We start from the raw sequence: 144,179 nt of genomic DNA, 5'->3' as shown, positions 1-144,179 counted from the left end.
CAGAAGACTCATATAATTGTGAGAAGAAAAGGAGTACTTGTGGCACCTTAGAGACTAACAAAGTCTCTAAGGTGCCACAAGTACTCCTTTTCTTTTTGCGAATACAGACTAACATGGCTGCTACTCTGAAACTGTCATAATTGTGAGAGTTGACAACACTGCCATCTTAAGGACGGAATACTGAGCAAACTACACAAAACTCTGACCACCAAGGAGATGCTATAAGCGAAATAAGCACCTGATCTTAGGTGCCTTAAGTAAGCAAACCTCCTATCTCAGTGCAGCCGTCTCTGAAATTACACAGGAAGGCAGTAGCTAATAGATCCAGAATTGAAGCCAGATCTACTGAGTCCCCATCGACTGCTATAACCAGGACATCAACTTCCCACTTATATTGTCGAGGTTTCTTCATTATTTAATATATTTACATTAAACCAGGCTCTCGCTGATGTGCTCATCTGATCCTGCAACTTTTTCTTCACCCAGAGCTGCAATTAGATGTGAGCTTGAGCTACAGCATTAGGAGCTCAGGAGCAGCAGCTGAACTTTTCCAAAGGCATGAGGGGCAGAATCAGGAAGCAAATGAATTTCTAAGGAAGAGACCGTTTTTTAAACAATCGAATATGAAGGAGGGGAAAAAATATGCAGCAAATGATACATGAGCAGAACTAATTTTGTATTTATGGTTACATTTTCAAACAAGAGAGGTACACAATGATGTGTGCAACTGCACGCCAGGACATTCAGTGAATGCCATTGTGCATGCAAAAAGGGCAAATGAATGCACAAATAACCAGAATTGCATGTGAAGTTAGCCAATGTGCACTTGCAAATGCAGTACTTGAGCCAGGGCACTGTACCATGTTATGACAGCGGAGAATGTGTGCATGTTACACGTGCATTTGCACACCTAATTGGTTTGAAAATCAGGACCCTATTTTCCTAAATGTTCAGTGAAGCAACAGCAGTTCTTTAGAACATGTTGTGACCTTACTCATGATCTAAGTTATAGGGTCGAAGCAAACTTCCTTTTTAGGGTCACATGTATCCAAATGAAAAAGAGGAAATTTGGGTAGCACTAAATGAAATTCTGTCTAGCAGATGTACTTATCTGGTCCCCATTACCATAGTATCTAAGCACCTATCTATCTTTAATGCATTTACACTTGCACAGCCCTGTGAGGTAACAAAGTGATATTATTCCCATTTTGCAGATAGGGAACTGAGACACAGAGATACTAAGTGATTTGCGCCAGTAAGGGACTTGAAAGGTGGGGCATGGATCAGTGTCCACATCGCACTCCCCATCAGTACCCAGTCTGGCCTAGGGAAGCTAATGATCCAACCAATGGACCAAATTTGGTGATGAATCCTGGTCACATGCTACCTGAGGCACATTGCACATATGCTAAGGAGGAACTTGAAGCGGGATATCAGATTGGCACTTTAACTACAGCATCACCCTTCCTCTCTCCGGTTTTGTCCGAAGTAATGCCATCATTTTTCCTCTGCATTGTTCTGGCCACCCTGAAATAACACTAGTGTCCCTGATCAAGCAAGACCATCTGATGTATGAACAAAAATCACCGTGGCCAGTGAAACAATGGAGGAATTTCAAAAGGAGAGTCATCCAGCAACATTCCTATTTCCTTCATTATACACCCCGCCTCACCTGTCTGGACAGGAGAATCATCTCTGCTCCCATTTCAATAAAGAAGTCCCCACAACTTATCATTTGGAGAGAACCTCTGCTGAATCAGCAGGAAGAGAGTGATAGGGAAAAGATTCTGGCTAGCTTTAATGTGTATGTCAATGGTCATACCACCCTAACTAGCCCTAATTTTGGAAGCTAAGCAGGGTCAGGCCTGATTAGTACCTGGATAAGAGACTACCTTTTGGAATACCAGGTGCGAACATCTGCCTAGGCTCTCCAATTTCTTCAGTGTTTCTTTGCTTAAACCATGTATAAAAATTTGAAAAGTGCAGAGCTTATGCTTACATTGCACAGTTACATTAGTTCCCAAGATGCTTCATCATAGACCATTTACTCCCAGTTAGTTTTGACATGCTATTATTTTCTCATGTGTAACACAATAATACTTAGAAAGAAAAGGAGTACTTGTGGCACCTTAGAGACTAAAAAATTTATTAGAGCATAAGCTTTCGTGAGCTACAGCATCCGATGAAGTGAGCTGTAGCTCACAAAAGCTTATGCCGTAATAAATTTGTTAGTCTCTAAGGTGCCACAAGTCCTCCTTTTCTTTTTACGGATACAGACTAACACGGCTGCTACTCTGAAACAATAATACTTTCCACTGATGTAGTATCTTTCTTATGAGAACCCAATAATTGATAACAGTACCTACCTCTTACGTAGTGCTTTTCATCTGGAGAGCTCAAAAGCACTTTACAAAGGAGGGAAATATCATTACCTCTATTGTACAAATGCGGGAACTGAGGCACAAGGAAGTGAAGTGGCTTCCCCAAGGTTATCCAGCAGCAAAGCTAGGCAGAGAAGCCATGTCTCCATGTCTCAGTTCAGTGCTTAATCCACTAGACCTTAAGCACTTTGCAAATACTAATTAAACCTCCTGTTGCTATATGAATGCAGTATAATCGCATCCATGAAATGGATGGGTAAATGGAGGCCCAGAGAGATGTAATTTACCCAAGAACACAGTACGTGAGAGCCAGAACTGAGAACAGAACCAGGTTTTGACTTTTTGAACTTGCAGCTGCTCAAGCACCCTCCCTTGTTTTATTACTAAACCACATGGCCTCCTGGCTATTCATTAACTGGAAAAAGTCAGCAGCCTACTCCTTGTTTTGCCCCTCATGGTAGTAAATAAGAGTGATCCAATTAGAGACACCAGGATTTGAGTAGAAGCACTGTAATGTATTTAAGTTGAAGATTGCCAGTTAAAAGCAGTACCTTATCCTCAACAAGCAAAATGTGATTGGGATTGTCATTATTAGTTATCTCATTTAAGCAGATGGAGAAAGAGAGAAAACATGGCAGCAAAACACACAGTAAAAGTGTGAAAAAAGTGTACCACACAACAGAACCACCAACCCAGGAACCTATCCTTGCAACAAAGCCCGTTGCCAACTCTGTCCACATATCTATTCAGGGGACACCATCATAGGGCCTAATCACATCAGCCACACTATCAGAGGCTCGTTCACCTGCGCATCTACCAATGTGATATATGCCATCATGTGCCAGCACTGCCCCTCTGCCATGTACATTGGTCAAACTGGACAGTCTCTACGTAAAAGAATGAATGGACACAAATCAGACGTCAAGAATTATAACATTCAAAAACCAGTTGGAGAACACTTCAATCTCTCTGGTCACTCGATTACAGACCTAAGAGTGGCTATCCTTCAACAAAAAAGCTTCAAAAACAGACTCCAACGAGAGACTGCTGAATTGGAATTAATTTGCAAACTGGATACAATTAACTTAGGCTTGAATAGAGACTGGGAATGGATGAGTCATTACACAAAGTAAAACTATTTCCCCATGTTATTTCTCCCCCCCACCCCACCCCACCCCCCACTGTTCCTCAGATATTCTTGTTAACTGCTGGAAATAGCCTACCTTGCTTGTCATCATGAAAGGTTTTCCTCCTTTCCCCCCCCTGCTGCTGGTGATGGCTTATCTTAAGTGATCACTCTCCTTACAGTAAAAAGAAAAGGAGTACTTGTGGCACCTTAGAGACTAACAAATTTATTTGAGCATAAGCTTTCGTGAGCTACAGCTCACTTCATCGGATGTAGCTCACGAAAGCTTATGTTCTAATAAATTTGTTAGTCTCTAAGGTGCCACAAGTACTCCTTTTCTTTTTGCGAATACAGACTAACACGGCTGCTACTCTGAAACCTCTCCTTACAGTGTGTATGATAAACCCATTGTTTCATGTTCTCTGTGTGTGTATATCAATCTCTCCTCTGTTTTTTCCACCAAATGCATCTGATGAAGTGAGCTGTAGCTCACGAAAGCTTATGCTCTAATAAATTTGTTAGTCTCTAAGGTGCCACAAGTACTCCTTTTCTTTTTAGTAAAAGTGTAATCGGCTTACTCATCTCTCGGTAGCTTACAAATCATATGACATCTGTCTTTGAGATAGTATAACTCACTGCTAAAGGGCGTTATGTGTTATTTCAACTGGTAACAGCCCATAATTGCTTTAGTTATGTGGAAAACTAGTGATACGACAGCATTTTTGCAATTCAGTCACACAGGAAGGTGACTAAACTTCCTTTCTGTTCTGAGCAGTCAGGATTTTGAAAGGAATATCCCAGTTTGCCAAGGAGTGAGTTCCCCTGACCCCTTCCAAAGAAGAAGCACTGCATCAGGCTGAAAAGTTGCGGTTCAAAGCAGATACAGGTATCTTTCTGTCTGTAAAGAAGCGATTTTTCCTCTCTACTGCCTGAAAGAGTAATTGTTGCATAATTATATTTATAAATAAATTAGTCATGGATGTGAAAATTGCTAAAACATGGTCTGTTATACTATATATACTTAGACACTTACATGGCCGCTGTCACAGTCCTGGCTGAGTGAGCTCTGCTTTGTGTATGCTCACCAGGCAGCTGTGTTTCAACCCTCAAGCTGGATCCATGTGCTTCTAAGCTCCCTGGGTCTGTGCAGGCTCCAGACCCAGTCTCTGGTCTCGCAGATATACTTCCCAAGAACAGAGTTTCAGAGTAGCAGCCGTGTTAGTCTGTATTCACAAAAAGAAAAGGAGTACTTGTGGCACCTTAGAGACTAACAAATTTATTAGATCATAAGCTTTCGTGAGCTACAGCATCCGATGCATCATGCATCCGATGAAGTGAGCTGTAGCTCACGAAAGCTTATGCTCTAATAGATTTGTTAGTCTCTAAGGTGCCACAAGTACTCCTTTTCTTTTTTCAAGAACAGAGTGTTCGTTTGATACCAATTCTAGGAAATAGGAGCCAACAGCCCTGGGCCCCCAAGATGTATGCTGACTCCCCCTCCCCCCAGTTGCTCAAGCATACCCTCCCCAGAGCTTCACTTTTGTGAGTACTCCAGTTTATAGTTTAACCCTTCAGGGCATGTGTGATAGTTGAAAAAAGTAACCCACAGACTTTGTAGAGGACTTTCTAAACAAATCACATTTTACTCATAGACAAAGCACAAGAAAGGCACAAATCTAGGCAAAATAACAAGCACTTATGTGCCATTTCCTCCCTTAGAATTCTCACCACTCTTGAGTGTTCTTTGGGTTTGGGTCAGTGGCCTCAGGGTCTCAGGTCCCTCATTCTGTGCCCCATTCCTCCATTTCAGTCTTCTCTTCCTGGTTATGGACTTTCCTCTCCTGCAACAATCTTCCCTCTGTTTGTTCAAGTCCAGCAGTACAACGTTTCCCCCCCTTAGCGAGCATGTCCCTTCTTAACAGCAGCTTCTACCTTTTGTCTTTGTTTCTTCTTTTCTGATGGTGATTTTTCCATTGCTCCAGTCCCACCCACTGTAGACAACCTGGGGACATCTTGTTTCCCCTAGGCTGCAGGTTTCTTATTGTTCAGGTTAGGGACTATTCATTGTTCCTGTCGCACCTCCCAAGCCCACATCTGAAAGGTACATGACACAAGCCCTGATAGCAAATGGCTGACTCACTATACACTGAGGCATTCAAAGATACAGTAGTTGCGTAAAATTAACCAGAATTCATAAGCTTTACATAAGCACGTTCCCCAAACCATCACATCCCATTATAATAGTATCAAAGCCCCACACAGTCAGTAAAGTATTTGTCCAGCCAGCACCTCTATGAAGTATTATCATCATCCCCATTTTACAGGTGGAGAACTGAGACACAGACCATAAGTGACTCACCTGAGGTCTCACAAGAGGTCTGTGGCAGAGCAGGGAATTAATCCTAGACTAGCACCCAACCATTGGAGCACCCTTCCTCCAAAACCAGCTCTAGCTCAATGATTCGCAACCCGTGGGCTACTTGCAGCCCAATCAGCACACAGCTGCAGCCCACGTGACATCCTCAGGGCCATACAGATAGTATATCTATCATGTGGGTGCATCCCACATAACACATAGAGAGATGCATATGCGGCCCACAATGTTAAATAGGTTGAGAACCACTGTTCTAGATTAACAAAGGTATCAGGTGTCACATGTTGAGCTTCCCCTTTTTCATCAGGATGGAGCCTACGACAATGAGTACCAAGAAGGAATGCAAGGGATTGTTGGGTAACATGGAGCCTTTCAACGGTTTCAGTTTGGTTTGATGCTCAGGTCAGTAGAGGCTGCAAGCCATCGCCATCTGACGCCCGATGAGGATGTACAACTACCCCAAATCTGGCAATCAGACCTTGAGCATGTGAGCAACACATACTAGCTAAGTATGTAGTTGGGGCTTCTCAGCACTACCGTCGTATAAATAAGCACCCTTATATCTTTCAGGCAGATTTTTGCTTACTCTTCTCATTTTCAGATTAGATTATTTGACTCATCTTTGGTCTCTTCTCCTATGAAAAGACTTGTACTGCCTGACAGCTCTTTGGGCAGTCAGCACAGTGGGACAAAGGGCTCCCTTGTACCATTACAATGTACAGCCATGGTGCCTCTGTCTGCCTGGGTGAGAACTGGAGAGCCACTGTACCAGTCCCAAGAATTCCTGCAGGGACACTGCAGGAAGCATGCGGGGCAATGGTACTTTCACCTTCCATTTTATCCTGATTTTGGATTTTCAGTAGCCCCTATTGCTGTTTTAGCTAAGGCCAACATTTCCAAACTCAAGTTTGGGCACCTAAATCCACATTTAGGCACCTAAATAAAGGGGGTTGATTTTCAGAGATACTGAGCTCTGGGAGGTCCCACTGAGCACCTCTAAAAATCAGGCACCTTTTCTTAGGGTGGGGGATTTAGGTGCCTCATTGAGGCACCCACACTGGAAGAGTTTAGTCTATGCATATACAGAGATCTGAAACCCAGTTAGGCCCATCCATCACTACGGACCAATGAAATGAAGCCTTCCCCCAGTGGGAGCTAAAGTGAGCCATAACCTAAAGGATGCCATGGTCTGACCACAACAAAGGTGTTATCTTCACCCCCCCTCCGCCTTGTGTGTACAGCTAAAAATCTCCGGGCACAGGCCCATAGTTGGCATGGCAGACAAGAGATCTCAACTCATCATGCCAGAGTTTGTCAGAGTATGGACATGGAAGAGACTCAAGATGATTAGCCAACATATGTTTCAGAGTAGCAGCCGTGTTAGTCTGTATTCGCAAAAAGAAAAGGAGTACCGGTGGCACCTTAGAGACTAACAAATTTATTAGAGCATAAGCTTTTGTGAGCTACAGCTCACTTCAAAATGCATCCGATGAAGTGAGCTGTAGCTCACGAAAGCTTATGCTCTAATAAATTTGTTAGTCTCTAAGGTGCCACCGGTACTCCTTTTCTTTTAGCCAACATATGGAATCCACATGTTAGGGGTCGTCCCATGCAGTCTTCCAACACTTATAGAGCAGCCAGCACTCTTGTGCTGCTGGAGAAACCCATAGGGGAACCCTACAATATCAGATCTTTCACACCAGACCAGATGCCACAGTGATGGGCATCCTATATGACTGAAGAGATGAGAAAAGTGCAACTGCCTGCTGTAATTTGTTCCTGGTGTTGGCATCAGTCAGTAGGAAGAGAAGAAGTTGACCCCAACACAGAGTGGAAAATAATAGAAAATCCTGTGGCAAAATGGAATGAGGGAGAAGAACTACTGTAAAACAAACATGCATGCAAGCAAGAGCACCAGTAGCCAAAGGCAGCATGATACGTCAGCTTGGCAGAACAGCGGTTCTGGAACAATAGCCCTGTGTATCAGAAACTACTGATCTGTGCCCTGAAACTGAGGCATAACCTGTTACACTAACTCATGGCATGTGGCTGGGCCCAGGCAACAAAGATTGGCCTCATCCCAGCACCCACGAGTTTCACCCCTTTAAATAATAAATAATAACAGTACACAAAGGGGAGGATTTTCAAAGGTACAATTGGGCAGTAGATGCCCAACTTCCTTTGATTTTCCATGTGAGCTGGGGGCTTTTGACAATCTCCCCCTAAAGTCCTAAGCACAAGTGAATTTGGAAGGTTTCTCTCATATGTAATAAATATAATCATAGTTACAATAAGCTGAGATGTTAGTGACATAAACTGCAACCACTGTTATATATTTGCAGCAAATGTTGTACAAAGGATGTTGTGTGAGGTGTCTGTGAAAAAGTTATGATCTGCTGGTTATGATTATGTTATCTGTATATGTGTATCATTTTTGTAGTTGAAGTTATGAATATTGGCTATGTACTTGTGTCTCAATGTATTTGATTCTAAGAGGCATTAGTGAATCATTTGGTTAGCTTCTCGAGAAAGGAATTTGCAGATTAAGTGCCCAATCAAGAAACACTTAACTGACAATGGACTTTGGGAGACTCAGACAGCTGCAGCGGCACAGGAGCTAGCAAACAGAGCTCTAAACAGGGGAGTTTGAGTGGGAGTTTGCAAGGGGAGTTTGTATTGTGGTGCTTGTTTGGGTTTGCTTTTGCTGGGGGGGGCGTGTTTTGGTGTGGTTTGTGTTTCCCAGATTAACAGGATTTAGGTGGGAAGGCGATGACAGATACAGAGGCAGCTGTGGGAGTGACTCCTGTAGTGGAAGACACATTGAGGATGACTGGATGTGGAAGCTGTGGTATGTACATGATCCTGGAGGGGGGAACCAGTAAGAGTTTTTTCTGCATGAAATGCCGTCTGATAGAGCTGATGGAGGAAAAGATCCGAGGTTTGGAGATGCAGGTGGAAAGTCTCGTTGAGTTTAGGAAGGGGTTTGAGCAGATGATGTAGCAAAGATATGAGGTATCTGAAGGGAAAAGCTCAGACTCACGGATGGAAGCAGGGCTGGGGAATTTTGAGGGGAGACTGGGTGAGGAAAGTGGTCAGTGGAAGCATGTGACTAAAAGAACCAGGCAGAGGAAAAGACGGGCTAGTGAAGGAGAAATAGAGCTTAGGAATAGGTTTGCAGAGTTGGAAAATGAAGAAGGGCCTCAGCAGGTACTTGTTGAAGGTGGAAGGGTAAGGAAGAAGAGAAGAGAGGCTAGTCCTATAGGAAAAGCGGAAGAGTCAAGGGAGACTACACCAAATATGAGCCCCAGGAGGATACAGGATGGGTTGAAGAGGATTATAAGGGAAAATAGGAATGGAAAGAACTTGCAGCCAGAGGGAACAGGGGAGAGACTGGAGAATAGCACCGTCACCAGGAAAAGGCAGGTCTATGTGATCGGGGACTCTTTATTGAGAAGAATAGAGAGGCCTGTAACTAGAGCTGATCCAGAGAATAGAAGGGTGTGCTGTCTTCCGGGTGCTAAGATACGGGATGTAGACCTGAGGTTGAAAAGGATCCTAAAGGGAGCGGGAAAGAATCCCCTAATTATCCTTCATGTGGGAACAAATGATATGGCTAGATTCTCGCTGGAAAGTATTAAGGGAGACTATGCTAGGCTGGGGAAGACGCTTAAGGAAATCGAGGCTCAGGTGATCTTTAGCGGGATCCTTCCTGTTCCTAGAGAAGGACAACAAAGGTGTGACAAGATTATGACTGTCAACAGATGGCTTAGGCAGTGGTGCTATAAGGAGGGCTTTGGGATATATGGCCACTGGGAGGCATTCACGGACAGAGGACAGTTCTCTCGGGATGGACTTCATCTGAGTAGGGAAGGAAATAGACTTCTAGGATCAAGGCTGGCACAACTGATAAAGAGAGCTTTAAACTAGGAATTAGGGGGAGATGGTTGGGAGATGTCCAGGAAATCTCCACGCCAGATTTTAGCATTGAGAGGGAAGAAGACAAAGTAAGAAAGGATACAGCCGTGGGTAGGAGAATGTATATAAGGAGCGAGGGCGGTGTGGATACTAGTCTAATAGGTTATACTGGCTGTAGAATGACTGTGCCTAATAGGGTACAAAATGTGAGCGAGGCCAAACAGCAAAAATTAAGATGTTTGTACACCAATGCGAGAAGCCTAGGTAACAAAATGGAGGAACTAGAGCTACTGGTGCAGGAACTGAAACCAGATATTATAGGGATAACAGAAACATGGTGGAATAGTAGTCATGACTGGACTACAGGTATTGAAGGGTATGTGCTGTTTAGGAAAGACAGAAACAAAGGTAAAGGTGGTGGAGTAGGATTGTATATCAATGATGAGGTAGAATGTAAAGAAATAAGAAGCGATGCAATGGATAAGACAGAGTCCGTCTGGGCAAAAATTACACTGGGGAAGAAAACTAGTAAAGCCTCTCCTATGATAGTGCTTGGGGTGTGCTATAGACCTCTGGGATCTAATTTGGATATGGTAGAGCCCTTTTTAATGTCTTTAATAAAGTAAATACTAATGGAAACTGCGTGATCATGGGAGACTTTAACTTCCCAGATATAGGCTGGAGGACCAGTGCTAGTAATAATAATAGGGCTCAGATTTTCCTAGATGCGATAGCTGATGGATTCCTTCATCAAGTAGTTGCTGAACCGACTAGAGGGGATGCCATTTTAGATTTAATTTTGGTGAGTAGCGAGGACCTCATAGAAGAAAATGGTTGTAGGGGACAATCTTGGCTCAAGTGATCATGAGCTAATTCAGTTCAAACTAAATGGAAGGATTAACAAAAATAAATCTGCAACTAGGGTTTTTGATTTCAAAAGGGCTGACTTTCAAAAATTAAGGAAATTAGTTAGGGAAGTGGATTGGACTGAAGAACTTATGGATCTAAAGGTAGAGGAGGCCTGGGATTACTTTAAATCAAAGCTGCAGAAGCTATCAGAAGCCTGTATCCCAAGAAAGAGGAAAAAATACATAGGCAGGAGTTGTAGACCAAGCTGGATGAGCAAGCATCTTAGAGAGGTGATTAAGAAGAAGCAGAAAGCATACAGGGAGTGGAAGATGGAAGGGATCAGCAAGGAAAGCTACCTAACTGAGGTCAGAATATGTAGGGATAAAGTGAGACAGGCTAAAAGTCGAGTAGAGTTGGACCTTGCAAAGGGAATTAAAACCAATAGTAAAAGGTTCTATAGCCATATAAATAAGAAGAAAACTAAGAAAGAAGAAGTGGGGCCGCTTAACACTGAGGATGGAGTGGAGGTTAAAGATAATCTAGGCATGGCCCAATATCTAAACAAATCCTTTGCCTCAGTCTTTAATAAGGCTAAAGAGGATCTTAGGGATAATGGTAGCATGACAAATGGGAATGAGGATATGGAGGTAGATATTACCATATCTGAGGTAGAAGCGAAACTGAAACAGCTTAATGGGACTAAATCGGGGGGCCCAGATAATCTTCATCCAAGAATATTAAAGGAATTGGCACCTGAAATTGCAAGCCCATTAGCAAGAATTTTTAATGAATCTGTAAACTCAGGAGTAGTACCGAATGATTGGAGAATTGCTAATATAGTTCCTATTTTTAAGAAAGGAAAAAAAAGTGATCCGGGTAACTACAGGCCAGTTAGTTTGACATCTGTAGTATGCAAGGTCCTGGAAAAAATTTTGAAGGAGAAATTAGTTAAGGACATTGAAGTCAACGGTAAATGGGACAAAATACAACATGGTTTTACAAAAGGTAGATCGTGCCAAACCAACCTAATCTCCTTTTTTGAAAAAGTAACAGATTTTTTTAGATAAAGGAAATGCAGTGGATCTAATTTACCTAGATTTCAGTAAGGCATTTGATACCGTGCCACATGGAGAATTATTAGTTAAATTGGAGAAGATGGGGATCAATATGAACATCAAAAGGTGGATAAGGAATTGGTTAAAGGGGAGACTGCAACGGGTCCTACTGAAAGGTGAACTGTCAGGCTGGAGGGAGGTTACCAGTGGAGTTCCTCAGGGATCAGTTTTGGGACCAATCTTATTTAATCTTTTTATTACTGACCTTGGCACAAAAAGTGGGAGTGTGCTAATAAAGTTTGCAGATGATACAAAGCTGGGAGGTATTGCCAATTCGGAGAAGGATCGGGATATTATACAGGAGGATCTGGATGACCTTGTAAACTGGAGTAATAGTAATAGGATGAAATTTAATAGTGAGAAGTGTAAGGTTATGCATTTAGGGATTAATAACAAGAATTTTAGTTATAAGTTGGGGACGCATCAATTAGAAGTAACAGAAGAGGAGAAGGACCTTGGAGTATTGGTTGATCATAGGATGACTATGAGCTGCCAATGTGATATGGCTGTGAAAAAAGCTAATGCGGTTTTGGGATGCATCAGGAGAGGCATTTCCAGTAGAGATAAGGAGGTTTTAGTACCATTATACAAGGCACTGGTGAGACTTCACCTAGAATACTGTGTGCAGTTCTGGTCTCCCATGTTCAAAAAGGATGAATTCAAACTGGAGCAGGTACAGAGAAGGGCTACTAGGATGATCCGAGGAATGGAAAACTTGTCTTATGAAAGGAGACTTAAGGAGCTTGGCTTGTTTAGCCTAACTAAAAGAAGGTTGAGGGGAGATATGATTGCTCTCTATAAATATATCAGAGGGATAAATACAGGAGAGGGAGAGGAATTATTTAAGCTCAGCACCAATGTGGACAAAAGAACAAATGGATATAAATTGGCCACCAGGAAGTTTAGACTTGAAATTAGATGAAGGTTTCTAACCATCAGAGGAGTGAAGTTTTGGAATAGCCTTCCGAGGGAAGCAGTGGGGGCAAAAGATCTGTCTGGTTTTAAGATTCTACTTGATAAGTTTATGGAGGAGATGGTATGATGGGATAATGTGATTTTGGTAAGTAATTGATCTTTAAATATTCAGGGTGAATAGGACTAATCCCCTGAGATGGGATATTAGATGGATGGGATCTGAGTTACCCAGGAAAGAATTTTCTGTAGTATCTGGCTGGTGAATCTTGCCCATATGCTCAGGGTTTAGCTGATCGCCATATTTGGGGTCGGGAAGGAATTTTTCCTCCAGGGCAGATTGGAGAGGCCCGGGAGGTTTTTCACCTTCCTCTGTAGCATGGGGCATGGTTGACTTGAGGGAGGCTTCTCTGCTCCTCGAAGTCTTTAAACCATGATTTAAGGACTTCAATAGCTCAGACATAGGTGAGGTTTTTCATAGGAATGGGTGGGTGAGATTCTGTGGCCTGCGCTGTGCAGGAGGTCAGACTAGATGATCAGAATGGTCCCTTCTGACCTTAGTATTTATGAATCTATGAATCTATGACTCCAACCCAAGATAGCATGTGAGCGATGGCTGCTCTCCCTGTAAAGAACTGAGTCATGCATGGACATGTGACTTGCCCACGTGACTCCAAACTCCATCTTGCTGCTGTGATTTTCCACAGTAAGAACAAAGGGGTGTCCCTCCACATGGCAGAGACTATAAAAGGCCCCGGAAACCCCTCCATTTTGTCTTCAATCCTGCTTCTAACCTCTGGAGGAACTTTACTATGCTGAAGCTCTGAACAAAGGACCGAATGACCCTTCAAACTGTGGATGTACACCAGAGACTTGATTTGAGCCTCCAGTTTATTCCTTCACTGCTACAAGCCTGAACCAAGAACTTTGCCATTACTGTACGTAATTGATTCCATTTAACCAGTTTTAGCTCTCATCTATATTTCTTTCTTTTTATGAATAAACCTTCAGATTTTAGATTTTAAAGGATTGGCAACAGTGTGATTTGTGGGTAAGATCTGATTTGTGTATTGATTTCAGTCTGGGGCTTGGTCCTTTGGGATCGGGAGAACCTTTTTTCTTTTACTGGGGTATTGGTTTTCATAACCAGTTGTCCCCATAAGAAGTGGCTGCTGGTGGTGATACTGGGAAACTGGAGAGTCTAAGGGAATTGCTTGTATGATTTCTGGTTAGCCAGAGGGGTAAAACTGAAATCCTCTCTGTTGGCTGGTTTGGTGTGCCTTAATAGTAAAGGAACTCCAGCTTTGGGCTGTGACTGCCCTGCTCTAAGCAATTTGTCCTGAATTGATACTCTCAGTAGTGTCCCACCAAAGGCAGCATCATTACATAAGCACTTACAAACATTATCTAATTAGTCCTTACTATGCCCCAGTGTGGCTGGGCAGAATTTTCCTACTCTTGGGTCCTCAACTTAAAAGTTTCTTGATCTGAGTGAATACAGGCTATCCTAAAATAACAACCACTCAGCCACGAATGGAGGTTGATCTTTTGTTATATAGAGATGATAGCGGCATTGTTTTCTACCCCTCCATTTTCCTCATGACAGCAGCCTAAAGTTTCAGGCATACAGAGCCAGATCTTCTGCTGCTCAATGGAGCTATACCATTTTCTGCTAGCTGAGGATATGGTCAACAATTTCTGGACAGGAAAAAATCTACATTTCAACCAAGCTTTATCTCACTTTTTATCGCTGTTGTCCAAGGATTACTTTCCAGATGAAGAACTAACTTTTTTCCCCCCATTTACAAGTGTCTTCTATCAGACATGTATTCTGCAGAAAGCCAGTGTAAAGCATCTTTCTTTTCTATCCGCAGCCATTTTACTATATCATCCAATTTCTTTAGCGGTTCAAATTCTTACATTTCTTACCGCTACGAAACAGTGAGATATTTACCCGTCCTGAGGCTGTGTGACAATGAAAGAAGCAGCGTTTTAAAAGATGACCGGATTGTTTACAAAGCCAGCCATTAATGTCATCTTAATGGTTGATTGCTTATATGGCCATACCATTAAGCCCAAGGTTAGTTGTTTTAAAAACAAACATCTTCATCAGAATCATCTGTACTTTCCCCAGCACTAAATGAACTAACAGCAGGAAGCCTAAAGACTCAATGTGACTATGCACAGCTGGTTCTGTTCAGGTATAAACAGTATATCTCAAGAATGACATACCTGATCAGTGGTAGAACCAGTGCTTAATTTGTAATGAAAGAGGTGCTGGTGCTTAAGCACTTTTTTTGCATTCATAACTGATGCAGCAAGCCCAGAGGTGCCTGGGCTATGAACTGCTAAATGTAGAGGTGCCGGGGGTCAGCCCTGGCAAGTCCTGGTGCAAATTAAGCACTGGGTATAACATAAAGCATGATTGCTGTATGGATTGGGTGAGATATACATGTTATAAATCCAAACATACTTTATGGGCTTGCTCCTCATCATGCTGAAGTCAATTGTTTTGCCATTGTTTTCAGTGGGAGCAGGACTGGCTCCTTTATGTGCACAGGATCTGCTTTAAAAACTGGCTTCTCTACAACTTGACACCTAATCATACAGGGACCCCGAACATTTCAGGCCAGGTTCTCTGCTGCACGACGGGGTGAAATACAAACTGAGAGGTGGGGTGGCACAAAGGAGCCAGTTGCAGCTTTTGAATTTGGGGCCCACTCTATTCAGCCCCAGTCTCAGCATATTTTAGAGCTGCACTGGGGAGGCAGAGTATGGTAGGTAGTAGAGGACCATTTGCCAACTGGGAATTGCAAATTCTCAGTACAATTTGGCTACACTCCCTCTCCTTCCTGCCGCTCCCCCTGAGCCCTGGCTGGTTGAGGGGTGACGTAGAAGCCAGCTGCGATGGCTCCAGACCAGTTGGGACTCCACACCTGACTGAGGAGGAATACTCAGCTGGGGAGATCCATCCAGTCAACAGCCCATTTGCCTCAGCAGAGCAGCAGAAAGGGGCCATGGTGCAGGGAGAGAAACTGGTTTATTCATTTTCTTGTAGTATTTCACGTAGCTCTGTGTATACACACATTCCATGTAATTTCACGGCCACCTGGCACCCCTTTGGTCAGCATTTTGCGTCCATGCAGAAGACTCAAGTTCAGCATCTTTAGATCTGCTACTGTCCAGCTCAGTGCAATCTTGAAAGCCAGGTCTGCTGACTTGCATAATCCCCTCCACTCTTCTCTGGTTTATATGGAAGGATTTTTTAAGAAAAAAAACTGAATTAAACGTATTTATATTTTTTCTAATGGAAGTGAAACCACCCGACACATAAAATAAATAAAATAGAAGGGAAAGCAATTGAAACATCCAAGATTTTTTCTCTTGTATATTAAGAAAATAAGCAGTGCCATGTGATCATGAACTGAGGGCAGAACCCAGGGGAAATAAAAGGAATAGCTTGTTGAAGCATATTTTAATTATTGGTTGATTGCAGATCGGATACAGCTTTTCATTTTCGTTTACTGAGCCAGATCCTCAGCTGGTGTGAATTGGTGTCACTCCATTGGAGCTCAGAATTAGCCTAGATGAGCCAAATTCCTTGCTCGTTTATGCCTATGTAAATCCAGAGTAATCCCCTTATAGTCAATCAATTTTCAGTGCTGTCAAATTGGTATGAGATCAGAATCAGGGGCCAGATTTTCAGCTGGTGTCAATCAGTGAGGCTCCGTAGGTTTGAATGGAGCTATGCCAGGCTATACAAGGTGAGAATCTGGCCCCAGGTCTTTGAATTTTCAAGCACTTTCTTAAGATTTTCTATGAGTATATGTAGCATGTTAGTTAAAGAAGGCAGATACCAAAATGAGAGGACAAATCCCCATGGTTTTAGATAATAAATCAGGGTGTTAGATTCATTATATAGCTTAGTTTCTGGCAAGTTTTTTTCTTCTTCTTAATTTGTAGAAGCAATATAGAGAAATGGAGTAACGCCCAGCCACGAATGTGCATAAAATGACTTTGCCTTTCACAACAGGGAATTCTTCCCACCATGCCTGTTATTATATAAGGAATCTCCCCCAGTGAGAATCTCCCCTTCATCTTTGTGGGAATAGTTCCATCACGATGTTTTCTGTGTATCTAATATGAACCACACACTCTCTCTCTGCCTTTACACTAATGTTTTGAAACAAGTTGTCCTGATGTGTCAACACAGCCAGAAAGTCTGATCTGTATTTCAGGTTGAAGTTACAGCACATTTCCCCAGCACCATTTCCCAACATTTAGAATAGGCTGCAGTGCTAACGAGCATCCCTGGCTCATACACAGCCGTCACATTCTGGTACCCAACAGGTAACCTCAGGCTGCTGCTGTGAATTTATTCTGAACGTGACCTTTTCATGTCATTCCAAGGAGAAGCTTCCACTGGAGGAGAAACATCCGTGGATGTCATCATTTGCAGGTTTACAGGAACATGGGTGTCTCATTCTTGTCCTGTTTATGAACATTTCCTCAAAGGTCAGCAGCTCAGTGCAAGCGAAACAAAATAGTCTTCCAAGGAATTGTTTGATGTTTATTAGAGCAACTTGTTTGCCAGCCACAAACCGCAACATGGAAACAACCCACCCGAAAACACTCGTATAAACTTACAGTTTCCTTCTAGAGTCTAGATCATTATTCAGATGAGGTCACTGATGAACGAACGCTGTGATCACAAATTATTTCATTTTTGCATTAGTCATCTTGGGTTCTGTTCCATTTTCCGGCTTTATGGACAATAATACGCTACTGGCTGGCTTTTAAAAAAAATATAAATGAATGAGCTCTTATACCTTATAGTGATCAGAGCCAGCTCTTCAACTGATGTGCATCAGCTTAGCTCCACTGAGTTGATTTACACCAACTGAAGAGGTGGCCTACCAGCATTTTGCTTTTAACTCTTGAAAAGCCGTTGGATCCCAGTTCAGTGATCGGGATAGGTACAAAGCATTTTTAGGCCTGAATGGCTGGTTGGGAGGTGTTCACACTCTCTGTGGTGTGACCTCGTATTTTCAAATAAATGTGGTTCTAGCAGATGCAGCGTGCACTGTAAGTGGGTGTGTGCACCATGCAGAATGCTAGCGGCAGAGACGGAGCCAGATTGTGATCTAAAGGGCAAAGCCTGCCCAAATTGAGGGATTCTGTGATCCAGGGCTTTTGGCTCTGCCCCTTATAGGAATACAGCTCAACAGTAAAACTGAAGTGCAGACCTAGGTTCAGATTCCAGCTCTCTCATCACTAAAGCTGTGAGGATTCGGTTCAGGCCCATCTTTGGCCAACAGAGTTCACTAGTTGACTGAGTCAAGGCAGGTAATACAACATGCACTGCCTACGGAATAGCAAGATGAAAAATGTATTATAAGGTACGCGTTATTAGTGGCATAATTACGCCATAAATATTGTCGTGGAACTATCTATAGAGCAATTTGAAAGGATTTCTGTATTAAAAAGTTAAATGTTTCTTACGGGAATAACTGGTTTCCACTTATCACTGTGGCTGCTGCCCTTCTTTGTTCACTCAACAGCACACACACACACATGCACACACAGGAAAAAAGTTATTAGCTTCATTCACTTAATAAAAATTCAACTGGCACAAGGGTGACCAGATGTCCTGATATTAGGGGCTTTGTCTTATATACACAACTATTACCCCCTACCCCACACATAGACACACACAAAAAAGTGTCATAATTTTTCACACTTGCTATCTGGTCACCCTAGCTATAGGGTTTTTAAGAGCCAACAACTGTTTTTGTTCTTCAGCTTTTTTCTTTTAAAGTGGTGGCAAAAGTAATTTTGTAGGCATTTATGTACTTGGGGATCTTGTAGGGAGACCCTGAATGAACCCAAATAATATAGAACATGGGCAGGGCTGGTTGGTGAAGGAGGTGGCCAGGGCACCAAGGAGATGTGCCAATTTGGGGCCAGCGTCCAATATCCTTACTCACCTTAAACAGTCTCTTATTCAATCAGGGGTACAAAGTCAATGGCACCATTTGTAGAGAAAGATGCTACTCTTTGGCAGATGGGGTATCAGACTCTGGCCAGGAGCCCATCTCCTGAGATTTGCCAGCAGTGCACATGTCCAATCACAATTCAAGGGCCAGATTGTGACTTTACACAATGCCTTGAACAAAAGGTGGTGTACAAGCTGGCCTGTCCCAGCAGTAGCTCTGGGAGGTAATGTACTTCCAGGCCACCCTGATGAGTCACAATTCATCCCTGCTCCCTCTTTGCTCCAAGGAAGTAGGCATTTGCTGCTACCCTATAACAGCAGCAAACTACAACGCTTCCCATGCCAGCTCAGCTATTCTGCCCACCATGTAGGGGAATGGAACCAAAGTTCTACCCATTCCCCACCCACTTCCCTACCACCTGCTCCAGGATCCCAAGCTCTCAGCCCCCTCTTACTCCTGCACATGCAGGCCCAATGTCCAATGTCATTCTGGGGTTCAGAGGTCTTGCATGGGTGTCTAGCCCAAAACCCAATCTAGCGCTATGGTTGCTGTCTCCTGGTGAAACACGCAGGGAAGTCAAGCTGTGAGAATGTCATCCTCTCCAAGGCTAAATCCTCCCAATGGCAATGCTGTCTTGGGTGGGGTATGCAATCTTCACCTCTTCTTCAGCAGTGGAAATCAAACCCACAGCCTTCAGACTTAGCTTGATTTTTAAGTTTCAATGAGATTTAAATAACAAGCCAAGTTTGATGAAAATGGGTTCAAGAAAATACTCTTAGGTTCAGAGTGTAGCTCTGAAGCACCTGTCTAACATATTTGGCCTTCAGACTCATCTGCAGACCATTCACTAATCCTTTATCAAACAGAAATATCAACATCTTCCTACTTACTCTCCATATACACCAACTACCCATTATTGTCAAGAGGCCATATTATTCTTCATATGCAATCCAGAGATATCTTTTCTCCCAACTATTATTCAATCACAAGGCAGAAAACCCAATCCACCTCACCAGCCTACTTTATATAGACTGAAAATCCCACTACAGCTTCTCTACCCCTACTCATCTTCCCATGGTGGATCAGAAACCATAGCTTCTAGCTACAGACTCATATTGACCTTCATGCAATCCACTATACACCTATAGGCCAAGATTTCTGAAAGTCACTAGCAATTTTAGGTGCCTACATTGAGACACTTTAAAGTGGCCTGATATTCAGAGAGTGCTGAGCATTTGCCCTTTGAAAGTCAGGTACCTTTAAGATGTCTCATGCTGCTGAGACACCCAAAATCACAATTTACTTTTGAAGATCTTGGCTGTAGCCCTCAGAACTCAGAGAACCCAGTGCATCAAACCAAACTAGTACATAGTAGGCCAGATCCTCAGCATGAAGCAATATGGATTTACACCAGCTAAGAATCTGGCTTCTACCTTTATCATTGGGGAGTTTACACATCTGTTGAATGTTTTGTATTTTCCTTTTTCAATCCATGATTTCAACATTTCTGAAGTTGTTGTTATGACATAAGCATATCCTTGTTGATGGATGATGGGCAGCTACACAAGGGCAAAGTTAATATAAAGCAAGTTCTTGGCAAAACTAGTGCCATTTGCTGAGTTGTAAGATAAGCTATTTTCCAGCCAAGGATACGAGCTGCAACAACAATGGGAAAAGTGGCAAAATAAAAGCAGAACTTTGGTAACATACTCTTTTAACCCTGTAGTGGACATAATTTTTTCTGGGTTACAAAGAGATGTACCATTTGCAAGTTACAGATGGAAAATGCTGGTCAAAATTGTTATTCTTGCATTGTTAGCAGGTGTTTCAGGAGTATAACTGTACCAGAGTTCAGGCTCTGGCAACAAATAGCTGCTTGACTGGTTACTGAAAAGTGCATGGAAGTGACGTGCCATCAAATTTGTAAAAAGGTCACCAGGCAGCTGTTTTTTGACCAAAAATGCAGCTTGGTTTTGTTTTTTTAAAGTGTATAAGATCTGTTGGTTGCAATTTTCAAAGCTGACATAGGGACTTACACCACTCCCCTTAATTGCAGTGGTTCAGTGCTCAAATCTCCTAGCTGGCTTGGAATATCTCAACCAATATAAACAGAAATGTTCTCTTGATTATTGGTATTATTTTATATGAAAGCAGTTCTTTACTGGATCCAAACATTTTTCCACTCCTAGGAGGGGCTGAGCATTCTCAGTTCCTGCACTGAGAATGGTCACACCTTGCAGAAACTGTAATGTTATTAGGAGTAGTCAGATAGGGTTGTTATAAAATGTTGCTTGTTCTGTTTATCCGAATGTACAAGAGTTAGATCTTGGGGAAGTGCATATTGTCAGCTGTAGTATAATTCTTTCCAGTTGCTGATCATATCATTGGTAAAGTCCATTCTGCCTCAACGAATGTTTGATTCATAGATTCATATTCATAGATTCATAGATACTAAGGTCAGAAGGGACCATTATGATCATCTAGTCCGACCTCCACAACGCAGGCCACAGAATCTCACCCACCCACTCCTACGAAAAACCTCACCTATGTCTGAGCTATTGAAGTCCTCAAATCGTGGTTTAAAGACTTCAAGGAGCAGAGAAGCCTCCCTCAAGTGACCCATGCCCCATGCTACAGAGGAAGGCGAAAAACCTCCAGGGCCTCTCCAATCTGCCCTGGAGGAAAATTCCTTCCCGACCCCAAATATGACGATCAGCTTAACCCTGAGCATATGGGCAAGATTCACCAGCCAGATACTACAGAAAATTCTTTCCAGGGTAACTCAGATCCCATCCATCTAATATCCCTTCTCAGGGGATTAGTCCTATTTACCCTGAATATTTAAAGATCAATTACTTACCAAAATCACATTATCCCATCATACCATCTCCTCCATAAACTTATCAAGTAGAATCTTAAAGCCAGATAGATCTTTTGCCCCCACTGCTTCCCTTGGAAGGCTATTCCAAAACTTCACTCCTCTGATGGTTAGAAACCTTCGTCTAATTTCAAGTCTAAACTTCCTGGTGGCCAGTTTATACCCATTTGTTCTTGTGTCCACATTGGTGCTGAGCTGAAATAATTCCTCTCCCTCTCCTGTATTTATCCCTCTGATATATTTATAGAGAGCAATCATATCTCCCCTCAACCTTCTTTTAGTTAGGCTAAACAAGCCAAGCTCCTTAAGTCTCCTTTCATAAGACAAGTTTTCCATTCCTCGGATCATCCTAGTAGCCCTTCTCTGTACCTGCTCCAGTTTGATTCATTTACTGGTTACACATAACATTGCTGCCCACATATTATATCCACACAAGCAAACAAAAATCTTGTAGCGTGCCAAACCATTACAGAATTGAGCCCAGACACTGCAGCATTCTACTTTGCAGAAAAGCTGGAAAATTAAACTGACTAGAAAGAGACCATTCTATCATCACCATGTTGATGGGCTCCCTGCCTGAACTACATTTCCCATGAGTCACTGTGGTCTCCTCTGTGGCTGAAGCAATGCAGTGTGTCAAGAGGTGTGAGTGTCATGTAACCATAGTGCATCATGGCAGGTCTAGTCTGTCTGGTGAGCCTGGCTGGGCGAATGGAGGCAGGAGACACTCAAACCACAAATCCCATAAGGCACTGTGACATATCAGGGGGATACAGATTAATGTCTATCCAAGCTGAAACAATTTCCGAATGAAAAATTTAAAAAAACTTTCCATTCAGTGAAATAATTCAATATTTTGACTTTTTGTTCTGATTCAGATCAAAATCAAAATTCAAATGATTGGAATTTCCCATGAGAAGAAAATTCCAATTTTCAACCATATCTAATACTTAGCCACATCTGTAAACGGTCTGATTTTCACTCTTAGCTCCCACAGGAGGGCAAGACTCAATCCACTTTAAAGTTATACCATTCATGGTGCAAACAACAAAACTGAACATTTACTCTTACACAGAATAGCTAGATCTGCCTCACCCCATGTGTGAGTATTCTAATGTTCTTGTTTATTTTCTTTATTTCTCTTTGACTTTACTAAGCAAGTTCATTCACTTAGTAAGAATTCATTATTTGCTATCCAAATGTGGAGTCTTGAGAATATGTTTTCTAAAAGAAAACAATAGAAACATCATTCCAAGAACACCCAATTTCCTAATCTTTAGCAGAAAACTCATTTCCTTAATTTCTAGATTTAATGCATGGGCACACTAGAAACAAATCTTGATTGTTAAAAAGGATGAATCCTGTCTTTAATGAGTTTGCACATTCCAAGTGCACAAGATCAAATGCAAGCTTTGCACTAAACAGAGATTAGAATGATCTTGCACATTTCCCATTAGCTATTACAAATATACATTCCCCTGTAGTGATTTGTGATCGTTGAACAGCACAGCTGGATTGGAGCGATTGCCAAGAGCAATTGAATTTCCACTCACTCCTGAGGAAAATTAGCAGAGCTCGATCAAATTCACAGAGTGGAAGCAACTGGCGAAGAACCTAAATATCACTGTATTTATGGTGGTGAAAGGAAAAATTAGTTTGAAACAGGAAAAATAAATAAAGTAAAGACCCATTTTTAAAAATTGCTGGAGAAAAACATCATAGAGAGGAAGAATTGTCTTGCGGTTAAGGTACCTCAGAAGACCATGGTTCAGTTTTTGGTTCTCTCATGGACTCCCTGTTTGACTTGGGGTAACATCCATCAACAGGGAGTTGTACCACTGACTTCAGTGGGAGCCAAGTTAAGATAACACTAAGCACTTCTGAAAGTCCCACTACTGTCAACTCTTTGAAATGGGCCATCCTGATTATCACCACAAAAGTTTTTTTTCTCATGCTGATAATAGCCCACCTTAATCAATTAATCTTGTTAGAGTTGGTATGGCAACCCCCATTTTTTCATGTTCTCTGTATATATATCTTCCTACTGTATTTTCCACTGCATGCATCTGATGAAGTGGGCTTTAGCCAATGAAAGCTTATGCTCAAATAAATTTGTTAGTCTCTAAGGTGCCACAAGTACTCCTAGTTCTTTTTGCTGATACACTCTAACACGGCTACCACTCTGAAATCTAAAAACAATGACACCTTTAAAAAGGTAATTTAAAGATCAGTTCAAGAGCTGCATAAATTGTGGCTGAGGATCGCACAGCACAACCAATCAACAGGGGCTGAGGCTTTGATATTTATCTCACGTGTGCTGGTGAAATTCCATTGACTTCAGAGATACACCCTGAGTGGGGGATCCAGAATTCTGCATGACTGAAGTCAGTGGGAGTTTTGCCATCAGTTTCAGTGGGAGCAGGTCCTGGCCTATAGCAGTTCCCTGATCTCTTCACAGCATGATTCAAATATTTGTCAGCCTTGAGGGCTCAGTCCTGCCCAGTGCTGGGTGCCCTGGCTTGATTCAGCAAAGTGTTTAAGCATATGCTTAACGTTAAGCATATGAGTAGGGACATTGAAGCCAAAGGGACTACTTCGCTATTTAATATTAAGCACGTGCTTGAGAGCTTTGCTGGATCAAGCCAGTGTGCTCAGCACCTTACAGGATTGAGCCCTAAAGCGTTCAACAGCTGAGTGCGCTGCAAGCCATAGAAAACATTTTCATATATGTGTGTTCAAACTGGTGTAGTCATTCTATCAGATCTAACCAGGGTACATCCTATCCTGAGTTGTCCTCCGAGGCTTTGGCCACATGACACAACCAAGGGATTTGATTAAGCCAAACTCCATACATGGGAAAAATAAAGGCACATTAGTAAATAAGAATTGTTGAATAAAGATATAGCTCCAGAAATATTCTCCATAATAATAATTAAGCAGCTGGGATGTGACTCTCACAAAACACACAGACATTGATTGATTAATGACCAAGTTCCAAAAATATTTTGCCAGGTGCTTACGTCTAAAGGCAGCTGCTTTTGTATATTTATTCATGTCACATACAAGACTTTTGGTGATGTGAGGGCATTTTCTTGTAATACATTAAATCTGTGCAAGTGCTGCTGGAGTTAAAGATGAGCCCAAGACACAAAGTTTGGAACCAGATCCCAATTTACCTAGAGCTCAAGGGTATTTGAATCCAGGATTTGGGATCCATTATACAGAGAGAGACCAGCTGCAGATTCTGGATCCAGATCTGGATTCTGATCCATATTTCCCCAAACTCCAGATATTCAGATCTAGTGGTTTGGAAAATTTTCCAGCCCCAAACTGAAAGATTTCAATTCTGAAAGGCCCCTGTGGTACCTTATGAGAGTTGTAGTTTGGGTGCCTCATTCTCCCATTCTCTTCAATGGGGCAGGCTCGCCTGTTGGACTTCAGCTCCCATGAAGCACCACCTCCGCTCATCAACAGTGAGGGGAGGCCGTGCATCATGGGAGATTGTAGCAGTCTGCATGGAATTTAGGCCTGGTCTACGCTAGAAAATTAGGTCGGCTTAACTATGTCGTTCAGAGATATGAAAAATCCACACTCCTGTGCGGCATAGTAAAGCTGACCTCAGTCCCCATGTAGACAGCTCTAGGTCAACAGAAGAATTCTTCCATTGACCTAGCTACCTACCTCTTGGGGAGGTGGATTCCCTACACCCAAGGGAGAATCCCTTCTGTCAGCATAGGTAATGTTTACACTACAGCCACTGTAGCATTTTAAGTGGAGACAAACCCTTAGAGGGAGGAGCATAGATTGCAGGAAAGAAGAGTTTGGAGGAGCACTATGAAGTCAGTCTGTTTGCACATGGCTGGAATGCTAACTGCAATTGCAGCATCAGATTAGGTTTAGAAACCTGGAGCAATCTCATGTTACTGCCCATGAAATAGAAATGAACTAGAATTTCCCTGAGACACTGTGGTGGTGTTTCTGAGTTGAACTATTTCGGTCCACAATATTTTGGCTTTTGTGCCAAAAACTTGAAGAAGAAAAAAACGTGTTTTCAGCTCTAGTTTACATGTTTACCAATACAAAGTTCTAGAGAGACAGCAGTTGGGAGAAACAAAGTGGCTCTTTTCAACCCAGATAACTTAAAGAAGAGATCTTCTACCACATTGCACCAGCACTTATTCAGAGCTGCTGCAATGACCAAAGTCTCACTAGCCCAGTTCTCAGCATTATAATTTATTTAAGGGAGTGGTGTCTGTAGCTGGAATTAGGTTTAATGAACGGTGGGTAATAGTCAGGGCTTACAGTTTTCAGCTAAAGAATTCGGGTCCAGAGTATCCTTGCACCCCCATAGGAGGATCAGAATACCAATGGTAATTAAAATCTTAATTAAAGTATATATTTCACCCTGTGCTACCTCACCTGGGAACTTTCAGTTTGTTGAACTGATCCAATTGGAGATGCAGCTGTCCATTAATGTATATTATATATTGCCGCCAAACAGCAAAGAAAGCAGCAGTGTCTACTCACCCTGGAAATAGACATCCTTCTTTTGTTCTAGAGACAAGCTACTAACCTTTGCCAAGTTACTGGGATCGCAGTAATGAATCGTATACTTGGATCGGCTCTAAAGTCAAATCTTAGCCTGGATCATGGCTCTTAGATCTATGCATGGAGAGGTCCTTGTGGTTGTTTATTACCCCTCCTTGTGTGTGGAAGGTGCTAACCAGGCCAAGGGTCCATGAATGGAGAGAATGGTGAAGGCATGGTGGACCTGGGGAAAGGACACTGTCCCCCACACATCTGGCTCTGTGAAGACTCCCTAGAGTTGCTTGTATAGCCCCAGACAGTATTAGCTTTTCCATAGTGCCTCCCATTGGAGGTTCTGGGAGCTGCTGCAGCCATGGGAAGCCAATAGTAGCAGGGGTCGTATGAAAGCACGCTGCCACAGCCCTGGGGATTTTGGCAGCCAGGTCTCGTGTGGAGGCACAAGGTCTCCGTGTGGTTGGTCTTTTCCTCCCACAAAGATCCACACAAATCCCTGGAGATGTGTATCTGTCTCCACAGGAGAGCCAGCCCAGTCCCTGCAATGGGACTGTGGCAGAAGGATCTTCATTGGGAGATGGTACAGGCCCACTGTAAGTGCTGACTTCTCATTCAGAATCCATCCAAAACCCACTGAACTCCACAGGAGATTTTCCTTGAATTTCAATGGGTTTTGAATTATGTAGTACAATGCCCCCTTTTGGGTATCCACAGAAAGTTCAGCCATCCCTGTAAGCACAGCCTGCAATCTAATACATTTAGAGCTAGAGGGCATGTCTGCACTGCAATTAGAAACCCGCAGCTGGCCCGTGCCAGCTGGGTCAGGCTCACAGGGCTCAGGCTAAGGGTCTGTTGAATTGCACTCGGACTTGGGCTTCTGCCTGGGCTCTGGTACCCTTTTACCTTGCAGGGTCCTGGAGCCCGGGCACCAGCCTGAGTCCTCATGTCTACACTGCAGTTAAGCAGTCTGTTAGCCCAAGCCCTGCAAGCCCAAGTCAGCTGGCACAGGGCAGCCAGGGGTGGCTTTTAGTTGCAGCATAGACAAAGCGAGAGACTCGTGCGAGCAATCCTTCCTCGTATGGGCAGTTCCAGTGAAGCCAATGGTACTCGTCCATTAAAGGGGTACCCAAGTGAGTAATGGTTTCCAGGGTCTGGGCCTAAATCACAAAATGCCCTAATGATTTAGTTTGTCTCTTTAAATCTGTTTCCTTTAGTCAACAGCTGGGCTCAGGTAGAGCAGGTCTGGCACCACTGTCCCCAAATGATTGGTTGCTTTAACAAATATCTTACCCAAAACTGAAGAATCCCTATCACTGGCGGTTAAGAACAGGTTAGACATCTATCTGTCAGGGATGGATTAGGTCGACTTGGTCTTGCCTCAGCATGGGGGGGATGGATTAGACGACCTCTCAAGATCCCTTCCTGCCCTACATAGCTGTGATTCTTAACAGTAATATAGGTCAGAGCAGTACGATTGGCAGGAAATTAGATTTCCACTTTCATTAAGAATAGTTATGATTTTTGTCTTATTTATTTTGGCTGAGATGATGTGCTAACGTTAATTTGCTCTTTGCAGCTGATTTGGCTTTATATATACAAGAAAGGAGAAAAAAAACCACCAACTTTTTCACTCCTGATTGCATTACATTTATTTTAGCAAGTGTAAATGAGTAGGAAAGGCATCACTTCCTACAAGGAACACGTGCCAGCCATGATGATAAATGGAGACCTTCGGTTTCAGTGCTATCCAGCTGTCAAACACTAAATAACCCTTCCCTCCCCGCAAAACGTGTAAAACAGAAACAAAGACCTCTCCATCCCTTACCAATGCCCTGATCCAGCAAAGCATGTAAGCATGGCCTTAAATGTAATCACCAGATGCCACAGGGCATTCTGTGGGTTTGCTCATATGCTTAAAGTTAAGAACATGTTCAAGTGCTTTGCTGGATCAAGGCCTAACTGAACATATAAATGACAAATAGCTTGCTCCATTATACTACATAAAGTGGAGACACCAACCCTTGAGGGAATGTAGAATTTAAAGCCGAGGCTGAGATTTGCAAAGGTACCCAGGGGAGTTAGGCACCCACATGCCTAATGAAACTCAATGGGATTTCGGTGCCAAACTGTCATAGGCTCCTTTGAAAATGCCAGGCGAGGCTTTCAGAAAGAGGAGCCTAAAGTGAGATTCCTAGAATCTTATTTAGATCCCTGAATAAGTGACTGGATTTTCGCCGCCCTGACCCGCATCTTTAATTAGGGCCTAGGTGCCCCAGTAAGAATGGGGCCCAAGCTGCCTGAATGGTAGAAATCAGACTTGGAATGGCTTCTCCTAGCAGTTTGTAAGGAATGAATTCTGAAATTGCTATGTATGCAAAACTTCCATTAGTGGCAGTCTAACATGCACACCAAGAGGGAATCACTATGTGCCAAGGTGCCCTATGACCTGAATTTCAATAATTATCATAGTTTGGCAATTTTCCTGAGTTATAGAATACAGTGTGTTCTTTTTGCTATTGGCTTCTATTCCTTAATCTGCTAGCACCCTGTAGAGTGACCTTCGGCAAGTCACTTCGCCCCCTCTATGCCTCTATTTCCCCTTCTGTAAAATGGGGATAATGGTACTGTTCTTCTTTGTAAAATGCTGTGAGATCTACTGTGTAAGATCTAGGTATTAATACATATACCTGCCCACGCAGCTCTGGAAGGTTTGAAATCAGCGGAATTCATGACTTCCTAATAACCCATTCAAATTAAAAGCCTAAGTGATTAGTCAAAGATACATCCGGCTGTGATCTGAGTCAGCCTCACTTTTCTTCACCCTGTAGCATCACTCAATTTAAAACAAAGCAATGTCCAAAATGAACAATCCAGCCTGCCTTCTGAGATATCATTTATTATTGCAGTAGGTGAAGCTCTTTGGGGGAAAAAAATTTGCTGTCCTTTTTGGCAACCATTCAGGAAACGATGCCTGTTCAAATATATTCAAAGGCTGCTTTAGGACCCAGGTGTCTCAACAAATGTTATGTTCTTGGCATATCAAAACCTGTTTACTTTTATTGTTAATACTTTCAGTTCTCTTCATGACATTGTTCTCGGCAGCCTGGTGGAAAAAGAGACATTTGTGCAGAAAGGGAAAATGTGCTTCACATACCTGAAATAATGTCGTGACCTAAAGCACTTCATATGATAGTAAGGATTTAGGCCTCCATTTTCAAAGCTGACTAATGATTTTCATGCATGGCCTGGTAAAAGTTAAAAGATTTTGCTACTTTAAAATACAGAGGGAAACAGAAGTTTACAACATGACAATAGTGTAATATGTACAGTAAACAAGGGCTTGCAGAAGCTGGACTATTCAGAGGATTTATTTGATCACAAAAGGAAATCACCCACGATACATTTGTTACATTTCATTTTCCATCCACGTTCAACCCCACTTATCAAACTGGTGTCAAGATTATAGTGAATTAAGTCAGTGGAATGCACTCTGCAGCCTTGGGGATATTTAGTGTCAGAAAGGAATGATCTCAAAAGGAAAATGGTATGGGAAAATGCTGAATTGCTTCAGTAATTCACACGGGTAAGAGACGATGCTCCATGCCCTCTACCCCCCCACGCCTATCAGGCAATGTCTGTAATTGATCCAAGTTCATTCTAAAAGAGCTTGTCCAAAAGGCCTGATCCAGAGCTCCTTAGAGTCAGTGGGAGCCTTTCTATTGACTTCAGTGGACTTTGGTTCAGACCCTAATTCAATATCCACATATAAATATCAAAATTATTATTTCAATAGAACAAGGAGAAAGTATTGAGCTTTCCCCACCACCACAACCAGCCCTTCCTTTGCAGGATCACTGTCAGAAAGCTGTGGTAGCTGCTTTCATGCACCCAAATCTTCCTCCCTGCGATGCCCACAGTGGCCCTGGCTGGCTGTTGTACAATCTATTCTATACTCCAGAAAGCTTGGTTCCAGACCCAGTTCAGTTTGCCAAGTGTTAACACGGCAGTTAACAAGCACATCGTGTACAAAACCCAAACTCTTGGACCCAGGGACTGAATAGCTAAGGATATTACGAAACTTATACTGCCCACATAGTTAATAGATCTGGGGGCCAGAATGGACCTCATGTATTACTGTGGCCATAAAGTTTCATCCAGTTACTCCTGTGTTGAGTCCAGTCACTTATGTGTGGCTAAAATATATCTGCCAGAAACGCCTCCAGTCTTGATGTGAAGGCTCCAAGAGATGGAGAACCCACCACTTCCCTTGGTAGTTTGTTCCAACGGATAACCACCCTCACTGTTAAAGAAACCCTGTGCTTTATTTCTAATTTGAATTTGTCTGGCTTTAACTTCCAGCCCTTGGTGGTTGTTCTGCCTTCCTCTGCAAGATTAAAGAGCCCTTTAATACCCAATATTTTCTGCCCATTAAGGTATTTATACCCTTAAAAAAATTAACAGATTGAGCCAGATCTTCAGCTGGCATAAATCAGGAAAGGTCCAGTGAATTCAAGGGGGCAATGACAATTTACACCAGCTGATGATGTGGCTTATTATCAAGTATAAAGAAACAACTGTTTCATCACAACATAACTGTAATCCTAACTTTTACACCTAGACTGATGAAGTCCGTTAACAAATGTTTGTTGTCTTGATGTTGGTATCTTAGTATCTTCTTTTAAGGAATGCTGTTAACATTTCTCTTTTATCAGTTAATATATTTACCAAATGGCAGCTGATTTGTTTTATTTATTTTATTTTTTTGCCAAAATACATGTAACTTTTTTTTCCTGAGAATAATGTATATCTAGCATGATAGGAAAAGGGTAGAGCATTGTTGATGTATGGTAAAATTATACATACTTGTATGTATTCTGTAGACTTTCATTTCAGGCAGATCAATATGTAGTTAAATAATTTTATGGGGTTTATTTCATTGGGGTTTTGTGTTGAATATATATTTTAAGACTGCTGCTGAAAGAGTAGTATTTATTTTGGGGTCAGAGTTAAGGTTGCTCTGTTGTCATTCCGGCCCCGGTTCTTGGAAGCATCACTGTTCAGAAGAGCGTTTAAGCACATGCTTAAATCCCATCAATTCCAATTCTTTGAAAAATGCATTTTAAAGCCCTTTACTGGTGCAATGTCAGGTGGTGCAATGTCAGAAGCTTCAGTGGAGTTATACCAGGAATAAATTTGGTCCATAAGGGTACTATTACAACTGACTCTCTATTTCCTTTCTGGGATATTCTCACCCCTGGCTGCTTTACCATTTAATTAATCTACTTCCTTAGCCACCCTTTCCTACTTGACTAGCCTCACACACTGCATTCCTTCTGAGAACTGGTCAGTGGAGGATAAATTCTTACTGATCTCCTCCATTCTCCTCTCTACATTGTGAATTTGGCACTATCTCTTTCCTGCCTGTCTGGGGGTCTGGCAAGCTATGAGAGCACCTGCATGTCAGCGAGCTGCCAGTGAAGATAAAACTCCCAACTCACTGGGAAATATATGATGTCTGAAAATTCTCTGTGAAACCGAAGAGAAACATCCCCTGTCATACAGCGCAGTCCAGAGCAAAAACAAGGAGTCCGGTGGCTCCTTAAAGGCTAACAGATTTATTTGAGCATAAGCTTTTGTGGGTAAAAACCCCACTTCTTCAGATGCATGGAGTGAAAGTTACAGATGCAGACATAAATATACTGACACATGAAGAGAAGGGAGTTACCTCGCAAGTGGAGAACCAGTGTTGACAGCGCCAATTTGATCAGGGTGGATGTAGTCCATTCCAGACAATAGATGAGGAGGTGTCAATTCCAGGAGAGGCAAAGCTGCTTCTGTAATGAGCCAGCCACTCCCAGTCCTTACCCCCTGAGTCTAGAGCAAGTATCCTTTCATCTCTTATATATTTCAGTCTCACTGTGAGGAATCTATGATTATACTGTGCAGTTGAGAAACCTGCTTAGAACCCCAAAATGATTATATATAGGACAGCACAACTATATTATACTGCTCTACTAGAGTAAAGATCATTGGCTGTTTCCAAAGTCAACAGCTCCCCCATGTGGAGGATCAAGGAAGTGATCACTGATTAAAGAGAAGAGCTGCACAAATATTTACAAAAAAAAAGAGGAGTACTTGTGGCACCTTAGAGACTAACAAATTTATTTGAGCATAAGCTTTCGTGAGCTACAGCTCACTTCATATTTACAGTGATTATTAGTGCAAGGTTTGGAAAGATTTAGAAAAGAGAGTGTGTTTGTCTAAAACTTGTCCAGACTTCACTGAGCTGGAATCTGAGGTGGAAGACTTTTGCGGGCAAAACTTACTTATGAGATTTTCAGAATATCCTGGTTATTGCCCAGCAGGAAGTACATCAGAATAGCTCCTCCCATAGTATTTCAGTGCCCTATCGTCCTCTAAGAGGTGAAGGCCTGGATTCTGGAAAGAGTGAAGAATGTGCTTAACTTAACAGGATTACTCACAGCACATAGGCTTCAGAGAGGGAGCATGGTCTGACGGTTATGGTGCTAGTCTGAGATTTGGGAGGGTTCATTTCCCTGCTCTGCCACAAACTTCCTGTGTGACCTTGGGCAACTCACTTGGTCTCTGTGTGCCTCCATTCCCCATTTGTAAAAAGGAGAGAATACCACTGCCCTACCCCACCAGGGTGTTATCAGGCTCTCACATGCAAAAGTGATGTACCCTTAGAGAGATAAAACAGGACTGCCCACAGTGAGTGAAGTGAAGCGTGTGCTTAACTCTTTGCCTGAATCAGAAAGTGAAAGTAACAAACAAAACTCTTCCAACTTCAGAAACGGCCAGATTCATTTTGAGGTTCAGACCAGTTCTAATATTATCCAAATCAGTTGTCAAACCCCTGCTAATTTCTTCTCTTATATAAACATTAGTGTTTGGGGGTTTTTTTGGTCATCTTTTAAATGTTTACAGACTTTGTACTTAAACAGATAAAGGAAATACATTTTGAGTATTGACTGTAAATAACATTTTACATAAACTGATTTATAAAAGTGTGCAATGTTACTTATACTTTTTATAGGCTCTGCATGGTCTCTGCATTGAAACAGTATTGGGTGTGTGGGCTAGCTGCTATTTAATTAATGAAGGGCCAGATTTGCATTTGGTGTAAATCTGTATTGTTCAACTGAAATCAGAACTAATTTCTTCATTGAAATCAAGGCTCTTTAGCTGAGAACCTGATCTGCTATCTTGAACCTGTACATCTCAAATCAGTTGAGTTCAGCTGAGGCGAGGGGAAGGGGGAATTGTGTGATAATTGTCTCTGGGATATATAGCATTGCTCAGACTTTTCTGGGACTAGCATTCAGGACACATGGGTTTAGTTTTTAGCTCTTGCTTTAAGCTGGAGCTGACAGCACACTGAGTCCCTAAAGGGAAATGAAGTGCTTCATGTTGCTCAACACAGATCATTTCAGCCAAGTGAGGAGAATAGGTGTTGATCTACAAGCACTTGTCTCAGCCTCCATCCTTCAGCAGGCAGAGGTGAACATTACCAGCGGTGGGGGATGGACGATGGGGATGGAGAGAGAATGAAGTAAGTAACCATTTCTGTCCCAGTGAGCAAAGCTGTAATTTAGACATTCACATTGTAAGCTGTCATTTATTATGGGAAGTGATTTTAAAAAGCGTATTGAGGCTATAATGTATTACATTGCTGTCAAATATACACATACACAAGTTTATCCAGACTTACAGAAACAATCACCAGTAAATCCCTACTTTCCGTGCATAGTGAAAATCTCATTTTGCAATCAACCTCTGTATAATGCCAGGGGCTAGTGATACTCATTCATCATTATTAATACCAGCAGGGTACATCACTTTTGCATGTGCGCCACTCTGCCATGTACATTGGCCAAACCGGACAGTCTCTACGTAAAAGAATAAATGGACACAAATCAGACGTCAGGAATGGTAACATACAAAAGCCAGTAGGAGAACACTTCAATCTCTCTGGGCATTCTATAACAGATTTAAAAGTAGCCATACTTCAACAACAAAAACAGACTTCAAAGAGAAACTGCAGAGCTACAATTCATTTGCAAACTTAACACCATTAATATGGGCTAGAATAGGGACTGGGAGTGGCTAGCTCACTACAAAAGCAACTTTCCCTCTCTTGGTATTGACACCTCCTCATCAATTATTGGGAGTGGACCACATCCACCCTGAGATGGCCTTATCAGCACTAATTCTCCACATGTAAGGTAACTCCCTTCTCTTCATATGCCAGTATATTTATGCCTGTATCTGTAATTTTCACTCCATGCATCTGAAGAAGTGGGTTTTTTACCCAAGAAAGCTTATGCCCAAATAAATGTTAGTCTTTTATGTGCCACTGGACTCCTTGTTTTTTTTTTAATGTACAGTCACTGTCAAAACCCCTGCAGATGCATGGCTTGTGCACATCAGTTTCTTCTGCTGTGGTGCTCTTAGACACCTTTAGCCTCTGCACTGCTGGATCAAGGGCTCTGCTGTGAGAGGTTGATGAAAAGCAAGAACTTCCTCCTGCTGCTTGTGGTTTTACTCCAGCTGGGCTACCTAGGGAGGTGGTGGAATCTCCACCCTTAGAGGTTTTTAAGGCCTGGCTTGACAAAACCCTGACTGGGATGATTTAGTTGGGGTTGGTCCTGCTTTGAGCAGGGGGTTGGATGACCTCCTGAGGTCTCTTCCAATCCTAATTTTCTATGATTCTAACTCAATAGCATTTTAAATACACGCAAGAAGTCACTATCTGCTGTTGCTATATGCCTCTAGCCCAGAAAAACAAAACAGCCTCTGTTAGGAGCTGAAAGCATGTGGGTTTCAATCAGGTGAGTTAGCAAAATAAAGATGCTTCTTTTTTGTAAGCAAGTGCTTTCTGGACTCACTTGCACTATATGTAACTTCATCTAAGCTTCCCTAGAATTCACTGTCAGATACAGGGTTGCCAATTGTGGCTGGACGTATTCCTGGAGGTTTCATCACATGCCTTAATCTTTAATTAAAGAGTAATCTTTAATTCCTGGAGACTCCCGGGCAATTCTGGAGGGTTGGCAGCCCTAGTCGGGTCGTCCCCCCCCTCCGAGGCCCAGAGAGACAAGGTGGGTGAGGTATTGCACAGACAGGGGTGACACATTTTCATTCTGTAAAGGCGCAGCGTCAGTGATGATAGGCAAGAAAGAATAATCCTTCCTAAGGGCACAGGTAAGTTATCCTTCAGCTGGCAGAAAGTGATGCTGCTGCGAGGCCCCGGCTGAGGTTCTTTGTAAAAATGTAGGGTCACGTGTTCCGGTTGATCCCACTGATGTCAATCTAGGGCCTGTGAGAGCACTGCTCACCATACCGCACCGCCACAGGCCACCGCTGCGCGGGCGAGGGTGCCCAAGGCGGCTGGCTGGGCACCTCCCTGCCCGGGGCGGGCGGGGGAGCAGGTTTCTGGGTGCTGATGCTCAATGGGGCTGTCTGTGCACCAGGTAACACATGGGGGGGGGGGTTGATTCTGTTTGTTGCGGTGTCACCGGGGGCGGGCGGCGAACACCCCCAAACTGGGGTGGCTGGTTCACAGCCAGCGCCGCGACTCTGCTGCCCCACGGGCTGCAGCCCCACCACCGGGACCTCCAGCCCCGAGCCTTGGGTGGATGCTGGGGGGGGAGGGGAGGCAGGGTGGGTCAAGCCAACCTCAGGCTGGGGGGCCTGACCCAATGCAGGGAGGGCAGTGCTGGGGGAGGGGAGCGGGGTCCCCAGGGCAGGGAGGGGTGGAGGGGGCCCAGGCTCGGGGCGTCTTTTTTGCCGCCTTCTGTTCTGTGCCCTCATCCAAGATGGCCGACTCGTTGGGGTCCTTCTGAGGGAAAGCGGCCTCGCTGCCCATACTCAAGATGGCCGACGAGTAGCGACCGGCAGCTCCCTGTGGGGATAGCGGGGGGGAGGGGAGGGAGCTGTGCTGCCCACACCCAAGATGGCCGGGGAGGGCGGGGTGACGCTTCTGATGCGCACTGGGCGGCCATCTTGCGTTTGGGCAGCAGGCCAGCGGCAGCGTCGGTGGAGCGGCACCCCGCGGCGCAGCTATGGTGGCCGTGGCGGGAGGCGGAGCGCGGTCCCCCGGGCTGTACCATCGCGCGGACAGAGGGGGAGAGACCTGCGCTGCTGAGCCCGGCGGTACGGCGCGCAGCGCAGCGCGGGCAGGAGCCGAGCCCCATGAGACTGCGCGAGAGCAGCGCGCTCCGCCTGGCAGGGTAAGGCTGGGCTGCCCCATAGCTACGCCCGTGTAGCCTTCAGCCCCTATAGCTCCGTCCTGCCCTCCCCTATAGCTGCACCCTCCCCGCCCCATAGCACTACAGTCCCTGTAGCTATACCCTGCATGCCCCTATAGCTCCATCCTGCCCTCCCCTATAGCAGTGCAGCACCTATAGCTACACCCTGCCCGCCCCATAGCACTACAGTCCCTGTAGCTATACCCTGCATGCCCCCATAGCTCCATCCTGCCCTCCCCTATAGCAGTGAAGCACCTATAGCTACACCCTGCCCGCCCCATAGCACTACAGTCCCTGTAGCTATACCCTGCATGCCCCCATAGCTCCATCCTGCCCTCCCCTATAGCAGTGCAGCACCTATAGCTACACCCTGCCCGCCCCATAGCACTACAGCCCCTCTAGCTATGCCCTGCCTGCCCCTATAGCACTACAGCCCCCTGTAGCTATGCTCTACCCGCCCCATAGCTCTGCAGCCTCTATAGTTATCCCTTGCTTGCCCCTATAGCCCATATAGTTAAATCTTGCCTATCCCATAGCTCGACAGCTCTCTGTAACTATACGCTGCCCAACTCCTGAAAGCAGAAACTGTGCTGATGAGTAAGGGCAGGGGGCTGCCCCATAGCTATAACCTGGCTGTCCCCTATTGCTATCCCCTGCCCACCCCCATCTAGGTAGACACTGTGCTGATGGAGAAGGCTGGGGCTGCCCCTATAACTATACCCTGCCCAACCCCATAGCTATATCCTGACCAGCCCTGATAGGCAGCCACTGTGCCATTGGATAATATGGCTGGAGCTTCTCCTATAGCTATATATTCTGCCTGGCCCCTATAGACAGACACTGTGTGATAAGTAATTTGGCTAGGGCTGCCCTTGTAGCTATACCTAGCCTGTCCCTTATCTGTGCTAATGGGTAAAATCGGAGGCTGCCCCATAGCTATATATTCTGCCTGCCCCTCCTATAGACAGACACTGGGCTGATGGCTAAGGCTGGGGGCTTTTTCAGGGACCCTGTCCCCTATAGCTAATCCCTGTGCGGAAGGGTAAGTCTTGGGTAACACTGACTGCCTCCCACAACTGAATCCTGTGCTGTAGGGTTTGCATGATAGTTGCCCGACTCCCGTTGGCTCCCTGGCCCCCTCTAACTAAGCCCTGCTCTGATAGCTGCATGACTGTCCTTGCCACTGCAGCTCAAATTGCTGCTGTGCTAGCCACATGTCATCACTGGCACCTGCCCTCAGCTACATGTCTTTGCTCAGTTAAAACTGGTACAGGTGGCAACTTGAGGTTGAGCACTCTATGGTGTTTAATAGTGTTAGTGTTGCTGTGCCAGCCCCTGCCATGCATGTTACTCCCCACACTGTACTGGCTTGTGCTCCGATCCTGCAAGCACATGCTTAATGTGAATAGTCCCTTTGACTTCAGTGGCACTGGTCACATACCTAAAATTAAGCACATGCTTAAGAATTTGCAGGATCGGTAACTAATTTTTAAAATTCCTGTCCGTGTTACACCAGCACCTTTAAACGATGGAGAGTCAGAGTATTTCAATTCCTTCTTTTTTAAAGCCTGAAATTGACATACTGCAGGGAAAACAGTGAAACGAATTAACTAACTAAACTGCTGCAGTGCGCAAAGTAAGCGGACTGAGAAAAGCGAGGCAAATAACTTTTTTCTCTAATCTCTTTTGATTAGTCATTTTAGGATGTGACTCGTAACTCGGCACAAAACTTTCAGACAGAACTGTTATTTATTTGTTTTGCCAGAGGACAGTGTCCCTTCATAATGCTGCTGTCATCAATTGGATGTGCAGACCTGCCAGGTTTCAGACTTTTGGAGGAAGTCGCCCCCATATGGAATAAATTTTAAAGCAGTTTAATTTTATTGCCTCTACTTTTGCTCTTGAAGTTGTCTTTTAACAAGACCCACCCAGACAAATCAACCTTTCTTCAAAAATAGTTTCCTTAAATGGTCCAAGTTTTACAGTCCAAAACTGCGATGGCCCAAAAATTAGGGACGGGAGGTGCATTTATTTATCTATTTATTTTCTTTTTAAAGTTTGTATGACAGATCATGCATTTGTTTGTATCCTACTAATCAGAGCCCCAGTTCTGCATGCACTTACGCTTGTGCCCAATTTTACACATGCGAACTCAGTGGGACCCTTCAGGCACATAAACTTAATCAATTGCTTAAATGTCTGTAGGATCAAGGCTTTCTAGCTGTACTGTAATGGTCCTTTTCAGCATAGTGCTATACACTCTTACGTATGCAAATTCCATTTATCCAAAAGTTCTAGTTATCCAAGTCCGGAGTGTGTCCCCCTATCTTAGTTAATTATCCGCTTATAACTTCTCCATTAGCCTCTAAATGCTAAGATAATTTACAGCAGTGCATCTGTTTTACTGCTGTAGGGTGAATTAATGTATCCGCTTACAATGTGGTTCTGTGGCTGCAACATTGTGTCCAGTTCAAAGTGCAGCATGTGTAACTATTGTGGTTGAATCTACATCTCAGGTCAGCGCTCCCCTACCATCTCGGAGCCCCGCAGATGAAACATGGCCCCTCCCAGTGATCAATGGGACAGTCATCACTGAGGGACTGTGGTCAGGCATAGTCCTGGGAAGGCAGCCTGAGCACTGGGACAGGCACAAGGTAGGCAAGGTGTTCAGGGGAGAGGTTGGTACATATAGCATCACCATTCATTGGCTCATCATCTGGAATGGCAAGAGCAGGAGCCAGTCAAGTAAAGCAACATCCCTGAGTGACTCTTCAGTCTGCCACACCCGGCTGTTCCCAGACCTATGGGGTATGTCTGCATGGCAGCTGGGAGCAACCCTCCCAGGCCAGGTAGCCGCTAGCAGGACTTGAGCTAATGTGGATGTTGTGGCTCAGGCTGGAGGTTGGGCTGTCCACCCTAGGGAGTCGGGTGGGTTTGAGAGCCCGAGCCACAGTGTCCACATGGCTATTTTTAATGTGTTAGCTTGAGCCCCGCAAGCTCGCTCCCAGCTGCAGTGTAGACATACCCTTGCTGCTTCCCAGCCAGAATCTAGCTCAAAATAGCACTTCTGTTATTCCAAACACTAGGTTATCCAAAAGTGTTGGATGGCTGCCAGGCCCTCTGGGCAAACAAGAGTGTACTGGATCTGGTCTTGAATGGATTTTATCGTCACAGTACCCACATGAGATAGGGAAATATCCTTGTTTTACCCATGAGGAATTGAAGTAGAGGATTGACTGTGACTTGCCCAAAGTCCCTCTGGGTGGAGCTGAGCTAAGAATTGAGCCCAGGTCTCCTGAGTCTCAGTTCAGTGCCCTATCCAGTTCTTATCCATTCAGGGGAGTTTTGTGTATTCTTAAAAATGTATATCCTGTATAGTTCACAACAGCCTTCATCCTGCAATTGGATCCACCTCAGTGGTCCTATGTGTCCGTGCAGAGCCCCAGTGAAGTCAGCTGGGTTCTACACAGATGTTATGGTCCACCTGTGTTGATCCATCTGCAGGGTCAGGGCCCCTACATATTCATGCATGTATGCAACTAATATTAAGTTAAAAGGATCTTCACATAGGGAAATATGTCAAGCAAAAATCTTGGAGAAGTGAAGATGTAACAGAGAAGGGGGGAAACTTGCAGTCAGAAAATTACATCTATCTCACCGTAGGCATAGCATGTAGATTTATGGCAAGTTTTATGTGAAATAATTCCACCAAAGAATTCTGTTTTGAAAACAGTTCAGGGTCAGCTCCTCAGCTAGTGTAAATCTGCATAGCTGCACTGATTTCACTTCAGTGGAGGGAGCTATGCAAAATATATATTAGTTGAGTCTCTGGTCCATAGAGAATGACAGGCAGTGTGATCCAAAATAGGCCGGAATGGTAAAAGTCCAGGGGGGAAAAATGACCCTAGAAAAAATTTTTTGTCCAATTCTTGCAGTCCACATTTTTCTTTTCTTTTCTTTTCTTTTTTTTTTACCCCTTTCATTTATAATGTAAAATTATCTGGAAGACAAGCACACAGCTGTTGCTGACTGCTTTGTTGTGTATTAAAAATACCATAATATAGCATGGAGCAAACATAAATCATGGCTTCAAATTGCCTGTGTTTTATTTTTGAATATCACTGGAGCTTTATAGGATTCCATAATAACAGAACTGAGATATATATTGACATTTGCAGTGATTCAGTTATGCCACTTCCGTTTTCTGTAGCCTAGTTTTTTGATCTTGCACATGGGATGATTCTTTGGAGTGGTTATTCCTTCCCCACTGGGAATTACAGGCAAAATATACACAAGCAAACATTTAAATGCAACATTTTGGTGTAAATTTTGCTCTCATACACTTATGTCAGTAAGTCAATGGAGTTGCCGTGTGTCATGGAGACAAGAATCTGGCCCTTTATTACATAAATGATGTACTAATGTTACTGTATGACATTAACACATTGTTTATGTTCTGTTTGTACAGCACCGAGAGCAGTGGTTCTCAACCTATTTACCATTGTGGGCTGTATATGCAGGTCTCTGTGTTATGTGGGCTGCATCCACACAATATATATATATTACCTGTGTGGCCCTGAGGATGTCACATGGGCTGCAGCTGTGTGCTGATTGGGCTGTGGGTTGAGAACAATGGGGTCTTGATGCATGACTAGGGCTCCTAAGCACTATAGTAATAAAATAATAAGTAATAAAATCATTTTTGTAATCAGTGGTGGATTTACTGTAACATTGAAACTTTGCTGTCCTCATTTTGATGGCTCTCAGTGGAATTTTTCATTATTTTTGCTTGTCATCAAGATCTAATCCAGAATAGAGCTTGGTAGGAACCAGACTTTCCATTTCAGGGGAAATTTTATGATTTTGAAATTCTTCTATTCCAAAACCAAATGAAAACAACAGCAACAAAAAATTCAAAATTTTCTGTGAAACAGAATTCTCAACAAATTTTGTTCCTGGTTGATCAAAACATTTCATTTTAATAAAATTGAAACATTTAATTTATATCGCCTTTTTGCTCTTAACTTCTAAAAATGTTTTAAATAAAAACAATGAATTTTGTTTCAAAATGAGTTATCGAAATGAAAAATTGAAAAGTTGCATTCTGAAAGTGTCAACACAGGTATTTTGACGAAAAATTTCCAACCATCTCTAATCCAGAGCCCATTGAAGTGAGTGGAAAGCCACCTCATCACCACCACCATTCACTTTATTAGGCTTTGGACCAGACCCTGTAAGCATTCAGACATTTAAAAAAAACCCTAATTTAGGCCTGGGTCCTGCAGTGAGCTCTCTTCAGTAGACCCCTCTACCCATAGGAAGCCCCTTTGAAGTCAATGGGGTTCACATGTGCTCAGGGGTCACACTTGCAGAGCTCATTGCAGGATCAGGGCCTTAAAAGGGAGGAGTAAAGAGTTAATTTATAATCTAATAAGAGATTTCAGCAAGCCCTACTTATTTTATAAGTACCTTACCATTGTTTTTTAGAAATCTTATATTAGTAATATGGTATGTCATTTTGGGCTGTGTTCTGCAAGGGAATAGAAGGGGTTGTGATGGTGGAACATGTTAAACAAGGGAAATCTAGACTCAGTCTGTGTGTCCATGTGTTGATCAAATAATGAGCATGACTTGGCTGTTTGCACTTCTTTCAGCAGTTTGCAAGATCAACGCTTTGTAAGAATACTAGTTCCTAGCAGTCAGACTTGGCTATCCACGTTGATACCTGCAGCATACTTGTTTGGCTTCAGCAAATTCTAGCTCTTAAATGTTGTGAAGCCATTTTGTTTTATTGTTTTAATTGAAGACAGTGGCTTGTGATCTGAAAGGGAATACTTTTGTCTTGATCGTTCATCCCTCAATCATAAACATACACATTCTCATACTCCTGAGTAATACTGACTGTTTTTCTATTAATGGACTGCAGTGGCACTTAAATACTTTCCAGATGCCTTGGACAACTAGCTATAACTGCAAATCTTAATCTCTGTAATTTAAAAGTATTTTGTATGGTAAATGTAAGGAAAAAAATGGAATACAGTAAATAGTTCAGGAAGCAAATTTAATTGTCTTGGTTAAAATCAGGATGCTTTTAATTTCCTCTGCCACCACTCAGTGAAACAACTGAAGTGAATTATTGTCATTGATCAATAAAACTGGTAGACAGGTTATAGCAATATCACAGAAAACTGTTTTCAAGATGTAGAAGTGCTGTATTCGGCATCATGTGGGCTTAATTTCCTCTTGAGCTGTTTGTTTTAATCCCAATTCAACACAACATCTAAGCATGTGCTTAAGTCGCATTGAAGTCAGTGGGACATAAGTACATGCTTAAATGCTCTGTTGAATTGGAGCCATAATGGGGGATGCAGCCATGTACAACAATAATGAAGGAAAACTGAGTGTATGCTGTCAGACGTGGTAAGACCAAGATGCCTTTTTCATCAAATGAAAGTATAGTGAATTTACAGTCCAGTAGTAAGTGTCACAGAGTTTAAGGCCAAAGGGACCACCAGATCATATGACATAAAAAGAAGCAATGCCATGAATTTAATTGTAACCCTTCTTTGCCCCCACCAATGCCGGTACCTTTAAACCAGATCAATTACTTGACAATTTCCTTCCTTTTGTGAATTTAATAACAGGAAATAAAGTTGTGTTCATCTATTGTCAAAATTGAGACTTCTATAGAAGCTACTGGCATTTTTTAGTTTTACTCAAAGTTCGTTTTCGTTGGCTGAAAATAGTTGCCGCATTTCATCCCAAAGCTCAATTCAGTGGCAGAGTTGTAGTCATCTTGAAACTACTTATTCTATGCTAATGAATGTCCCTGCCTCAAAGAGCTATATGGGTGCACATATAGAGCTCTAGGAGCTACAATATAAATGTTGAGCAATCATTAGTATTTATTGGGATTACAGTAGTACCCAAAAGCCCCAGGAAGGATTGAGTTGCTGTACAAATGCATAGGAAGAGACTATCTTTGCTCAGAAGAATTTAAAATGTGCCTTTTGCTGTGTTGTTTACTGTATGTTTATTGAAATCTGTGTATGAAAAATCTTTTGCTGGTAAGAATAAGATTAAGCTATCTAATGGGTCAGTTTCTGCCTGCAGTGACATATTCCAATATAAACACACATCTTTTTATTCTTCTGAAAACTACTTTCCTTTAGCAAAGGTATTTTGCTTTCCTCTTCTCTAAATAAACCCTTTTTTAAATTCACTGGTATGGAGGAGCATATTTTTTCTGTTCCAAATCAGGTGGATGAATAAGCATCCAGTCCTACAAACATGCACAGCTTGTAGCTTTCCCAACATCTGTAATTCCATTGATTTCGATGGGACCGTTCACATGAGTAAAGTTACTCATGCATAAGTATTAGCAGGATTGAGCCCTAAATTAAATCAAAATTAATGGCATGAAGTGTTCGGAAGTATTCCAGGTTGCTTATTCTCATTGTCTATCTAACAGAAATCCCTAATAGAATCCTATTCTATCCCTAAAAATGTGTTCCCTGGAAAAATATAGTTGGTCACAAGTTGCTAAGAAATCCTGGAATACATAGCAGCCAGGAAATATGTACAGTGCATTAACATTATTTTATAAGTCACAAATCATGAATTATTTATGCCTTGCAGATTAAAATTTAACTATTGCTGTTTTTATTGCATTAGCTTTGAGAATATTGCAACTGCAACAATAGGATTTGTTATTCAAAAGCATTCATTATGGTGCATATCAATGTTTATGCATCACGGGACGGTATGTTGAAGGCATGTTTTATTTGCACATTTTACGTACGCTAGTAATGTACTTCATGTCATGTCAAACGTAATTCACATAAGGAACAAAAGTAAAACTTGATGTAAATTAATGCCAATTGTTACTGCTGGGCTGAGAAGCACACACTCCAACATCAAGGTGAAAGTAACTGCACCGCCTAGCTTTTGCATCCTGTAAAACGGAGCCAAGAGAAAGCTACTCCAGCTGTTTGCTTTGGCCTAGTGCTTCTCTTTAGGTTCTAAAATTTATTTGTAACTAAGTTATACGGTTTAGGTAAACACACATTAAATAATAATAATTTTTAAGCTTCTACTAGACCAGGAGTGTCAAACTCATTTTTGGAGTGGGCCAAATGCCTTTTTTAGTTGTTGTTGGGGCTTTCATTTAGGATTCTATACTCCCCTCAAACTACAGTGGATCTCCCAGTGCTGTCAGTGGAAGATCCCCACAAAGATCAAGGGTGGAATCTGACCTTGATTTAGTAACTACATTTTTAGTTTATTGTTCTTATTAAAGCCACATTCATCAATCGCTCAGTGTGAAAACTAACTTACTCTTAGGACACCCACTATATCTGCCTTGTTTCTTTTCCTTCTCTTTCTTTCTCTTTCTCTCAACTGTTCCCTGTTGTTTTGTCTCCTCCTATCTTTTCTCTGCATATCCTTCCCATTTGCTTCACTTCCACCATTTTCCCCATGTCATACAATAAAATTATCAGTGATTACGTACCATTGACTATTTCATGTGTCACTGTTATGCTCTTAAGTTAACATCACTATGAGATGAATTGGAGCAAAGGAGTTCACACCTCCAAGTTGTTGTTTCAGGCTGTCTGCAGACTAAGGAAGATAGTAGTGCATCATTGGTTTGTAATTGTTTTGCATCTGGGAGGGCTAGAAATTTACTCTAAAGCCACATAACTACATCTAATAGGTCAGATCAGGTCCTCTGGCTGGGTGTTTAACATCATACTACATTATGCTACTAAGACCCCCTGTACTAACTAAAAGGTACCTGGGTAAAGAATTTGGAGTGTACCTACTCTGTATGGATAGGACTTGTAGCAAGGGAAGACCTATACCTGTCACAAGAGACACCAACCTAAAGCTATTGTTTTCCTAGCACTATAAGGGAACATATAGCGGTAGAACAGGTAACACATGCCAAACAAATTGGTTTAGTTTACAGTTTAATTTACTCCATGAATTGTATTGAATCTCAGCATACCACAGTAGGCTAAAAGGTATGAGGAATAGTGGGTAACTACCCACTATATAGACATTTTGGCTCATACACAAAGGTTTGCCAGTTTAGAGGTAGATTCTGAAACACTTACTTGCACTGAACAGTTCCTTATTCCAAGAATAGTCCTAATGACTGCATTGGCACTAGTAGTGGAGTACAGTACTGCTCAGTGTGAGTGAGAATATCAGAATTGGGACATTACTGTGTGCTACCAGAGTTGTTCAAAGCTATGGGATATATCCTGGAGTTACTAAATGGATAACATAGTGATCAAAATCAGTTCCTAGCTACATATCCCTTACTAATGTCTTAGGTAATGTCGTGACTGTTTTAGCATTTTCATCACTTAGGTTTGAAATGAGTTGGCATGAACCATCTGGACCTATATCTAAATCCACCTCAAATAAGGGAGAACCCCATCTTATACCTCTCAGACTGGGCATCGCGGGTATCTTTAACTTCCTATGAAGAAAACTCTTTAGGATGAGGAGTACTAACCTGGGTCATATGGGGCTAGTGGAATTGACATAACCTATTAGATCAATAACTTATTCCTCATTAATAATGATAGCCAGTACTATAATTGATGCATTTATATGGTATTAGTAAACATTTATGGTGTTTTCCAAAGGCTCGAGTCAGTATTATGACACCACTGTGCTGGGGCCTGTACAAACACACGCAAAAAAGACTGTCTTTGCCCCTCAGGGTTTATAGTTTAAGACACAGTGTTAGTGTCTTGTGCATCTAGAGGCAGAAAAGGCCAGAGCCATCAAGCTTCTTTCTTACTGCCATAATATTTAGAGGATGTGTCTAGAGATAGTTGGAAAAATGCAGAATTTTTTGTGAAAAACGATTGAAATTTTTAATCACAAAATTTCAATCCCTCTAGGCTGAATGAAAACCTGCAAGAAGTTCTCAATTTTTGGGGGGGGCCAAAATATTGTCAACATTTCCAAAATTTTAAACCAGATCTGTGTCTTTATTTCCTTTCATGTTCTATATATTTCTGTAAGTAATATCTATACAATTTAAGTATTGCAAACAGTAGAACCTCACAAACTCTCACCATTAATCTCCTAGCCTGGGTATGCTCATTAAAAACCCGCTAGACTCTCTGCTCAACAAAGATTTAACCAACTGTTGCTCTCATGTAGGTAGTGTGGCCTACTGGGTAGAACACTGGATTGGGACTCAGTTTCCAACCTGCCACTGGCCTGCAAGGTGACCTTTGGCAAATTACTTCTCCTCTCTGTGCCTCAGTTTGTCCATCTGTAAAATGGGGGGAATGATACATAACCTCCTCTGTAAAGTGTTTTGGGATCTACAGATGAAAAGCACTGTATAAAGAGTTTTACAATTTAGTTCCTTGGTCTCATTTTACTAATACTTAATTATTTTGCCAAACGTGCTACAGAATATTTACAGTGAAGGATTATCCTAAATAATTAAAATTAAGCCTGTCATGATAAATTAACAAAGTACATTTGGTGACAGCAGTAGCCTCAATAGATTTATAGTCTTTGTCAAGCTTTGTGAATTAGAAGGTAAGAGAGCAAGAGTCAATGAATCTCTCAATAACTAGTGTGAGTGACTGTGATGGTCTGATTTGCAGTTAAGATGAATATGAAGATGATTGGTGCAGGTGGATGAGATGTGTTCTAATGGACTCTTGCTTTTTTTTTCTGTCAGGATGGAGAAGAAGAAAATTCTAATGAAATCCAAAGTTGCTGCTTCAAACCTTCTGAGTGCGCTGCATTCGCTCTATCAGTTTGGCCACCTCTGTGATGTGACAGTCCATACTGAGCACCTAGGGATCCAGGAGGAGTTTCTGGTTCACAAGGCTGTCTTGGCTGCTTCCAGCAATTACTTTAAGGGGCTTTTTCTTCATGGTGAGATGTTGGATGCTAAGAATTGCACCGTGACTCTACAGGACATTTACACAGAAGAATTCACCTCCTTTCTAGAATTTGTCTACACTGCAGAAGTAGAGATTGACGCAGAAAAGTTGCATCGGATGAAGGAGGTAGCCGAGAGACTCGAGTGCAAGGATTTGCTTGACATTTGTGAAGAAATGAAGGCGGAGGGTAGAAAAGCCTTAGATTTGAGTGTCCATTTGAAAGGTCAGATATGTGAAAATGGTGGATCCCAGTGGGTTCATGTCCAGCAAGCAGAAGACAATGAAGTGAATGATTCTTCCCAAATTGGGGCGACATCCATGAAGAGAAAATTTTGGGACAGCAAGAAATGCAGAAAATTGCGACCAGACTATGAGATTGTTGATGGACAACCTGCAAATCCCAATAAAGGCGGGACAGATCTTCTGGAGTCGAAAGCTGGGATGGCAAAGTCAGACAAACAAAACAAAATAGAGACAGGTGAGATGGTTAGCATGGATACAGTCAACCCAGAGGAAAATAAGACAAGCCATTGTGCCCTAAACCGGTCAGACTCAAAGGAAAACTGCATAGTGATCAAAAATGTGCTCCCTGGCCAGGAGGAGGATGAAAATAGTTTAATTTCTGAGCTCCCCAGTAAAACTGAGCGCAGGAAATCACCTCGCAACGTATCAAAAGTCTTACCACAAATGTACACGTGTGAGAAGTGTAACCAGTCATTCCATTTCATCAAACACTATCAGTCGCACATGGAGCTGGAACACGACATCAACATAGTCCTCAAACACAGCTGCAATATGTGCGACCAGCTCTTCTCAAATCGCCAGAACCTCATGCAGCACTGCCTCACGGTTCACAATGACGAGAGACGCTTCCCCTGCGTGTTTTGTGATAAGAGGTTCAAGCGCCGGAAGGATATAAATGACCATATCCGGAGGGTGCATGAAAAGAAAAGGAATCCCCAGGAGTGTCCGTACTGCAACAAGGTTATCAGCTCCAAATGTGGCCTGACAGTTCACATTCGAACCCACACTGGAGAGAAACCTTATAAATGTGAACGCTGCCCAGCCAGCTTTGCTCAGAGGTCTGCTTACAATACCCATGTAAGGTACAGCATTTTGTGTGTGTGTGTGTGTGTGTGTGTGGACGTTGAGAGAGGGGTATTTTCAAGATCCTGATTGCTTCAGAGCTAGGTTCTTTGGGCACTTGGAAGGCAATAGGAGTCTTTCCATTGACTACAGTAGGCTTTGGGTCAGGATATTATCAGTTTGCAACAGCTCTGGGCTGATGTTTTCAAAACCATGCAGGGGATTTAAATGCATTGGAATTATTGGGAGTTGTGCAGCTAAATCCCTTTTAATGGCTTTGAATGTCTCAGCCTTTGGGTTTCAAACATGAGCCCGGGAGAACTGAGATGTGCTAAAAATGAGCAAAACCTGGCTAACGATGATCACAAATCTATTTTTATTTGATCCTATGCCCTGTAGGCTGTGTCTAGGTCGTGTTGGCTTTCACACAGGCCTTTTCTGCACTGACTGACTAGAAACAAATCAGTAACATTTCACAGCAGTCTCCAGATCTGCAAACAGACAGAATTTGATTTTTATGAGAGCATAAATATAGAATTCCCATTGACCCAGGACAGAATTCCTGACTTTCAGCTGTTACAGCCCTCCTGACTCCTGAACTGATTCCAGGACCCTCTTCAGACTTTTTCAGAGATTCAGTCCTCCTATTATGACCCTCATACTCATACCTCTGTCCTCTGCTTCCCCAGCCGTGGAAAAGGCCAAGTCAAATAAGTGACATACATGTTTTGGGAGGTCCGAAGGTATTGGCACTATTAAATATGGAAAAGAAATGTTAGGTTATATGAGAGGTATTTAAATATATACGTTTTTATTTTTCTCTTCTCCGGAGTCCTGTACAGTTGAAATCCTGGGCCCAGATCTGTTGTGTTGGAGTCAACTCAAAGCAGCCCTAAAACTGTAATAGTTGCCAATAAGAGGATGGTTCCAGTATGGAGGAATCCTTTGTTGAGACCATGCCACCATAATGCCCCTACTTCACCGTGCTCCTTGTGGATGTATAGGGGGTATATCCCTATACTCCCATTTTCTGACTGCCATAACCCATGTTGGAGTCATAGGCAGCTGACATAAATTAGAGCAGCCACCAGGACGAAACTGGCCTGATGATTAGCCTGTTGAATTGGAGATAGTTCACCTCCCAATGACTTCATAAATATCTGCTTCAGTTACCTTTGGTAAATGAAATAACCAAACAGTCATTCATTTTCTGATATAGCTGTAAAACTAATCTGACATTTTTTCAAAATAAATCACTTTAAAAATGCATAGTGCGTACCTTCTAAAAATGAAACCTACATCTATCTCTGAGTTGTGAAAAATATGTATTAAGGTTATAACAACCAACAAGAATGCACTTTTATGTAGAAAACCATGATTAAATCAAGTCTTCCTGACTAATGATTTAAATCATATCCACCCTGCTGTATTATCTTCCCAACAGGGAACTAGGACACAGAGAAATTGCTCATGATGAAACAAGAAGCCTGTAGCAGATCTAGGAATTGAACCCAGATCTTCTGAGTCCAGTCCCGCACCTTCACCACAAGACCATGCTTCCACTCAAGCATGAGGATTATTGACCCCTGTAACTTTATCCTAGCTAATGCAACTACAGAGAATAATTTTATCCCTATATATATATATAATTCTTTCTTAAATGTTATTAATGCATTTATTAATCAATAACATTGACACTTTAAAGAATCCCCTCATGAGATTACATATGTAAAAAGATACCATCCGTCTGTTTCTGAAGAAAATCTGCATGCAGAGACTTTTGTGTGACACTGATGTGTGTAGTGAGAAAGAAACAAAGGTACTAAGGAAGAGAAATGTGATTGACAGAAAGAATTAGTGTGTGTATATATATACTATATAGTATAAACAGTGAGCTCAAAGAAGAGGGTTCAATGAGGCTAAATTTTAGGAAAATGCAGACTGAACACATAGGAGTAGAAAAATAAATGAAGTAGTACAGTAGGAGTGAAATTCACAATAGCAGGATGAGCAGATAATTCCAGACTTTTAAAGCATTTACAGTTGCACAGTATCAGTCTTTCGTGTGCCCAGCACACAAACTGTAATTTCTCAAAAGAATGCAGTGTGGCACTCTGTTTCATGTTCTGTGTTCTTATCATCACCTGCAGAGGGAAAGCAGATCAATCTCGTGCAGAAATCTCCCAAATAATTTGTTTTAAATTTGTGGTTATTAAGAGTTCAAATTTAGACTATGCAGGATTACCAATTTCTTTGAGACAGGTTTTGATATACTTACCCTTATGAACACTGAGATATCTCTTTCTGGTCTTAAATAAATAAGAAAACTGTTGGTGCTGCAATTTATACAAATAGAGATGTTGCAAACTGCTAGTATTTTTATAAGAAAATGTTTGTGTTATGTTCTTGTTTATTGGTATTATGATAGTGCCTAAGGGTTCTAGTTAAGTATTGGGATTCTGTTGCGCTAAGTACTGTAGTAACACTGTTAAAAAGACAGATTACTGTTTGTGCAGATAGTCGATTATGGTAAACAGATTTGCTTTGTATAATTGCATGCACAAAGTAGGCATGTCATTGCATAAAGTTTACACCTTCAATGACATTTCTAATTTGTTTAAAAACCAAACACTGCATATCTTTCCATAGGTTTCAGAGTAGCAGCCGTGTTAGTCTGTATTCGCAAAAAGAAAAGGAGTACTTGTGGCACCTTAGAGACTAACAAATTTATTAGAGCATAAGCTTTCGTGAGCTAGAGCTCACTTCATCGGATGCATCCGATGAAGTGATCTGTAGCTCACGAAAGCTTATGCTCTAATAAATTTGTTAGTCTCTAAGGTGCCACAAGTACTCCTTTTCTTTGTACTGTAAGGAGAGTGATCACTTAAGATAAGCCATCACCAGCAGCAGGGGGGGAAAGGAGGAAAACCTTTCATGGTGACAAGCAAGGTAAGCTATTTCCAGCAGTTAACAAGGAACAGTGGAACAGTATCTGAGGAACAGTGGGGGGGAGAAATAACATGGGGAAATAATTTTACTTTGTGTAATGACTCATCCATTCCCAGTCTCTATTCAAGCCTAAGTTAATTGTATCCAGTTTGCAAATTAATTCCAATTCAGCAGTCTCTCGTTGGAGTCTGTTTTTGAAGCTTTTTTGTTGAAGGATAGCCACTCTTAGGTCTGTAATCGAGTGACCAGAGAGATATCTCCCCTCTGTTTTTTCCACCAAATGCATCCGATGAAGTGAGCTGTAGCTCACGAAAGCTTATGCTCTAATAAATTTGTTAGTCTCTAAGGTGCCACAAGTACTCCTTTTCTTTTTGCGAATACAGACTAACACGGCTGCTACTCTGAAACCAGAGAGATTGAAGTGTTCTCCAACTGGTTTTTGAATGTTATAATTCTTGACGTCTGATTTGTGTCCATTCATTCTTTTACATAGAGACTGTCCAGTTTGACCAATGTACATGGCAGAGGGGCATTGCTGGCACATGATGGCATATATCACATTGGTAGATGCTCAGGTGAACGAGCCTCTGATAGTGTGGCTGATGTGATTAGGCCCTATGATGGTGTCCCCTGAATAGATATGTGGACAGAGTTGGCAACGGGCTTTGTTGCAAGGATAGGTTCTTGGGTTGGTGGTTCTGTTGTGTGGTTGCTGGTGAGTATTTGCTTCAGATTGGGGGGCTGTCTGTAAGCAAGGACTGGCCTGTCTCCCCAGATCTGTGAGTGATGGGTCGTCCTTCAGGATAGGTTGTAGATCCTTGATGATGCGTTGGAGAGGTTTTAGTTGGGGGCTGAAGGTGATGGCTAGTGGCGTTCTGTTATTTTCTTTGTTGGGCCTGTCCTGTAGTAGGTGACTTCTGGGTACTCTTCTGGCTCTGTCAGTCTGTTTCTTCACTTCAACAGGTGGGTACTGTAGTTGTAAGAATGCATGATAGAGATCTTGTAGGTGTTTGTCTCTGTCTGAGGGGTTGGAGCAAATGCGGTTATATCGTAGAGCTTGGCTGTAGACAATGGATCGTGTGGTATGATCTGGATGAAAGCTAGAGGCATGTAGGTAAGAATAGCGGTCAGTAGGTTTCCGATATAGGGTGGTGTTTATGTGACCATCGCTTATTAGCACCGTAGTGTCCAGGAAGTGGATCTCTTGTGTGGACTGGTCCAGGCTGAGGTTGATGGTGGGATGGAAATTGTTGAAATCATGGTGGAATTACTGTATTGTAACAGTGAACTCAAGATTACGCTGAAGTGATGAATCCCAGTTCTGCTTTCTTATCCACCTTTCCATGCACATGTCCTGTGTGAAAACAATGGGAATTTTTTCCATGTATCTTAGAGCTGAATAGTGCCTTTGCATTGTGGGGAAATCACATATGGCCTACAATGAAATTCTTAACCTTTCAATTAAAGTGAAACATCGGTTTTGTTGGTTGAGAATCACACACAAATTGTTTCAGGGTCAAATGTGGCAAATACAATGTGCTTCTTTAAGGAGGTACTAAGGGTCAAATGCAGTAGATATTTAAAAGTATGCCATTTAGTATTTAATTGCTCTTAATTTAATTAAAAGTAAAGCAAGAGGATGTTAAGTTGTACTTGTAAGAACCCATTTGTTAGACTGCATTTATAGTCATGATATTAATCAGGTAACACACAAGTTTGCTTTAGAGAGAGTCCTTTCCTGATGGCCTTCTGGTTTTAAACTTCTGCCAGTCCCTCAGTGTAATATCCATTGCTAGCTGTGAAAGCAAGGATACCCAATGGTTTAAGTAATGCTTCTACAGAATAACTTGCATAAGACACTTCAGTTGTCGTTAATTATCTGGTCTCACCTTTCTACAATATTTCCTTGCTCTCTTGTTCTAGATGTTCTACTAGTTTGTGAAAGGCAACATTAAAATGAATATGAGAAACCCGATTCCTTCGGTGTGCATGCATATAAAACCAGGTGTTTAACCTACTATGGTTGTGTTCTGTTTTGAACAGAAAAATACATGAATCTGGGCAAGACAGGAAGCTTATGCCAGTCTACTGGATGATAGTTCCACCTGCAGAGAGACCAGATGCAACGTACTGTGAAACAGATATTAGCAAAGCAAGATGGGATGGGGCAGATACTGGGTTGCGAAAAGCTACCAGGAGCAAAGAAGCCATGGACGAGGAAGAACCAGGGAGCTCATCTAATGCACAAGTGGATTGCTGCAATGAAGGGGAAGAAAGGAAGGGGCCATATGATGAAGCTGAAGCTAACAGAGAAGATGAAAATGAAGATGGGGATGAGGATGAAGAAGGAACTAATGTGAAGGGGGAAGAGGAGGGAGATTACAATGCAGTTTATTCTGAAGCAGATGGTAAACATAACGAGGATGTTAGTACAGATGATGACGATGACTCCTCTAATGATAAAGATGCTGAAGAAAATGAATCGGGTGAAGACTTTAAAATAAAGAAGGTAACTAAGGCCCGAGTAACTAAGAAGTCTGCCTATGTTATAACATGTGATAAATGTGATGAGCAGTTCGTCTCTCGGAAAAAATACGTGGATCACTGCAAAGATGTCCATCAGTCCTTGCCCGGTAAAGTCTATCAGTGTGATATCTGTAGCAAGTCATTTGCTAGCTACAACAGCTGGAAAGAGCACAGAGCGTGTGTCCATACTGAAGAAAGGCAGTTTGCCTGCACCCTCTGCAATGCTACGTTTAAAAGAAAGAGAGACGTGAGGACACATTATATGCGGAAGCATGAAGGGAGAGTGAAGCGCCCACTGTGTTCGGTCTGTGGGAAGATTCTGAGCTCTCGAACTGCATTGGTGTTTCACATGCGGACACATACAGGGGAAAAACCCTACGAATGTAGCATTTGTCATTCCAGATTTGCACAGCCATCACAGCTTAAGATCCACACCAGGTCAGCCTACAGTACCGCTTCTCCCGTTACTGAACCCTGCATGCACCCTGCTTCAGCATTCCTTCCCTTGGACGACCCACTGTCCCCCAGTCATTTTTCTGCAGTATCCATGTAATAGAGGAATGCTTGGATTTATGTTGGCCTGTAATATCAATGAATAACAAAGTGTAGTTCTTTTATTTATGTAAAGTTGTTTGTCTACTCCAGGGTCATTATCTCACCCTTGGGAAAGACTTAAAACATAGCAGTACCATTCATACATAGGCAAACATATAGGGATTACTTCCAAATAAGATTGAGCCAGATCCTCAGCTAGTGTAAAAAATGGCAAGAGGGCAAGAATTGCTCAGTGGTTAGGGCACTAGTCTCAGATTTAGGAGGCCCAGGTTCAATCCCGTTGTCTGTCACAGACTTTGTATGTGACCTTGGGCATGTCATTTAGTCTCTCCGTGCCTCAGTTCTCCACCTGTAAAATGGGGACAATAGCACTGCCCTACCTCACAGGAGTGTTGAGGAGAAATACGTTAAAAAGACTGTGGAGGTGCTTAGATACATCAGTGTTAAGTGCCTAAGATATATACATAGAAAATGCCATCAAAGTCCCGTTGAGCTCTGCTGATTTACATTGGTATAAGATCTAGACCAGAAAGTCAGAATTACACCAACAAATCAAGGAAGTTCAGGGTTTGTTTGCATGCCACCTCTTGTACAATGTGCAGCATTTTGACTGATGTCTCAAAACAGTGCATGATCTTGCATATCATATAGTATGAGCTGGAATGTGAAAACACAGCACAGAAAGTTACAGATGCGGGACGATTGACTCAGAATATCTTTGTTTTAGTCAGTTTAAAATCAGATTCCATGTGGATATTCTTAAATGTATCGTGCAAGATTTTCCTTAGCAACCTCGCTCTTTAAAAGTGGGAACATCCTCCTGAGTTAAAGACCAAGGGCCTGACTCTCAGCTGGTGCAAATCAGTTTGTGTGATTTACACATGTTGAGAATGGTAGTCCAGAACACACCGTAGGAGCCTGGAGAGATCTGCTGCTAACATAAGGAAAGAAAACACATCCACATTGCCGTCACAACTACCAAAGCAGCAGCCGCCAGTCTTTTGTAAGTTCTGGTTCTTCTCTGCTATTTGTGTCATAAGAAATAACCTTCAGAGGCTAGTCTTTCTGGAGCCAGAGGGGAAAAAGCAGATCCATCAATGAGGCCCAAGATAACTAAAACTAAAGTAGAATTTTTGAAAAGCCAGTATTTAAATTGAGATCAGTGGGACTAAATCTTTCTGCTGTGTCAATTTACACCAATGGAGTATCTGCCCCAGTACGTTCGTCACACTTATAAATAGTGAGGTCATTGATATCTGCTACATGTGAGGTTTTTTTTCTTCCAAAAGACAAATACAGTCTTAAGGATAAACTAAAGTAATATACTTGTGTAAATTTCTAGGAACCACATGTTGTATGTAGTGCAGTTGTAGCCAGGTTGGCCCCAGGATGTTAGAGAGGTGGATGAGTCAATATTTTATTGGACCAACTTCTGTGGGGGTGAGAGACAAGCTTTCAAGCCACACAGAGCTCTTCTTCAGGTCACCTGGTCTTGTCTGTCTGCACTCACTGTTTTTCTCTCTCCTTTGCCTCATTCACCTGCTAAGATAGACAAGCAGCCCTTTTATTTGAAATAACCCCTGGCTTTATCAGTTCCTGGCTGGATCACAGCAAGAGCACACATATACTCTCACAAGGAGTTTATCAGTATTGGGACTTCTCAGAGGAATAGGATATTCGCTTCATCACTCTGGTACATAGGTGCCAACTCTGTGGGTGCTCCAGAGGTGGAGCACCCACGGGGAAAAATGAGTGGGTGCTCTGCATCCACCAGCAGCCAAGCTCCCACCCCTCACCTCCTTCTGCCCATCCCCCAGCGTGCTACGTCTCCACTCCTCCCCCTCCCTCCCAACTCTTCCCTGCCACCTAAAAGCTGTTTGGCTGTGCTTAGGACTTTCTGGGAGGGAGGGGGAGAAGCGGGGACATGGCACGCTCAGGAGAGGAGGCGGAAAAGGGGCAGGCTGGGGGGCGGGGACTTTGGGGAAGGGGTGGAATGGGGGTGGGGTGAGGGTGGTACAGGGGCGGGGCCAGGGGTTGGAGGGGTCGAGCACCCATCGGGCAGAGGGGAAGTCGGTGCCTATGCTCTGCTGTATCGTCTAGCAGCCAGTATAGGACAATAGTACAGTTGGGCTGTCCGTGCTTTAGGCCACAGAGTCTTAGGGCTGATACTGCTTTTGAGGCACGAAGGAAGAAAAAGAAAGGAACAGCCAGAGGAAAATCTTGCATGCTTCCCTGTAAGGCAGTGTAAGGGAATGATCCTGAGTTGCAGTGAGTCAGCCGAGCTCCTTCAGATTAATGAAGCTACACTGACTTACTCGATCTGAGGAGTATAAATGTCTTTACCAAGGGTTCTCTAGACACCCCCTTCCCCTCTCCCCCGCACAATATTCATGCAAAATTCCAAGCATCAGATAGGGTCATTCATTGCAACAGTACACCTTAGGGGCTGCATGCATCTTTGATGTAATATGCATGCAAACCTTCAATTTCCTTGCTGAGCTGAACACATTTATGCCAACTCCCACATAGAAAATCTCGGCAAACTCTCCGGGACTGTAACATCCACAGAACAGGAAATTAATTTCAAGAGGAAATGCTATTTAATATCCCCCCTGTCTACTGTGCTTAATTTGTGCTGGGGCTTGCCAGGGCTGAGCCCTGGAATGTCTAAGCTTGGTAGTTCATAGCCCTGGCACCTCAGTTCATAGCCCTGGCACCTGAGCTTGCTGCCTCAGTTATGAAAGGAAAAAAATAGCTTGAGCCCTGGCACTTCTTTCATTACAAATTAAGCACTGCCTATCTAGCTGTGTTTTCTCAATATCTCTCTGTGTTTCACTGCCTGTAGGTCTCATACAGGAGAAAAGCCATATATTTGTGAGGACTGCGGAGCTTGCTTTGCTGACAAAGGCAAACTAAATGGTCACAAGAGGACACATACAGGTAGGAATTAAACACTCTGGGCCCCTCCCTGTACCATTCTCGGCTCTATTTGGTCAGGTTGAATACAATTTGTCTGCAGGACATCCCGGTAGAACAGAAATCATCCAAATTCCTAAGTCTCTTGGCGGCAGGGAAGTGGACTTTCTATTTTTAACTCACAGGAGGCTCTTATATGATGAGGGCCATGTGGGTACCTGGATAGGTAGACATCAGAAAGCCTGTCTGAGATGCAAGACTGAAGAAAGATATTGGGATAGAGAGAGGGATTTTGGGAGTCATCTGCATAGAAACGACAACTAAGGCCGAATGAGTAAATGGTTAAGTCGAAGCACATTGTGAAGAGTTGGAAAGGGACCTCACAAAACTGGGTGACTGGGCAACAAAATTGCATTTTATCAATATTGAATTTCTTCTTCCAAATAATGCACACTAGAAAACATAATGCCAATTATACAGTAGAGCCTCAGAGTTACGAACACCAGAGTTACAAACTGACCAGTCAACCACAGCCCTCATTTGGAACCAGAAGTATACAATCATCAGCAGCAGAAACAGATTAAAAAAACAAATACAATATAGTACTGTGATAAATGTAAACTACTAATAAAAAGGGAAAGTTTTTAAAAAAAGATTTGGCAAAGTAAGGAAACTTTCTGTGCTTTTTTCATTTAAATTAAGATGGTTAAAAGCATTTTTCTTCTGCATAACAAAGTCTCAAAGCTGCATTAAGTCAATGTTCAGTTGTAAACTTTTGAAAGAATCATAACGTTTTGTTCAGCGTTACAAACAAACTCCATTCCTGAGGTGTTCGTAACTCTGAGGTTCTACTGTACATATAAAATGATGGGATCTAAATTAGCTGGTACCACTCAAGAAAGAGACCTTGGAGTCACTGTGGATAGTTCTCTGAAAATATTTGCACAGTGTGCAATGGCAGCCAAAAAAGCTAACAGAATGTTAGGAACCATTCGGAAAGTAATAGATAACAATACAGAAAATATCATAATGCCTCTATATAAATCCATGGTACGCCCACTTCTTGAATACTGCGTGCAGATCTGGTCACCCCATCTCTTCTATATATTAGAATTGGAAAGGGTACAGAGAAGGACAGCAAAAATGATTGGGGTATAGAACAGCTTTCATATGAGGAGAGATTAAAAAGACTGAGATTTTTCAGCTTGGAAAAGAGATGACTAAGGGGGTGTGGTAGAGGCTTATGAAATCTTGACCAGTGTGGAGAACATGAATAAGGAAGTGTTACTTTCTCCTTTGCATAACACAAGAACTAGGGGTCACCCAATGAAATCAATAGGCAGCAGGTTTAAAACAAACAAAAGGAAGTATTTCTTCACACAACGCTCAGTCAACCTGTGGAACTTGTTGCCAGGGGATGTTATGAAGGCCAAAATGATAACAGGGTTCAAAAAAGAACTAGATAAATTCACGGAAGATAGGTCCGTCAAGGGCTATAAGACAGAATGGTCAGGGATGGTGTCCCTAGAGCCTCTGTTTGCCAGAAGCTGGGCATGGATGACAGGGGATGGATCACTCAATGATTACCTGTTCTATTCATTCTTTCTGGGGCACCTGGCATTGGCCACTGTTGGAAGACAGGATGCTGAGCTAGATGGACCATTGGTCTGACCCAGTATGGCCGTTCTTCTGTTCTTAATGAGGTCACATAGGGATATGGTGAAGAGGGAAAAAAGGAGTCAGACTCCTGAGAGTTGCCAACAAAGCATGCTGGAGGGGAAGTCAGTTGAAAACCAAGAGAGCAGAGACTCATGAAATCAAAAGGTTAATGGTAGTCCAGGAGAAAGGACTGATCAAATGTGTCAAAGAGAGCAGGAGGATTAGCATGGGCAAAATACAACAAAACATCAGACTTCGCCAGGAAGAGATTACGGAGGTAACTGGTAAGAGAATTCAGATTGTCTTTTGTTTTTTTTATAGGAGAGCGTCTCTTTAAATGTGACGTGTGTGGAAAACATTTTGCCACCAATGAGTACTTAAAATGCCATAAGCGATGCCACATGGGAGCTAAGCCCTATAAATGTGATGTTTGTGGGAAAACGTTTGGACTGAGAGCCTCACTAGCCCAACACAGTAACGTTCATGCAGGTAACAAAGCAAACAGATGTTGTTTTTGGCAGTAGATGAATAGATACTGGTGGAAGTTTGGATCTGAAATTGTTTGCAAAAGAAACGTTAGCCTTTCACTCAACAATCTTTTTGATGGGCTACATAAGTATAGTGAGTTGGGGATTGATTTGGAGCCAGAGTTCATGCTTACTCATATTTTTTGTAAAGGAAAAAAAAATTCATACAGTATTTAAAAAATAACTAATATACCCTGCATTGCCTCCGAGATACAATGTATGGTAGTTGGTTACATTGGGTCAAGTGCAGTTTGACTCCTTGTTCAGAAATTCTTTCTCGAAGACCTTTATCCTGCAAACACTTACGCACATTCTTAACTTTAATTATTTGCAGAGCCTGACTAAAGCAATCCAGAGCCCTGTACACCCCCCCAAATGCCCATCCTCCATGGCCATCACCCTAGCAGAGGGTGGACTGTGGCAGGACTTATGCTCAAAAGTAGCAAGGTAGCATTCCCCGGAAGAGGGGCCTGATCTGCTTTAGTAGAGAGGATGGGGCCAGGTAGCTACCTCCCTGGTTCTATTGGCTGTTGCACCTCCGTTTGGAAACTCAGCCAGGCCCTGCTGGATCAGTTTCACTTGGGTCACTTTTTCAAGCTTTTCTTCACCGCTAGGGGGGCTAGAAATATTCATCACATGATTGTGGGAGTCAGGGCTGTTGTGCAAGTGCTTTAATCCAGCATTGCTCACATAAATAGTCCTGTTACTCACATAAGTAAAATTAAGCATGTACTGATGCGTCTGCAGGATCAGGCCCAAAGGGACTGATCTTCAGCGGTTGTGGGTTTTGTTCATTTGCAGAGACACGTCCATATTTCTGTGAACAGTGCGGAAAAACATTTACTCAGCAAGGAGCTCTCAGGCGTCACCAGCGTATTCACACCGGTGAAAAACCATACAAGTGCAGGGCTTGTGAGCGAACCTTCACAGACATGTCCACCTTACGGAGACACGTATCGGTACGTTGCCTCTCTGCTGCCTTTGTAGCAATTAAACTGCAGTACAGAAGTTTAATTAGAGATGAAAGGGGCAGGGAGCTACATTTCTGCAGCTGATTTTTTTTTTAAATTTATTAGGGATTAGATTTGATGCTTCAGTTTTGATTCCTTATGAAAAATAAATCCTATTAGGATGACGGGGAGGATTCGGATGCTAATTTACAATTACATCAGGCTTTTAATATTATTTATTAGGGTTGTCAAATGATTACAAGAAATAATCGCAATTAATTGCGAGATTTAAAAAAAATAGTGGCGATTAATCACAGGTTTAATCGCATTGTTAAACAATAATTGAATACCAATTTAAATGTGTTATAAATATTTGTGAATGTTCTACATTTTCAAATATATTGATTTCAACTACAACACGGAATATAATGTGCACAGTGCTCAGTTTATATTATTATTTTTTATTACAAATATTTGCACTGAAAAAAGATAAAAGAAATAGTATTTCTTGTAACTTAAAAATGTAGAAAATTTTTTTGTTACATAGCTGCACTCAAAAACAAAACAATGTAAAGCTTTAGCACCTACAAGTCCACTCAGTCCTACTTCTTGTTCAGCCAGTTGCTAAGACAAACAAGTTTGTTTACATTTACGGGAGATAATGCTGCCTGCTTCTTATTTACAATGGCACCTGAAAGTGAGAACAGATGTTTGCATGGCACTGCTGCAGCTGGCATTGCAATGTATTTACATGCCAGATATGCTAAACATTCATATGCCCCTCAATGCTTCAACCACCATTCCAGAGGACATGATTTGCGTAATTGCTTGAGTTAACTGATATTAATTGACAGACCTATTATTTATACTGTTGTAGCCCCTAGGTGCCCTAGTCATGGACCAGATGACGTACCAATTCTCAGGCCTGACAGCCAAACTGGTCTTAAAATCCAGTTATTTTTAAACAGCAAAATCTGATCATACAGGAAATGAAACATGATGAAAGACAAGAACCTAGCTAATGTAAAGAGGATGCTGCTATAGCTGTTTTTTTTTTTTTAAATCACAATTAGAGGTCTCCTCGGGCCTAATTTTTAGGCCCAACCTGAATCTGAACCAGGCCTAAGCCCACCCAACCTGAGCCTGAGACCCAAACTGACCCCAATCCTTTCCACGAACCTGAGTCAGCATCACCGTCACCTCCTGCCTGTGGAGCTGGCACGGTGGCAGCTGAATGTGCTGACTGCTGCATAGCCTGCTGGCTGCTGCTCCCCACTGTGCTGGGTGCACTATGGAATGAGAGTCACTGCCACTTTTTGACGCACTCACTCCGTGATTGTAACACATGCAGAGCAGTGAGGTGGCAGTGGCCGGCAGGAGCAGAGCACGCAGCTGCCACAGGCAGGAGGAGGAGAGCCCACCCCAGCCAGAGACAGTCCGGTTGTTTTCCCACCTGATCTGGACCCAGCCCTTGTAATCAGGTTCTGCTGGGATTGGGTCAGGTTGCAGGGCTCTGATCACAAATGCTGTGGAAAGTGGTTTCACCCTCATACTGTAGATATGAGATAGTGTCTTACCATTTCTTGAAACTTCAGACACATTCTCAGAGTTCCGATAAGACACACAGCTCCAGGTGATAAACTGGACTGCGAGCAAGATCTCTAGGATGCCATTTGGGTCCTTGAAGTGACTTCTTTGGGGAGGAAAATCAGGATTGTCCCAATTTCCATTGGTCAAGTCTAGCATTCACCTGTGTGCTCAGAGTCACATTTCTGCCAATACTGTGTCATGGCAGTGAATCTGGAACAGTAAATAGGTCAGAATTAGTAATGTAGAATCATTCTCACATTTCAGAGCCCAGCTAACCCCTTCGCCCATCCCAGTGCACCACCGGAATGTTAAAATCAACCCTATTCCATTTTGAACATGGTTAATGAAAGTAAAATCTTCAATTGTTTTTAAATTATTATTCAGAAACTTTTCGTTCCTCTAAAATCTTTGTTTTTTTCCCCCCCTAGATCCATGACCGGAATGCTCACTGGAGAAGTTTCTTAATAGATCTTACTACCAAAAAAGACCATAATTGGTCCAAAATAGAAACCTTATCAGATGTCTGTATGGGTGAGGACTCAGCACCTGAAATTTGGTCAGTTGACCAAGGTAAACTTTATAAACCAGAAAGCATTAGCGTAAAAAAAGCAGAACAGAGGCAATCTAGTGTTAACATGCGAGACGCTGATCACTCCCTTTTATGCTTGTAACTCTTATTGCTCTAACCAGAAAACTATAAAATCTCTCGATACACTATGAACGAAAACATTTCAAATCTTTTTTCAATATAGCTGCTTCATTTTTAAGCTATGTGAGATACTCTTATCTTTTTGCAATTGATACGAGATGTTACATTGCAGTTTTTTATCTTCTTATGGTAAACTATTTATGCCAATTAGGTGTTAGACCTATGTACAGAATTTTATTTTTTAAAAATATCTTGAATATATCACACAGTAAAATACCCATTTAATTAAAGTATATATGTTAGTTTTTGTGTTTGTATCTATATATACATGCACATATATAATAGTGTTCTTATAAATTGTCTTTATAATAAAGATACTATGTTTAGAACAATCTACATAAAATGATAACCTATGCTGTATATAATTTATTGGTACATATTTTATTGTAAAGTATTTTTAACTTTCTTGGTCAATACAAAAATGTTCAAATATTTGCTGTGTAATGTTATAAACCAACTAGAATGTAGCTGTTTAATGATACAAGTCGGTGGTATATGCTGTTTCCCAGCTTTCGATGGTTCATTTTGTCTTGACACTGTGATATTTGCTTTTAACTCTTAAATATAATTTCTTTGTATACTGTAAAATAAACTTCAAAATTATTTCTTAAAAGGGGATAGAACATCTCTTAGGTCCATATGTATAATAAATAATAAGGAGCTGTGAATTATGGGCTCAGTTTTATAATTCAAAGGTTGACTGAACAACCTTAGATTAAAAGAAATGGTCTTTTGCATGGGATGTAGTTGAGCATTCAAATCCCCAATGGCTTTCATAAGAGTTGTAGATTCTAAACACCTCTGAAGATTACAATCCTTTTATTATTCAAAAAACTGCATATAATAATATTGAGATCTTAAATGCGCCAAAGTCAGGACATTCAGAGCTTTGTTTCCGAGACGAATTGTAATACAGAGCACCATTGCACATATTTAGTATTTTGTATTATTGAGAATGGTGTTAAATGTGTGTCTTACTACACAGTGTGTTCAGTGTGGGGGATTGAAACAATTGTGCTGGAAACAATACTTTTGAATTGCCTGATTATGGGCCAGATTCATTGTTGATGTAGTTCCAAAACCAATGGAATTACATCAGGGATTAAATTGGTCATATGTTCTAAAATCTCATGTTGCATTAATATGATTTTTTAGAAAATGTTTGTGTAGTTGGGGGCAGGAGATTATTGAATTTTCTTGATTTTGGGATAGGAGCAACTTGATTGGTCAAACTGGGTAAATAATGACTGACAGCCCTGATTCAGCAAAGCACTTATGCACAAATTTAGGTCTCATTAATGTCAGTAGCTAATGCCTTACAGGGCTTGCTCATCATTCCCTCTGGGGCCTTGGTTGGGAACATCAGAGTCAGTGTCCTCACAGAGGTCAACATCTTCAGTGATTATCCAGCACCAGCTGAGATGGAGTGGGCACTGTGTGTATGCCTGATGTACGCGTACCAAAACAATTGCTATACGCCCAACTCACCAAAGGACGGGGAGGCCAAAAGAAACGCTTTAAAGACACCCTCAAGATAAACATCAAGAGATGTGGCATTGACACCACGCACTAGGAGATAGCAGCCCAGGCTAGGGATAACTGGCGAAGACTTGTCAGAGAAGGAACGTCCACTTTTGAGGAAAATTGCTTTGCCTTGGTCACAGAAAAATGCCAGAAAAGAAAGGAAAGACGACGGTCATGCAGCAGTTGTGGCCCAATCCTGACTTCCAACACCACATGCAACATCTGCCAATGAGCCTGCAGCTCCAGGATTGGACTCCTCAGTCACCAAAGAACCCATAAAAAATAAAACCTGTGAAAGAGATCATCCTCGACCTCGAGGGATCACCAATGACGAAGATAGGTTAGGAAACTCTGCAGGAGCATCTTGCCTCTTTAATGCAGAGAACACTATTCAGAACATCATATGTGGAAAAAAATCACAGCATCCGAATCTGTTTAGAATGAGTGCTCTGCTCCATGGAAAATTCCACGCTTTTAATGCAGAGAGCTAGTGTCAGTGAGGAGAGCTCTAATACTTGCAAAACCAGGGTTGTTTGTGTGGCGTGTGTTGTGCAGTTTAAACTAGGAGACAAAGCAATTGTGTTAGTACTCAGAGGTTTTGAAAGCTTCTGAGTATACAGATCTGTGTTGCCTACATAAAAAAAGACAAAAAAAAATAGAAATGCTTTTAGGCTCGAGGGAAGATGAAAATAGCAATGCTCCTTTGATACTGCACAAGAGGTGAGCAATGGTGTGAGAAAATACCCAGTAAAGAACTTAAAATGTGAGCCTTCCAGCTCCTGTGCTGCAGAACAACCCTATTCCTGCTTCTCTGCCTTCTGTCCCCTGACTCGCACATACATTGTCTTCTGAGGAGAGATGTATCTCCTTTCTCTTGGTCTAAGATGAGCTGCAGAAATTGTAATGGTACAGCTCTCTCTGTGCCCTAGGATAGCTCCTGGATCTATCATGATCTTCCCCAAGAGCCCACTGAATAAATAAGATGGACTGATATGACCCTCTCAACTCCTGCTGTTCAGTGGAGTCATCTACCTTGGAAGTGAGGGGACTTCCTGGGGGAGGTATCAGCCTGCTCCTGTTAGGGTGACCAGATGTCCCGATTTTATAGGGACAGTCCTAATATTCAGGGCTTTTTCTTATATAGGTGCCTATTATCCTCCACCCCCTGTTCCGATTTTTCACATTTGCTATCTGGTCACCCTAGCTCCTGTGATCTTTTTGTTCTGTATTTGCAGCTCTGACATGAGCAAGTACCCATTGTGTGAATGCAGAGAGCATCCACCTCTTCTGCAGATGGGAGTCTCTTCCCCATGCTCTTGGAGAGAGTGCTCCATTGTCTGAATGGCAGCAAAGAAATAAGTGCTAGTCTCAATGTACTCTGATGATTAAACGTTTTCTGCTAGCTGGGGTGTGAATAATTAATTTGAGGGTGAGTCTGCATCTGTGTTCTTAAATTTGAGAGAAATGCTATGCAAAGTCCTGGTCATGACTGATGGTAGCCTACAAAACAGCTAATGTTTTGTGAAGTAAGGCTCCTAAATAAAAGTAGCCTGATAATCAGGTGTACTGAGTACCCATAACCTCCACTGGAGTTAATGGGGGCTTTAAGCACTTATTATCTTTGGAAAAAATGAGGCCAATTTTATTTAGATCCCTAAATTATAGTTAAAAAGAAAAGGAGTAGTTGTGGCACCTTAGAGACTAACAAATTTATTTGAGCATAAGCTTTCATGAGCTACAGCTCACTTCATTGGACGCATTCGATGTAGCTCACGAAAGCTTATGCTCAAATAAATTTGTTAGTCTCTAAGGTGCCACAAGTATTCCTTTTCTTTTTGTGAATACAGACTAACACGGCTACTACTCTGAAACCTAAATTATAGATGATACAGATAGCAATCCCTACACTTAATACTGTTTTCAGTTGTGTATAATAATGCCCCTCTGCCATGTACATTGGTCAAACTGGACAGTCTCTACGTAAAAGAATGAATGGACACAAATCAGACGTCAAGAATTATAACATTCAAAAACCAGTTGGAGAACACTTCAATCTCTCCGGTCACTCGATCACAGACCTAAGAGTGGCTATCCTTCAACAAAAAAGCTTCAAAAACAGACTCCAACGAGAGACTGCTGAATTGGAATTAATTTGCAAACTGGATACAATTAACTTAGGCTTGAATAGAGACTGGGAATGGATGAGTCATTACACAAAGTAAAACTATTTCCCCATGGTATTTCTCCCCCCCACCCCACCCCACCCCACCCCCCACTGTTCCTCAGATATTACAGGGCTGCTACTCTGAAACCTGTCAGATATTCTTGTTAACTGCTGGAAATAGCCTACCTCTGCTTGTCACCATGAAAGGTTTTCCTCCTTTCCCCCCCTGCTGCTGGTGATGGCTTATCTTAAGTGATCACTCTCCTTACAGTGTGTATGATAAACCCATTGTTTCATAAAAAGAAAAGGAGTACTTGTGGCACCTTAGAGACTAATAAATTTGTTCGTCTCTAAGGTGCCACAAGTCCTCCTTTTCTTTTTGCGAATACAGACTAACACGGCTGCTACTCTGAAACCATTGAATTTTCAGTTTGTTCCAAAACCCCCTCTATTGAATCTCAATCTGAGAAATTTGTCACCTAAAAAGAACAGCTCAGGTGTGGGAATCTCCGTCACATCCTCTGCAGGGAAGACTGATGCAAAGAATTTATTTAGTTTCTCTGCAACAGCCTTGTCTTCCTTGAGTGCTCCGTTAGCACCTTGATTGCCCTACTGATTTTTTTTGGCAGGCTGCCTGTTTCTGATATACTATTTTTCAAATTGCTGGCGGTTTTTGTGTCTATTGCTAGTTGCTCTTCACATTTGTTTTTGTCCTGCCTAATTCTACTTTTACATGCGACTTGCCAGAGTTTATGCTCCTTTCTGTTTTCCTCAGTAGGGTTAGACGTCTGGGTTTTAAAAATTGCCTTTTTGTCTCTAACCCCTTCTTTTACTCTGTTATTTAGTTAGCCACAGTGGCTTTGTTATCCTTTGGGGGAGGGGATTGGAGGCTGTAATACACCCTAGTTTGAGCTTCTGGGAGGGTGTTTTTAAAAAGTTTCCCCGCAGCTTGCAGGCGTTTCACTCTTGTGACTGTGTCTTTTAATTTCCCTTGAATTAGCTTCCTCAGATCCCTTGTTACTGGGGTGGGGTCCTGTGGGGTTCCCCCCCCCGTTAAATTGAATGACAAGACAGGGCTGTCTGGAAAGGGGACGAAGCCCCTTTGAAGGCCTGGTGGGAGGAGGCGCAGGGTGAGCACAGGCCTGGGGGGGGGGGGTCTGACTCCCAGCCAGCGGCCCCAGCCCTGAAGGGGGAAACGTTGCCAGGCAACCCCGCGACGCGAGGAGGCGGGGTCTGACGCTACTTCCGCCCGGCTCGCTCTCCGTTTGCGTCATATCTCCGCGCCGCCGCCGCCGCCGCCGCCCTGTGGCTCGAGCCGGGGAGGGTGGCGCCGCTTGGTCTCGTGACGCCCATGGCGGCGGCTCCGCCCGTGGCAGTTGCCGGAAGTGGCTGGGCGGGGGGAGCGCTCGTGAGCGCCCAGCGCTTCCGGCCGCCGCGCGGAGCCCGGGGCTGCCCGGTGAGTGAGCGCGGCCCGGCTGGGGTGTGAGCCCTGCAGACCCCCTCCCCCCCGCGGCGCGGGGGAGCCCCTGGACATGTGCCCCGGGTATGGGGATGAGGACCCCCCCCCACAGACCCCTCTGCCCCTGGGCGCCCACAGAGCCCCTCCCCCCCACAGACCCCTCCGCCCCCTGGGCACAGGGGGAGCCCCACAGATCCCCCTCCCCCATAGAACCCCACCCCCCGTGGGCCTCCCAAGCGTTTCCTTCCCCAGGGGTGCGGGGATGAGGCGTTTACCTGTGGACAACTCCCCCTGAGATTGTGAGGCCCGCAGGCATGTCCTCCCAAGGGAGCGGGGCTGAGGGTTAACCCTACAGACCCTCGGAACACGGTGTGAGGGTCGAGGCGTTGCATCCCAGACACACCCCCTTACAGAGCGGCAAAGTCCACTTAGAAAGGAACAATCAGTTGCACACGTACAAAAGGGGAAAGGACTGCCCAGGAAGGAGTACTGCGGAAAGGGATCTGGGGGTCATAGTGGATCACAAGCTAAACATGCGTCAACAGTGTAACGCTGTTGCCAAAAAAAAAAAAAAAAAGCAAACATCATTCTGAGATGTACGTGCAGGAGTATTATAAGCAAGACACGAGAAGTAATTCTTCCGCTCTACTCTGCACTGATTAGGCCTCAACTGGAGTATTGTGTCCAGTTCTCGGCACCACATTTCAGGAAAGATGTGGACAAATTGGAGAAAGTCCAGAGAAGAGCAACAAAAATGATTAAAGGTCTAGAAAACATGAGCTATGAGGGACGATTGAAAAAATTGGGTTTGTTTAGTCTGGAGAAGACTAAGAGGGGGCATAACAGTTTTCAAGTACATAAAAGGTTGTTACAAGGAGGAGGAAGAAAAATTGTTGTTCTTAACCTCTGAGGCTAGGACAAGAAGCAATGGGCTTAAATTGCAGCAAGGGCAGTTTAGGTTGGACATTAGGAAAAACTTCCTTTCAGAGTGGTTAAATACTTGAATAAATTGCCTAGGGAGGTTGTGGAATCGCCATCATTGGGGATTTTTAAGAGCAGATTGGACAAACACCTGTCAGGGATGGTCTAGATAATACTTAGTCCTGCCTTGAGTGCAGGGGACTGGACTAGATGACCTCTCAAGGTCCCTTCTAGTTCTATGATTCTATAAGAGGTGTGAGGATGGGAGTGAGTGGAATCTCTCCAACTGTTGTGACTGGGACGTTGCCCTGCACATCCCCTCATGCCCCGTATCTCTTGGGGTTGTTGGTGTCACTGTGTTTAACATTGTTATTGTACCACAGATGCTGCAGGTGGAGTGTAAGGGGCATTGCTTAGGTATTGTGTGGTGCATGGGGTGAGATTAGTGTAAATACCCAGCTAGGAAAGGGTGTGAAGTCCGTTGTGATGTTTTGATCCAGTTTGTTGAGATCGTGTGGCAACACACCATCACAGTGTCATGCAGGAGTCTGCCCTATTGGCCAAGCTTCCATGAGTGTCAGCCTGATAACTTCTGTGTTTTCCTGACCCCATCCCTACAGAACTGTTAGCTGGGCTTCACATGCTCGCTTTATCTGTCATCTAAACTTGGTGCCACTCTTCTGTTCCAGTGGCCATTCTACTGTGCCTCACAGATTATAATTGTCACTTTAGCCATACTGGATTATGCCTGACAAAACTGGCTTTCTGTCTTCTGTTTTGTCAGACAGTTCTGCCTCAGACCAGAGGTTCTCAAACTGGGGAGTGTGGAATGTATTCCGGGGTGGAGGGCATGAGAAGCTTTTTTTGTGGGGGAAGGAACTTGTTGCGCACATTCTCCCACAGCAATGCGTAACTAGCAAAACGGATTCCTCCAGACATCAGGTCCCCAGATGGCGCTGTGCTTTTTGTCAGATTTCTATTTAAGCTTGCATAGCATTCTACATAGTCATTGCCATCTGTACGTTAATCTGTTTGCTACAACACAGTGTGCACATTTAATTGTACACATAGACCACAATCACAATTTTGCTTTTATTATAATGGATTGTTGGCTCAAAAAATAACCAATGCAAGTGAAAAACAGAAGCCGATCTGATTCAAGTGAAGCACCACCACTGCATATATTGGTATATGTACTTGTATGATGGGGCAGGGCATAAACTACTGCAGACATAAAGAAGGGGAGCACGATCAAATAAGTTTGAAAACCCCTACTCTAGACAGTGGCACTTTAGTATGGCATGTGACTTGGATTACAGATAGCTGGCCATACATGAACACATGGTCCCCAGTCCGACAAGCTGTTCCATGTGGGCAGACTCCCTGTGCCCACACAGCAGTTTGCAGGCTTCAGTGACATAGCATCTTTTTTGGGAGAAATGGATATGGATGTTTCTTTTGGCACAGATACGTGCTTGAAGCAGAGAATGCTGTTAGCAGTTTGACCAAGAGTTTGTCATGCACTGGAAGTGAAAGCCTTTCATTGCACTATGTACCTTATTGAATATGTTAAATTAGTGTTTCCTGTTTGAACAAATTCCAACAGAGTGGAAGACCAGTGTTAAGGACAAGTGCATTCTACACCTTGATGGTAGTTCTTAGTTCTATTATCTCAGCTTTATGGAGAGTGTGGGTTATATGTTTTGTAATGTTCGTATAATACACTGGTTTAATGATTCAGATAGTCTTTCTTGGGGCTGACTCTTCGAAACTAATAGCTTGGGTATACAGTTTAAGGCATTCTCTAGCTCAAGTGGAAGAGGCTGGTGACTTTGAAGTTGAAGATTCTGGGCTCACTCTGGTGATGACCATTGGTGTCTGTACTCGGGACAGTTTGTAATAATAGCTTTTTCAGCTTTTGGTAGTTCAATCAGTAAACAAGTAGCTAATTACAAAGTGATACAGGAAGTACTGTAACATGTAAAGTAGTTAAAGGCTTGTACCTCTACTGAAAAACATTAACTTCCAAACTGTGCTAATATCGAATGCTTTATCAATTAATGGATCTTTGCTTAATTAACCCCAAAATATATAGTCTGAGACAAGAGGGAAGAGAAATGTGCCTGGGATAAATTTAAAAGACATGGAAGTTGTGTTTAGCCATCCAAGCTCCATCATTCATGCTTGATAAAAGATGTCAATCTACAGTAGGCCTTGCAGGAGGCAGACCAATCATAAGAACATAAGAGCTGTCATACTGGGTCAGGCCATGGTCCATAACCCTGTTATTTTAGAACAGTTTTCCCAACTTGCGGAGATAAATAATTAGCCCCACTGTTTTATAGTCTCCTTGACTTTTCTGTTTTGAGAACTCCTATTTTCACTTCATCCAACTTTTGTTTAAAATATCTTTTTGTTTACCCCAAGAGCCTATTCTCAGGAATTATTCTATTTGGGATTGTAAGTATGCTTTTATTATGTACCTTAATGAAAGCATTTCTTTTGATCCTTCTTTTGTTAACTTAGTCTTTATGATATGTTAGAATTCTATTAGATTGAACTCTGCACTTTTTTAGCATCTTACTTCTGATTTCTTAAGGAGTGAATCTGCCAAAATGATGATTGAGACTTGAAATAGAAGTTAACTTTTGAAAAATATAATTACTTTCTATGAATGTCTGCTAGCTTATTTCTAAATAGAAATGAGACACAGCTAATCTAGTCTGTGCTTCAGGCCAGATTTTTCAAAAGTGCTTTTCTGAAAATCTGGCCACTTTATTAAGGTGCCGGAATGGGAGTTGGGCTTTTAAGTTTTGTTGGTTTCTACATGATGGGCAACTAACATGTGATGTTGTTAACAGCAGTTTGCAGAAAGAAGAAAGATGGAAAGTAATGCAGTTTTGCTAGAATCAAAGTCCTCACCGATAAACCTTCTTAACGAAATGCATCAGCTGCGTCTTCTGGGCCACCTTTGTGACGTGACAGTTAGCGTGGAGTATCAAGGTGTCAGGGGAGAGTTTGTTGCTCACAAAGCTGTATTGGCAGCAACAAGCAAGTTCTTCAAGGAGGTGTTTCTTAATGAGAAGAGCATGGATAGCCCAAGGACAAATGTGTTCTTGCATGAGGTCCAGGTAGCTGATTTTGCTTCATTTCTTGAGTTTGTGTATACTGCCAAGGTGGAAGTGGAGGAAGACCGTGTGCAACGTATGCTGGAAATAGCTGAAAAGCTTAAGTGTTTGGACCTGTCTGAAACATGTTTTCAGCTGAAGAAGCAGATGCTTGAATCAGTGTTGCTGGAGTTGCAAAATTTCTCTGAATCACAGAATGCTGAGGAGAACAGTGGTATCCAATCAAATGCTTTACTTGAATTGAAGACAACTGTTGTGGCAGAAGGTGACCATGCAGACTGTCCTCCTGATTCTCCCAGTTCCCGCATGGAAAGACCCAGCAATGGAGTTTCTCCTGAGAGGCCAACTGCCAAATCAAAGGAGAAAGTTGACAAGAAAAAAGAAACCATGAAGCCTCCCTATGCCAAAATAAGAAGAGCCAGTGGGAGGCTGGCTGGGAGGAAAGTATTTGTAGAAATCCCCAAGAAGAAGTACACAAGGCGGTTGAGAGAGCAACAGAAGAATGCAGAGGATGCTACTGAAGAGAACAAGTTCCCGAAAGACCAAATTATGCATGATGTGGAGAAGGAAGACGGGCAAGTGGAGAACAACGTGAAGCCTGAGAATGAAGAGTGCAATGGCAACTTTGAATTAGAAGACAACTTTAAAAAATCAGAGGAGGATAAGAAGAAACGAGGTGGCAACTTCAAATGTAGCACCTGCAAGAAGGAATTCCTGTATGAGAAGAGCTTCCTCAAGCACATAAAGCACAGTCACGGCATTGCAGCTGAAATCATTTACCGGTGCGAAACATGCAGTCAGACCTTTGCCAACCGGTGCAATTTAAAAAGCCACCAACGCCATGTCCACACCAGTGAGCGCCACTTCCCTTGTGAACTCTGTGGTAAGAAGTTCAAGAGGAAGAAGGACGTCAAGAGGCACATTCTTCAGGTTCATGAGGGTGGTGGGGAGCGTCATCAGTGCCAACAGTGTGGAAAGGGTTTGAGCTCCAAAACTGCCTTGAGGCTTCATGAAAGGACGCATACAGGCGACAAGCCTTATGGGTGCACAGAGTGTGAGGCTAAATTTTCTCAGCCTTCTGCACTTAAAACACACATGAGGTATGAACAGACTTAACTGGCCTTGTTAGATTCTGGTGGGAAAGGTAAAATCCACTGAAAGACATCCTGAACCTCAAGTAGAGTGAGGATTTAAAAGGAGACTGACTGGAGGGTTTCAATATATCCCTTTTCAGAGTGTTTTCTTTCTAATTAGGGGAGCACTGTCATTTAATCTAAGCCCAAAGTATAGGTTTAGGCACCAATCCAGCAAACACTTAAGCACATACATTTACTCATGTGAGTAGTTCCATTGAAATCAGTGGGACTACTCTCATAAGTAAAACTACACATATGCTAGAATGTTTGCAGGTTTGGGGCCTTAGTTTTTTTTTTTTTTAACTGATTTAAGAAACACTAAAATTAATAGTAAAATGTTATGCAGTGGGAATGAAAATCTTTTTAAAAATGTAAAAATCCTCAGTGGTGTGTGTAACCCAAATAAAACAGCACCAGGATGCTGCAAAAAAAACCCAAGAAGTGAAATTGACTAGAAACAGACCAATCTGGGGTGTCATTGTCAGCGAATTAAGTGCAGAAAGTAGACAGACAGCAGGAATGATGAGGACTGTAGCAGGGTAATAAAGGTTAATACTTATATAGCACTTAGAAAATGAGAATATTGTGCCTTTGCACATGGGACCCATGAAGTCCATGTGAGTTGCATGTCTGTGAGGGCAACTTTGGCTCACTTGGGGCTTGAGACTGCAAGGTGATGAGCTACTGTGGCCCTGATGCTGCAAAGCACTTAAGCATGTGTTTAAAGTAAAGGGAAATACTTGTTCTTAAAGTTAAATACATGTGTAAGTGTTTTGTAGGATTGGGGCCAATGCCTTGCAGAAGCAACCCCTCGCTAACCCTCAGAGCACACTCTGAGGTAGGGTAAGTGTGGGAAAACTGAGGCAGATAGTGCAGTCCCCAAAATGTCACTTTCAGAGCTGGAACTGGAACTCCGGAATGTTCTGACATCACTAGGCCACTCTCTCCTCTGAGGTATGAAGTTCATTAGATCTTAGTCTCTTAACCTAAATGTACTACATACAGACAGGATGCTTTCTGTCATTATAGTTCCACTGAAATCAATGAGATTTCACATGATAATAAACACTATGCCCCGTAGTAAGCATTTGCAGGATTAGGTCCTAAAATGTTGTTACCAACACAGATACCAAATTTTTTCAGCATCAGCCTCTAAAGTGTTGTGACCATTTGACACTGAAAATCGTTCACTGGTCAGGAAAATGAATGAGATTCCCCCTCTAACTGGTGCCAATATGAATGGACAATGCTGTCTATTGTTTAAATATTGAGAAGGTGCTCAGCATTGTGTGTGTCATGCATATCAAGACAGTCCCTGTCCTGAGAGCTTATACTCTAGAAGACAGACCTAGAAAGACAAGATGCTTGGGAGACCCAGAGGAAGGACCCACTTCAGATAATTACCTAATTTTTTCATTTTAATTTTTACATATAATCTTCCCTGCTAATATTTAACTGTGAGAACTGATCATCTGGTATTTTTGTTCCTGCAGAACTATTCAAAGGAGTCAAGTAAATCAAGTGTGAAGTTCATGTGTAGGCAGGAAGTTAAAGGTAGATGCAACTGAAGTGCAGTTATAGACCCTGATCCTGCAAGCTGCTCTGCATTGACCCTGGACTTCACCCATGCAGATCTCATTGCAGGACTGAAGCTATAATAAGGAAAATAACTGTATAAAAATGCAGTGTAGTTGTAGCCATGTTGGTCCCAGGATATAGAGAGACAAGGTGGGTGAGGTAATATCCTTTATTGGACCAACTTCTGTTGGTGAGAGAGTCAAGCTTATATAAAAATGGCATTTTCCTGTTCTGCTCTCTCTTTGTCTTCAGTCTGAGCCATAGCCACTTACTTTACTTTGTAGGCCGGACAACCCTGCAGAGCCAGCACAGCTAGGGAACAGCGAACCAAACTATGTTCCGGCTCAGTAATCTTTTAAAAAAAATTATTAGCCAAATTCTGATTGCAGAAAATGTTATTGATGATATCCGAGCCATAAAGATTACTGCTTGACTTTCAGATTCCAGGTGGAATTTAAAAGAACAGTTTATATTTTTATTACAATTACATATAATTTAACTCTCTATATCTTTGCCTCTCCATTTTTGTATTTGAAGTGTGTAAAAATTCAGTATAGATTTTTAAGCTTACCAAAAACTTCTTTGGCTCAAATATTTCTGGATCCTGATCCCAAATCGTGGAATGTGATAGTCAGGCACAGCACTCTTGTGTGGATCACAGCTCAGAATCTCTGCTTGATTAGGAAATTTTAGAAAGACAATTAGCACTGAACTCCACAATGCCAAATTTTTTTAGTCACATTTCAGAGGATAACCATATAGTAAAAGTGACTAGTAATGTTCTATAGAGAAGAGTGAACCTTTTAGCTTAATGGTATTTTTTCATTTCAGAATCCACACTGGTGAAAAACCATTTGTCTGTGATGAATGTGGTGCAAGATTCACACAGAATCACATGCTTATATATCATAAAAGGTGTCACACAGGCAAGTTTCTTCTTTTGTCACCCTCCCCATGTAAAGGGATGTTAGGTGTAAAACTTGTGTTTTTTAGAACCTAACTGCTGTTGCAGCTTGTGTTTGTGACATTATGTGAAATATGTTTGTGACATTTATAGTGTGTGTGTGGGGGCGGGGGGGAAGAGATCATGATTTTGTGAATAGTTGTCTTTACCCAGGTTGCTAGGTTTAAGGAAATGTACAACAAAGGGTTAATTTTAATTAGCATTTCCTAAAGAAAAAACAACACAAGACTTCAATATAACACCAGCTGTATAAATAATTGCAGCCATCTGGATACTGAGTAGATCAGGGGCTCCAGTATGAAGCACAAGTATATTTTTGTTGCATATTCTGCTTTTCTGTATTAAAGTTAGAGCATTTTTGAGAGAGACGGAGAAAGCTTCACCCTTAACATTTTCGGAATTTACTACTGTAAAAATAAGTTTTTAAATGTGCCCTTATCAAAAATATTGTGGAATCCCACACCTTTCCTTCATACAGGTTTAGTGTCATTTAGTTTAATAAATTAATACTGGTCTGCAGAATTGTTTAAAAAGGAATTCTGATAAACCCAGCTATTTGACTGTGAATGTCAGTAAAAAAGTCTTTTTTGTTTTTGTTTACAAAGGGCTCCTTCATGAGACACCTTTACACAGTTTTCAGAGTAGCAGCCGTGTTAGTCTGTATTCGCAAAAAGAAAAGGAGTACTTGTGGCACCTTAGAGACTAACAAATTTATTAGAGCATAAGCTTTCGTGAGCTACAGCTCACTTCATCGGATGCATCCGATGAAGTGAGCTGTAGCTCACGAAAGCTTATGCTCTAATAAATTTGTTAGTCTCTAAGGTGCCACAAGTACTCCTTTTCTCTTTACACAGTCTATGTTTTGCTCCCTTACTTCCCTGCATGGGCTACCCACATCAGTGGTCTTTGCTTGTGGGCGGGAAGTGGGTAGAAATGGGCAAAGCCTATTAAAGGGAATAGAAGTTTCCCATTGGCTTCAATGGACTTTGGAATATAGGTAGCTGGAGACTGCTTTGGAAATTCAGTCCCATTGTTAGTAAGGCTTTATCCTAATTATTAAAGCTAAATATGAACTCGTTCTGGGCAAATATGCAGCAATTAACCTAAAAACCATAATTTTAAAAGTGGCTTATTTTAACTTGTAATTACCTACTTCATACACTTGTGATTTAAATCTCATATGCTGGATTGACATTGTACCACCAGACTTAAGTCATGTGTGGGGAATTTCTTCTTTTCCTTTTGCATTTCTTACCCAAACGTGTCAGAAATCTCTCTATCCCCCCTGGTCACGGACTCTTCTGTCTTGAACAAATGTGAGCTGGCAGAAAATGTAAAACCAGTGACATGTTAACACAGGGAAACTTGCCTTAAGCAACAACCGAACGTCAGCTATTTAATGGAGTGGCCTTCTAATAAAGGTGAGCGGGACTGTGTTCAGTATGGGCTTGAGCCAAAGGCTGCTAAGTTAGTGGAACGATTCCAACTAACTGAAGACTTCAGTGGGCTTTTGTTCAGGTCCTACATTTGGGGATATTTTGGTGCCTTCTGAGAGTGGTGCCTTGTACAGCTTCTCAAACAGGCATATTCCGTATCTGATAACGCAGCTCTGACGCCCCTGAGCTAGGCTCATTGAAATCCCTTTTGACATTGACCTGTGTTTAGTTTGTATATAATAGCTCTGTGTTTGCATGGGATGCCTAATGACATTCTAAAACACTCCTTTGTTTTTTCCTTCTCCAATTCACCCTTGCTGTAGGGGAAAGACCTTTTATGTGTGAAACATGTGGGAAGAGCTTTGCTTCGAAAGAGTACTTGAAACACCATAATAGAATACATACCGGATCAAAGCCGTTTAAATGTGAAGTTTGCTTCAGAACATTTGCACAGAGGAATTCGCTTTACCAGCATATTAAAGTTCACACAGGTAGGAAACATCTGTTTGGAAAGTAAAGTGTCAAGATCTATAGGTCTAAATCTTAGGACTATTTAATGTTGAGGGACTCCTTTAACCAAGAACTTTTAAACCTACTAATCCTTTGTGGAACTCTTAAAACTATTTTCAACCAATGGTGGTGTTTCCTCCATTCCTTTCCTCTTACCTCATCCTCCAAAAATGTGTTCTCCCTGCTGGTTATATAACAGCAATTAACTATCAAGCACTTCACAGAGCTGTGCTAATGCTCCATGAGACACGCAGAGAAGTTTATTAGCGTATCGGGCTTGACAAAGCCCTGGCAGGGATGATTTAGTTGGGGATTGGTTCTGCTTTGAGCAGGGGGTTGGATTAGATGACCTCCTGAAGTCCCTTCGAACCCTGATATTCTATGATTCTATGATCCATTTTAGCTCCATTCAAAATACTGCAAAGAGCAATTTTGTCTTTGCAGACCTGTCCTCCCACCCACCTTTCCTGCATGCTTCCTCTTCCCAATTTGTGTTTGTCTCTGTACCCCATTCTCTATCATTAGAAGCAAAATGGCCATGGGCACAACTGCATCTCTGCTTAGACGCAGCCTTGCTTCCCTAGTGGTTCCATCTGAACCATGCAACTCTAGTCAGTGTCAGGTTGCTGCTACCAGCATCTCTGAGCAAACACTACCTACTGCCTTTGCTGATTGTGTCCTTGACATTGTCTTTGACTCTACGCTCTCCTTCACCCATATCTTTTATAGCAATCGAGCTAGCTATATGGCTTCCTCCATAAATTCATCTGTATCTTAGCAGCCTCAGTTCTACCCCTACTGAAATCTTCATCCATGTCTTTATCTCCTCTTTTGTCTGTTGGAGTGCTCCTTAGTTTTCAATACTGCAGCATGGTGCGAATGTTTCTGTCTAGCTTTGCTCATGTACAAAGTGCAGCCTGCACTATAACCATCTAGTTGCTCTCCACTGCAAGAGCCAGCTTAATATTGTCCATAGTTATGAAATTCTCCCTAGACTCTCTCTCTACTTTCCTCCCCTCAGCTTGTCTAGCACTGGTCTCTTCTCTGTCCTTGCACACAATCCTGCCATTGATGCTAAAGCCTTCTCCCCTATATTGCCTGCCATCTGCAATACCAACCTTGTATCTCTCTGCTGCATCACATGTGCATCTATTTTCAAATCATCTGAAACCCCTACTTTCTTTCCCTGTGCTATTATTTAACCTGTGGCTGTATCACAAAATGCTTTACTGGGGTAAATAATAAATCATGGGTGAAAGATGCTTTAGACTAAAGTGCATTTTACCTGCTGAATGGTATTGTGATCTGCTTTGGTAGATGGTCTGATAAACCCCAGAATTCCTGCCCTAGTAAAATACTGATATAGGTAAATATGAAAACTCATGTATTTCAGGCCAGAAGCTCAGTTGATGTAAATGCTCTGTTGGCTTCAATAATGCTAAACCAATTTACACTAGCAGAGGATCTGCCTTTAAACTATAGCAATGGTCTCTTTTACCTTGGATGTGTCAGTATAATTTTATGCAAATCTGAAATTCCCGCAAATATATTTGCAGGCTTTCTGAACATGCCTGTACGTGCCTAGTCAAATATATGTGATACGAGGGCATGTATGAGATTACCAAAGGAGCAGCACTCTGGGTACAGCTAAGAGGTCAGTCTAACCCTGTGCTCTGATTTCAGGTGAACGGCCTTATTGTTGTGATCAGTGTGGTAAGCAGTTCACACAGCTCAACGCATTGCAGCGCCATCATCGAATACACACGGGGGAGAAACCGTTCATGTGCAATGCGTGTGGGCGAACGTTCACGGATAAATCGACCTTGCGGCGGCACACTTCAGTAAGGATGGAGTCTTGCTACAGACTCCACTGCTAGTTCCAGTCGGCCTGATCTCGCATTTCAGACATGCCCGTGTAAAATGGGCCCATTCTAGAAAAGGGCCTGTTGGCTTTAGAATACCTGAGTAAATGCATTATCTCACTGAGGCCGATAGCTTTCCTGGGTTACAGTCAAATTAATCTCACTACTGGCAGCATAGCAAATACACACAGCAGGAAGGAGAGTTATTTTTTTCACTCTTTCACTGACCCACTATATGATCTTGGGTCTGCCATTTCCCTGCAAAATGGGAGTGATAATACAGGGGGGCTGTGTGAGACTTCACTTATTTAGAGAGAGACTTTGCTTTGCCAAGTTAACACTTGATGAAATGGAGCAAGGGGGCCCATCAGGGACCTGATTGGAGCAGCATTGGGGCTGCTGTTTTCTGCATCAACTTACAATAGCTCAGGCCTCTTCTCCCTGTCTCCAGAGGGCTGCCATAGGAGTCCATTTTGCTGACTGTGTGCCTGCTTGAGAATCCCCATATAGGAAGATGTAGCAAGTCTCTCTCCTTTTGACACTGCCTGAGCCGTATAAAAGTTGAGGAGCAGGGCACAGAATCTGCCCCATTATTTGTAAGCAGATTTTTAGATCCTTGGCTGGAAGATTCTGTAGAAAGGCAAAGTGTTGTCATTCTAAACAGCAAGTGCTGAACCTGTGTTGTGTTTGGTTTTAGATACATGATAAGAATACACCCTGGAAGTCTTTCCTGGTTATTGTTGAAGGAGTGTCTAAGAACGATGAAGGTCATAAGACGGAGCTTCCTGATGAAGAGTATCACATGTCACCTAAAATAACAGAGAAGTTGCTGTCTTTTTCTGAAAATGGCCACTATCAAAACTTGACTGCTGTCCCAGGGAGTGTGACTGCACTGCATGACAACAGTTCTACCATAGTGACAGACTGCAAATCTGATGGGACTGTGGGACCCCAAGAAGCCCTCATAGCTACCACCTTAAGTGAGCTTACAGTACTACATACACAGACAGATGCTCTTCAGCCACAGCTCCATGCTCTGGTGAATATGGAATAATTTGGTATTGTTCACCAACCCAGCCTAGGCCATACCTCTAATAACTTCTGACTTTGCCAGTAACCTAGTGATGTAATTAGGAGAAAGCATAGACCCAAAAGGAAGAGGGACTAGTCGTGGATGACATTCATGGCATTTATCTCCTCCTCACCCTTAAAACACCAATCGGTAATCTTCAATTTGCATAGTCTAGCAGTAGCTCCTTTTCCCAGCTGATAGCTATTATTCTACTTTATTTGTTTCTTGAATAAACGTTTACTCGTTTTCTGTACCCTTTGTTATGAAAGTGTGAAATAGTACAATCACTTCAGAGAGCAGTTAACCTCAAGCAGAGCATATGAAGACCTGCCATTGTTTTATTCTCTGGAAATTGGTCCACGCAGTCTCCTCTTCGCTACCCTTCCTTCAAAGGTGTGGTAAGCCCTTCTTCCTTTTGTTTGGATGGCTTGAGTACAGCTCCCTTAGAAAGGAGGGTGTGGGTTTTTTTGTTTTGTTTCCAATTCGATTCCACAACATGTGTGAACAAAACAGAAATTTGTGGTGTTTCTGGCCTAATGGTCAATGAAATTAAATACACTTTCCTAGTAAAAGTTCATATTTGTAAATAAAATTCTGTTAATTTCATTTCAGGAAGTGTTTTAATCTAGTCTTTGCCAAAGCTTCAAGCAGAATCATTTTAGTGTTTGGAAAAACTAATGAGAGCAAGCTTGGGAAATGTATGGAGTTACATTTCAATAGTTCCTGTTTTTCCATAGCAAAAATATGGAATTTATAGCCTGAGGGTTTGGGTGTTGGAAGCAGATTGCGCTGTTCTAAAATAACTCATACACTGTTACAAAACTCGCTCCAATAAGAAGTGTCAGTTCTGAAATAGCAGGATCACTAATCTAGTGATTAAAATAACTCACTAAATTTGCACTCTTAAGCTCTGATCTTGCAACTGGCTCTACTGGTGCAGATCCCTATTGACTAATGTGGTGGTTCCATGTGAACACAGGGGTCTCTCCTGATGGATTCATTTGTGGAATAAGGGCCTTGGGGTACAGGTGATACATTAAGGCCATTTCAAGGAGTTTCAGGCTCCAAATTTTACTTTTGAAAAGTTTTTTACAGAACTTGTAAAGAAAAACATCTATGTGGTTATTTCAATAAGCCCTTTCTAAGAGTCATTGTTGGAAATGCAACCACTGCAGCTTTGGGCTAGTGCCTGAAAGTGCCCAAGCTGAGGCAAATGCCAAAAATAAATGACATCAGTGCTGACATTTATACTTTTAAAGCTTTTGTTTTCCTGGTTAGAATGGTATTTAGTATCTGAGGTGAGAAATTTAACAGGAAGATATTGACAATGTGCCTTTTTTAAGTGTCAAGGAAGGTAGTGCTTGCTCCAAAATCCATTAAGGCAGTAGGAGTCTTCCCTTTGATTTCAGTGGGCTTTTGGAGCAGGCTTTGAGTTGAATTCTGCAAGCTATGCTCCCAATAATCTGATTGTCAGTGGCACTCCTCAAGGCTGTTGAGTGTTAACCTGGTAAGAGATTGCAGGATCAAACCTGTCTGTGGAACCCAACATATACAAAAATCTAGTCAAATTCAGGGTGTTAGTTTTTGTCCTAATCCTTTGTCTTACAATGAAAATATATTATAGGTAGTAAAGGGAACACAAGTGGGATGGCTCAGTACAACCAGTTTCTTTCCATTGCAAGGGGTTTCACTTTCCAAGTTTAGTTTATTCTTAGTGAGAGAAAATGTATGTTAATCAATTTTTTCTCTATTTTGTGAGCAAATTACGTGTGTTTAACTGAGCAGAGGCTGATTGGGTCAGTGAAGAAGGCCTGAGCTTGTTTCCACTGACTTTAAGTGGAGCAGAATTAGCCCTATAGTTAAGAGCATTTTAAGATGAAGCTTTCAACAGTTAAACATCTTAATCCCACTTGCCTTTTTTACAACTCAGAGTCAAACCAGTGGGCTAGAAAAGGCACAAACCATTTTAGATCAGTACAATTTTGTGCTTTTGTGAGCATTGTTAGTAGCAAGATACTTTTTAATCAATCAACTGGACCGAGCAATTAACAGTTCCAAATTGGGCCAGATCTTCAGCTATGTCAGTTTATAGCAGCTGAGGACCTGCCCTTCTGATTTTTGCATATATTAAATTTTCTGGTGAAGGGTTCTTAATGTAGAATTTTTTTTCAGAACCAGTTTGAGAAAAGCTTGCTGAACGTTGAGCACAATTCATCATTATGGCCCACTCCTAAAAGACTTAGTGGTAGGTAAAGCAATAAAAATAACCAAACGGTGGACCAGAGTTTTGGAGGTTTTTTTGAACCTTAAAGGAGCTTCTGATGTTACTTTTGAAACCTAGCTTAATCCAGAAAAAGGGATTAAAAAAATAGCTTTTCAGAAGGTTATATTTGACATATTTATTCAAACATTGTGTTCCTTTTGAGTGTTGAAGTTCAAATGATTCCTAATGACCACTGTACAGTGTTTGTAGATATATTTAAATCCTGAGTAATAGTACCTATAGACAGGGGAAAATTTTGTATTCCATGAATGTATGGAAGTGAGTAATCTGTACGAACTATTAAATCCTATTAAAATATTGAACGAGTTACTGCCCTTTTTGTAAGTGACTTACTTGGAGTACCAGACCAAAGCCCCTGGATACTTTTGCAGTAATTCTACACAAGTTGCTACTGATTACCTGGTGATTTAGGCCCTAATAATTCCATTGTTCAGTACTCCATTTTGTTTCCATAGTACTGATTATTTCTGCAATAATTTTAATGTTATAAACATGCATCAGAAAATTCTACAATGTTCACTTATGAAAATAAGTGATGTAAAGTCATATTGTAAGCCCTACAAGAACTTCAGTTGTACAGACTATTTGTATTTAGTATACTTGTTTATGCGCAAAGTGAAATTCAATGCACAGCATTCTGAAGAGTTACACACTAAATATGCAGAATCTGGAACCACTTACTGCAGAGCACTCTTTGAAGAAAAGGGGCTTTACTGTTAAATACAGCTAAAACAGCTAGTGGTCACTGCTATCCCAAATCTGTAAAAAGTACCTCTGATCAACCCAGGGAGTTTAAGTGCATAGCACAAGCCATTCACCAGAAAAGAATACTCATCACAATTACTTAATTTGTATTTTATTACTGTACCGCTTCACACAAAACAATCTGTTCCTGCTAAGGCCATTTCATTATTAGTTTTCATAGTACAGATTCTTGACCCGGGGGGAGGAAAAACAACACCCTGACAGATTTGCTCTGTTTTTTACATGATTTGAAAACTGGTATATCACAGTTTACAACAAATAATTACATTACAGATGACATGCTATACAAAATCACCAAGGTTTGCATTTAGACAAAACTACGTTACAGAGTGCATTAATAACAGATCACGGACTAGTACATAGAGTTCTGGTACATCATCAGCAATTTATATGTACTATCATAATTGTGCAAAAATACTGCTTAGGTCCTGGAAAAATAAATTAACCACAAAAAGTAAAATGTATAACCAGTGCCAAGTTGTAAAAAAAAAAAAAAAAAAACTTTCCCACAATTTCTGTATTAACAAAATGTGCCTGTGTAGGATTTTCACTAAACTGTGTTTTATCTGATCTCCAATTATATGTACTATGGCAAGACCATATGTAATTAAGAACTATGTTCCTTTTTGAATCAGGAAAGTTATGAAACTGAAAAAAATCTAATGCCCCTCTACAAACAAAGCTTGACATCTCATTTCTTCTTATACAAGAATTTTGAACTACTCTAGCCTTTTCTTTTTCTAAATGTAAGCATGCATGTATTTTCCTCTCTGGGTTGTCTGTATAGAGAGACGGCTGAGTCAACACAGATACAGCACTCAGGTGTGAAAAATCCACCCCTGGTGCAACAGCTATGCTGACCTAACTCCAGTGTAGATGCAGCTAGATCAACAGGAGAATGCTTTTACCAGCTTAGATGCTAGTGCTCAAGGCCATGCTTTTCCTACAGACACAGAAAAACCCCTTCCATAGCTGTAGGCTGCATCCTGTAGGATTATGTTGGCATATATCTGTTTAAAGGAAAGTCGGACTTGTTCAGGAATAGCTCCCTGGAGGGAGACCCAAGTCAGCCATTTCTAATGTGACCAGCCACTGTAAACAAGTGTTAATTGCACAAGTTGCAACTTTAATGTTTCCTAGCATAGTTGCTCAATCAGCACCAGCTCCTCTCATTTTTTAAAATTTCCTCTTTGGCCCCCTGTTGGCCGCACATCTCCATCTGACAAACTGAGCACTTCTTCTCGAAGCTTTTCAAATTCTAGAAAACTATTTTGTACAATTTCAATGATAGCTCACTAGTGTTCATTCCAGTTACAAGAAAAGCCACGCTCACTACATAACACGAAGCCCTTCCTGGTTTAGAAAACAATCAAGTAGAAGAAGGTTTTTATTGACTCGATCAATTTAAACTATCTTCTCTACTGGAATTTATTATATCATTTGGTCTCCTAGCTGACATTTTCTGTAAGCAAATGCTATAAGTGTGCTGGCTTGCTAGGGTTACTATACACCCATGCTCTTACTATGTGTCAGGCAATCCCATTTTATTAAGGAAAGCTAGAAGCACAAACAAAAAAAAATGATATTCTTAAAAGCCAGCAAGTACCCTGTCTGGAATGTGGGTAGGTCCATGCATATTTGTGGCAGGTCTTCCCTCCAAAAGATTGCCAATTATGGAATACTAGTGTTTTCCTACTTTACAGTATCCAATATTTAAAAAGGTCAAATAACAAGCAGCATTTATGCAAAATAAAGACAGTAGTCTTTCATTGTGTAAGCAGCACTGGTGATAAAAGAATGAAATAATTTCTACAGCTTATTGGAACTGCATTGAAATATTAAGCCATAACACTGAAACTGCATATGGTTCTGAGTCTCTCACTGTCATACATATATTTAATATAGGTAGCTTGTCTACTTATCTGCACACACAAACTGGGATTCTTCAAGATCATTTTTAATTTCTACATTGTTTTAGAACAAGTCTGGGCAAGCTGTTGTCCAACAGTGCTGAAGGAGGGTATCTTAGCTAAGATCAAGCCTAATACAATAACTAGGCAACAGAGCTTTGCCAACAGCGCAAAGACAATAGCAGGAACTTAGGTAAATGAAAAGTTAGAAAAATATATTATTACCTGTTAAAGTCATCTTAGGGGAGGAGAGATGGTATGCACCAAAAAATAATGTAAGTGGAAAAACATATCCAACAAAAAAAATAGAAGAAACTTACATTTCATATATAGTCCTTAAATAAAAAATACATGATAAGCTAGGTCCTACTTAATGTTTTGGGGAGAAGGTAATTGATTTAATATATTATATGCAGACCCTTCATCTATGAAGATGAATGTTTTTAGACCCAGGTCATTATGTATTTATTCATGCACACGTATCTGTATAGTATATACACATACACACATGCATACTGTATATAAAAATCACAAGCATTTCACTAGCATCATTAAAATAGCTCTATCATTTTAAAAACAAAAATCTAAATGTCTGACTAAGGTCCATTAAAAACCACAGAACTTTAGCAATATGTTAGCATTAGATCAGAAAATATTGTGTGTACTGTATGTCATGGACAGATATTTACAAGCATGGATCAAAAGTGTTGAAGACTATGAGCTAGTTGAGAAATGGAAGCAAAAATAAGTTAAAAATGAAAGACTTCTGGCTCATCAGCTACCAAAAATAAAGATTTTTGCCACATTTCTTTCACTGATCTCAAAAGTCTTGTGAATCCCTCTATTGCTCTCACATATGGAAGATCTGTCAGCAACACCTAGGAGTATCATTTCTTATCCATCCCTGTCATCAAAAAGACACCAGGATCCTAACAATACAGGTAATTTGGTTCATAAACAACAAAATTAAGCTAGGTGTAGTGTCAAGTATCCCATAATGGTCCATGGCCATTACACAAAAACAGATTATTTAGGAGTTAGGCAACATGCCACATATACCACAAATAAATCACTTTAGGTCTCCATCACCATCTCCTTGAAATGACTTTTTGATGCGAAGCAACATAGTCGTAAGCCACTGATCCAAGCGAGATATGGAATCAAATTCCTTAACCTAATTGGAAGGAAGTTTAAAACAAACAGTTTAACAGAGGGCAAACTGGAATATTGCTATCACTACTCCTAGCAGTAAATTGTGTGCTACATTTCATTTGCTAGTCATTTATTTACATTTCTGTTAGTTAAATATTCCTTAAACCCCCGATACATGTAGTAAAGGGCTGATCCAAAGCTCATTAACGTCAGTGGGAATTTCAGAGATCAAGCACAAAGAGGCCAGGATTGTTGGGAAAAGAAGGGAAGAGGAAGGAACTAGAGTGGAGAGTAAAGAGTCCTCGAAATGCAGTGATGACCAGTAGGTGAGCACTGGTAATTTAGAAGAACCTCACCCAAGATTTGTGGGTTTTTTTGGTTTTTTTGGGTTTTTTTTTTTTTTACATATTATACTTCAGTGGGATTTAAGCCTATGCTTCAGTGCTTTGCTGAGAAGGGATGGTTTGCTGAATAGGGACCTTTAGACATTTTCAGCCTCTCTGTACTGCTGCAACAGCCCGAGGCACCCCATGCCCACTGGTGAATATGGCCTACAGATGTTTAAAAACTTTTGGAACCTGATCGACTACTGCACTGATTTCAGTGACGTTACACTGTAAAACTGGAGTTACACAGTCGTGAATCAGGCCTTAGATTGTAAACTCTTTCCATCAGTTCCTCAGGACAGACACTTTAGACTGAATTTTCATTTACACTAAGGCCTCTACATTGCTCTGTTTACCCTTCCAAAGCGGTGTGAAGTGGCTTCAGTGTACGTGGCAATCAGACCCCTTTGCCTGTGTGTTTCGTACAGCACAGAGGATGCTGCCAGTGCTCAAAGAACAACAGTGCCCAGGAATGCTTGTGCAAGTAATTGAGCATGCAAAATTAGCATGCAGAAATGAAGACTTAGTGGGGGGGGGGGGTCCTTTGAACTTTGGTTCCAGAATAGTCTTCCGCAAATGTATCAGTGTACTGCTTGACTACTTACTGCCTCAGTGTAAGCTTCACAGTTTTGGTCCTCATGAGCTTCCAGCAGTTTCTAACAGAATTACAGTCAAGGGTTATACATTAGTATTGAAAATTTATCACTTCAATTTACAGCAGACTGAGCACACACTGCCTGGGTATTCTGTTACCCTGTGGTCTAGAGATTATATCTAATGCTTTTCTCCATTAAGAAACCAAAGAGATAATAAATATCTAATGCTTGCGCTTCACGCAGAACGATGGACTCTTGAACCTGTTCAATCCAACAATATACAGACAGTGTCTGATACTATCCAACGGGCCTTTGGATCTACTGTTATCTACTTTCATTTCATTATAATTTGTCTCCCCAGTTACACAAGTTCTGTACAATTCCTGTGGGTGTCCTCTAATATATACGAATAATATGAACAGCTCAACATAGTATATGGTAAGGGAAAGATAGTACAAGTGCAATTTTTTTATTTTCCGACCAACACCACCTTTCAGGGCCGTTTAACATCAGTTCTACTTACTTTTACTAGCTTGCACTCTCTCGAATCTGTGAATGCTGGGAACATTTCTTCATACTTCTCAAGAGCAAGCTGAAACAGAGAAGCTAGCCCTTCAGTTGAAATTACTAGAAAAAGCAACCATTAGGTTTCATCTAAATACAAGAGTTATTCTCATAGTTATTGTCTTTATGTAACCTACCCCTAATACACTGCGACAAAGAGTGTAACATAACAGATTCCAATGAAATCCCAAGAACACAAGAAAATTCAGATTTAAGATCCAAACTTGGTCTTTGCCTAACTGGGAATGTGTCTAAGGTGTTGTAAGGGTGGAGGCAAAATACTGAGCTAGAAGGCTTATTTAAGTTTCAAACTCTGTCATTGCGACAGGTGATGCTCCTGCCCCAGCTAGTCACACAGCCTCTAAATGGGCTGTTCCCCTTCCACCTAAACTAACATACATTTCTACTGGAGGGGGAAAAAAAAAAAAAAGGACTGTCCGCTGTTTGAAGGAGGATTCAGGAAAGGAGAGTTTGGATCTACCTTGAGAGAACTCCAAAAAAGAGATCATTTCCCTTTCTTCCCTGCAGATTTTAGGAGAAACTAGACACAACGGAGACTGCAGAGCTAAGGGAATGACTTCTGCAGTCCACAGGAGAAAGTCACACTGTGGTCTGTTATTTTTTTCAGCTTGAGCTGTGACTTTAAAGGGCCCTGTTGATTTCAATGTGTGTTGGATCAGGCCATGAAGGTGCAAGTCAGGTCATATATCCCTGGCCTGATCCAACACACACTGCAATCAACAGAACAATCCCAATTGACTTCAGCAGGTGCTGCACCAGAACGTTAATTACCTGACTGAGCCTGCAAGTCAGGGGCAGTACTTAGGTGCCTACAAAACAAAAAAAGCAACTCAATTACAGGCAGGATGGAAGTCAGCCCCTGAAAGGACTCCTATATATTTTAAATCCTGATCAAGATGAGTAACAGAAACAGGCTTCCTTTTGGAGATGCTTAAATCGTGCCCTTTTTATGGGACTGCGCCCAAATAAAGATTGTTTTATTTTGAACAATATGGCGCTAGACAGAGTGTGCTTCCCTTTCTTTCGCAAATAATTGCCGGCACTATTTTGTGGATATAAATGTAGTCATCTGTGCCTCTGCTTGACTTGTGGTAGTTATAGCTCTACATGCCTTTGCCTGCACCCAAAACTAAGGGCGCCTCCTATTGTTGGCAAGCATAAAAAGGAAATCTGGCTTTGAAAAACAGGCCCCACCTCAGCAATGATTCCCATACAAAAATAAAAGTCAATTGTTCTTTTCGAAAAGGAACGCACTGCTATAGCTCAGATTCTACGGTGAATGTTTAACAGTAATCACCGCATATCAAGAGAGAATGTATATTTCACACCCATACTGTAGAAATGCGAGATAGTTCAGTCACATTTACATTACTTCATGCTGCAAAATTTCATTTACGTGATATTGTACATCCTCGGAGAACACACTAGAGGTCACTAACCTTAGCATTCAACTCATCCACAATGAAGTGGCAGAGAGCAGCTTTAAAGAAATACTCTTTTGCACTGTACTTGAGCAATGGATTGTCCATAGTGTTTGTTCCAACCTAGATATAAAAAGTTATAGTGACAGGTTGTATAGTATCTTTTCTTTGTAAGACAAGAACTAAAAACCCCGAAGGTGAGCAAAATTACATGTTAGAGCTCACACTTGTTTAACAGACTGGATTAAACACATGCAACAAATACCAGATCCTAAGAAAAAGCAACAGCTCAACAACAGGTTTCATCTAGTACAACAGAATTCCAAAGTGAAACAAATCAGTCACAAATATTCTTACATATAAAATAATAAAGTGATGTAGGCATTAAAGTTCCCGCCTACTGTGGTTGTAAAGATGTATGTGTGCACACACACCCATCTACCCTCTTTAAGGGTTTATACAGCACATGGCAATGCAGCACTTAAATGCTGAACAATATTTTTTAGGAGAACCACCACCCGGAACAGAAAGGTGGTTCTCTCTGTTCCTCCAGAGATCACTCCTGCATGTTGCTGAGCGCTCTCTCCCTGATACAGTGAAGCATTTAAGCACGTGCTTAGCTGTAAGCACAAACAGTCCCCCTAAAGCCAATGGGACTCCTCATTTACTGAAGAGAGCTGGTGGACTAGGGACAAAGTGCTCAGCACCTTGCAGGACTGAGCCCTCACAGAAGAGGAGTGAGACTGCACATGTGTGCGCATGTGTAGAATTTTAAAAGAGCACTGATTCTGGGGAAAACCACGCACTCTCCCTCTAACTAAGTGGTGTTTTGTACTCTGTTTTGTACACTCCAGTCGTCAGGGATGCACTCCGTCTAAGCTTTTCTGGCAAGCAATCGGAAACTAGCACCTCTTATAAAGAAGAATGCTACAGGCAAAGGGAATCCACTCTAGCACCTCCACCAGGTTTGTCTGGCATTACAAACTGACGTTCTGGAGCATGTTACATAGCACTGTACAGACACAGAGAGGCCAAATCATGGCTGCCCAGCACAAGATCAGTAGAAGAGGAAGGGGAGTGAAAGGAATTGGTTTCCCACCATTGCACACCCATGCAGGAGGCAGACCCATTTGGATGGCTGCCATCCTAGAATGCAGGAGGTTCTGTGCTGCCAGCGATATTCCAGACCCCAAAAGGGCCATGTATGGAATGGGAAGAGCATGGCTGTGGCTTCATGTCCCCTGCGCACGAGCTCTCGGCTGCTGAGTACTGGCGAGAGTAAAACTGCAGAGAAGATGCAGTAACCGTCACCAGTCAGCACCCCTGGAGGCATTATGTCCACTCCTCCATGGTGCAAGCATAAGACTCCAGCTATCCATACACTACAATAGCTTGTTTCCCCATATCTTAATGTTTTAGGCCTGATTCGGCAAGGTGCAGGGAAGTCCTCAACTCCTATGGAAGTCAGCAGGCGGGGAGGATGCTCAGCAATTCCAGATCAGACGCCCACAGAGCTCTATTGTGCACTGCTTCACAAGTACAGCCTCTCTCTAAGTACCTTCTATTTTCCATTTGATGCAGACTAGGGAACAATGATTTGGTTCTGTGAAATCCTGTACAAGGATTGAGTCCCTAAAGGGTTCACAAGAAAAGAGCTGATTTAAAATACTCCCAGCCAAAAATCTTCATTATGACAATAGCTAAGTTTGCAAACACTGTAGGTGTCAATGAAAACAAAACAGGACAGTCTTACGAAAGGTAAAAAAATATATAAAAATAAAAATTTGAAAGCCAGGAAGTTCACAGATTAGGTCCCACAAACAACCCTAGCTGACCTCACACGAATGGTCATCCTCTAGCTACCTACCAACCCTCATATCTGGAAATTCTGAGCACAAAGGGTAACAAGGTGGCAGCAAAATCTCTATTAAAATGATCCACTTAAATGCATCGGCTGCCAGCCAGTCTGCTAGGGATTAGCTCTAGCCATGCAGTATAATTCCTAAATTATTTCACAGTTTCTCTTGATTATTAGTGCTATGCACTAAATGTCAATTAGGACTCAAGCATTAACAACATTTGAGATTCCAGCCATAAGACTATTTTGCGGGGGGGAGAGGTGGGAGGAAGAAAAAAAGACTTGGAAACACAAGGCACAAATAGCTTTTGGCAAAGTTTTCTAACTCTGCAATCACATGTCCAATCACCCTCAAAGTTTTCCCCAAAATTATACCACATAGGGAATCCCCACCCCCAACCCAAGTTATAGGCCTTCAAAACTAAGCTTAGAAACTAAGTTAGAATTTAACCTTGGAACAACTCATAGAAGCAGTATCTACCTTTTTTAAAAAAACAGTTATGCACTAGATCTCAAAAGAGTATGGAACAGACTAAGTTTGAAGTGTCTAGGCCAAGCCAATTTCTAGATACAGTGACCAAAAAAACAAAAAACAAAAAACCTCTCACTTTTTCAAAAAGTAAAAAATATTTTTGATAAATTACATCTCTCAGAAATTTGAGAGACAAAGTGGGTGAAGTAATGTCTTTTATTGAACCAACTTCTGGTTGGTGAGAGAGAAGTTTTTGAGCTAACACAGAGCTCTTCTTCAGGTAAGAAGAACAGATGCAGTAACTATCACCAGGAAGAAATGCTCTGAGTAAACTCAAAAGCTTGTCTCTCTCTCACCTACAGAAGCTGGTCCAATAAAAGATATTGCCCCACCCACCTTGTCTCTCAAATATCCTGGGACCAACATGGCTACAACAACACTGCATACATCTGCCAGTAATGGCTCATCTAATTCATGGCATAGTTTGACAAAAGGAATTCTACACTTGACAAAGTCCACATGTGAAATTTCACATCCAGTTCAGTTGTATGGAATGGGCAAAATCTATCTTACAACGGGAAGCTAGTTGCAGCCTCAACTACTGAGAGAATGCTGATTCTTTCCACAATTAGGGCAGGAAATGATCTCTTTAGTCCACATTCCTAAAACCAATGCAAGATTTAGGGCTTGTCTACGTTGTCCCGCAGTTTGGACTACAGGATTGGCAATAACAGTGCACTAATGCATTAATACAGTCCTGTTTGAAGAGGACTACGTTAACATGAACTACGAACCCTTTAGTTCATGCCTGCAGTGTTCAGGAGGGAGAGTTACAGTGCAGAATTTTAGTGCTCACTGTTATTCACAACCCCACAGTCCAAACTGCAGGGCAGTGTAGAAAAGCCCATAGAGTTCCAGTTTTAGTGACCACAGGCCCTGACCCAGACATCAGGAGCAGCATATAATATGCAGTTATGTGACTTCAACTATACTGTCCATTTTGTAAAAAGAATATATATACTAACCTGCTCGTAGATTTCAATTGCCTTCTGGTACTGCTCTAACTGAGCAACATATGCAGCCACCTTCAGCAGACACCTGTTAGCTGAACTAGAATCAAGAACTTCAGTTAAAATAAGTAATGGTACAGTATCTAGTGGTAAATATGTCAATTTCCCTGCTTCTCTAATAGATACATCCACTAGTTAATGTATGTGAAAACATTGCCCAGTAGTTACCCGTTAGAAAAATGAGTATAATTAAAAATACCAACATTATTAAAGCACTAAGGTCATATGTTGAATCTGAAAGTTTTCTGCAAATCTACAGAAAATTCTCCTCCCAGTGACCTATGGTATGATATTCAGCCCCAAAGAGACTAGAAAGTGTATGCATTAAACATCTCACAGTGGACGGAAGTCAAATATTAAAATCTAAACAAAGGCTGAAATCAGTTTTCACATGCAAGCACCTTAATAGATCTCCAAAGATCTCCATTTGAATACTCAGACTGACAGGTAGGTAAGTGAATGCCAATTTCATGTACCTAAGTGACAATCTCAGCATCTTAATACAGGATTTGGACATCTTATTAAAGAATTCACAAATTAGGAGAGGCATATAATACTTGCACATCTTATTATAGGAAAGAAAAAAGAAGGATAAATCCAGACTATAAATCTTCATATTTTCAAATAACTGTTCTATGAAGAAGACTTGCCTGTTGGATTCTTCTCCTTTGTAGTAATCTGCAGCTTGTTCATAATGTGCAATTGCCTAACAGACAGACACAACATTTTTTATCTCAGCATGTTACTTTTGAGATGAGATTTGGGGCGGGGGGGCATATTTACAAGATTAGAATTTTTCAAAAATTCCTCAGGTGGTTTTAGAGGGATAACATGACATCCCACTGTTATCCCACAAGATTATACCAGTATTGACACACTGCAACCCATCCCGAATGAACTCCAATTAAGAGCTCAATCCTGAAAACCTGGACTACTGACTATAGCTCTTACTACTGTATGTCATCCCACTGAAATCAAATGGCAAGCTTCGCAGACAGCCTGGAGAAGGAAAGAACGGACGGAGAGGAGAAAGACCTAGGAGTCCCAGCAGAAAAAAGAGAGGGAGATGCCCCAGGATATAATGAGGCTTCTCCACCAGCAAACACAGATGCTGCAGACTCTTGTGGATCTACATGTTCAACAATCCCGGGCTCACCTCCCTTTGCAGTCTAAGCAGATCTCCATGGCAGCATCCACCCTCAACGTTCCACATGGCATCAAGGGCCACCGCCCACCCCTCTACCACTCCATCCCAGGAGACATTACAGAAAACCACAGCTTCACATACACTGACCTGGGACAGCCACAGTAGCTGTATGTGTAGCTAAAATGGACATGAACGTTCTTTCCTCTTGAAAAGTTCCGTTCTATTAATTCATGAAATTTTGAATGTCTTGGCTTTTAAATTGCTCAGATTTTTCTTTTCACTGATTTTGTTACTGAATAAAATTCTATTATTTGGAAAATAATCCATCTTTATTAGTTCACAGCATATGCCGCAGCGCACCCAGCAGTTCTGAAATCACCTACTTACCTGTTACTGCACAGTATGACAACTCACAGGATCAGTGACTACACGGTCTAATAATGATAAAAGTACAGCAAGCGCTGCAAAATTAATAGGTGCACTGACAATGTTATAGTCAGACATGTACCCCCAGCACCACACAATTCCTGATAGGCCACAAAACAGCAGGGCCACACAGAGCACAGTACACCACAACGCGTTACTGATGCTCACTGTAAAAGTGCTTCTTCAAAAGCCTCCCTGAGTCATACAGCTGCGATAAGCTCTTCTAATAGCCCTTGTGTCTGGCTGTGTGAACTCAGCAGACAGCCTCTCCACCTCTGCCCTCCATCCGAGCAGCAACCTTCCCCTCTTTGCTTCAAAGATATTATGCAGGACACAGCAGGCAACTATAACCATTGAGATATTTTTCTTACTGAGCTCCAGTCTTGTGAGTAAACAATGCCAGATCTGCCAAATGCACATTCAACTTCATTTTGCACCTGCTGAGCTGGTAGTTGAATCTTTCTTTGCTGCTCTCGAGGTTGCTGGGGTATGACTTCATGAGTAAGGCTCAGATTTAGTCAGGGATATTTTTAGTAAAAATCACGGACGGGTCATGGGCAATAAATCCTGTGACCTGTCCGTGATTTTTACTAAAAATATCCCTGACAAAATGGGGAGAGAAGAGGGTCCAGCACCCACAGCAGCTGGAGGTTCTGGGGTCCCCTCACCCCCTGCCATGGCTGGGAGCTATGGGGTCCCTGCTTGGCCTGCCATGGCTGGGCAGAGGCAGGGGGACAGGGACTCCTGTGGCCTGCAGGAGTTCCAGGGAACCCCAACAGTCCACTAGGGCTGGGAGCTCAGGGGTCCCCTTGATGCCCAGTGCTAGGAGCTGCTGAGGGCCTGCCGCCAGCACCGGCTGAGAGCTGCGGGGCTGCCTGCTGACAGCTCCAGCCCTGGGGCACAAAATGTCACAGAGGTCTCTGGAAGTCATAAATTCCGTGACTTCCATGATCTCTGTGACATAATCGTAGCCTTATTCATGAGCAAGGGGTAGGCTAGGTCCCCCGGGATCACTATTGGCATTTCAACATTGCCAATGGTTATCTGCCAGTCAGGAAAAAAAGTCCCTCCTTATAGCTTTCTAAAAAGTCCTGTGTTCTTAAAGATGCGAGTGTCATGCACCTTCCCTGACCAGCTCACACTGATGTCGGTGAAGAGTTCCCACTGATCCACCAATGTTTGCATAACCACATAAAAGTAGCCCTTCTGTTGATGCCCTCTATGGCAAGGTGGTCTGGTGCCAAAATAGGGATATGAGTGCTGTTTATTGCTTCACCACGGTTCGGGAACCCCATCGTTGCAAATCCAACCACTATGTCCTGCACATTACCAAAAGTCACAGTCTTGCGCAGCAGGAGGAGATTAATGGACCTGCACTGAAGCTTGCATTACAGTCACTTGCATGACAATGGCCCCTGCAGTGGATTCTCCCACTCCAAACTGATTTCCCACTGACCAGTATCAATCCAGCATTGCAAGTTTCCACTCACTTCCCCACGGTCAGTGCAGCTCTCGTTTTGGTCTCCCTGCACTGGAGGTCTGGGGTGAGCTCGGCGCACAGATCTGGGAATGCGGCCTTGCGCATTCAAAAGTTCTGCAGCCACAGTTTGTCATTCCAAGCCTGCATTACAATGCAATCCCACCAGTAAGTACTCGTGTCCAGAAGCAGCACGCCACCATCTCCAGTTGCTCCATGAATGCCAACAACCTTGAATTGGTGCTCACTATGTCCCACAGCAGTCTGTCCTCCAAGGAATCATCATGTTCCCCATTGATTTGGTTATTCTTGCAGCTCTGGATTGTGTGTCCTGTGCCTGCAATGCTTACAACAAAGTGCAGAGCTGTGCAGGCTTCCATGCTTCAGTCAGAGAAGGTGGATAGCGAGGAGAGCCATGTAGGTTTGTGGGATTTTGAAAAAAGGAGTAAAAATTATGGGATATAAATGACATTACGGGATGGAGACAGCTGCATGCTGGGATGTTGACCCCTTGCTCCCAGTCACCCCGCGTGACTCGTTTAGGCCCCATCAGGCATTGCCAAAAGATTTCCCAAAAGATAGTGCGTTTGACAGTGGCGGGTTGCACATTGGGACTCCTACCTATGGTGCACAACATTGTGCATTGACAAAAGCACTCCTGGTGAGTACATGCACCGCAGACACAAGGAGCCAAGTATGCATGCGCAATATACTAACAATGGCAGCTTAATGCCAACATAACTTGGGTCGACCAAAATTCGTAGTGTACACATGGCCTTAGAGGAAAGAGAGATCAACTGGACTCACTAAAAATATCACTTCCCATGGCAAACCGGACTTTCCTTGTAGGGTAAAGGGAAAGAGTCTCATCCAAGTCTGTTAGCTCTGACATGCTTAGCATCCAAGGCTGCAGGCACTGCAGACATCCCATCACACTTCTGCAATGATTAGTCAAATCGTACTAAATAGGCATAGCTTGATTGTCTCCTCTTCCCCCCCCAAAAGAACTGTACCATATAAACAACTTCTGTGCAATTCACACTTTCCTGTCAGTCTTTCACAAACACTTTTAAACTGACCGACAGAGCATCATCCCCATCAAGTCTGAAATGCGATCTGGAGTATTTCAAGAGCACTCGCGTAAATCTAAAGTGACTTGCTCAGTCCATCTGCTTCAGGCCTCCATATGAGAGTCAAGCTTGCACTGATGATCATAAGGAAAGGAAGAGGTAACTTAAAAACATGGAAGAGAGGGGGAAAAGAGGCACATAAAAGGCAAAGACCAAACAACACATCTCTGAGGCTTGATCCTTGTATCACTCACACCAAGTTTAACTTCATACAAGTTACTCCTGACATATACCCACATAGCAAGATCGGAAACAAGCCTAGAGACTTTAGGTTCCTGGTAGAGCCTGATTCATGAAGTTCCTTAGGCCAGCAGAGTAAAGTTTCATAATCATACGCAGTTCTGATAGCACATTCAAATGCAGTTTCAATGAAAAGTTCTAACAGTTTAATCAGCTTACCTTTTCAATATCTACCAGCTCCGTCTCATAAATCTCTGCAATGGTGATGTGATGCTTGGCAGCAATAGTAAATCGGCCCTAGGATGGACAATTTAAAACAAAAAAACAAAAAACGGAAAAAGGGTTTTTTTCCCCTCTCTCCTTCAAGTACATGCAGCATTTATTACTTTTAATAGAACAATGATTTAATCGAACTAGTTTAAATAAAGAGGCATCAATCTAAGTTGCCAGACATTGGGATACCAACCCCAACTCCTCAAGGCAATACAATTTCTTACCAGGTCTGTGTATATATCGATGGCTGCATTTAAGCAGTTCATAGCCTCTGTAGCGTAAGCATTCAGGAAAAACAATTAAAAATAAAATCAGCTGAGACATCCAGACATTGTTCAACAGTTCAGCTTTCACCAAGGCAAGGCAGTATTTCTACTGTGTGTCCGTTCTGACCAGAAACCTAAATGGCCAGCTCCTCAAACAACCAGCTACCCAGGTTCTGAAACTGCAGACGTTCATTTTAATGCCCCAAATGTAACACATACAAAAACCTCTGAGATGTGTGAACTAAAAGTGCATTTGTATTGGTAAATCTAGTAACCATATAATGCCAAATTCCATGGAGAAATGCACATTCAATGAACAAACTGATTTTTCCCAGACCAAATTTTTGGCTTTGAAAAGTTACACATTCAAACACTAGCGTGTGCAAAAAACTGTATCCCCAGTCTCTTAGTTTGCTTTTGAAAATTTTGTCCAGAAGAAGCAAGCTTTTAGTATATTCAAATAGCTAGTGAATACACAGGAAATCTATCAATATTCATAAGAACATAAGCATGGCCATACTGGATCAGACCAACAGTCAATCTAGACCTGTATCCAGTCTTCCGACAGTGGCCAGATGCTTCTGAGGGAATGAAAAGAACAGGGCAACTAGCAAGTGATCCATCCCGTTGTCCACTCCCAGCTTCTGGCAGTCAGAGCCATTGATGGACCTATCCTCCATGAATTTTTCTAATTCTTTTATGAACCCCATTATAGTTTTGGCTTTCACAACATCCCCTAGCAATGAGTTCCACAGGTTGACTGCACATTGTGTGAAGAAGTTCTTCCTTATGTTTGTTTTAAACCTGCTGCCCATTAATTATATTGGGGGACCCTGGTATTTGTCTTATGTGAGGGGGTAAATAACAGTTTTATATTCATGATCGTCACACCCTTCATGATTTTATAGACCTCTGTCATAGCCCCCCTTTCTTGACTTCTTTAAAAAAAAAATGAGTAGTCCCAGTCTTGTTAATCTCTTATCAGATGGAAGCTGTTCCATCCCCCTATTCATTTTTGTTGCCCTTCTCTGGACTTTTTCCAATTCTAATATTTTTTTTTTTAGAGATGGGGTGACCAGAACTGCACACAGTATTCAAGATGTGGGCGTGCTATGGATTTATATAGTAGCATTATGACATTTACTGTCTTATTATTTATCCCTCTCCTGATGGTTCCCAACATTCTGTTTGCTTTTTTGACGGCTGCTGCACATTGAATGGATGTTTTCAGAGAACTATCCACAATGACTCCAAAATCTTTCTTGAGTGGTAACAGCTAATTTAGATCCCATCATTTTGTATGTACAGTTGGGATTATTTTTTCCAATGTATGTTACTCTGAATTTATCAACATTGAATTTCATCTGCCATTTTGTCGCTCAGACACTCAGTTTTGCGAGATCCCTTTGTAACTCTCCAGTGTCTCCTTTGGACTTAACTGTCTTGAGTAATTTTATATCATCTGAAAACTTTGCCACCTCACTGTTTGCCCTCTTTTCGAGATCATTTATGAATATTTTGACCAACATTAATCCCAGTTTTCTTTTTTTGTAGCCTTTCTGATCTCCTTGAGCATGTCACAACCAATGTTACCATCTTGGTCAGCTGGTTGGCAGTATATTCTTTCTGCTATACTCTTATTCAAGCAAGGAATTGCCATCCATAGAGATTCTATGGTACTGTTTGATTAATTTAAGATTTTTTTTTTACTGTATTTCACTCTATGCTCTCTTACACATATAGTCCCATTCCCCGACCAGCATGTACTACTTTGTCATTCCTATATATTTTGTGCCCTGGTATTGCCATGTCCCACTGATTATCATCATTCCACCACATTTCTGTGATGCCTATTACATTTATAGCCTCATTACATTAATAGCCTCAACCAAGCATTCAAGTTCTTAGTATTGAGACTTCTAGCATTTGTACTGAAGCACTTACAAAATCTGTCAATATTTAGTTGTCTGCCTTCATGTGATGGCTGTCTCACTGGCCCTGGGTGTAGAACTGGAAGCATTTCAGAGAATGCCACCATGGAGGTCCAGGACTTTAATTTCTTACCTAGCAGCCTAAATTTGGTTTCCAGGAACTCTCGCCTACCTTTCTTTATGTCATTGGTACCTACATGTATCACAACCACCAACTCCTCTTCAGCTCTCAAACAGGTCTGTCTATATGTCTCCAGAGGTCTGCAACCTTCATACCTGGCAGGCAATTCACCATGTGGTTCTCCCAATCATCACAAACCCAACTGTTCATATTTCTAATAATTGAATCCACCATTACTATTACCTGTCTCTTCCTAATAACAGGGATCCCATTCTCCAGAATGGTGTTCTCACTGCAAGAGGACACCATAACATCATCTGGAAGGAGGCTCCAACTATGGGATAGTTTCTTGGGGAAGGAGAACATGAAGCTGGAGCAGAGGGACTTTCTTCCTCCTCAACAGCATAGAAGCTGTCAGACTGGGGGCACAGACATCTATTTTGCAAGTTTCAGAACAGTAGCTTGCATCAGCACTGGTTTTGCTTCTTTGGACTTTTAAAATGGTACTAGTTGCAAGGGGGACAATAATAAATTACACTATCTGCTCAGAAGAGCTATTAAAATGCACTTTGATCACTACAATTTTAAATCAGAAACACAGTAATGGAAATATATGCTTCCTGGTCTGAGGCATGAAACTGATTTTCATCAACAGATTTAAAGATGCAGCATTCCCCATTAAGAGAAAGTCAACTTTCCAGTAACCCTCATCTTCCTCTCTAGCCAAAAACAAATAGTATACACCATATTTTTTGTCATTTTAATGCCAATAGTCAACATTTGCTAATATGTGTGGGGACTTTACAGTATTTTTATTCCTTTAAACATCCCAATTCACAATCCTTCCCACAATCCTTAGCCAGAATAACTCAACTTACACATGAAGTTTATAAAAGTCAAGGAAACTCTCTACTAAAGCTGATTTCCAATATTATGGCATTACAGAGACCTACCTTAGTCTAAAGAAATAATGTACAAGACCCTGTTGCACCTAATTACAGGACTCAGCCTTATATATAGATGTCCTTATATCAGTAGTTGCTATTAAAATATCCAGTGTTGTGTGTAGTACCCGAGTAATATCCCTTTAAAAAGTCAGGAGCCCTTTAGGGGACCTCCATGTCTTCTATTTCAGTAGAGCAGCAGTGTATGTAGGTAGCTAGGTCTTACATATTTGTACATAGTTAATAAATACAGTTATTTGGAATCCAATTGCGTCCATGTGGTTTCCCCATATTTTTAAGGCTGTGAGAGACAAAGGATACAACATACAGGTTGTTTGAACACATCTTCGCCAATGAGCACGTGTCTTTTCTATCCCTAAGAGAGTTTTGCGATCTTTCCCCTTTCATTCACCCTCCCTCCCCTGAAAAGTCCAGACATCTCAGTGGGAAAGCTGAACAAGTCTCCTTACTTGAATCTGTCAATGATGTTTTCATAGGAAGTCAGAGGGGTCATTGTTACTTAATATAAAGCATCCTTCATGTCATCTACCATAATTCTAAATCCTACAGGCTCAGAAACAGACAAGGGTCCAAATTCTGCTCTCAGTTACACCAGGGTAAATCCAGAGTAATTCTGTTGAAGCTATTGGATTCACTCCAGATGTATACAGGTACAAACAGAACACAATCTGGTTCACAGATTGACATCGACAGAAACAAAGAACTACTTCTTTAGACCTGTAAATCTCAACACACACAAATGGGTAAAACCAGACCTATTATGACCAATCTTATTTCAAAAGGCTCATGAAAAAATTTATTCAGATTGCTTCAACCCAGTACAGACATGATAAATTAAGCATTAGTTGCAGAACATGAATGAGGAAACAGGCCTTAAGCAAACTATTTCTTGCCTCTCTATGAAATGCTCACACTCCAAGGCCATACTTAAAGTACTTTATAGAACACTAACTGAAGATCTTAAATCAAATACCTGGCTTACAAAAGGAAGCCAGTCTGCCAGTTACTACACTATTAACAGGATTTGTATATTCTTGTACAGTATTTCATTTGCCTTACCTTGTGGATCTGCCTTTTTGTAAGCATTCCCAGCATCCACAAAACCGATGGCTGCATCATGTTTACTCTGTAGTTGCATATGGAGTTTGGCTGCCTGACAAAATGCATTTCCTGCAGCTAGGAAAGAAATACAACAAAAAAGATGTACATTTCCAGTCTCATTTAATAAGCATGAATTTATGGACATGCCTACAGTAAAAAGATGAGCACATACTGCTTTCCACTACCTGAAGAACTTTAATAGATATGGCAACTATGCAAGTGGAAGAAAAGGCACATGAATTCCAGTGACCGAATCATGCTCTTAGATACATGTGCTTGTGATTTGTGGAGAACTGCTATCCTTAAGTGTGCAAAATCATGGTATTAAGAACACATATGGCCAAATTTCAATGGACCTAAAAAATTATAATTTTTTGACTATGCACCCTGATGCACAAACAAAACTCTGTATTTGTATGCAAAAATCAGGTCATCATCCATAAAACTACCCCATTTGCTCACACAAATGTTTTCTTCCATGCACAGAAAGAGGAACATGCAGTGTAGGAGGCCCACTGAAAATTTAAGGTCACATTTTCAAAGAGACACTTTCTTTTTGCAGGTGCAATTTGCATATGCAAAATCTGTACCCTCATTTTTATGTCTGAAATTGGATGGTGTGTTCAACTCTGAATACTTCACCTCTACCAGATTTGTAGGTGCAATCAGGTAGTCAGAGGTGGATCATATAGATGTACTTTGACCTGTTATGCAATTAATTCTGTGGGTGTCAAACTGCAGCTGGAAATTGCACCTGAGAAAAGGGAGGCTGAGACCGCTCTCTTTTTGAAATTTTTAGTTCCTGTAACTTGATGGCAAATGAAGCAATAAAATCACTTTCTTACTCCTGAAGGCATTCTGCGCCAAAAAAATTAAAAATTCTGCGCCAAAAAAATTAAATTCTGCATGCAATATTTTAAAATTCTGCAAATTTTATTTGTCAAATAAATGTGGCGGCTCCAGCATGGCATTAGGGAACACAGGCCACTGGCTGCACAGATGTGGGAGATCACTGTGCAGCTCCTCCCTTGGGACCTGGCCTCAGCGGTGAGGCTGCACCCAACGTTGACACAGTGCAAGGACCGGGCCTGCCCCAGAAACACCCCTGGGCCCTGCCCCTCCGTGTCAGGTGCACCAGGTGTGAGCAGGCAGGCTCAGCAAGGCTGGATCCAAGTGTGGAGGGGCTCTGTGTGGGCAGAATCGAGGTGTGGGTTGAGAGGGTTCTGTGTGGGGCAATCTGGGTGCGGGTGGCCTAGTGGGGGATCCGGATGCCCAGGAGCTTGTTGGGGGGCTTTGGATGCAATGGTAATGGGACTCTAGAGGGGGGTCCACGTGAAGGTGGTTGGGGCTTAGCAGGCGGGTCTGGGTGTGGTGGGGGATAAAGCTGGGCAGGGGGTCTAGGTGTGGGGGGCTTAGTGGGGAGTCCAGATGCTGGGGGAGTTGGGCTCAGTGAGGTGGGGATCCAGGCGTGGGTGGCTTGTCAGGGTGGTCCAGGTGCAGGGGGAGTGGGACTCATTGGGGGGGTTCTGAGTGTGAAGGGGTGAGGCTTGGAGTGGGGGTCTGGATGCACGGGGGTTGGGCGGATGGGGGAGCAGCTCCCTGTACAGGGATCCCTCCCCCTGAAGCTGAGGAGCAATATGTGCAGGAAACAGCAGTGGGCTGGGGTTGGAGTTCGCAGCACTTCCTGCAGCTGATGGAGAAATCTGAGGGTGGGTCTGACTGGGCCCCGGATGCCGTCCAAAGGAAGAGGAAGTCCTGTCCTTCCCAGCCCAGCCGGGACTAGCAGCTGAGTCCAGCGCAGGGTAGGAGTCACCAGCTGGGTCTTCCCCAGTCCCACCTCCTGCCTCACAGTGATTTACCTCTCCGCCAGCTGCCCTGGGCATCCAAAACATACAGCTGGGGAGGGTCGCATGACCGATCTTGTGGCTTCCCTTTGCCTCCCCATCAGAAAGTCATTTTTCTATGGGGGACATAAATTCTTCGCATGCGCAGTGGCACAAAATTCCCCCAGGACTATGTTTCTGTTACTATTTCTACCCTATACTAATACTGACCAATTCACACATTTAGAGTGTGCTACTCAGTAGTGTATGTGCATTTGGCAGGAGACTGACAAAAACACAAGGGACAGCTAGGCGCACTACTCCCACTGACTTTCACTGGGAATTGTGCACCTCATTTTTGTTTTGAAAGTCTCCCCCTTAACCCGTATGCTGATGGCACATCCACACATGATTTAGAGAGAGATGCAGATAAAAAATTCGGGAAGAAGTAAACAATTTTTTCAGTTCCTCATCTCCCATTTGTTAAAGAAAAACTGGTGATTTTTTGTCCCTTGTGAACAGAGTTTTCATCCCTTTTTTGTGAAAGGCTGAAGAGATACCAGTGTCTCAAATCCCACGATTATTCCATGCATAGGATGTTCACATTTATCTTGGGAAATTTATATTTGCATCAATGTTTCCCACAGCCACCAAATATGGCACAGCATTTCAAACACAGAGCTAGCAATAACTATTCCACTTTTACAGTGCTACCACTTCCCCTCAGCATAGCAGGGAACAGCTATTCTCCTTGTGTACCTCCGATTTATAGCTCATTCAGAATATTAGATAACTTTCAAGTTTCTGGCCTCAGGAAGAGTGTGTTTTACAAGCCTTAAAAGCAAATCAAATAGCGCAGGGAAGCACTTCTTAAGCAACTTCTTTGTAGGCAACTAGCTTTAATTAATTTAAAATCATAATGTGAACTTGGACACAGGCTAGTTAACAATACATTGTAAGTATTTCGGTCACCTCCCTTTCCCCACTCCCAACATTTAATTCATTCCAGAGAAAACTATGGGGGTTTGATGGTATACAGAAATTGTATTTCCATAGTCACTATTCCCATGGAAACACCCTACCAAGTGGAACTATACTTTGATAATTTGCAACAGGACGCTTGAGCATTTACAGGTCACTAAGCTATTAGAAATGTTCTTAACCAATTATGCAAGCATTCAGCTGGGTATAAAGGTTTCCTTTCTTAAATTTTTCCTAATTTTTCTGGCTCTGGGTAATTTATGACATTTCTCTCCCCACCCAAAATATGCAAGATAAAAAGCACAAGTGGAGGTGTAAAAAAACAAAGGTTGCCCCTCGCTCTCCGTGATACACAGATTTTTTTTTTCCCCCTACCAAGGCTTTAATTTGTTTGCTTGCATGTAGAATCATAGAACCATTGGGTTAAAAGGGACCACAAGGGTTATCTAATCTAACCCCCAGTCAAGATGCAGGATTTGTAGCATCTAAATCACCCAAGACAGATGGCCATCCAGCCTCCTTTTGAAAACCTCCAGTGAAGGGGCTTTCACAACCTCCCAAGGCAGTCTGTTCCATTGTCCTACTGTTCTTACAGTTAGGAATGTATCTGTATAATTGGTGTATGGTCTTTATCTCCAAGACGAATCTCAAGCTTTAAGCCTTTCTTACAATCAACCTTACAAATGAAACAAACTACTTACCATTCCAGTTTTTGGCAATCTTGAACAAGTTTGCAGCCCTGGTGTACATTTCACAGGCTTCTTCTACCTTTGAATTTCCTCTAGAGAAAAAAAAAAGTGCAAGTCACTCAAATACTATTTGCACTGCAATGAAATATAGTCATTTGGGGGTGGGCTAAAACCCAAGAACAGAGTTTTGAATTTTGTGTTCTGGTTTGTTCCGATAACCTGGTCCTTCCAAACTTTGTTACCTAAATGGGCAGCTCATCCCATTGGTTATACGCACAGTCTGGTCAGATCCTTGTTTCGTTCATTTAATTGCCACTGTGTTAGGGTTTTGGGAAGTCTGTTCCCCTGTTGTCATGCAAAGTTCCAACCCCTATAAAAAGTACCATTTCTAACACAAACACTCAAGTGTAAGAGCTTCCGATTTTCCTTCCTCAAGGACTGGTGTGAATAAAATCTGGATTACTAGGATGTTCCTGGCAAGGGAACATGAAGCAGTACCAGAAAGGTCCAAAACAGGCCCAGGTTCTCAGAAAGTATTTAGGCACCTAATTCCCATTCCTGGGCCTTAGTCTGTTTAAATTCAAGCAAATGTTTGCAGACTTTTTTCCTCACCAACATTGGCCTAGTTGTAATCAACAACAACAACATACTGGAAGTTTTCATTCCAAAGAGAAAACAGCATGAGGTCAAAGTCACTACTGTTTATTAATCTTGTTTATCAACAATATACAGTAGAACCTCAGAGTTACAAACACCTCAGGAAAGGAGGTTGGTTATAACTCTGAAATGTTTGTAACTTGGAACAAAGCGTTCTGGTGGTTCTTTCAAAAGTTTACACCTGAACATTGACTTAATACAACTTTGAAAATTTACGATGCAGAAGAAAAATTCTGCTTTCTATTTTTATTTTTATTTTTTTTAGTAGTTTACATTTAACACTGTACTGTATTTGCTTTTGAGGTGTCTGCTGCTGCCTGATTACATACTTCTGGTTCCAAATGCGGTGTGTGGTTCACCGATCAGTTCGTAACTCTGAGGGTCTACTGTACAAGGAATAAGGACAACAATTCAAAGCCGTAGGGACTGGTTGAAGAGGTGACCCTGGGCCCAGAGTGTGTGGTCAAGGCTGGAGGGATTGCTGGAACCAGTGGTAAAGGCCTGGCTGGAGGCTGGAACCAGCCTCTGGGCCCTGCGGGAGTCTTGCACCGGAACTGAATTCTGTCTACTCCCCTCTGGAGCTGCTCTGTTAGGAACACAGGGGAAGCTGTGCTGTTTGTAGCTGTACTGAACGCTACTGCCAGAGGAGCTGAGGTAGCCAAGTCGATGCCTTTGTCCAGGGGGAGAGACACTATTCTTAGAACAGAAGCTGCGAAATTTCCTCTCTAAGCAGGACTGGGGAGAAATTGAACAGAGGAAGCATCTTCTGGCTTTAGCCTTCCTTTAGGGTTCTCTGCCATCTTGGGGCTTTGGCTAGGAAGGGAGCTGCTGCACGCGGTGAAGCCAGGAACCCTTGAAAGGCCTGATGTTTCTAAGATAAAGGCCTTAAAAGAAGGGAGAAAGGAAAAGATAAAAGAATTTTGGAGTGAACCCCCAAAATATAAAGATTTGCCTATGCTCTGTAATTCAGGACAGCAGGGACAGCGCAAGAGGCATGGTGTGTGTGGGAGAGAGGAGGGACGGCTTCAGATCAGAATGAAAATATTTAATAACTACTTTGCACAGGTGAAAGTGACTACCTAATGGGCAAGGTTGGGAAGATTCACAGGCTGAAACTGGCATGAGGCAAACTAACCCGGATTTTCCTAGAAGAGGGGAAATAAATCTCATCTGGTCAGGGGTGCTGGAACAATTTTTATAGTGGGGGTGCTGAGAGCCATTGAACCAAACAATAAACCCCATATATAATGGAAATCACTTTAAGTCAGGGGCTGCTGCAGCACCCCCCACACCTCTAGTTCCAGCACTAATGCATCTGGTCCTGCTTCATGGCGCTATAGAGTAGATGAAAACAGATTTCTGAAAAGGCAAGACAAGATGTGTTGTTCTTGCACCCTTACCTGCAAAATTCATGCAGCCTTGAGCAAGCCATTTAATCTAGTCTGCCCCCTCCATTCCTTCATCTGAAAAACTGAATAATGTTGTCCTACCTCACAGGTGAGTTGTGAGAATAAAATCCAGATATGATAATGATAGGGACCACAAAATTAGGTAGGGAGATAGACTGCACTATAATGACCAGAGGACCACTTAAATGGAGTAATTTTGATGTCCATTCATTGAGAAACAACTTAAGACACTAATAAATAGAAAACACAAACACAATAAATAGAAATCTACCTTTGCAAGATGCCAAAATCTCAAAGAGTATTGCATGCCTAAGACATTTAATATTAGGAAATTCATACCCTTTCATAAAGAAACAGCTACAGTTACTTATCTGCATACTAGTCCAATTCATCTGCTCTCCCGCTGTAAAATCCTAGGTGAATGACAGGCTGGGAAGCTGCAGGACTGTAATTTAGGGAATAGCTACACTGCAGCTAGGAGCGAGCCCCCCAGGCCAGGCAGACAGATTTGGAATAGTGGGGCTCGAGCTAGCATACTAAAAGTCATAGAATGGCTGTTGCAGCTCAGGGTCTCAAGCCCAGCCAACCCTGTCATCTTGAGATCCCAAGCTCCAGCTCTGTGCCACAACATCCACACTGCTACTTTAAGCATGCTAACTCACGCCCTGCAAATGCAAGTCTGTCTACTTGGGCTGGATAGACACAACTTTAGCGTCCTTCCCGAGGTTGATCCTGTAGGCTGATGAGCACTGCAGGAAGTGTTAATGCCCAGCACTCACCATCTGCACAGCACCTCTGCAGAAAGGCTGCTTTCAGTATGCCTTGCACTGCACACAGCCCTGCTGAATAGAAGAAGAGAGGAAGTAGGCGTGATGGGATGAGGATTGGGAGGGTGGGAAGAAAGGTCAGAGGTAAAGCCAGGATTCGGTGTTTAAAGCACAATCCAGTGACTGCAAATGTTCTTGTAGGCTCACCAGACTGCAGATCCCCCTCAGCTACTTTCTCTTACTGGAGAGTGATTAACAAAGCACTCTGATCAGCAGCACTACCTACCGCTCAGCACCACTCTCTCACAACACTCTTCTTTATCCCTACAAAACTGAGCCCGTAATTACTTATAAGCACTAAAGTTACAAAGAGCTTCCCAAAGCATCCAAGAACTGCTACAACCTCATTTAGAATCACATTTTATAACTGACTGGTCATGGTGCACTACATTTTATAGAGAATCTTGTCAGACATATTGTATGGAGGAGAATTCTAGTCTTTTTCTCAGTGTGTTGAGGACATTCGCCTGTTCTAACTTTAGGTGTGGAATAAGAGGGAAAGAAAAAAATCCCAAACTGAAGAAGTTCTGCACCCGCACAGAAGACCAAGCTCTGAAATATAAACCCTAAAAGTGAAACTCAATCTAACTCCCACTCAAATTGGCAACTGTGAAACACATAAGATACTCCAAGGAAAGAATCCAAGCAAGCCAAAGTACTAATTGACGTTCCAAACCGTGGAATCAATGTTCTAGTAGTGCTTATCCCGGTAAGTGTTTTATGCTGTGAAGCCTGCTAATTATTAATGTAGCTCTGATGAAGTGAGCTGTAGCTCACGAAAGCTTATGCTCAAATAAATTTGTTAGTCTCTGAGGTGCCACAAGTACTCCTTTTCTTTATGCAGCTATCTGACATTGAATGCTTAAGATGCCCCTTTAACCTGGTCTCCTGTGAACTCAAAAATTATGAGTAAACAAATAGAAAATAAACACAGGTCTGAAGTACACTTCACTGGTGTAGCTATTGTAGCACAAGCCATAATTAAATAAAAAGTGTTAGTTTTTCCAGTATCATTACACCAATTGTTTTCAGTATTATCTTTTACTTTGCTAACACTAACAGCCAGACCCGTCAAACACCAATGTGAGCTTTGGGTAAAGACTGGAAGTAGATTATGGTTTTCTAAATTCTAAGGACAATTTAAGGGACATTGGTTTAGAGGACTGTGAGCCAAGACTTCAGGTCCCAAATTAAGCTTCAACAGGGCAACTCACATGCTTAAAATTAGATATGGTCTTATGTACCTTGTGGAATTGTGACCTCTATCTCCAGCTATGCCATTGACTCAGCGTCACCTCCTGGATGAAGTCACACAAGTGACTTTGTCTCAGTTTACCCATTTGTAAAATGCATATGCATACTTAAGTAGAGGAAAACGTACACATGCTTACCCTTAAACCATACACTTAAGAAAAATATCTTCAAGGTGGCCCTCTGGTTCTCCATGCATTCCCTCACGGGATACTTCAGAAATTACGTGCAAGCCTCTTTGGGCACTGTTTCAGGAGGATAACTTTGCAAGCTACAGTGACTTAGTAAATCAGGAAGTGGTCTGTATGTATAACCATTTCAATCTCAGTTATATGTTAGACTAAATTGTTTTCACTCCCTACCTATCTACAGGACTTTACTATGCTGGAGAAAAGGAAAAATTTGTGTCTGAATTCTTCCCCCAAAGCTACAGGAAAGCTGAAGCCTCATTAGCAGATATGTGAACCTTACTATCTCAAAGAATAAAACCTCTTTGTAAGTGCATGCTATTATTAAACAGACACGTCCAACTAGTTAACAAACACTCAATTTCTGATAAGCCATATCTTTGGCATTCTCTTTTCTACTCCATGATTAGTTTGCAGTATTTTTATTACAATGACAACATCTAAACATAAATTGTCATCTCTGTGTAGACAACACTGATATGTTGAAAAGGCTTAACAGAAAGAAACACAAAGGCTTATATTCTTTTCTCAACTGCACCAGTGCAAATCCTGAAAAGCTAAATATAGAGGTGGCTACCCATTCCCTCTATAATAAGTCCTGTGAAGACAATGGTGATTGTGTGAAAACAACGCATGTAAATCCGGAATAAAGAAAATAATTTGGACCAAAATGTCTATTGCAGGAGAACTTTTCCTATTTAATATGGGCCAAGTTCTTCCTTAACTCAATGGAGTTGCAGGAGAAGAGTGATGGAAAAAAAATTAGCCTTGCTTGGACAAATACCTGTAGGCATTGAGCAACATGAGCAGAAAGGTTTCAGAGTGGTAGCTGTGTTAGTCTGTATCAGCAAAAACAACGAGGAGCCCTTGTGCCACCTTAGAGACTAACAAATTTATTTGGGCATAAGCTTTCATGGGCTAAAACCCAGATGCATGGAGTGGAAAATACAGTAAAAAGAGGTATAAATACACAGCATATGAAAAGATGGGAATTGCCTTACCAAGTAGGGGGGTCAGTGCTAACAAGCCAATTCAATTAAGGTGGAAGTGGGCTATTCTCAACAGTTGACAAGAAGTGGTAGAAATGATGCAGCAAAATAATTACCAAAACTTAAAAAAAAAAAAAAAAATTAAACCATTTACGTTCCTAAGTGACAATATTGTAATTACCTACTACATTATTTGTGAAACTTAAGCACTTAAAAACAAGGAAATGAATAAAGATATCATAATTCTTACACTGCCCACATAATACACACATGCATATTATTCTCATCAAGTATAAATAATGCATATTTCATCATAAAAATATTCACTCTGACTCATGGACTTTTTTAATCTTAATTTCCGAATCTCAATATTTTCTTTCAGGGATATCATCAGTAAATCCATGTTTTTAATTGGCAGTACAAGTTTTATGTAAAATACATATAACTGTGCTTTTTAAAGAATAACTGTTTAATAGAAAAAGAGTTTTATATTGATTTATGCTAACTTTATGTATAAATGTGTACATAGGCACCAGCTTACTCAGATCCCGGGGGGTGCTTGACCCCTACTCTGCCCCAGGCCCCGCCCCACTCCACCACCACACCCCCCCAATCCCCACCCCACCTCCACTCTGCCCCAGGCCCTGCCCACACCCCTTCCACTTTCCCTTCCCCCTCCTCCAAGCCACCACCCTGCTCCTTTCCAGTCCCACTCCACCTCTTTCCGCCTCCTCCCCTTGCCCTTTCCTGCCCCTGCTCCTCCGCCTCCCCCCAGTGCCTCCGGCATGCTGTGGAACAGCTGATTGTGGCAGGCAGGAGGCTCTGGGCTGGGGGGAAGAGCCGATCGGCAGGGCCACGGCGGGCGGGAGGAGCTGGGGGAGGGGGGCGATGCTGACCCACAGGGCTGCCAGTGGGTGCTGAGCACCCACTATTTTTTCCCTGTGGGTGCTCCAGGCCCGGAGCACCCATGGAGTCAACACCTCTGTATGTGTAGCGAGCTGTGTCATCTTCACTCATATAGGACTGTAACTATGGCTACATCTACACTTGGAACTGGATGTGTGGTTCCCAGCTCGAGTAGACACACTCACACTAGCACACAATAAATAGTACTGTAGCTGCAGTAGCATAAGCAGCAGCAAGTGGTAGCCCAGACAAGCTGACACGATTACAAGGCTCCATGTGTATGTAATCGGGGCAGCTAGGCCAGGCCACCACTTGCCGTTGCCCGTGTTACAGTTACATTGTTGTTTTTAGCATGCTAGCTCGATAAGAAAAAAGTTGGATGAAAGGCGACCATCTTGAATGAAAATGTCATGCCATTAGTTAATACTAATTCCTATTTCTACTCTTTGTTCACTCTGGCTAGATTCTCAATTTGAATAATACAAATATAAATTAGTGTTTTATGGCCCCATAAGCTACCGTGGAGTATTTTCCTCTTTATAAACCTTAAACACACTGGGCTTAAAACTGTCATTGACTTCAATGGGGCCAGGATTTCATCATCAAGTCTTTTGCTTCTTAAACACTTACTGTAGAAGGATTAAAAGTGAAAAATAAACAACACGGAAAGCGGTTGTGGTTCACTAGAGACACGTAATGAAGCAAGATCCTCCAGTCATTAAGATGGGGGCAGGGGGAGGAGGTGCAGAGGCGAATGGGGGAGGGGCTGCCTGATAGGGTGCAGGGACTCATGGGGACAGGAGGAGGGGGTGCAGGGCCACATGGGGGTGGCTGAGTGGGGGCGTAGGGCCACATGAGGATGAGAGAAGTTGTTGTATGAGTGGGGAAGGAGGGACACATGGGGTCAGGGGGTGCAAGGACACATGGGGGTACAGAGACACATGGGGATGGAGGTAGATATGCCTGACTGAATGGGAGAGGACTAGGGGTCAGCCAGGGTCTGGATGGGTGAGGCTCCCTAACAATCCCTCCTCACCCACCCAAAAAACCTGTTCCACATTTTTCCCAGCCACACCCAACAACCCTCCAAGTTCATACCCAGGCTCCTTCCTAGTAATTACTTCCATCTCCCTTAGCTCCTCCTTTACTCCTGACTCCCCCAAGCCTTTGTACTTCTTCTGAGTGGGTGCGGAAAGTACTTTTTCTGTATCATAGTTTAAATGAATTATTACTCAGAGTTCTATATTAATATGCCTAGTAAGAAATCCGCCAAAAAACATTTCCTGAATCTTTTTTGTTGTCTGTATTGTTACAGACATACTTGCTGACAGGTATTTTGAAATAAATTACCAGAATAACTGAAACTGGTGTGACTATGTTGTGTTATTTTGAGAAATAAAATAGCAGATTTTTGCAGAATATTTTTAATTTTTTGGTGCAGAAATCAGCCCGGAGTAATCCATGGAAGCAGTGATTCTGAAAAAGATTTTGGGGTCATGGTGGATAAATCGCTGACCATGAGCTCCCAGTGCAACGCTATGGCCAAAAGGGCTAATGCGATCGTTCGGTGCACAAACAGCAAATCTTGAGTGTCGTAAAGAAGTTATTTTGCCTCTGCATTTGGCACTGATGTGACTGCTGCTGGAATAGTGTGTCCAGTTCTGGTGCCACAGTTCAAGTAGGAAGTTAATAAATTAGAGAAGATTCAGAGAAGAGCCATGAGAATGATTAAAAGATTAGAAAACATGCCTTATAGTGATAGACTTAAGGACCTCAATCTGTTTAGTTTAAGAAAGAGAAGGTTAAGGGATGACTTGATCACAGTCTATAAATACCTATATGGGGAACAGATATTTGACATTGGCTCTTCAGTCTAGCCGAGAAAGGTACAACATGATCCAATGGTGGGAAGTTGAAACTAGACAAATGCAGAATACAAATATGGCATACATTTTTAACAGTGAGAGGAATTAACCACTGGGGACAACTGAGCAGGGGTCATGGTGGATTCTCTATCATGAACAATTTTTAAATCGAAACTGGATTTTTTTTTTTTTTTTTTTTTTTTAAAGAAAGATCTTCTCTAGGAATTATTCTGGGGAAGTTCTAAAGGCCTGTGTTATACAGGAGACAAGATTAGATGATCACATTGGTCCCTTCTGGCCTTGTTGAATCGGTGTTTGTTGATCTTACCAGATACTTTGGCTTAAAACTTCATCTATATTTTAATTTTTTTAAATGACTCTGTATACTGCTGCGTGCATCCACAAGTAAGTTTTTTGTTTGTTTGTTTTTGTTTTTTAAACTTTTGGGCTCCTTGAGAACTAAGCATTTTTACCTGTCCCTTATACTGTCTGCAGCAATATCCCTGTTTTTCTATCCTTTCTTCCTCCTTTCCTCTCACTTTTCTCCCTGCCACCCCACTTGTTTTAATTGCATTTCAGTTATTTATAAACTGCAAGAAAGGGTTTCTAAAAAATAAAAGTTATTTAAGGGGTAGCCCGGAAAATTTAAAGGAAAATTGGAAGTCTTTGTGGAGCAGTATTCTTTCTCCAGTGCAATTGCCTTTTTAGGGCCTAATCCTGCCTTCCCTTATGCACACAAGTACGCCTGCTAAAGGAAATGGGAACTACATGTATAAGTAAGGGACTCATGGAAATTTAGAGCTGGAAGGGACACTGAGAAGTCATCAAGTCCAGCCCTTTGTGCTGAGGTATGATCAAGTAAACATAGTCCTGAATCATGCCTCACATTAATGGTCCAGCAAGATCTTTTAAAACTCTTGGACCCAAGTTATCTGGACCTGTTGATTTTAAAATGTCGGAGTTTAGTAGTTGTTGTTTAACACCCTCCTGAGATACTAGAGGAATGGAAAAAGTGTTATCAACATCATATAATAGGACTTCATTATTTGTTTTACTCCCCAAATACAGAACAGAAATATTTACTGAAAACTTGTACCATTTCCGCTTTAAATTACTTGTATTTCTACCATTTCCAACTAGTAATGGACCAATGCCACGGTTAGAATTTGTTTTGTTCTTAACAGACTTAGAAAAACCTCCTCCTTATTGTCCTTAACTCTGATGCCACAGATTTCTTCTTGAATCCCTTTGCTTCCTTTACCAATTTTCTACAATTCCTAGGTTCAGATTTATATTCATTATTATCAGCTTCCCCTTCCTTCCACTTGCTATATACTGCAGCATTCACTTACCCTCTAAACCAGGTCAGTTTTTTAACCAATACAACTTTCTTCCTCAATTGTGGCTTTTGGAGCACCTAGTGAAGAGTTCTTGAACAATTCCCAATTATCATTCACATTTTTCTGATTAAATTCTTCCTCCCAGCTGATCTGGCTCATAACTATTGCAAGCTTTGTGAGACTGGCCCTTTTAAAGCACCAAGTATATATGTTACTGGTCTGGACTTTACTCTGTTAGTCTGATGAAAAACAGACATACACAATATTTAAACTTCAAATCTTGAGTAAAATTCCTCTCATGAAATTTGCTTTATTGAGAGGCCAAATGAACAAATGCTTAGGCCTTGTCTACATACAAACTTTCAGCAGTTTAGTTAAGCTGATTTAGTAAAATGGTGCAAAGCCCTGTTTGGACATTCTTATTTTGGTTTAAGAGCTACTTATTTCAGTTTAGCTTCAACCTGTTCCTAACGAAATTAAGCTAAATCAAATTAAGCTCTTTTTGCACCAGGGTTAATAAAAATCAGTATAGAAATCACACCTTAAATTTAACCGGTGCAACTCTGCATATAAACTAGCCCTTACAAAGGCAAGATTCAAGCTGGTGGAATCAATGTACATGTTAATTTAAAAGTAGGTTACTGCATTTGACTAATGCAGCCCATAAAATAATTTATTAAAGCAAACAGGCAAAAAACTCACTAAAGGCCTTGCCTTGTACCATGATCTCAGACTAAACACATGAAGAGTTAAATCTTGCTCAGCGCAGAAGAAATTATATTTAATTTAGGGGATTAGCATTTTTGTATGGATGTAATCAAGTGAAGCATTATTTTTGTTCCAACCTACTAGCAGGCCTTCCCCACTGCTCACAGCAGAGAACATTTTTCCTCTATGAAAGAGGGAAATTAACTTTCAATTTCTTGTTTCCTAAATAACAGACTCGCTTCATAACATTAAAGAAACCTCCGTCATAGCAGTAGCAACAATGTGGTTCCAATCCCCTTAGCCGTCTGTAGGAAGGATACCAGAATCACAGGCTTCAACTAACAGCCTAATGGGATTAGATACACGCTAGGTAATTAACTGATCTTCTGATCAATACTGTTTACAAACCTTAGCAACCTTTATGCTAGAAATATGTCAATTTCAGCATCAGATTATGTCTCTCCAGAAAGGAAAGAGATTAGAAAATTGACAGACACACATAAAATATCTTTAAAACACTGGCTAAAAGTCAGGGATTATTATTAGGACTGTAACGATGGATTAGCTGCTGTGTGACAGATCAGATGATGATATTAGAGGGGCAGAAGAGGAGAAATCATCATTCTCCATGGTAAAGCTCCAATAACGCAGAGCAGCCACCTCCAAAGCCACTAGAGAATTATCAAAAGCAAGACTCCTCGTTGCACAGGAACCTGGATTACGGGCTAAAAATGCTACTTCCTTCAGAAGCAACTAATCACTATGGTGGTTCCTTAACATAAATGATGTCTGTTAAGCAACAACTTTGAAAGAAAACGGGGTACATGCAGGATGTTTCCCCACAACCCCATCTCACCCATCAAAAGCTTTAATCACTGCAGAGCGCTCAGCGATCCCATTCCACCCCCGGCTTTGACACATACGGTCATCAGTTACAAAGCACTGGAACTTTTGCATCCCTACGAAGCATAACAACATATAGGCGACGGGGGGGGGGGGGGGGGAAATTATACGGATACAGCCAGGGAACAACGAGCTAAAGGCAACGTTTTGTTCTCTTCCCCTTCCCTCCTAGTAGCAACACAGCAGAGAGAAGGAAGCTTTTTTCCCGCTGGCAGGCCTGGGAGGGAAGTAGAGGGATTTTCCTGCGTACCATCTGTGTCAGGACAGCATGGGCATCCTTATGTCATAGCTGAATACCTGTAGGGTGGCAGGAATAAAGCCGACTGTGAATTACCAGGGTGCACACAGGAACGGGGTGGCACGAATGCAGCCGCTCGTGAATCACCAGGGTGCACAGGGAAATAGGGTACAGAGTTACTAGAGAGGCAGCTCTCGGAAGGCACCAATGCAGCCGATTGTGAGTGAGGCGTGTGGGGTGTGCACGCCAATATTGTGCATCTCTCACACACACGCGAGTCATATGCCTCGCTACTGTCTGTGCACGAACAAGACGAGCCTAGGGATCACGCCTGTCACCCGCCCGCACGTCCAAGCGCCCCCCTCAGAGCCCCCCCCCGCGGGCCGGCCGGCCCGAGAGCGCCCCCCGCTCACCCGAAGAGCCCCCCGAGGAAGGAGTGCGAGGACTTGACCCGCTTCCCGGCCTCGGCCACGAGCTGTACGGCCTCGCGCTCCTTGCCGCTGCTGGCCATGGCGGCGGCTCTGAGGGGATGCGCGGGCCCGCCCCGCCCGCCGGGGGAGGGGAGGCCGAGCCGAGCCGAGCCGAGCCGAGCGGGGTCGGGAGATGCCGTCGGGGGGAGCGGAGGCTGCGGCGGGGGCGGGGCTGAGTGTGAGCGATACTGTCACGGGGCGGGCGGGGGGGTCAGTGTGCGTGCACGTGTGACACCCGCCCGTGCGCATGGCCGCGGGTAGGGGACGGTCCGTGTGTCATGGTGTCAGGGTGTGATTGTCTCCGGGGGGGGATTGTATCGCCGTGTGATACTGTCAGGGGGGGGGGGGGGTGCGATTGTATCGCTGTGTGATACTCTGTGTGTGTGTGTGTGTGATTGTATCGCTGTGTGATACTGTCAGGGGGTGTGTGTGTGATTGTATCGCTGTGTGATACTGTCAGGGTGTGTGTGTGTGATTGTATCACTGTGTGATACTCTGTGTGTGTGTGTGATTGTATCGCTGTGTGATACTGTCAGGGGGTGTGTGTGTGATTGTATCGCTGTGTGATACTCTGTGTGTGTGTGCGATTGTATCGCCGTGTGATACTGTCAGTGTGTGTGTGTGATTGTATCGCTGTGTGATACTCTGTGTGTGTGTGTGTGATTGTATCACTGTGTGATACTCTGTGTGTGTGTGCGATTGTATCGCTGTGTGATACTCTGTGTGTGTGTGTGTGTGATTGTATCACTGTGTGATACTCTGTGTGTGTGTGCGATTGTATCGCTGTGTGATACTGTCAGGGGGGGTGTGTGTGATTGTATCGCTGTGTGATACTCTGTGTGTGTGTGATTGTATCGCTGTGTGATACTGTCAGGGGGTGTGTGTGTGATTGTATCGCTGTGTGATACTCTGTGTGTGTGTGCGATTGTATCGCCGTGTGATACTGTCAGTGTGTGTGTGTGATTGTATCGCTGTGTGATACTCTGTGTGTGTGTGTGTGATTGTATCACTGTGTGATACTCTGTGTGTGTGTGCGATTGTATCGCTGTGTGATACTCTGTGTGTGTGTGTGTGTGATTGTATCACTGTGTGATACTCTGTGTGTGTGTGCGATTGTATCGCTGTGTGATACTGTCAGGGGGGGTGTGTGTGATTGTATCGCTGTGTGATACTCTGTGTGTGTGTGATTGTATCGCTGTGTGATACTGTCAGGGGGTGTGTGTGTGATTGTATCGCTGTGTGATACTCTGTGTGTGTGTGCGATTGTATCACTGTGTGATACTGTCAGGGGGGGTGTGTGCGATTGTATCGCTGTGTGATACTCTGTGTGTGTGTGTGTGTGTGATTGTATCGCTGTGTGATACTGTCAGGGGGTGTGTGTGTGATTGTATCGCTGTGTGATACTCTGTGTGTGTGTGATTGTATCGCTGTGTGATACTCTGTGTGTGTGTGCGATTGTATCGCTGTGTGATACTGTCAGGGGGTGTGTGTGTGCGATTGTATCACTGTGTGATACTCTGTGTGTGTGTGTGATTGTATCGCTGTGTGATACTGTCAGTGTGTGTGTGTGTGTGTGTGCGTGCGATTGTATCGCTGTGTGATACTCTGTGTGTGTGTGCGATTGTATCGCTGTGTGATACTGTCAGGGGGTGTGTGTGTGCGATTGTATCACTGTGTGATACTCTGTGTGTGTGTGTGATTGTATCGCTGTGTGATACTGTCAGTGTGTGTGTGTGCGATTGTATCGCTGTGTGATACTCTGTGTGTGTGTGCGATTGTATCGCTGTGTGATACTGTCAGGGTGTGTGTGTGTTTATATTCCTGTGTGATACTGTCGGGGTGTGTGAGTGATTGTATCACTGTGTGATACTCTGTGTGTGTGTGTGATTGTATCGCTGTGTGATACTGTCAGGGGGTGTGTGTGTGTGATTGTATCGCTGTGTGATACTCTGTGTGTGTGTGTGATTGTATCGCTGTGTGATACTGTCAGGGGATGTGTGTGTGTGATTGTATCGCTGTGTGATACTGTCAGGGGGTGTGTGATTGTATCGCTGTGTGATACTGTCAGTGTGTGTGTGTGTGCAATTGTATCGCTGTGTGATACTGTCAGTGTGTGTGTGTGTGATTGTATCGCTGTGTGATACTCTGTGTGTGTGTGTGATTGTATCGCTGTGTGATACTGTCAGTGTGTGTGTGTGATTGTATCGCTGTGTGATACTCTGTGTGTGTGTGCGATTGTATCGCTGTGTGATACTGTCAGTGTGTGTGTGTGTGATTGTATCGCTGTGTGATACTCTGTGTGTGTTTGTGATTGTATCGCTGTGTGATACTGTCAGTGTGTGTGTGTGTGTGTGTGTGTGTGATTGTATCGCTGTGTGATACTCTGTGTGTGTGTGTGATTGTATCGCTGTGTGATACTGTCAGGGGATGTGTGTGTGTGATTGTATCGCTGTGTGATACTGTCAGGGGGTGTGTGATTGTATCGCTGTGTGATACTGTCAGTGTGTGTGTGTGTGTGATTGTATCGCTGTGTGATACTCTGTGTGTGTGTGCAATTGTATCGCTGTGTGATACTGTCAGTGTGTGTGTGTGTGATTGTATCGCTGTGTGATACTCTGTGTGTGTGTGATTGTATCGCTGTGTGATACTGTCAGTGTGTGTGTGTGATTGTATCGCTGTGTGATACTCTGTGTGTGTGTGCGATTGTATCGCTGTGTGATACTGTCAGTGTGTGTGTGTGTGATTGTATCGCTGTGTGATACTCTGTGTGTGTGTGCAATTGTATCGCTGTGTGATACTGTCAGTGTGTGTGTGTGATTGTATCGCTGTGTGATACTCTGTGTGTGTGTGCGATTGTATCGCTGTGTGATACTGTCAGTGTGTGTGTGTGTGATTGTATCGCTGTGTGATACTCTGTGTGTGTGTGTGATTGTATCGCTGTGTGATACTGTCAGGGGGTGTGTGTGTGATTGTATCGCTGTGAGATACTGTCAGGGTGTGTGTGTGTGATTATATCCCTGTGTGATATTGTCAGTGTGTGTGTGTGTTTATATTCCTGTGTGATACTGTCAGTGTGTGTGTGTATGTGATTGTATCCCTGTGTGATACTGTCAGGGGGTGTGTGTGTGTGATTGTATCGCTGTGAGATACTGTCAGGGTGTGTGTGTGTGATTATATCCCTGTGTGATATTGTCAGTGTGTGTGTGTGTGTTTATATTCCTGTGTGATACTGTCAGTGTGTGTGTGTATGTGATTGTATCCCTGTGTGATACTGTCAGGGGGTGTGTGTGTGATTGTATCGCTGTGAGATACTGTCAGGGTGTGTGTGTGTGATTATATCCCTGTGTGATATTGTCAGTGTGTGTGTGTGTGTTTATATTCCTGTGTGATACTGTCAGTGTGTGTGTGTGTGATTATATCGCTGTGTGATACTCAGTGTGTGCGTGTGTGTGTGATTATATCCCCGTGTGATATTGTCAGTGTGTGTGTGTGTGATTATATCGCTGTGTGATACTGTCAGTGTGTGTGTGTGTAATTGTGTCTGTACTGATGGTGTCAGAGTGAGTGTGTGTGATTATGATGTCCGTGTGTGCGCACGCAAAATGGTGTCAGTGTGTGATTTTTGTCAGTGTGTGCAAGTGAGAGATGGTGACAGTGTGACACTGTCACTGTGTGTGTGATATTTAATATTATATTTATTATAATGTTTTGACACTATCAAAATGAAATGTTTTTATCTTATCAAAGTGAAACAATTTGACAGTATTGAAACAAAGCTTTTCAGTGTTTCCGAATCAACATTTTTTGAAATTTACATTTTGTGGAAAATTTTGACATTTTGAACAAAAACAAACTTCATAATGTCAGAATTTCCCACAGAACTGAAACTGCATTTTCCAACCAGATCTAGTTTTAGGCTTTCACCCTACAATGTCCTGTTGTCGTGCAATACCTGCAATCAACACTTAGTAAAGTTATACAGTAAAGGTATTAAGAGACATATCTATGGAAGAACATGGTTTTACAAGAAAAATAAATTGGGATTAGCTGGCTGTACTGTATTTTTCCATAACCATTTTCAAATGTCTTCACATGTGAAACAAGCAATTTTGCATTTGGAAGAGGGCTTTCACTTGCCTACTTTCTATAATTTATGATAATGCTAAATGCAACTGCATACATCTCTAATGAATTAAATCATTCTGAACGACATAGTTCATAGCAATACATAGCATGGGACCTAACCCTTAATTGTTGCATTAAGGGTATATCTGAACTGAAATTAGATACCGGTGGTTGGCCCATTCCAGCTGACTTGGGCTCAAGGGACTCAGGGGCTGTTTAATTGCAATGTAAAGTTCCTGACTGCAGCCTTAGCTCTGGGACTCACCCACCCCTCAGGGTCCTAGAGCTGAGGGTTCAGCCTGAGCGCAAACAACCACATCGCAATTAAACAGCCCCTTCGCCCAAGCCCCGCAAGACCAAGTCACCTGGCATGGGTCAGTCGCAAGTTTTTAATTGCAGTGTAGACCTATCCTGTGTGTACAACTAGGATGATGAGTAAAATATCAGGCACAAGGGGGCAGCATTCACAACATCTTCCATGAAACTGGAGGTTTATTATTTTGCTCAACATGCAATGTACAGTACCGGTAGATTACAGTCGTAAGGCAAGCTTACAGAGACAGCATCCCACAAGCCAAAAGCAGAGGTTTTGAAATCTGAAAAGGGAAGAGAACAAAAAGTGCAGAAAACTCTGTTGGAAAAGCTTGAAGTGACAACAATGAGCAACTTCAGAGATGGACGGAGCTTTTTAAGCTTACTCAGGCTTTCTGTGCAGCAAATCTTCCACTAAAATCCCTTGACAATGCAACCCTGAAGGATTATTTAGAACGTGACCTGAAAAATGTTGGAATCATACCAAGTTTGAGAGACATTTACAGCAATTCTCATTGCCAACAGTAGTTGAAAATCATGTAAATTAAATTAAAGAAAAGCTGAAGACTTGTGATGGATGGAATATTTGAACTCCACTGGCTAATTCGGCTGTGTCCTATAGCTGAACAATTAGGTAAAATAAAATGCTTTCTAATATAGCCACATACAAGTTCAGACATTTAAGTAAGGAGAATAGATGTCATACCAACAGAATGCAATCCGGCAACTCACGGAAGCTACTAGATCGCATGCCCTGATTCTCATGGGTGACTTTAATTTTCCTGATATCTGCTGGGAGAGCAATACAGCGGTGCATAGACAATCCAGGAAGTTTTTGGAAAGCGTAGGGGACAATTTCCTGGTGCAAGTGCTAGGGGAGCCAACTAGGGGGAGCGCTTTTCTTGACCTGCTGCTCACAAACCGGGTAGAATTAGTGGGGGAAGCAAAAGTGGATGGGAATCTGGGAGGCAGTGACCATGAGTTGGTTGAGTTCAGGATCCTGACGCAGGGAAGAAAGGTAAGCAGCAGGATACGGACCCTGGACTTCAGGAAAGCAGACTTTGACTCCCTCAGGGAACAGATGGCCAGGATCCCCTGGGGGACTAACATGAAAGGGAAGGGAGTCCAGGAGAGCTGGCTGTATTTCAAGGAATCCCTGTTGAGGTTACAGGGACAAACCATCCCGATGAGTCGAAAGAATAGTAAATATGGCAGGCGACCAGCTTGGCTTAATGGTGAAATCCTAGCGGATCTTAAACATAAAAAAGAAGCTTACAAGAAGTGGAAGGTTGGACATATGACCAGGGAAGAGTATAAAAATATTGCTCGGGCATGTAGGAAAGATATCAGGAGGGCCAAATCGCACCTGGAGCTGCAGCTAGCAAGAGATGTCAAGAGTAACAAGAAGGGTTTCTTCAGGTATGTTGGCAACAAGAAGAAAGCCAAGGAAAGTGTGGGCCCCTTACTGAATGAGGGAGGCAAGCTAGTGACAGAGGATGTGGAAAAAGCTAATGTACTCAATGCTTTTTTTGCCTCTGTTTTCACTAACAAGGTCAGCTCCCAGACTGCTGTGCTGGGCAACACAAAATGGGGAAGAGATGGCCAGCCCTCTGTAGAGATAGAGGTGGTTAGGGACTATTTAGAAAAGCTGGACGTGCACAAGTCCATGGGGCCGGACGAATTGCATCCGAGAGTGCTGAAGGAATTGGCGGCTGTGATTGCAGAGCCCTTGGCCATTATCTTTGAAAACTCGTGGCGAACGGGGGAAGTCCCGGATGACTGGAAAAAGGCTAATGTAGTGCCCATCTTTAAAAAAGGGAAGAAGGAGGATCCTGGGAACTACAGGCCGGTCAGCCTCACCTCAGTCCCTGGAAAAATCATGGAGCAGGTCCTCAAAGAATCAATCCTGAAGCACTTAGAGGAGAGGAAAGTGATCAGGAACAGTCAGCATGGATTCACCAAGGGAAGGTCATGCCTGACTAATCTAATCGCCTTTTATGATGAGATTACTGGTTCTGTGGATGAAGGGAAAGCAGTGGATGTATTGTTTCTTGACTTTAGCAAAGCTTTTGACACGGTCTCCCACAGCATTCTTGTCAGCAAGTTAAGGAAGTATGGGCTGGATGAATGCACTATAAGGTGGGTAGAAAGCTGGCTAGATTGTCGGGCTCAACGGGTAGTGATCAATGGCTCCATGTCTAGTTGGCAGCCGGTGTCAAGTGGAGTGCCCCAGGGGTCGGTCCTGGGGCCCGTTTTGTTCAATATCTTCATAAATGATCTGGAGGATGGTGTGGATTGCACTCTCAGCAAATTTGCGGATGATACCAAACTGGGAGGAGTGGTAGATACGCTGGAGGGGAGGGATAGGATACAGAAGGACCTAGACAAATTGGAGGATTGGGCCAAAAGAAATCTAATGAGGTTCAATAAGGATAAATGCAGGGTCCTGCACTTAGGATGGAAGAATCCAATGCACCGCTACAGACTAGGGACCGAATGGCTCGGCAGCAGTTCTGCGGAAAAGGACCTAGGGGTGACAGTGGACGAGAAGCTGGATATGAGTCAGCAGTGTGCCCTTGTTGCCAAGAAGGCCAATGGCATTTTGGGTTGTATAAGTAGGGGCATAGCGAGCAGATCGAGGGACGTGATCGTTCCCCTCTATTCGACACTGGTGAGGCCTCATCTGGAGTACTGTGTCCAGTTTTGGGCCCCACACTACAGGAAGGATGTGGATAAATTGGAAAGAGTACAACGAAGGGCAACGAAAATGATTAGGGGTCTAGAGCACATGACTTATGAGGAGAGGCTAAGGGAGCTGGGATTGTTTAGTCTGCAGAAGAGAAGAATGAGGGGGGATTTGATAGCTGCTTTCAACTACCTGAAAGGGGGTTTCAAAGAGGATGGCTCTAGACTGTTCTCAATGGTAGCAGATGACAGAACGAGGAGTAATGGTCTCAAGTTGCAATGGGGGAGGTTTAGATTGGATATTAGGAAAAACTTTTTCACTAAGAGGGTGGTGAAACACTGGAATGCGTTACCTAGGGAGGTGGTAGAATCTCCTTCCTTAGAGGTTTTTAAGGTCAGGCTTGACAAAGCCCTAGCTGGGATGATTTAACTGGGACTTGGTCCTGCTTTGAGCAGGGGGTTGGACTAGATGACCTTCTGGGGTCCCTTCCAACCCTGATATTCTATGATTCTATGATTCTATGAATGATGGCCTATATCCTGGAAAGAAGTGACTCTGAAAAGGATTTAGAAGTCAGAGTGGATCACCAATGAAACATGAGCTCCCTCTCATATATTTCTTGTACACAGGAGGTTGCAGGGCTGCTTCTAGCGGATCAGGCTTTTGTATAGATGTGAATTGGCTAGAAAGCCTCCTTCTCAGAAAAATACACACCAGATGTGTTCAAGATAAGATCCTTTAATGTTCTGCCAGGTGTGGTTGAGGTTAACTTAAATAAGGTGTGTTAAACACAGTGCCACCTAATGGCTGAACTGTATAATAAAGTTTAGCGTTCCATTACATCTCTCCTTTTAAGCTCTACATTCCTACCATATGCAAAATTTACACTATCATGACATCTTTCAAGTTCAGTACGCATCAGTCTGTTAAGTGTCTCTGAATCATACTGGCTTTCTAATTACATGACCTGAATGCATAACAACTTGGGCATCTGGCTGACCATTAGTTGCAATGACCAGCTGTGGCTGGTTTGGAATCTTTGAGTCCCTTTTTTGTTCTGCATCTGTCATCTGTAGAGTTTGCTCTGTAAATTGTTCTTTTGAGGAACAAACTGTAGATGTTGATGGTTTCCATTGAACTCTCCACTGTTAGTCTCGATCACACATGATGTGGGCAATGAATTCTTTTTTCTTTACGACAGCTGGACCTGTCCATCCTTTTTCTCCATCCAGCTTGACACAAACAAGGTCATCAGGTTCTAGACTTGACAGTTCTCTGAGTGTTGTCTGTTGTAAATGTGTATGTAAGCTTTTTTGCCTTTTGATTTGATAGAGCTACACTCTTCATGTCTGGCCACTTTGGATTTTTTTCTAAAGTCAAAACAGCAGTCCTAAGTTGTCTTCCCATGAGGAGTTGTGCTGGACTATATCCAGTAGCTGCTATTGGTGTTGATCTGTAACTCAGATGAGCAAGGAATGGATCGTCCTGCTGCAGGATTTTCTTGGCTATCTGTACAACTCTCTCAGCTTCTCCATTCACTTGTGAGTAATATGGGCTGCTAATAATATGATCAAATTCATAGTTCATTCAGAATTACTTAAATTACTGCTGCAGTAAACTGTGGTCTGTTGTCTGTCACTAGTTGTGCTAGAACAGGGGTTCTCAAACTTCATTGAATCCTGACCCTCTTCTGACAACGAAAATTACAACATGACCCCAGGAGTGGGGACTGAAGCCTGAGACCACCTGATTCCCACTGCCTTGGGGTGGGGGAGCCAAAGCCAAAGCCCCACTGCCCTGGGCGGGGAAGGGGTCAAAGTCAAAGCCCAAATGCTTCAGCCCCAGCCAGGTGACTTGTAACCTAAGCCCTGCTGCCCAGGGCTTAAATCCCTCAGGCTTCGGCTTCTGCCCTGGGCAGTGGGGCTCGGGCTTCAGCCACGAGCCCCAGCAAGTCTAAGCCAGCCCTGGCAACCCTATTAAAATGGGGTCGCGACCCACTTTGGCCTCTCAACCCACAGTTTGAGAACCGCTGTTCTAGAACACTGAAATGAGCAAAAGCGCACTTCAGTTTCTCAATAACACTGCAGCATGTTATGTCTTTCAAGTACATTTTTTCTATATAACTGGGAAAATAATCCACTACAACCAGGTAATGATGTCTTCTGAACTCACATAAATCTGCAGCTAGTCTCTTCCAAGGTGTCTGGTAGAGGTGTTGTTATTAAAGGTTCCCTGTGTTGGTCTGTTAGTTCTGTAATGTTCATATGCAGATACTTTATTATTTATGTCTTTGCTGATACCCAGCTACCATACTACCTGGTTGACCAATTCATGGCATTTAGTTACTCCCTGATGTCCTTCATGGATGAGGTTTTGTATTTTTTCCTTTCATTTCATTTGGAATTACGATGCAATTGACTTTAATCATGAGGTCATTTGACTCGTTTAATTGTCCACATACCACAAAATAGTCTCTTGTCACTCGTTTAGTGTCCTTTAGATACTTGGGCCAGCAGCCCTAATGTAGCTTAGAACTTCTTGAAGTTGCGTGTCTGTCGAGGCTATTTTTATAGCTGGTGTAGTCTCTTTTCTGACACATTCTGTGTGTGTCCACAGCATCCCACATATGCCTTTATGTCATATTTGAGCTCACGGGTAGTTGAATGTGCTGCAGGACTCCATGGCAGTGTCTTTCTACTACCATATTTTTCCCAGAAACCTTGAATGTATAAACAGGGAATAGTGAGTAGGAGTAGGGAGGTGATTTGACCTCTGTATATAGTATTGCATCTGTCACCCACACAATTTAGGGCTCTCACCCCTGTACCCTCTCTTTTGGGTAATCAGGATGTAAGGAACCCAACTTTACCCCTCCATGGGCTCCAGACTAACACCCATTCCTGGTTGATTCAAGACCAACACTCATTCATCGTGGATTCAGGCCTCTACGGGTATGCAGGGCCTTTTACCAGTGAAAGAGCCTTACACAATAATATACTTAACCTCTATTTATTAACAGTTACCAAACAGAATACATACACTAAGCATACAATACTCATCACTTCCAGTAAGGCAGACAAAGTTTTCCTGGAGGCCAGTCAGGATCAGGTCGTCCGGGGCTTCAGCTTCTGCACAGTATCGTCAGCAGAGTGTTGAGGGCTGGCAGCTCTGATCTTTGGCTGTGTCCTGGAGTTAGGTTTCAAAGAACTTCCTTTGGACCCCAATTTATACAGTTAAAAGTTGACTATAACTTAACCAATCATTTTCAAATAAAGTCCTACAAAACAGCATTTTTCACCCATCTTAGACCATTACGAAACAAATCTTTAACGAATCATACCCCACCAGAGTATTTCGTAAGCAACCCTATTTTATTCTTGAGGTAAAAAGCATTACAGAAAAAACATATGAAAAGCAATAAAAGAACCTACATGCATGCTAAGACGTTTACCACAGTCCCCCACCTCTCCCATCCTAACATGGATTCCAGCAGGACAAGTCCTTCAAATCCCCTTGTGGTTTCAAGTTTATCACAGCTTCATCTCAGAACAAGAACATTCATATCAAGTTTAGTCCACTTTGTAGACGGGTCAGGGGGTCTTTGTTCTAGAGTTTCCAGGAGCAGGTAATTAGCAGACAATGGGTTTTCCTCCCCAAGGGATAACTTCAAAAGAGTGGATTTAAAGTGAGTCATTTGTATTCCCCTCACCCGCAGCTATTTCCTAGGAAATCCACTTTACAAGCATTGTCCCCAAAAGTTATTTACTTCCTAACATGTACATTAGTCAAGCCCTTAGAAAAAAGTTACATACAATCCTACAACAACACATTGACAATTATGTTTTTAATACAATGAACCCTAAAGATGTAAAACTTAATACAATAAAGTTCAACCTCATTCACTGAAGTTCATTCAGAATATTGCGGGATATGGTCAGTCTGTCACGGACTGGCATTAATCATATTTTTAGCCTTCAATTCTTTGCTGATACACTCAACATCAGTCTGTAGTTCCTTGGCTCATCCTGTTATAAATATTGGAACTAGATTGGCAGTCCTCCAATCCTTTCGAATATCCCCAGTTTGCCAACATTTGTTAAAAATTAACATTGGGTGAGTCAGAGATTTCCTTGGCTAGTTCCTTTAAGAACCCTGGGAATAAGTTATCTGGCCTGTTCATTTGAAAATGTTTAATTTTAGTAGACATTGCCTTACATCCTTGCAACAACCGGTGGCCTGAAGTTAAAGCCCATCAAAATCAAATTAGAAATAAGGCACACATTTTCAACAGGGAGGGCAATTAACCATTGGAAAGAACAACCAAGGAAATGGGTAGATTCTCCATGTCTTGAAGTCCTCATATCAAGACAAGATGACTTTCTGGAAGATCTCCTTTACTCAAACACACTTTATTGGGCTCAATGCTGAAGTAACTGGATGAAATTCTAAGCCCACAGCAAAAAGTTATGATGGAATGGACCCTTCTGGCCTAAAAGCTATGACTCTGTAACAGGCATTTTATCTGCAAAGGTCTACAGGGACTGGGTCATAACATTGGGAACTGGGACCTGGCAAGTTCCTATTGACAACAGAAGAGGAGGGTTATGGAGGAAAAGCATGTCTTTGAGAGCACACTTTTCTTTATGGGAAAACCCTTTTTTGTACTCTGTGCCCTATATGCTACGGGGAGTCAGAGGTTTCTAGATCAGACTGAAGTTGTAGGTTGGAGCACAGAGGTGGCTGTGATGAGCTGATGACGTCACAGAGGTGGTTGATTGGGCTGAGCTCATAATGGCAAAAACATTCCCTGCCCCTGCGGCCAGTTGCTATGAAGGAGTTGGAGGGTGACAGTGACTGTGCTGTCGGGAGTGAAGGCGCAAGCAAGAAAGGGGGCTCCAATAGAGATGTTCCATCTTCTGGGGAAATGTCCTGGGGTCTCAAACAGAAGATCTGGAAGGTGAAGAGCCCCAGTCAGTACGTGCACTGACTGCTCCAGGTGAGATTAGCTGAGATTTCCTCATTATACTCCTTAGAGTGTTTATATCTCCATTTGGAAACTGGAGATGCGGAAGCCCTGTTGGATCCCTTTAACAAGCCACTCTCCCCACAATAAACCAGCATAATATGTTTCCCTAAAGTGTATTAGCCAAGACTTTGTTCTACTTTAGATTTAAATGTTTCAGTCAATGGGGCTGCCACCTCTTCATGTGGACGATTCCTCACACCTGAGGGGCTGTTGCTGAGGTCTTCTCCCCACATGCAGGGCAGCGCTGGGCTTCTTCACAAACCCCCTGTAGTCTTTGCTTCTTTTTTTTTAATTTCTTCTGTAGGAGCCTGGTCCAAGGCCCAGGGAGGTGAAAGAATGAAATTACAGACAGGCTGGCAGTGAGCTCAGCTCCTGCAGGTAAGTGGACGTTGACCTGAAATGTTACTGACAATATAATCCTCTCCCACAAGTAAATACATGATTGACAGGATAGTTACAGTGCAATCAGCTCTTATAGGTAAGTGGACAATGACTCCCACTCATACAGACAGGCCGCCAGGGAGCTCAGCTCCCATGGCACATAAATCAGATCTCCCATTTTAATGGACACGCTGTCCCGTGAGCTCAGCTCCCTTGACCAAGTGGACGATGATCCCTGATGTTACGGTCAAGCAGCCAAGGAACCTGGCTAAAACCGGCTGGTTTACGGCGAGCCCCCTGCCTGGAGCCAGCAGCCAGTGATGTTTCTGTCAACCAGACTTCTCTTCAGACACTGCTGTGAGCCCCTGAGAGTAGATGGGCCAGCATGGTCAGCACAGGAGGGAGCCTGCCTTTATCTCTTTGAGCGACAGGACAATCGGAGATGGACTGTGCTCCAAGCTCAAATTGGCAGAGCGGTCGAGCACTGCTCTGGTGGGCAGGTTCCATCTGGGCCAGCTGTGACAGTCAGGAGCCCCCAATACACACTCCACTGGGCAGGGGGCTGCCCAGTTCCAACAGGCAAAGGGCCCTGACAAATTGCTTAATCCCCATCCCAACAACCGCATCTTTTCCCTAAAAATCAATTCCTCCCATAAATCAGTTAACACTGCTCCCTCCCCAAAACCAGTTGTCATCTCACCCAGATAAATTGTCAATTTCTCCCATTGATACTGACAGGCTGCTAATGAGCTCAGCTCCCACAAGTAGGTGGGCAATGACTCTAACCTTTATAGACAGGCTGGCAGTGAGTTCAGAGATCACAGGGAAGTTGACTTAAAATGTTACTGACAATATTACCCTTGCTCATAGGTAAAGGGGCAATGATTGAAATCACCCTGGGGCATAGTCTATCAGCCCAGTTCTGACAGGCAGGTGGCCTCTGTTACCAGGTTTTTCAGAAACCCCAACAGAGGCAATTTAATAATTTCACTCTAGGTGGTGTTAGGAATAAATCAACAGGAACACAGCACTTCTGTCTGTTTGAGGAGTAATGCAAGTCAGCGTGCTCTTGTCTAACATGGCAGTTTATTAGATTTAAGCTCACACAGACATAAACAATAGGTTTAGAACATCCCAGATATTTACCTAGCCTCTGGAATGATAATGAGTAATTAACAGCAGGTTTGCAGTGGCTGTTGCTCACCCACCAGGGAGAAAAGGTGTCAGGAAAAACATCTCTCAGGATGGCTTCAGAGGACAGCTCCAAAGTACACTCTGTTACAGGGGTGGCCAAACCTTTTGGGCCGAGGGCCACATCTGGGTGGGGAAATTGTATGCAGGGCCAGGACAGGGGGTTGGGATGTGGGAGGGAGTGTGGGAGGAGGTGCGGTGTGCAGAAATGGGCTCAGGGCAAGGGATTGGGGCAGAGGAGGGGTGCAGGGTGTATGAGGGGCTCAGGGAAGGGGGTTGGGGCAGAAGGGGTGCAGACTGGGGGATCAGGGCTGGGGTTTGGGTGCAGGAGGGGTGTGAGGTGCAGCAGGGGGCTTAGGGAAGGGAGTTGAGGGGGTGGGGTGCAGGAGGGGTTCGGGCTCCAAGGTGGCAGCGGCATGCACCAGGGACAGGGCAGGCTCCCTGGAAGCGGCTGGCACCACGTCCCTGCACGGCCCCTGTGGGGGGGGGGGTGTGAGGCACAGGGCTCCACATGCTGCCCTTGCCACGCCTCCAGGTACCTCCCCCGAAGCTCACAGTGGTCGCAGTTCCCTGTTCCCGGCCAATTGGAGCTGCGGGGGGGCGCAGCTGGAGGCAAGGGCAACGCACAGAGCCCTCTGCCCTCTCCCCCTGGGACCCCGGGGACATGGTGCTGGATGCTTCTGAGAGCGGTGCGGGGCCTGTGGCACCACAGGGGGCCATCCTGTGGGCCGGATCCAAAACCCTGACAGGCCAGATCAGGCCCACTTGCCGTAGTTTGCCCACCCCTGCTCTATTAGCTAACCTTCTATAACGAACGTCTACAAAACACATAGGTCATAATGACCCCTACTGTGTCATCACTTTTCTAACTTTCAATAAACTTTTAATATCAGCGGAGCCCAGACTCAAGGCTGTCCATCCACCAAGGTTTTTCAGGTTGTTGTTTACTTGTTTGTCCCCTCCTCCCATTCTAAGTAGCAGAAACTGCCAGCTAGATTTGACCTTGCTTCTGAAAGCAGGTCTCCAAATTAATCCTTAACTATATGGTGTTCTATTTCAGTACTTCAGGGTGGCTGAATTCACATAATATAGTTGCAATCAGCTTGATGACATTCTGGGGTAAACACACCCCTCAAATCCAGGGCAACAGCCTCAATACACACTCCACTGGGCAAAGGGCTGGCTGGCCTTGTTCCCACAGGCAAAGGGCTATGACAGGCAAAGGAATGGGTTCAGCCCACTAAATTGCTTAAGCCTCCTCCACGCAAATAAATCCTTTGCCATAAGAATCACGCCTTTCTCCCAATCAATTAGCGCTGCTCTCCCCTCAAATCAATTCATCCCTTACATAGAGTGATCGAGTGATTAAAGCAGTGGGCTGGGAGTCAAGACTCCTGGCTTCAAAGGCTTTCAGGGATGTGATTCACAAGGGATGGCGGGTCTGTCTGGTATAGTTCAAGTGGGAGAGGAAGAGGCAGGGAGCAGTTTAGAAGGGATAGAGCAGGGGTGGCCAACCTGTGGCTCTGGAGCCAAATGCAGCTCTTCAGAAGTTAATATGTGGCTCCTTGTATAGGCACCGACTCCGGGGCTGGAGCTACAGGCGCCAACTTCCCAATGTACTGGAGAGTGCTCACTGCTCAACCCCTGGCTCTGCGACAGGCCCTACCCCTACTGCACCCCTCCCCACTCCACCCCTGAGCCTGCCATGCCCTCGCTTCTCCCCCCTCCCCTGCAGAGCCTCCTGCATGCCACGAAACAGCTGATCGGGAGGTGTGGGGAGGTGCTGATCAGCAGGGCGGCCAGTGGGCAGGAGGCACTGGGAGCGGGGTGGGGGAGCTGATGGGGGACTGCTGACGTATTACTGTGGCTCTTTGGCAATGTATATTGGTAAATTCTGGCTCCTTCTCAGGCTCAAATTGGCCACCCCTGGGATCGTGGCTCTAGCAGGGAGACGCTGGGAGGCCCTGTGCCCATCAAGGAATAAGGGGAACAGCTCAGAAGTCTGTCTGGTATGGTTTGCGAGATGAGTCAAGACAGGAACAGGAAGTGAGGAAGAATAGGGGATTGGATGCTAAGGCTGTGGGGTGGGGTAGGAAGCCACAGGGGCTAGAATGACATTCACCTTGCAAAGGTGTCTTTTTTCTTGAGTTATATTTTTTCAGTGAGATTACGGGACTGCCAGCCCAGCAGGTGCAGGAGGGGCCCATGTGAGCAGGAATAACATGGATGCCACTCTCAGGAGGATGAAAAAGAAGAGAAATGGCCAAGGCCATTGGATGTGTGGCAGGACCATCGAGCTAGAGGAAGAAGAGACAAAGGGGTGGTACCTGCCTGGCACCAAAGCTGACTCCAGGGAAAACTGCATCTTGGAATTGTGGGAACGATGAGTATGGAAACAACTCCACACAGGAATGGCTGGGAGAAGCGAAGTTCAAAGCAATTGTCACTCAGGCCTGAGCCATTGCACAGCGTCCTGTGACTGATGCCTAGGCCCGGAACTAGATATTTTAGTGTCTGGGGCGAGCTCCTGGTCCTGGCTCTAATGTAGCGCCTCAGCCCAGAGATGACACGTGGGGTCGATCACGTGCCCCCCCCGCTATCAAGAGTTGCGCGTTGCCTCTGGGCTGAGGAGCAGCAGCAGAGCCAGAAGTGCCAGGACAGCAGCGAGCAAGCGCCTCGGGGAGCATCTCAGGGCAGTCGGGCTCTGAGGCCCGTGGGCGGTGCTGGCCAGCGCTGGCCTCCTTTGGGGGAAAGGCAAGAGCGCATCAGGGCACAGCTTGGAGCTGTGCCGCCCGTCCTGCCTGGGGAGTGCCTGGCCATGCAGAAGCAGCCCAGCTCGGGAAATAGGGCAGGCAGCCAGGGGTTCACACAGGCCAGGCAGCTCGCACCAGCTTCTGATCCGCCAGCTCCTGGCAGGAAGCGATGGTTTTCAAACTGTGAGGCGAACAGTATAACAGTTTAAGGAGCCTCCACTCTTAAGCCTCTGATCCACTATTTCCAGTCCCCCTGCCCATGCACTCCATCACTTAGAAATGGCCCTAAAATTCCTAGGGGCATATCTATCTATCTATCTATCTATATATATAATATAGATAGATATCTCCTCCAGCCTGCCTCTTTTTTGTTTTCATTTAAACTCATAGACTTTAAAGCCAAAAGGAACTATCATGATCATCTAGTCTGACCTCCTGCATGTTTCAGGCCACAAACCCTCACCCACCCACTCCTGTAATAGATCATTAACCTCTGGCTGAGCGTTGAGAGATGTAGATTCAATTCCCTGCTCTGCAACAGACTTTGTGTGTGACATTGGGCAAGTCACTTAGCCTCTCTATGCCTCAGCTCCCCACCTGTGGGACAGGAACAGTAGCCCTTCCCTGCCTCGCAGAGTTGTGAGAATAAATATATTAGTGATGGGAAGCCCATTGAGCTCTGCTGATGCAAAGTTCTATATAGAGATAGGTTTTATTAGTAAGCTGCAAATCTCCAAGTACTTCAGCAGCCCACTTGTTTCCCAATAGACAACACCCCATTTCCAAAACTGCCACTCTTCAAACCCTGTAAGCTGAAAACGTCATATCATGTAAATTTCAAACACCACACCATTTAAATACAAAAGAATGATGCATATCGGACCAAATGTCTCTGTGTAAGTGAATTGACTTAAATCGATTTTACACCAAGATTGGTTTTGGCCTAATCTGTATTTTTGATCATCAGTGTTTAAAAAGCATAATCAAACATGCTGGTATTACTGTAATATATATTCCCATTAGGAAGTTGTTATAATTGTGTTCAAATAGTTGGGGATAACTCCTCACAACCCCCTGTAAGGTAAGTAAGAGTCTTTACTCCTATTTTGCGTCTGTAGCAAGGCAGAGACATTTAGGGCCCAATTCAGTGTTGCCAGGTCCTACAATTTTATCACAAGCCTTACAGTATTTGAAGATTCATATTAATAAAGTGCTTTGAAGATGAAAACTCTCAGAATGATTAATGCGTGTAATCTGCTCTCCTGGCCATGTCATGTCAAAGTTCCATTGATTTCAAGGGGAACAGATCCAAGCCCATTGTTACTATAGTGAATTTTCTGTGTAAGCTTTGTGCTGTGTTTATTGATTCTTAATTTTTGCTTTACAACTTTTTTTAATTTTTTTTTTAAATTGCTGTGTGGAAATTCTGTAAGAGTTAAAATTTATTGAAAGCCAAAAATAAGAGAGATTTGTAAAAACACCATTACAGGATGCAAAGGGATTTGTGTCCTTCGCTTTGATTAAATATAGGGCATAAGGGAAGATTAGGAGAAATACTGCAGCTGAAGAATAAGAGAGAGAGAGAGATTATTTTTAGTGTAAAATTGACAAAGCTTGAATAATTTTTTGTTTGCTTGTTTTTAAAAACAGCCTTAAAAATCAGCATTTTCAGTGAACTTGCAGGTAGCACTCATTAGAATTCTAAAGGAACAGAGAAAAGTTCTTTACAAAGCAATCAACATTATGGGCCCAGAAGGGAATCCTGGTGAGAGTACACCCATCTATGCCAGAATAGCTAATAGCACAGTGGGCAGGTACTTGGCCCATGGGAGACCGAGGTGCAAGTCCCTATTCTACTTGATTGAGACCATGGACTTGAACCTGGGTGTTTTCAGATACTTAGAAGAAAGGAATTGCAAGAATAAACCATGAGACTCATGAATTTACCTAAGGGTAGGCCATACCAATAATGCCAGCTGCCACTGATGATTTCACAGGGAGTGCTACTTAAAATTCAGTGGCACTATATGGCTCTCACAATCATTTACATCTATGTTTCTGTTATTTTAATGGCCACAAAACACAGATTTTATGAGGAAAAAGTATTTGGGAGCAATCAATATCTCCCAGATGAGTATAAGTATGGCCATCAATAACCATTGCTGTCCTTCTTGACCTTGCGTCTGGAAGTTGGAATATGATACGACTATAAATATTGTTATGTCCCCAGTGACACTGACTTGTTGATGTTCCCTTATCCTTTCTGGATATACTGCCTTCCAGAGGAAATACGCTCATATGTCTGTTCTAGCCGGGGATCTCCATTACTTTCCACTTGCAGTCAGTACTACTGAGATGAACCCCAGCCCAAAGCCTATTGAAGTCAATGGATCCCAGGGGGCTGTGGATCGAGTCCATACACATAAACAACCTTTGAAATGACCACATGGACTGAGTAGCGGTGGGAGGAGGCCTTCTTCCTTTCTATAAGCTTTTTTTTATCAGGTTTCTTTTTACTTCGGCAAAACATCTTTTCTAATCTAAATCTTTGGCTTACCATTTTTTTTATGCTGCTGGCCCTGAGACATACAGGGCCCTTGGTGAAAATTGAGACAGGCCTCATGCTGTCTGCAAGGTTGTGTAAAAAACACTAAGCATAGCCTCTGGGATCTGTGGTCCCCTGAACCTATAAGTATAGGGCTCATTGTTTCCTAGCCTAGTGGCTAGAGCATTTGATTAGGATTTAGGTAAGACGGGTTCTGTTACCACCTTGACCACTAAGCTGCCAGGTGGTCTTGTACAATTTATTTCACTTTTTTGTGCCTCAGTTTCCCCCTCTGTAAAATGGGGATAATGGTACTGCCATTTTTGAGATCGAGTGATGAAAAAGCACTATGTAAGAACTAGGGGTGTCATTATTTCAACAGCAATTGCAGTAGTGTCTCTAAGCACTGGGACTACACAGCACTTGATTACCATCCACAGCCTCTTACAGGAAACAGCGATTTCTCCAGGCAAAAGTAGAAACAAGGTGGGGGGGAATCTTGTTTTTCTTTCACTAGCACTAGCGCATTTTTAAATGTAGAGCACTGGATTGGGAGCCAGGAGACCTGGGGTCTATTCTTGGCTCTGCCACTGACTTGCTGTGTGACCCAGGCAGGTCTCTGGGCCTATATTTACCTTCCCAGCCCCTATCTATTTACACTGTAAACGCTTTGGGGCAAGGACTGTTTCCTAACATGTCTGTACTGCACATAGCACAATGGGACACTGGCCTTGTTAGTGCCTCTAAGCACAGCTGTGATATAAATTCTACTGTTAATAACAACAGATCTCCTGCCGCTCGCTATAGCCCACGTGTCCTGATTGCAACAAGCAAGCAAGATGAATTATTCAGTTAAAGTCCCAGCTAAACATGTAACCTAATTTATCTTTATATTCTTACTCTATAATTTATCAAGCGTTGGTCATCACTACTTTCCACATCTGGCTACAGCTTTGTTTCTCGGGTTGCCCATTTTGGTTGGACATATTCCTGGAGGTTTCATCATCGCCTGACAATCTTTAAGTAAAGATTAATCTTTAATTCTGGAAGATTACAGGACAATCCTGGAGGGTTGGCAATCCTTCTTCTTCAGATGCTATCTATGTCCTCTCATGGCGATGAGAACAGACATTAATGAATGAGACATTGCTGCATTAACAGACCAATACGTACATCCACGACACAGTAGCACACACTTTGTCTTATTCTCTGGGGTAGCCAAGAAAGGGAGCCCAGTTCCTACTCAAACCAGTGTGCAGCCTTTGGGACATATGAGCTCCCACAGCTGCAGAAGTGGTTCTGCAGGTCCCATCGGCTGCCAGCAATCCCTGGGAGGAAGCGTGCCACGGACTCTAAATGCAGAACTTCCACTCACTGACCAACTGGAGGCGCTGCCGTGCATCCTGGCCAGCTCACTCACCCTCGCACACAAGTTCTGTCTACCACTAGAGCTTTCAAACAGGGCTTAAATGGGATTTGCCTGGTGTATAAGCCTTGCGCTGGCCTGAACTTCACCTTAAGTGAATGTAGAGCCTGCGAATGGTGCTGGATTGAGAGCCTCTGCAGGATGCAGAATTCTATCCCCCAAACTTATGAAAGCGCGACTCCTGGCATTACAAGTGTCTCCACACCATGCCTCCAGCATGCCCCAAACCTGCCAGGGAGGAACAATCTGCAGGCAAAGGAGCATAGCTCAGTCTCCCCCTCCATGCAGTCCGTGGCCTCTCTACTGATACGGGCAACGTGGAGACTTACGATGACGTTTTAACACGGGTTCTCTCTCACTTCGGGTTGATGCTTGCGCGCCTCAGTAGTTCTTGCTCAGGTAAGTAGTCCCAAGTCAATGGAGTTACTCACCTGAGTAAGGGATGCCCAGGTGAGTAAGAGTTTGCAGGCTCAGAGCAGTGGATGATCAACAGCATTGAAATTCTTCAGGACAGCATTTTACTCTTCTTGGGGGGGGGGTGCTTTAAGTTTGGAACATGCCATTTTTGTGACAATAATAGTTCCCAAGGCTTTGCCCTGCACCTTCCCAAAGGGCTGAACAATGGCATGCTTTGTGGGTGCTATTTTTTCCATTGTATTCCAGGAAGATTCAGTCTGTAAAGACTTCCTGTGTTTCATTCGCATCAATTGTTAATGATCACATTTTCCCTTATTTAGGCTTCTCCTGCCTGCTTCCTCTGACTTACAGGTGCCACATGAGCTTTCACAGCTCGCTACTGAAGTCTAGACACAGAGTGTACTGCTTTCTGCTGTTCTGCAAGGATCTCTACCTGCCAAGAGAACTGGCTAGCTAGCTAACTTCTGATTGATATACCATCCTGCTGGAGAAGGGGAGTATAAGAACGTATAGGACCAGCTCCTCAGATGGCATAAATCAGCACAGTTTTTACTTCAATAGTCAGCTACACTGATTTACACCAACAAGGGAGCTGGCCTATGTTACTCTCTAGAATAGAAACCCCTTCTCAGCAAAAGATTCTCTCCCTCACTCCTTCAGGCTCTGTTTTTGTGAAATGTGTCAGTTTCACCTTTGCCAGTTTTACTTTGCTATTCTCCCTTCTCAAAGAATCTGTTTTTCTTTCTGGGCAAGTTCAGCAGTGATTTTTTTAAAAAATTATTTTAAGACACATTGTGATAAACTCAGAGTAAAACTGAATTTGACACATATGCACAATAGATTCAGTTCCAAAGAGTGCTCTTCTTTTTCCCAGCAGGTTGTCAAAAAGACAAGAAAGAGAAATGGGAACCATGGCAGATGTACTCATTATAACTAACAACAAAACCTGTAAGACAGGGCTTCTCGAATTTTTCTTAGTGTGGCTCACATACTAAGGCAGGGGTTATCTTGTCCCCGTCCTATCATAGTTACTGCCTGAGAAGCATTGGGATCAAAGATAGCACTGCAAAGATGAAGAGCTCTCAGGAAGGCACATGAGAAGGCCAGACCTGATGGGGCAGAAGCCCGAAGAAGTTCTGGTAAAAAACAAAGGATGTGGAAGTGTTACTTGTTATTCCTAAACTAAATGACATTAGATTACATTGAGAAACATGGTGCTAAGATGCAGTAGTGTAGAGGTGTGTCTGCAGGGTTGTGGACGGAAGCAGCCCATCTTGGGGAAATCTACAAGAATTGCACCAGTTATTATGGAATAAGGTGCCAGAAACCAACTGTATCTAGGAGAAGGGAAACTCCAATTTCAAACTAGGGCAGACAGGGCTCCCTTAGCCTCTTTTAGGCAAGTCTGCGTAGGGAGGACAACTGTGATTTCAAATCCGAGCAGTCCAAGCTCATTAGACTTGGAAGGGAAGTGGACCGGGGTGGAATCGCTGATACCTGTTCCTAGCAGGCCAGCAGGCTGTGTCATGGCATTCCCATAAGCTGGATAAAGTGGATTGGGCTAACAAGCCATTACATTGGCAACTTACTTCGTATAGAAACAGTATGGCAAGACAGACTGACTTATATGGATTTCGACCCAGGCCTACCAAACCTAGCAGATAGAGAGGGACGTGGATTTCAGATAAGGGCTAAACGTATTCCCTGTATTGTGAGCTGGAATGTTAAAACTCTATTTGTTCCAGGCCAGACTGAGCTAGTAGCGAGATAAGGAATGTATAGGTTTCAGAGTAGCAGACGTGTTAGTCTGTATTCGCAAAAAGAAAAGGAGTACTTGTGGCACCTTAGAGACTAACAAATTTATTTGAGCATAAGCTTTCGTGAGCTACAGCATCCGATGAAGAGCACAACTGTAAGCGGATGTTACACGCCATCAGGAGCAACAGAAGAGGAAGAGAAGGATGGGTTTTTAATCAACAGTTGGATAGCATTGTAGACGAGTTTCCTGATCATGATATATGATTTTGATAATGGGAGATGATGTCATTCTGGGGTGCCATCCAGACCAGTGGGGAGCTATATCACCCCTGCCCTGCAATCTGGGGTGTCTCACAAACTGTAGCTCCCAACCTGGGCTGCTCACAAACAGACAAATAGCAGGCAGCTCCCCCCCTGAGTGTTTGTGTATAGTGTCACAGCCTATTCTGTTATGTTCACCACTTTTACAAAACTATGATAATTTTTGTACAAAGTATTCCTTGTGGAGTTTCATTTGAAACATCATCATCTGCTGAACATGAGTGGTAAAATGTGTGTATCAACATTGTATGTGAAGTTATAAATTTCTAATGTATAACATTGCTGTAACATGTTCCACAGTTAGAAAGGCAGGCTCAAACCAGTTTCTCAGAAACAAAGGACAGACTGACACATGGCCCAGTGTTAAAAGACCATCACCTGCTTAAGTGGCCGTTCTCCAGCAGGGGGAAGGTGAGACTATTAAATGTACATTCCATCACAGGGATGGCTCAGACCTCACATCCACAAGACTTTACTTGTCACCTGCTTCCCAGCTGGGGGGTAACCTTAAAGAGGGAAGAGTGATATAAAAATGAGAGACAATGGCCTCCATCACTTCTCTCTCCCTCCAGCTCTACTCATGGCAGCTATAACGCTCAAAAGACAAAGAAAGCATAATTGGGTGGTCTTGGCTGAAAGGCTTTTCAGCCAGTACAGACTGCTGTAAACATACAGTGAGACAAAACCTTTTTGCTTTTAAATTCACTTAACTTGCTAAGTTAGGTATTCGCTCGTGTTTTACTCTTTGATTTCTTTTGTAACCAGTCCTGACTTTCAGGCATCATTACTTGTAATCACTTAAAATCTACCTCTCTGTAGTTAATAAACTTATTTTATTGTTTGATCTTAACCAGTGTGTTTGGATTAAAGTGTGTGGGAAGCTCCATTTGGGATAACAAAGCTGGCACATATCATTTTCCACTGATGAAATGACAGACTTTATATGCACTTGTATTGTTCAACAAGGTGTTGGATAATACAAGACACACATTTCTGGGGGACAAAGCTGGGACTAGGACTTTGCAGGTGTTGCCCTATATGTAATGCATGAGTGACTGGTCGGAGAATTCATGTAAATAGTTGGGAGTGATTTTGCATGCTGAAGGCTGTGTGAACAGGCCAGGACTGGATGTTCTGAGAGCCAAGCAGTGTAAAACACACCCACAGGTTAGAGAATTAAGGGGACACAGCTCATCAACAGTCCAGATTGTACACTGGGTAATGTCACATATAGACACAGTCCTGGTCTAGCAACTCTGATGCCAGCAGCCTGTTAGCAAACACCAGCTTCCTCTGGCTTCCACCAGCTTTGTAAACTGGTTAAACAATGGAACAACAGTTCCACAGCTCCAATATTGTCATTTCACAGAGTTCAAGATGGACCCAGTTTGGGTTTTTTCCAAAGATTCTCATGAAATTGTCACCCAAGACATTATTGAAACAACTATAGAAACTGCTGACCAAAAGCCCAACTTTCATTCAATGAAAAATGTCAATAGTCATGCTGATAATGTTTTTATACGAATTTGAATTTGAAAAAGTCAGCAAACATTTGAAAAAGTTGATTCTTTTTTTTGAAAAACAAACAAACAAAACCCCATTTTGGAGAAAAGTTAATAGCCTTCTTTGCATCATGTCACTGATCTGCACTGTCCTTTCTCTGCCAGGAGAGTAGGGTTTCCCAAAGAAGGAAGCCCACCTTCCTCTGAAGCTTTGCTCTGTGATATTCTACCATTAGGTGGGAGACCATCAGACAAAGCTCCCGGGTTGGATACTGCAAAGTAACACGGTCCTTCCAAGCTGGGGAGCGTGCACTGCCTCTGCAATGCTGCCTGTTCATACCGACGTAGGACCAGAGCCAGGAATCACACCTAAGTCCATCACACAGTAGTACTAAGCACCAAACATGGCTACCAACCTACAGAACTTATCTTATAAAGGAATGTGTAACCCAGCACTAGATAGAAGTGCCTTGCTGCTTGAAGGGCTAAATGTGTGTGACTTTCATTGACATCAACGGAGAACTGTTGTTGCTCTGGCACCTCTTGGGATGAGACCAAGCAGTTGCATTTGTTGCACATCACTAGTTTGGAATAAAAATGGCTATTCAGAGGGATGACCTGAGGAGCTAAAGATTTAGCAGCAGGTCAGCAATGGAGTTTTTATAGCAATATAAATAAAATGTTCCTCCACATGGCAACAGCCCCTATAAAACATCCAGCCTGGGTTATAGGTTTGATGCAGAAGTGTTTATTGTTCACCACACTAAAGGAGTATAAGGATTTCATTGGCAAATGTACTCAGTTCCTCTTGCCGGGGTTCTCAGGCCTAACTTGGCCCATTTCATTTTGTTGAAGGGGGGAGGAATTACATAGACTTAATTGAAATTAATTCTTCATTACTTGCAGGGAGCAGAATCAAGGCCTCAAGCTGGATTTTGCCACCCATATTTCCCTCAGATCCAGAGGGGGTGTATATCCTCAGCTGGAGACAGCAGCTGCTGGAATGGGACATTCTTGTGTCTTTATTTTCCTATTAGCATTACAAGAAGGTAGTTTGCATCATTCATCTTGGGAGCCTGGAGACCTGCAATAATCCAGTGACCTATTAAAGGCGCCTGGAATGTCACAAACTCATGAAGTATCATTTGGTTCAGGAAGCTGTCAGTAAATCGAACCTTCCCCAAAGGTGGATTTGTCCTTCTGTAGCCAGGCTAATTCATCAGGCTTTAGTTCACAGTCAGGATCCATTAGGTGTTCAGAACAAGGATAGATATGGACAGAGAAGGCATTCAGGGGAGGCCCGAAGAAGGTGGATGGGGAGGTTTAGATGAACAGAACAGATGTGCATCCATCAGGGCCAGATTTTCAAAGGAGCTCCAAATCCATGATCACAGCTAGAGTTTCTTGCATGAAAGTGGCATATTTTGGGAGGAAACTGCAAATAATAGTGAATGAAGTCAATGGAGCTATGTTAATTTACACCAGCTGAGGATCTGGCCTTTGAATGTTAGCTTCTCTTTTATATGCCTGCTAAGACTGGATTTCAGGACTGTTTCTCTAGACACAGTTGATGGCATCACATAACCTATATCAGAGTTCAGATCCTGGAACTCTGGATCAGCTCCCTCGTGATGGCAGGTGTGTTTGTTAACACCAACCAGGCCACAATGGGGGGTTGAAGTGGCAGGGAGAAATGAGGGGCTGGGAAAGGAGAGGTCCTGCAGGGAAGCTCCTGCGAACAGCCAAACATGGGGAATAAGTTTACACGGAAGGTGATGTTTTGCCATTATATGGGTACCAACTGAATCAAATCACAGGAAAGAGAGATCATATAAGGAGTGGTCGCAAGATACACCCTCCTCAAGGCCCTTGGGTGCTATGAGAGCAGTGAAAAATGGCCTTAGCGTAAATGAGAATCAGGCCCTTACTGTCTAGGATAGGGTAAGAACGTCACTGGCTTGCAGGCGTCCAGAAGAGAACCTATGGTTGTAAAGCCACAGGGCTCTTGAGGAGAACCACAGCCAGACTGCCCTGTCCCAAAGGGAAGGGGGGCATGGCTGTGTACCCAAGGGGTGCAAGGGTTCAGAATCCTAGGAACACAGATCAAATAGACTCATTGAATGTGGGGTGAAGTTAAAAGCTGCCGTTCCCATGGGCAGCAGATATAATAGGCAAGGGGAGGCGTTGCCTCCCCTAGCACAGCTGTCCCTGCCACCCAACATCTGGGCCATGGTGCCCTCGCAGCACGCCTCTTCCCCTCCCTGCTCTCCCTTCCCCAAGGCTCCCACAGTACTTGCTGCTGCTGCCTGGAGTCTTCCTCCTCTCCTCTCCTCTCCTCTTCTCCACCCCATCCACTTCCCACCTAGGTGGTCCCTGCAACTGCTGGCAGCATCTCTCCTCACCCCCACTTCCCGCAGGGCACGGGGTGTGGGTATGGGGGGGGGTGTGAGAGAGAGAGAGAATGGGAG

The 144,179-nt window shown here is 42.9% G+C and overlaps 3 protein-coding genes across 9 annotated transcripts; 2 read left to right on the top strand and 1 right to left on the bottom strand.

The window, feature by feature from the left end:
* Positions 1 to 36,119: 36,119 nt before the first annotated feature.
* On the top strand, positions 36,120 to 65,116 carry LOC119852601 (GDNF-inducible zinc finger protein 1-like). 5 transcript variants are annotated; one of them, XR_006280386.1, is made up of 8 exons: positions 36,120 to 36,341; positions 47,080 to 48,393; positions 53,366 to 54,286; positions 57,249 to 57,343; positions 59,300 to 59,467; positions 60,307 to 60,464; positions 62,474 to 62,787; positions 62,932 to 63,422. XR_006280386.1 is itself a non-coding variant. In XM_038393993.2 (8 exons), the coding sequence occupies exons 1-8, from the start codon at positions 36,304 to 36,306 to the stop codon at positions 64,154 to 64,156; spliced, it is 2,916 nt and encodes a 971-aa protein (XP_038249921.1). In that variant the 5' UTR covers positions 36,120 to 36,303; the 3' UTR covers positions 64,157 to 65,116. The 5 variants fall into 5 exon arrangements, 3 of the variants coding, with proteins under 3 accessions (XP_038249921.1, XP_038249920.1, XP_038249923.1); XM_038393993.2 differs by lacking the exon at positions 62,932 to 63,422 and adding an exon at positions 64,077 to 65,116 and having other exon boundaries at positions 62,474 to 62,615; XM_038393992.2 differs by having other exon boundaries at positions 62,474 to 63,422.
* A 2,512-nt stretch (positions 65,117 to 67,628) lies between these two features.
* Positions 67,629 to 83,099, top strand: GZF1 (GDNF inducible zinc finger protein 1). 2 transcript variants are annotated; one of them, XM_038393997.2, is made up of 6 exons: positions 67,629 to 67,898; positions 71,684 to 73,050; positions 75,496 to 75,590; positions 77,388 to 77,555; positions 79,258 to 79,415; positions 80,134 to 83,099. In XM_038393997.2, exons 1-6 carry the CDS (start codon positions 67,794 to 67,796, stop codon positions 80,488 to 80,490), a joined length of 2,250 nt encoding a protein of 749 aa, XP_038249925.1. In that variant the 5' UTR covers positions 67,629 to 67,793; the 3' UTR covers positions 80,491 to 83,099. The 2 variants fall into 2 exon arrangements, with proteins under 2 accessions (XP_038249925.1, XP_038249929.2); XM_038394001.2 differs by having other exon boundaries at positions 67,648 to 67,898; positions 71,687 to 73,050.
* Positions 83,100 to 83,629: 530 nt separating this feature from the next.
* On the bottom strand, positions 83,630 to 117,368 carry NAPB (NSF attachment protein beta). Of its 2 annotated transcripts, XM_038394002.2 has the most exons (11): positions 117,212 to 117,368; positions 105,530 to 105,609; positions 101,983 to 102,099; positions 97,865 to 97,911; positions 97,587 to 97,664; positions 93,658 to 93,713; positions 92,963 to 93,047; positions 89,626 to 89,730; positions 88,125 to 88,193; positions 87,611 to 87,661; positions 83,630 to 86,641 (listed from the first exon to the last, which is right to left on the bottom strand). In XM_038394002.2, the coding sequence occupies exons 1-11, from the start codon at positions 117,307 to 117,309 to the stop codon at positions 86,537 to 86,539; spliced, it is 891 nt and encodes a 296-aa protein (XP_038249930.1). In that variant the 5' UTR covers positions 117,310 to 117,368; the 3' UTR covers positions 83,630 to 86,536. The 2 variants fall into 2 exon arrangements, with proteins under 2 accessions (XP_038249930.1, XP_043368070.1); XM_043512135.1 differs by lacking the exons at positions 97,865 to 97,911; positions 117,212 to 117,368 and having other exon boundaries at positions 105,530 to 105,548.
* Between the last annotated feature and the right edge of the window lie 26,811 nt (positions 117,369 to 144,179).

The sequence above is a fragment of the Dermochelys coriacea genome, chromosome 3 (genome assembly GCF_009764565.3).
Source record: "Dermochelys coriacea isolate rDerCor1 chromosome 3, rDerCor1.pri.v4, whole genome shotgun sequence".
Taxonomy (NCBI): domain Eukaryota; kingdom Metazoa; phylum Chordata; order Testudines; family Dermochelyidae; genus Dermochelys; species Dermochelys coriacea.
Note: the sequence above shows the minus strand (reverse complement) of the source record. Positions and strands in the feature narration are given on the sequence as shown.

Excerpts from the sequence above, each read along its gene's own strand:
- LOC119852601 (XM_038393992.2), top strand. The coding sequence starts at position 36,304 with ATGAGACTGCGCGAGAGCAGCGCGCTCCGCCTGGCAGG. Across the intron at positions 36,342-47,079 it reads AGCGCGCTCCGCCTGGCAGG|GATGGAGAAGAAGAAAATTC; the intron begins GTAAGGCTGGGC and ends TTTTTCTGTCAG. Across the intron at positions 60,465-62,473 it reads CCTTACGGAGACACGTATCG|ATCCATGACCGGAATGCTCA; the intron begins GTACGTTGCCTC and ends TTCCCCCCCTAG.
- GZF1 (XM_038393997.2), top strand. The coding sequence starts at position 67,794 with ATGGCGGCGGCTCCGCCCGTGGCAGTTGCCGGAAGTGGCTGGGCGGGG. Across the intron at positions 75,591-77,387 it reads TCATAAAAGGTGTCACACAG|GGGAAAGACCTTTTATGTGT; the intron begins GCAAGTTTCTTC and ends CCCTTGCTGTAG. Across the intron at positions 77,556-79,257 it reads GCATATTAAAGTTCACACAG|GTGAACGGCCTTATTGTTGT; the intron begins GTAGGAAACATC and ends CTCTGATTTCAG.
- NAPB (XM_038394002.2), bottom strand. The coding sequence starts at position 117,309 with ATGGCCAGCAGCGGCAAGGAGCGCGAGGCCGTACAGCTCGTGGCCGAG. Across the intron at positions 97,912-101,982 it reads CAAAAAGGCAGATCCACAAG|AGGCTATGAACTGCTTAAAT; the intron begins GTAAGGCAAATG and ends CTTACGCTACAG. Across the intron at positions 87,662-88,124 it reads GAGAGTGCAAGCTAGTAAAA|AAACTGCTGGAAGCTCATGA; the intron begins GTAAGTAGAACT and ends TAATTCTGTTAG.